At 44.3% G+C, this 118,485-nt stretch overlaps 3 protein-coding genes across 15 annotated transcripts in view; 2 read left to right on the forward strand and 1 right to left on the reverse strand.

Annotated features, from left to right (window-relative positions):
* SON (SON DNA and RNA binding protein) overlaps positions 1 to 12,757 on the reverse strand; it is a 134,083-nt gene extending 121,326 nt beyond the window's left edge. For 11 of the 13 annotated variants that reach the window (XR_016312805.1, XR_016312803.1, XR_016312801.1 and 8 more), the window contains exon 1: positions 1,618 to 2,024. Coding sequence is in view for 5 of the 13 variants with exons in the window: in XM_089677954.1 (XP_089534080.1) it covers positions 1,618 to 1,700 (83 nt within the window). In the remaining 8 variants the exon portion in view is untranslated. Of the gene's footprint in view, positions 1 to 1,617; positions 2,025 to 12,638 lie in introns of those variants that run through there. The other 2 variants (XM_089677951.1, XM_089677950.1) reach the window with 2 other exon arrangements.
* A 15,026-nt stretch (positions 12,758 to 27,783) lies between these two features.
* PATL2 (PAT1 homolog 2) lies at positions 27,784 to 86,430 on the forward strand. Its single transcript, XM_089677982.1, has 19 exons — positions 27,784 to 27,807; positions 30,089 to 30,191; positions 38,086 to 38,384; positions 39,392 to 39,463; positions 40,369 to 40,437; positions 43,941 to 44,108; positions 44,963 to 45,049; positions 47,269 to 47,438; positions 48,211 to 48,282; positions 55,745 to 55,883; positions 62,507 to 62,627; positions 65,421 to 65,518; positions 65,714 to 65,767; positions 67,659 to 67,807; positions 69,943 to 70,102; positions 72,173 to 72,313; positions 74,901 to 74,998; positions 75,621 to 75,770; positions 86,044 to 86,430. Exons 1-19 carry the CDS (start codon positions 27,784 to 27,786, stop codon positions 86,081 to 86,083), a joined length of 2,214 nt encoding a protein of 737 aa, XP_089534108.1. The 3' UTR covers positions 86,084 to 86,430.
* Positions 86,431 to 99,737: 13,307 nt separating this feature from the next.
* ATP5PO (ATP synthase peripheral stalk subunit OSCP) lies at positions 99,738 to 118,140 on the forward strand. Its single transcript, XM_089677957.1, has 7 exons — positions 99,738 to 99,871; positions 104,497 to 104,547; positions 106,328 to 106,438; positions 112,340 to 112,469; positions 115,632 to 115,744; positions 116,654 to 116,740; positions 117,958 to 118,140. Exons 1-7 carry the CDS (start codon positions 99,842 to 99,844, stop codon positions 118,069 to 118,071), a joined length of 636 nt encoding a protein of 211 aa, XP_089534083.1. The 5' UTR covers positions 99,738 to 99,841; the 3' UTR covers positions 118,072 to 118,140.
* The last annotated feature ends 345 nt before the right edge of the window (positions 118,141 to 118,485 follow it).

Below are 118,485 nucleotides of genomic sequence, written 5' to 3' on the forward strand. Positions count from 1 at the left end.
GGGGGGGGGGGGGATATATGCTTGGCTATAAAACTTTAGTTTTTTTTTTTTTTTTAAATCACATAGGGGACAAAAAGTCCCCTGAGATTATTTTTGGTGGTAGACTCTCTTTTTTGAGACATCCAGGGTCTAAAAGACTCTACATGTCTCCCCTGTACTACACCGAATATAATGCAGTGCACATCGCACTGCATTACATTCTTAACCCCGCCTCGATGGTCAGGAATCTGTCAACGGGACCCGGAAGTGACATCATATCCCTTCCAGGTCAGGGCAAGAAAGGGAGGGGAGCGGATATGTTCACTCTCCTCCCTCCTCTATACTGGCATCCCGCCAGCACCCATTGAACCAGGGCCACAGATGGGCAAGAGGAGCCTGGGACATATAGCGGGGGGGGCTGGCACTGTAGGCTGTGTGGAAGCAATCGGGCGGCAACGTTGCCCACCCGAATGCTTCCACCTGACAGGTGAGCAGTGCTAAGGGTGAAAAAAACAGCTTGTCCCGGGCGATATATATTGCACATATATATCTATATCTCCATACACACACACAGGGGTTGGACAAAAAAAATAGGAACACTACATGATCTGCATATGTGAAAGTGAAAACATGTTTTGCGTTGAAAGTGGAAGTGATGTAATGTTCTTTTACTTCCGCTGTGTGATGAGACACCTAGCTAACAGGTGGGAAGCCTCACTTTCGTCATTCACTGCTTGTAATACGGAGTCATTTCACAGCTTACTGAGATTCAAAGAGGGCAAATTGTTGGTGCCGCTTAGCTGGTGCCTCTGTGACTGAAGTTGCCAATTTATTTGTCATGTCACAAGGAACAGAAATGACGGCATATACAATTTCCAGGAAAAACATTGCCTGATAAGCATAAGTAGTCGACATGGTCAACTGACCAAACGAGACAAAAAGACACTGCGCAGGACTGTGACCTGGAATAGAAAACGACTGCAGCAAAAGTGACTGCAGAGCTCAATCTCAGTCGTTACGGGCCTGAGATTGAGAAGAGGATACTGTTTCACACAAACACATGGTACAGCAATCACATCAGGTAAAATTAAATGTTGGGTTTACATATTAGGGAGTAGTAAAACTGTGGCTCATCTGCATGTTTTTACGGTCAGTAAAATGTAAACAAGCCTTCATAATGGGATTCTTCATGCTTAGCACAGTCTTGGTTCGGGAGTCACATGACAAAATGCACAGGTATGATTGGGAGATAAAACTGCAAATAAAACCCTATAAACAAAGTCCTGTGAGTGCCCAGGGAAGGGTGTAAGAACCACAGTAGAGTCTACCAGGCCAGACATAGGACTGGATACATATGATGTGCTGAGGCCATGCTCTGACTGTGTAGCTCCCACATGAACCTGCAGGGAACCTCTCTGTATCATGTTTACACATTTATGACTAGATTTCTGTAAATAAACGAACACTAATCATATGAGGCCAGGAGGAGGCAGGCTGGGGCCTGGTCCGCCCGCCTCCACCGAGGCCTGCCTATCCCCCTGCAGGCCACACAGCTCCCCGATAAGCCCGTGTAGGCCGCAGCCAGGCCACGGTGTAGCGTACCCCCCTCCACCGCCACCACACCGGTCTCCCGCTCACCTGTTGAGCTTCCCCTCCTCCTGGATCTCCTTAAATTTATTCACCACGAAGGAGCGGAAGATCTGCTCTATGTTGGTCGCCATGGCTCCCAAAACCTCCTCCTCTCCAGTCCAAGGGACTCTCCGACACACTGACGCACCGACGTGCGCGGTCACACTGGGCGAAAGCACACTAGGGGCGCGAGCGCGCACGGCCCACTTCGTTATGTTTCCTTCCTGTCTCGCTTTACTCGCCTTTACCGCATTTTAGAACGGTTTCCTCAGCTTCCCTGGGCGGCTAAAACAGTCCGCAGAGGACAGCGGGCGACGATGCCATTGTCACCCCATAGGTGACGGGAATACGTCATCCGCCTGAGAGACCGGGGAGACTGTGGGTGGAGATATCACCACGGGGGGCGTGGTCTGCGCGTCCCCTTACGAGTGATGAGAACGGGGAGACCGTAGGCGGGGAATCTCTGGCAGGGGTGTGGTCTGCTCGCCCCCTTACTAGGGCTGAGAACGGGGAGATCGTGGGCGGGGAATCTCTGGTACGGGGCGTGGTCTGTGCGTCCCCCCACGCCAGTGCAGAGAACGGGGAGGACATGGGCGGGGAAATCACTGAGAGGGCGTGGTCTGCGCGGTCCCCTCGCTGGTCGAGATATCGGGGTCGGGGCCGCGCTCTGAGTGGGCTGTGGGCGCCCGGGTGTTCCTGTCTGTGACAGAAATAGTATAAAGGGAACCTGTAATAAAGTTCAACTTGTGGACATGAGAGAACAAACAAGACACAGGAATCTGCTTATTTACTTTCCCTCCAAAGTGTAGTCAGGAGGTTTGGGCACCTCCACAGCTCATGTAGTGCTTACACCATTAAAGCCTTAGTTCACCTTTACCGTATGAATACCATATGCAGATGAGGTAAAGTCTGTAGATAAAAACAAGCCTTGCAGCTCTGCCCGAAGTTAAATCATGCCCTTGCCATCGGTGTAGGCCATATACACACATCATGAAGCCTGACTGGAATATTATTATTATACAGGATTTATATGGCGCCAACAGTTTGCGCAGCACTTTACAAAGTGAAGGCAGACATTACGGTTACCATACAATTTGGTACAAGAGGAAATGGAGGGCCCTGGTCGTTAGAGCTTACAATCTAAGAGGAAGGGTAGAGTGATACAAACAGTAATAGCTGTGGGGGGATGAGCTGATGGAGAAAGGAAACTGTATTAGCAGCAGGATAGGCTTCTTTAAAGAGAAGGTTTTTCAGGGACCGTTTAAAGGTGGATAGATTAGGAGATAGCCGGACAGAGTGGGGTAGGGAGTTCCATAGGATGGGAGAAGCTAGGGAGAAGTACTGGAGGTGGGCATGGGAGGAGGTGACACGGGAACTAGAGAGCGGAAGGTCTTGGGAGGAACAAAGAGAGCGGTTTGGTTGGTATTTTGAGACCAGGTTGGTGATGTAGCTGGGGGCAGAGTTGTGGATGGCTTTGTAAGTTGTTGTTAGTATTTTGAATTTTATTCGTTGGATGAGTGGAAGCCAGTGGAGGGATTGGCAGAGAGGGGTGGCAGACACTGAAACCAGTGGAGGGATTGGCACAGAGGGGTGGCAGACACTGAAACCAGTGGAGGGATTGGCAGAGAGGGGTGGCAGACACTGAAGCCAGTGGAGAGATTGGCAGAGAGGGGTGGCAGACACTGAAGCCAGTGGAGGGATTGGCAGAGAGGGGTGGCAGACACTGAAACCAGTGGAGGGATTGGCAGAGAGGGGTGAAAGACACTGAAGCCAGCGGAGGGATTGGCAGAGAGGGGTGGCAGACACTGAAGCCAGCGGAGGGATTGGCAGAGAGGGGTGGCAGACACTGAAGCCAGCGGAGGGATTGGCAGAGAGGGGTGGCAGACACTGAAGCCAGCGGAGGGATTGGCAGAGAGGGGTGGCAGACACTGAAGCCAGCGGAGGGATTGGCAGAGAGGGGTGGCAGACACGTAAGGTGGATGAGCCTGGCAGCAGTATTCATGATGGATTGGAGGAGGGGACAGCCTATGTAAAGGTAATCCAAGGAGGAGGGAGTTGCAGTAGTCGAGGTGAGAGATAACCCGGGAGTGAATTAGGAGCTTTGTGGTGTCATTGGTTAAAAAGGGGCGTATTCTGGAGATGTTGCAGAGGTTGAGGTGGCATGATTTGGACAGGGATTGGATGTGGGCCTGAAATGATAGTTTAGAATCCAGGGTTACCCCTGGTGTGCGGGGATGAGTTGATAGTTGTGCTATTGATGCTGTCCGAGAATTCAGGTGAAGGGGCACGTGGGGGAGAAAATATTATGAGCTCAGTTTTGGATAGATTGAGTTTTAGGAAGTGGTGTGACATCCAGTCTAATATGTCTGTTAGTAAATTGGTGATACTTGAGGAAATTGATGGGGTGAGCTGAGGAGTAGAGAGATAGATTTGTGTGTCATCAGCATAGAAATGATATTGGAATCCATGGGAAGCTATCGGCTAACCCAAGGAAGAAGTGTAGATCGAGAATAGGAGAGGTCCAAGGACAGAACCTTGGGAGACCCCAATAATAAAAGAAGTAGGAGAGGAGGAAGTAGAGTTGTAAGTGAAACTGAAGGTGAAGGAATACTCTTAGGATGTTGCTAAGGACGTTGCCAAGAGAGGCCTAGCTATTACTGTTCTCCCCCACCATCACAGAAGCAGGGTCTTTCCCTGAGTCAAACCCCCTCACATGCAGTTTCTCTCCCCTGATGTAGTATCTCTAAACTCAACGTTTGAGAGTTCGCTCCTGTGGTGGAGGAGGTGAGCAGTAATGACTAGGCCTCACTTAGCAATGACCTAGGAGTTTTCTAGTCAGGCTTCATGAAGTACATAAACAGCCTACACCTATAGCAAGGGAATTATTCATCTTCGGTCAGAGCTGCACAGTTTGTTTTTATCTACAGACACCCATTATCTGCATAGGCAGTTTTTTTGTAAAGGTGAAAAGTGAATCTACAGCCAAAAACTAAAATGTAAATTGCAGATTACCAGTGCATGGATGTGGTGGTATCAGTTTTCACATAGGCCCCTTGCGTTCGTCTGCTGGGGGCTGTGTGACATAAAACTTGGGCATACAGTATTTCCTGGCCCAGGAGCCATGGGTGTTATGTACAGCTGCCCATAGAAAGTATTGGCTGTACATGGGTACACGCTAGCACTGAACACGCATATATTTACAACTCGCACAACTCTGGACATGGACCATCTGTATTTAGGGTTGTATGCCTGTAAGCACGCCATGTTTACACACAGTGTATATTATTATACAGGATTTATATAGCGCCAACAGTTTGCACAGCGCTTTACAATGTGAGGGCAAACAGTACAGTTACAATACAATTGAATACAGGAGGAATCAGAGGGCCCTGCTCGTTAGAGCTTACAATCTAAAAGGGGAGGGGCAAGTAATACAAAAGATAATAACTGTGTGGGATGAGCGGATGGAGAAAATACAAGTACAGTTGTTAGGTGGAGGCAGGACAGGCTTCTCTGAAGAGAAAGGTTTTCAGGGATTGCCTAAAAGTGGACAGAGTAGAAGATAGTTGGGCAGATTGGGGTAGGGAATTTCATAGGATAGGAGAGGCTTGGGAAAAGTCCTGGAGGCGAGCATGGAAGTAGGTGTCAAGGGAACTAGAGAGCAGGAGGTCTTGGGATAAACAAAGAGAGCAATTTGGTTGGTATGTTGAAGTCAGGTTAGTGATGTAGCTGGGGGCCGAGTTGTGGATGGCTTTGTAAGTAATTGTAAGTATTTTGAATTTAATTTGTTTGGTGAGTGGCAGCAAATGGAGGGATTGGTAGAGAGGGGTAGCAGACACTGAACATTTGGTAAGGTGGATGAGTCTTGCAGTAGCATTCATGATGGACCAGAGGGGGGATAGCCTATGTAAAGGTAACGCCAATGAGGAAGGAGTTGCAGTAGTCAAAAGATGACCAGGAAGTGAATTAGGAGTATTTTGGCGATGTTGTGGAGGTTGAAACAGCAAGCTTTGGACAGAGATTGGATGTGCGGCCAAAAGGAGAGTTCAGAGTCCAGGATTACACCTTGCACCTTGATATGCAGGGACAGGGTGATGGTTGTGCCATTGATCTTGACAGAGAGATCAGGGGAAGAGGCACTTGGGGGAGGGAATATTATGAGCTCGGTTTTGGATAGAGTTTGAGGAAGTGATGTGACATCCAGGCTGATATTTAGGTCAGTAAGTTAGTGATACATGATACATATATTAGACCTTTGTGATTCGTTTAGTTCCGAATTGAAATTCAGACAACATTTTTGTTATTTGGAAATTCAGATATATCCAAATTCTGAATCACAATGGTAATGAATTTAACCACTTGCCGACCACAGATAGCCAAATGACGGTTCCACTACGGCCAGCCAGTTCTGGGAGGGTGTCATACGGGCATCACCCGGCGATTTCAGTGATCGCTGTGTCCTACGGACACAGCTGATCATGTGATGTAGTAAAAAGTCAATCACAGCTGCCTTTTACCACGTGATCAGCCGTGTCCAATGACACAGCAGATCACAGATAAATGCAGTTGCCGGTTATCGGCTGCATTTCCCTCACACTGTCACAGCGTAAGGAAAGTACTGCTGATAACCGGCAATTGTCAGAGGAGGGATCGGCACCAATCATCAGGGCACTGATGATCAGTTCCAGCAGTGCCACCCAGCAGTGCTGCCCACAAGTGCCCAGCAGTGCGACCCACCTGTGCCCAGCAGTGCCACCCATCAGTGCCTAGCAGTGCCGCCCATCAGTGTTGCCCATCAGTGCCACCAGTCAGTGCCCAGCAGTGCCGCCAGTCAGTGCCGCCTGTCAGTGCTGCCTGTCAGTGCCCATCATTGTTGCATATCTGTGCCAGCTTATCAGTACTGCCTATCAGTGCCCATCACTGCCGCCTATCAGTGCCCATCATTGTTGCATATCAGTGCCGCCTATCATTGCCACCTCATCAGTGCCCATCAGTGCTGCCTATCAGTGCCCATCATTGCTGCCTATCAGTGCAGCCTCATCAATGCACATCAGTGAAGGAGAAAAATTACCTGTTTGCAAAATTTTATAATAGAAACAAAGAAAAAAAATCTTTTTTCAACAATTTTGCTTTTTTTTTGTTTACGGCACAAAAAATAAAACACCCAGCGGCGAGTACACACCACCAAAATAAATCTCTATTTGTGTAAAAAAAGTGATAAAAATTTCATATGAGTACAGTGTTACATGACAGCGCAATTGTCGCTCAAAATGCAACAGCGCTGAAAGCTGAAAATTGGCCTGGGCAGGAAGGGGGTATAAGTGCCTGGTAAGCAAGTGGTAAAACAAATCATCCGATATAACGAAATTCAATTCAAATTTGGAAACGAATATGAAATGTAAACATATTACAATTCTTAGATGTGAAAAATATTCAGCACCTGCCTTCAAACTGAAAAAAATATGTGACATCATTGCAAAATTTCCAAGCCACATTAATTACTTTTAAATAAAAATGTAAAAACTGTTCATTTCAGTTTCATTTTTCGGCCAAGTGCATCCTGAATTTTCGGATTTGGTTTCAACACCAGAATTTTAATTTCAGTGCACCACTATACAGCATGCAGGACTTTTGGTGCTATTTAAAAAAAAAACACCAAAATCCCAGGCTTTTTTTCAGCGGGAACGTGGGGGAACGCAGTTCTGGCAGCTCCAGCACAGAATGTAATGTATGCACTGGCACAGGAGGCTGGGGTGTCTTGATGCTGACGTCTGGGGATCTATTGTAGCTGGGGGTTGCAGTATTTCTGGGGGGACTTTCAATTATTGCTAGAAAGATCTACAATTGCGGGAGATCTGTTGTTGCTGATGGGGGATTTTTAACTCTGGCGTTCCTATGCTGTTGGGGTGGATCCACTGTTGAGGGGAAAGGGTCTATTCATGCTGGCTGCTAGGAGATCTATTGCTGCCAGCAGGGGTCTTTTGCTGCTGGTGGAGGTCTATTGCTGCTGGGGGTGTATTTTGTTCCTAGGGTCTGTTGTTGCTGGGAAGGTTATGTTGTTGCTGGGGGAGTCTATTACACATTACGAAATTCCATACAAATTACTTAACACCACAAAATGATACCTGGCTCAGTAGTCTCTAAAAGGAGCAGTACTAGGAGGTGGATAGGGGACAGAGACAAGAAACAGTGCTCAGAGGTAGGTCAGGGTGGAGAGAGTACCTGCACCTATTCTTTGAGAAAAAAGGCCCTGCCAAAAACACACAATCTAATAGAAGTCTATGGGAAAGCGCAGACAATCCACAAGAAAACCACAGACATACTGCGTTGCACCCATGCTGCTGGGAAACTGCAGAAGGGCAGTGTGAAAGCGTCCTTTACCAAACAAAGCTCTCCAGCCACTATGATGCCATTCCTTCACATGTATATGGGAGTTGCTATCACTGGACGGTGCTCCCTGCAATCACAGCACAGGCAGTGTGCCATGGATGCAAAGGTAAGTGCGCATGCACAAGTGACACCATCGGCCGGAGCTTAGATCTCTATGTACTAAAGGGCATTGCTTTATGGTTTCTGAGGTACCTACAGAGAGGACTTATTATACGCTTACCTGTAGGTTAAAGATAAAAAGTAGAGTTCAATACCAGGCAGTATACAGCTTGCTTCTGCAATGCTTTGCGACTGCGGCAAGAATGAAAGGAATTTGCTTTCCAGGGCAGTACAGCCAAGTGAATGGGGCCATGTGATAACCACATGCAATGCACTCTGTGGTGCAGCATTTACAGGGTTAAAACAGGAGGTGAGGAGGCAACATCTCGCCTCTTCCCCACCTGCAAAGTGCCTCTGAAAAATGATCTAACTGCAAATCCCTTTTCAGAGGCGCTCAACATTCACTCATGTAAACCTTTTCTTACCCTAGGTTCATACTTAAGTGTTTTCTGCAGTGTTTTGCATTTTACAGTCCATTTAACATGATTTCCTATGGGATAGGTTCACATCTCTGCGTTTTCACCCGGTGCGGTTTTTAGAGAGGGTTAAGGAATTTTTTTAAATGCAAAAAGTTGTGTTTTTGGTTCTCTAGACTTTGATGGAAACGCTGCAGAAAAGCACGTATTGCGTTTTTGCCACATTTGTTATGCATTTTGCGTTGTAAATCTACCTAGCAACAAGAAGAAAATGCAAAACACATCACAGATGCGGAAAAAACACAGGTGCAAAAACGCAATGCATAAACAGCTCAAACACGACCTGCATAGGTGTGAACCTAGCCTTAAAGTGTTACTAAACCCAGGACCCTGCGTTCACTATATCTGGTCTCCCACAGTACACAGATGATTTTAGTAAATATAAACTGCTAAATATCTTTTCTCATCAGCAGTTAAAGCAGTCTTTTGGCTTCTATCAGTCTCCAGCAGAGCACTGGTTAAATCCTGTAGGAGGAGTTTTCATTCTCCCTTGATTATCCTATGAGGCTCTCTAGCAATACACACCAAACTGAGAATGTGCAGCTTGCCCCCACGGCTCTGTTCTATCAGTAGACGGATTGGGGACAGTAGAAGAAGGGGAGGATCAGAAAAGACAGGATCAAATGTCTTTTTTTACACAATGCAAAGAATTAACTGCTTAGGTTCCACAGTAAGTATAACAAGCATGCTTTCCTGCATATACAGACTGATTTTACTGCTGTGGGTTTAGTATCACTTTAAGCTTGCCATAGATGGATTGAAATTCAGTCATTTCAGTGGGGACTTACTGCATATCGATCCATCTATGGCCGGTGCCGTTTGAGAGATCTAATGATCAACTTCTCTTGAATGGGACTGTTGGAAAACTTTCATATGGTCAGCAGCTACAGCCAATCAGCTGCAGTGCTGATCACTGTATACTGACAGCTGTCAGAATACAATGTCACAGTCTGGAGGATTCCTCTGTCCACCTCACATGTGTGGATGGAGGAATCTGTTCCTTTTTTTTTTTATCAGCCTGCGGACCAATCAAGAAATTAAAAATGTAAAAGATCCATGAATGATCAGCCTTAGGGAGATTCACCTTCTCTATTTATTATGTTTCCCAGCATCATTGAGAGTAAAAGGTAAAGAAAAATCTGAATTTTGGTTTGTCAGCAGAACAAGAATAGAGGGGACATCTTCCAATGGGGACACTAGTTGTGGTGACAACCAGGCATTCCCTCACTTTGGAGGGATTTTCTCTCACTTCCTGTTTTGGCTGTGGGACAGAAGATAACGTGAATTCTATCCAATGGGACACAGATGGCAAAAAAAACCTGATACTTATTATAACCCTCCCTTATTCTATCCAAAACAAAAAAAGGATTGTTTTTAGTTCTACTTTAGGCACTTTATCCTGCATTTCATCTCAGCATTTCACTGCTGAAAGTTATCTCCGGCTGACAGCTGAATGTGCCTGGCAGGGATTAGTCACTGGCAGGTGCCAGCTCCCTAACAGCCCGGAGCCCTGAGCAGGAAACTCTCACATTTAGTAGTGGTAGTAATGCCGATACTAAATGTTTCACTTTACACTGTCGCTGGAGGTTCACTCGACCAGTTACCCATTCGTTCGACTGTTCACACAGGATTCCCCATAGACTGTACACAGGGCAGAAGTCTCCCTCATATATATTTCCCGATGGTCAAATATTCTTAGCCCATAGGCTATTTTTTTCTGCTAATGAATGCAGTGATGTATTTTGATTTTGTGCTGCCCTAGACAAGACTAAAATCAGAGATTGTGGACAGGATACAGGAGATGGTCAGAGACTACAGACAGGATACAGGAGACGGTCAAAGACTGCGGACATGATACAGGAGTTGGTCAAAGACTGCGGACATGATACAGGAGTTGGTCAGAGATTGCAGCAGTGATACAGGAAATGGTGAAAGACTGCGGTCAGGATACAGGAGTTGGTCAGAGACCGCAGACTTGATACAGGAAATGGTCAGTGTCTGCAGACATAAAATAGAAGTTGGTCAGAGACTGCGGACATGATATAGGAAATGGTCAGAGACTGTGGATAGGATACAGGAGATGGTCAGAGACTGTGGACATGATAGAGGAGTTGGTCAGAGACTGCAGACGGGATACAGGAAGTAATCAGAGACTGCGGATAGGATACAGGAGATGGCCAGAGACTGCAGACAGGATACAAGAGATGGTCAGAGACTGCAGACAGGATACAAGAGATGGTCAGAGACTGCAGACAGGATACAAGAGATGGCCAGAGATTGTGGACAGGATACAGGAGTTGGTCAAAGACTGCGGACCGGATACAGGAGATGGTAAGAGATTGCTGACAGGATACAGGAGATGGTCAGAGACTGTGGATAGGATAAAGGAGATGGTCAGAGACTGCAGACAGGATACAGGAGATGGCCAGAGACTGCGGACAGGATACAATAGATGGTCAAAGAATGCGGACAGGATACAAGAGATGGCCAGAGATTGTGGGCAGGATACAGGAGATGGTCAGAGATTGCTGACAGGATACAGGAGATGGTCAGAGACTGCAGACAAGCTACAGGAGATTGTTAGAGACTGCGGATAGGATACAGGAGATGGTTAGAGACTGCGGATAGGATACAGGAGATGGTTAGAGATTATGGACAGGATACAGGAGATGGCCAGAGATTGTGGACAGAATACAGGAGATGTCCAGAGATTGTGGACAGAATACAGGAGATGGTCAGAGATTGTGGACAGGATGCAAGAGATTGTCAAAGACTACAGACAGGATACAGGAAAGGGGCAGAGATTGCAAGACAATTGCCCCCACTTTGCCCCCCTGTAGCAATGCCACTGGTCCCTTCTGCCTGTGGGCGGCGCTGCCCCCCTGAAAAATTCAGCCAAAGGCAAATGCCTTGTTTTCCTCACGGTAGACATGACCCTAAATTAATGTTTTTTTAACTCTTATGGTTGAGTGTTCCTAAAGTAGAACTTTATGCTTAAAATAAAAAAAGGGTGAACAGGCAGGATTTTTTGTGCAGAAGAGACATGCTTTGTCTCTTCTGTATTAAATTTACTTACCTTCCTGTCCGCTCTTGTACAGTAAGTTGTGCACACACAGCTCACTGCACAAATTTGGCTTTGCCAAATCTGATTGAATTGCAAATAGATACACTCACAAACTATGTGTTAAAAACAGCATCTCAAGCTAGGTATCAATGACATGGTTGCCCTTCACACTCGGCACGCTCCAGACCTTGGGAGAGTGCCACCAGGATCCTAACTGCCTTACAAGTTTTGAGGGCAATGCCCTCTTCCCCAGAGTCAAACCAACAGGAGGAAAAGGGTATTGCCTTCAAAACATGCAATCCGGTTAGGATCCTGGTGGCATTCTCTCAAGGTCTGGAGCAGGGGCGGACTGAAAACTCATGGGGCCCCCGGGCAATAGGGGATCATGGGGCCCCAAACTCAAAAAAGGCTATGAAAAGGTACCAGGGGCATCTCATGGGGCCCCCTACCGATCCCGGGCCCTCGGGCAGTGCCCGAGTTTCCAAATAGTCAGTCCGCCCCTGGTCTGGAGTGTGCAAAGAGTGATGGGCAACTGTGTCAGTGATGCTTAGCTTGAGATGCTGTTCTTAACACATAGTGTGTGTATATCTATTTGCGAAATATCAATAAATGGTGCATGGGATAATGCACTAGGCTGGTGCGCCCTCTTTTGTTTGGTTTTTGACTAATCCCTCCTGGAACCTTGACCCCTTACCAAGTGCCTCAATTGTTCTCTCATTCTTTATAACATGAATAGTTCTGCATGCCCCAGGGAACCCCTCTTCCTTTTTCCCCTCCCTCTTTCTCTTCTGCATCAATTTCTTTTCTTGTATTGCCTCTAAATAAGAATATAAGTATTGTTGAACTTGTTGTGCTTATGCCTCTATGCTCTTATGTACCTTTTTAATGGCAACTATTTGTGTATATTGATGTCACACTTGATTTGTTGCTTTGTGAAAATAAAAACTTACTGAACCAGAAAAAAATTAATTTCATTTTATAATGAAGACAATTGTTCCTACCTTTTTCGAAGTAGACATCAGGACCCTGACAAGAGAAAGGAGTGATCTGCCATCCTTGTGTATAAGTACGCTAGTAGCTGTTTTGTCTGCATCTTACCTTGAGATGTTGCACTCCTTAAGTGTTCTCAGCAACTTCTGTTCATATAATGATTGATATTTGGTTGCTCATGAGGTTATTTTTGTCACTGCTGTAACAGTAACCTTGGACAGCTTAGAAGTTCACAAATGACCTTTGGTTTATCATTTTGATATGTTTAATGGAAGCTTTGCAGTGTATACATCCAGCCTTCTACAGTAAATATTGAATTTTTGCCCCTTTGCGTTTTGCTGTAAGCGCAAACTGATGATGCTCCCACAGGAGGCAGGCCTCTGACAGCCTGGGCTCACAGGAAGTGGGTTCTTTAGCCTGGAAAAGGAACTGTGTTGCATTACAAAGTGGTAGGACTGTGCCAGGAACACAGTGAGTACTGCAACAGGAACTACCTGGTGGGCAATAAATAAGAAATAATAAAGCTAGTGTTTTACTTGAAAAAATTAAGTAACCTTTAAAAGCCAATCAGAAGAGATCAGACCAGCATAAAACAGATTCTGATTGGTTGCTGTAAGGAATGCATTTTGCACTTGTTTCAGGATATGAATAAGCCCAGTATAGTAGGCTTTTCCCAGCCAAGAAGGTTCTTACAAGTAGGGGATAATAATATTTTTTGAGATGAGAACGGACTTTCGATTTCTTGGTTTCAAGTTTCTGATGATGGGTCCTAATGCCAGGAGGCAAAGATTGGCTTCCCAAACAGGTGGTCATTGTGATGGTTGTCACAAAGGTCACATGATCATGAGCTCATGATCATATACAATGACCATGAGTTGGCCGTGACCGCTCAGAATGCTGGTTTCCCACAGATGCATGGGTGTTAAGGCCCACTCATTCTGCCATTACATATGCATGAAAGTACGAGTTGGCTGGGTAGATGGGTGAGACTTCCTCCATATTCCCCTACTTTGGGCGCCAAGTCTGCGTAACATCCGAGGACTACACCCAGGGTGGGTTCTTCTGGGCTACGCTAAGCACCTAGTCTGGAGTCACTCTCCTGCACATGGGGTACCTTTACTTGCCATATCAATCAATGCCCCGGGACAATGTGGAGGCTGCTTTCAAGGAAACCTTAACTTTAAAGCGGACCTCCAGCTTTAGAGATGGTCGTACACCGTGTACACTTGAGCAATAAACTGGACTACAGTAAACTCTCTCTGTCAATGTACACCACTACTGTCATTTGTTGCAATTAGGAGGGACATGTTGAGCATATGCCATTCCACCTGTCCAGAGTATCTCTGCTGTCTCACTCCTAGTGGCAGAATGTGGTCCCGCTGTGCACCTGTCACATACTCCATGCATGCACCCATTTAACTCTTCCTCTTCTGTACCTAGTGTACAGGTTGGGAACCTGTGTACGCTGATCTGTTCACTTTACCGGGGGAGACAGTCCACCAGGGGAGATAATGCTGATGACAACTCCCTTGCTGCAAAAGGATGTCCCACTTATCACAGGCTTATGCTTTTCAACAGGTTGCTTGCATTAGATCCCCGTAACCCCTGGTAACCACTTGTTGTATTCCGCACTACATTAACTCTTGCAGAGTTGTCTTCATACTCCAATGTGCTTTAACTGATCCACGTTTCAGACTATGTGTTGAGTGCCGGTTACTTTCATACACCCCTTGAATAAAATCAGACCACGCATTAAACGTTTCAAAGCTGTACTGAAGAATCTCAGCATAACAGTTCCATAAAGTGCAATAAGTCATTTCCTTAGCTACCATAACTACAGCTGCCTTTGCCCCAGCATACCTACATAGGTGAGAGTCCACAATTGGTAAGTCCATAGTGGCAGTATCCAAGGTGCTGGTGTCCCAATAAGTCGGCGTTTTCAGGCAGCAGTTCTTTGTAATTCAATGGATTGGCAAGGCTAGTCTGAAGCTCTGCAAAAAGCCCGAATTCCCTGATGAGGACCCCTGTCCCTTTGATAATCAGGATTGGATCCAGAAAGCTCGGAAGGACAAACTCAGGAATGGCAGCAAAAGGCTTTAACCCCATCCCTCCCTGCCGGGGCAGCAACTGACTAACTACCAGTAGGAACCTTCCTGCATGTGTATGGATGGCAAGCACAGATTAAGAAGGCTTTAATGTCTTTATATCGATCTGAGTTCTATTGCCAAGTTAATTGTGCTTAAATTACTTGGTCTACGCTCTTTCTGAAACTATTTGAAAGGTTTTTACTCTTTCTGCTAAATTTTTTATTTATTCTTTAGTATACAGAATATAACAAAAACCCAAAATTACCAAATGGACATGAACATGGTGTCATGGGGATCCCACTATTGGACTATCCAAGATATACAGTATAAGCCATGGCTGACTAAATTTGGTTATAGGTGGATAGTTGTTTTGTGTTCAGCCAGAAGGCTGAATTAAAACAAAAAACAGAAGTATCCCATACAATTCCCTATCCCTATCCAAGTTACCCCAAAATAAAAAAACAAAACAAAAAGAAAATTCCACCAGACTGTTCATTCAGTCAGTTGAAGTGACTGTTGCTGTGTGCCTGGCTGCCTCTGCAGTAATCTGGAAAGAACTTTGGGAGCAAATCAACAGACCCTTTAAGAGGTGATTGCTACATAGGCGACCTAAGTTCCATATCACAGCAAGTGGTCAAGAAGATATAACCCTAATCATATAGTTGCTGACATCCCAAAAATTCCAGGGACACCTTTTTTGCTGTGCATCTAGAAAGCCAATGTAGAAAGAATGTACTTTAACTCCTTCACAATGGCCTTACATATACATGCGGCCTCTTGGTGCGTGGGCATTATCGCTGATAGGCCGCATATATGTGTACCAGAATGTAAACAGAACTGTGCCAAGAATGCACACCCTGCGTGCTCCCTAAACAGTTACTGGCTGAATCCCCTGTAGCACCCTCCTAGTTAGCTAGGGGGAGCTAGATAATAATTTTTCCAGCTAGAAGGCTGAGTAGCAGCCTGGGTGATAGTCAGAAGGTCACATTTGGGTCAAGGCTGAGATGTAGATGGGAGTGAGGAGGAACTGGTCTGCACTCTTGAGGCTTGGCATGGGGTCAGGATAGCCCTTAAGAGTGACTGAGTCTGCTCAGCAGCAGGAAAGTTTAGGTGGAAGATGGAGTGAGGAGCCTGGGAGGGGGACCAGGAGAAGGAACTACCTGCAGGCATAAGCTGGAAGGAAGGATTTCTCAGCCTTGAATGTCCCGTAAGAGAGGAGATCCTGGAAAGCAGGGAAGAAGCCAGCCCAGCGTAAGGCCTGAAGGCAGCTAGCAACCAATAAGCTTGCAGGAGAGGACTGAGTGAGTAATCTCACACCTTCTGGGCCAGATAAGGAGAGAGGGCATTCTGGTGGGAAACCTGGCTAGCCCCCATCTGGGACTGCAGATTCTGCGCTCCCTTGACCAGGCATTCCCTCAGGCAGCTGGGTGAAGCAGAGAATTCATCTGGGGTCTGAGGAGGTACACCTGGAGGGCTGGAGAGCTCTTCCAACTAAGAGACTTTGCAGTCTAACGGACTTGTACATAGTTGCTACGGCATTTGTCCTCATGTGTTCACAGTTTCCTTGGGCATCCCATACAACCCTCAACCCTATCCACGTTCAATACCCCTAAATAAAACCCAAAAAACAAGCTCAAGGACTGTTTACTGTCTCCTGTGTGCATGGTCTGCAGAAAATGCATGATGGCTGGCTGTGCAGGACTATAGGAGACCCAAAACTCAGAAACTCCTAAGGGGGTAGTGCTGTTTGCCTTACATTTATCAATGTTATTGTTTGTTTCTTTTCACTATTGTTTGCTCCAATGCTTCTATTTATTTATCATTCTGTCATTCCATTTTATGGGATGGCCCATCAGAATTGAGATGCTATGGCGCAAAAATTGACCAGGGCCACAGAAATAAAGGCTATTTTTAAAGCTTCTCTTCAAAGAATAAAAATCTGAAACTACGAGCAACCATCCTGACTTTCTAACATTCTTTTAGCACTCTCCCATACTTTACTTAGAAGCTTTGCTTTTTTTCAGCGAGAATGCATGGGGAACACAGTTTTGGCACCTCCAGCACTAAATATATATAATGACAAGGGGTACTGGAGGGTCTATTGATGCTGGCTGCTTGGGGGGGGTCTATTGTCGCTGCTAAGGATCTGTTGTTTCAGGGTGCTTTATTGTTTCTGACGGGTCAGTTTTTGATGGGGGAGGGGGTCAAATGCTGCAGGGGAGGTGAGGTTACTTTTGAGTTAGTATTGCAATGGTTGTGTGCAGTAGGCATCCTGTCAGGCCTCAGGCCATTTTTTCATGAACCTAGTGATCTTATCCCCTTCCCTCCACCTGCAAACTATGGAATTCATAGCCTTAACTTTTAGCATGCTTCAAAAGAACCTCACTTTAGGTACTGCAGACACCAGCGTACAGGCCTTGGTCAGAGCTGTAAACAGCTAATTGAGGCCTGGCAGGATGCCTGTTTCTACGGACCATAAAAAACACTACAGATTAACACTTCCCTCTGACCTATCATAAAACAATGACAAACTCTGTCACTTCTGGCGCACATGATGTGTAGGGCAATTAAAGCACTAGGAACACATAGCATGCTATGAAACTTCTATCCAGAAAGCAGCCAGACGTGGGTGACCTCTCTGAGACCTCTGCCCAATTCACAACTTAACAAAATCCATATACAATTCATAAAATCGAAAAGGATCAAGACACATTAATATTAAGTATATATTTGAATGGGGAATATCAAACCGAACAAATCAAGGTCATACATGACTACGCTAGCACATACGAAAGGGGAGATACCAGTCTCCAAAATGTCCGATTTTGCACTTCCTGAAGACTATCGATCTGTGATCAAAACGCGTTGAGGTTTGATGACGCAACTTCCGCCAACGTCACATCCGCCCTGTGGACTGCACGCCACTCAGGGGAGCGATCACTACAGTGGCTTCCATTCTTTTTCATTGCAACAGCAATAAGGCTGAGTACACCAGGTGCCGGGCTTAGGGACTTCTCTTGTGAGTGTATTCTTTTACATATTAACCTTCTCGACCCTTTACAGTCCGGCTTCCGCCCCCTACACTCCACTGAAACTGCCCTACTCAAACTCACCAATGACCTACTAACCGCCAAAACCAATGGCCACTATACAGTACTCCTACTTCTCGACCTCTCTGCGGCTTTTGACACGGTTGACCACCCCCTCCTCCTCAAAAAACTACACTCTCTTGGCCTCAGAAACTCCGCTCTTTCCTGGTTCTCCTCCAATCTATCGCAGTGCTCCTTCAGTGTTACCTATAACGCTGCCACCTTCCCTTCACTTCCTCTCTCTGTTGGGGTCCCTCAAGGTTCTGTCCTTGGACCCCTTCTCTTCTCCATCTACACCTCCTCCCTTGGCCAATTGATAAACTCTCACGGATTCAACTACCATCAGTATGCTGATGACACACAAATCTATCTCTCTACCCCTCACCTCACCCCTTCAATCTCCAATCGTATCACTGGACTACTAAGTGACATATCGGACTGGATGTCACTCCACTTCCTCAAACTCAATCTTTCCAAAACTGAGCTCCTAGTATTCCCCCTGCTCGTGCACCCCCCCCCCCCGACCTCTCCATCAAGATCAACAGCACTATCATCAGTCCCACCCCTCACGCAAGGGTACTAGGTGTAATCCTAGACTCCAATCTGTCCTTTCAGCCCCAGGTCTAATCGCTGACAAACTCGTGTAGACTTCACCTCCACAACATCTCCAAGATATGACCGTTCCTAACCTCGGAAACCACTAAGCAACTCATTCACTCTCTTGTTATATCACGCCTTGACTACTGTAACTCCCTCCTCCTTGGCCTACTTCATCGCAGGCTATCCCCACTTCAGTCCATCATAAATGCTGCTGCCAGACTCATCCACCTTACTAACTGTTCTGTATCTGCCACCCCTCTCTGCCAATCCCTCCACTGGCTCCCAATTGCCCAACGGATAAAATTCAAAACACTAACACTGACGTATAAAGCCGTTCATAACACTGCCCCAAAGTACATCACCGATCTTGTCTCTAAATACCACCCAAACCGTACTCTCCGCTCCTCGCAAGACCTCCTACTCTCTAGCTCCCTTGTCTCCTCCTCCCATGCTCGTCTCCAGGATTTCTCCAGGGCATCTCCCATCCTCTGGAACTCCCTACCCCAATCTATCAGACTATCGCCTACTCTGCTCAGTTTTAGGCGCACTCTGAATACCCATCTCTTCAGGGAAGCCTACCCCACCCCAGAGGATTCCAGCTAATACTGGAATCCTCTGCTCTTCCAACCACTCCATCCCCCACAGTTATTTACTACCTTTTGTACCACTATCCCCTCCCTCCTAGATTGTAAGCTCCAAGGAGCAGGACACTCTAATCCGTCTTGTATTGAACTGTGTTGTTACTGTACTGTCTCCCACCATAATGTAAAGCGCTGAGCAAACTGTCAGCGCTATATAAGTCCTGTATAATAAAAATAATAATATTTCCCCAAAATAAAGGTATTAAGTGGTTTTACACTATGGGATGTCCCCTTTCTGTTTTTTTTGTTATGGTGATTTACTGCATGCCCTGCCTGTGGAGGTGAGGAGACCGTGGGCACTCTAGAATTTATTATCTGGTATGGACCATTCCAAGGATAGGTGGTTACGAGCTGCAACATTTGGTTTACTGGAATAGTCCCGTAAGCGTGAATGACCATTCTAGAGATAGATGGTCATTGGATGATGGTGAGTGTCAGTCTATGTGAGGCACTGTTTTGAGCACAGTGGAGCACTTGTTATGTGTTGGAAAGAGTTACCAATCAAGATATGAAACTAGGAGTTGAACACCAGCACTCTGCACTTAGTTCACTAATTTGGGACTGAGTTATATTTCATTGTATATATGCACATGATATGCGCAGTCTATGTGGTTTTCAAATGTATTTTTAGTGCGTTTAGGTTCACAATATAGGACTACTGCAGTTGTAATTGGAATTTGTGATATATCTATAAGCGCAACAGCCCTAGTGATAATCGCTCTCAGACTGTGGCACCTAGATTGTGATCCCGCGAGCTGGAAAATCTTTGTGTAGGGTGCAGCTGAGCGTGGTGTTTTTATGAAAGTGACAGCATGGTGTGAGATTGGACAGTCCTTTGTCACGAGTTAGTGAGAAGGGCAGGGGTTGGGCACCGCGTTTTTCACGGGAGGGGTCTATTGTTGCTGACTGCTGGAGGGTCTAGTAATGCTGGCTTCTGGGAAAACTATTGTTGCTGGCAGGAGTCTATTGTTGCTGGAGGGGTATTTTGTTGCAGGGGGTCACGTGTTAATGATCTATTGTTGTGTGGGATCTCTTGTTTGCTGGGGGATCTATTGTTGCTGGGCAGAGCTATTGTTGCTGGCTGAAGTGGATCTATTTTACTCCTTTTCTTGTTATCAATAACAACACCTACACAAATTACTTAGCACCACAAAATGATACTTGGTTTTGTATTCTCTAAAAAGGGCAGCACTAGGACCTGGGTAGGGGGTGGAACCAAGGGACACTGCTTGGAGGTGGGTAGGATGCAGAGACAAGAGGTGCCTCAGAAAGGGGCAGTACCTGCACCTACTGTTTGAGAAAAGACCCCTGCTTAGAAGAGTAACGTTATCAATTTAATTACATGACACATACTGGTTACATTTGTATGTTATTGATAGACATAGGAAATGTTGAAGCTTCTGCTAATAGGGATAGAGGATTGTTTGGATGATGTACATTTGCCAAAATTCCCGATTGTTCATTGCCTTACAGTTGTTAAAATAAAAAAATAATTTGAGCCATTTACTTAGTATATTGAGATATGGCTATGGTATGGAGATAAGGAATTCTGATTTCACTTGCTGCATGCTCCTTCCAAGTCAGTGATTCGGAAATGACTGAAGCCTACGACAGCCAGGCATTGAACATTCTCAAAAGAAATAGCAATAGCAGCTCTCCATGTTTAAGGTTTCCTTGTTTCGGTGGACTGCAGTCTATATTTAGAGATGACAATACCTCTGTTTTCCTTTTAACTAGATTCCCTGAGAATTTCTATAATAGAGCTTACATTTTTCTTCTGGAAACTTAAAAAAATTTAAAAAAATGTCCTAAAACAGTTATACACATACTTCAATATTCTAAAAACAGTGACAAATAATTCTCCAAGTGTACCAATCAACAGTGTGATGCTTCAAAATGCCTAACATGCAAGTGGTCTATTCTAATGAGGTCTTTATCCCTTGCTAATAAAACCTCTCATTATGTTGTTTACTTCGATTGAAATGGAAAGGTGTAAAAAAATCAGCAGCTGCTACAGTTCGATAATAATTATTGATACAGTTTATTATAATCTCCCTACTATGCTGTCCCTTTAAATGCATTTAATAAATGACCAGAAATTGAAGAGGCACAGGTGATACCTTTTAAGTGCAATATTTACAGAGCTGGTTTAACAGAGGGTGGTTGAATGTCTGGTTTGTTTGGGACTGGTAGGTTCAATGGTGTATAAAACAATATATATTAAGTATCTACTGCTGAGAAGGGGCCAGATCAATATATATAGCTATATATATATATATATATATATATATATACACACACATACATAATTTTTATGAATCCCTTCCTCTTTTCTAAATGTATTTTTCAAATTGAATGAAAGTTTTCTTATGAAAGTAACATATGATTAATTTCTTTTTTAGATTCATTTTTTTCATTTTGTTAATTTTATAAATAATGTTTTTTTAGGGTTAGTTCCATTCCATATTGGGAAACTAGCCTTTGTTTAATAAGATAAAGTGTAAAGTGCTGCCACCACTAGTAACTGGAAGCACCTTTAATAAGTTAATGTCTACACCCAAGAAAAGAAAATTTAATTTAACCTAGTAATCTTGCCATTAAAGTGGAACTAAAGTTCCATTGTAACAAGCTGAGCGCAGACGGGCTTTTTCTTTTTTTTATTGGCTTTGTGTAAGTTATGGATTTCCCAGTACAAAAATTGATAGCATGGCATGCTTTTATTGCAGAAGAGAAATACAATGTCTCTTCTGTAATAAAATGCCCCTGCCTGCTTGCTGCCTTCTCCACAGCTCGACTTTTAGTGCCAGGCTGCTGCGCATGCACAGGAAGGATTCATCCTGTGCTGGCCAATGAAGAGGCCTAGAGACTGGCACTCAGAATATACTGTGTGTGTGTATATTTTTTTTTTTTTTTTGTTCTTGTTAGACTTTCATACAATTTAATTTAAATCTGAATTTGTTGGTTTGGGGAAACCGTTCCAGTTTCCACAAATTAAACTTTTAGGAGAGCATATTTAAAAAAAAAATAATAATAACAGAGGCACATTTGTAGCAACATCATGTATAGACAGGTCATACCCATTCTAGGCCAATGACTCTGGAGTGAAGCCATGGGATAAGTATGTCAGGTAGGTAACTACTATATCTGGAGAAACAGCAGCCAATGGCAAAATACCTATTTCTCTGAAAACAAAGTTCTTGGTTATTATGGGGTTAAGCAGAGTGGGTCAGGTGTCTGGCTATAACACCTGTATCAGAGGTAGCAATTGGTATTCACAGAATCTATAAGTTTTGTCCAGAGCTTAATTTAGAGTTAACACCCAGAAGGTAAACACACACAATTGTTTTATATGTAGTTGCATGATGGGATGTTTATTTTATGAAGTGGGTTGTACATTTTTCCTATAGTTTGGAATTTGATATGTTTATTATGCTGGTAAATATAGAGTTGTGTGTATGGGTTTGTTTTTTTTCATTTAAAACTGCTGTGAATGGTGCTCTGATGCTACTCATCCAGCAAGAACCACATGCCAGTTCTTTAGGTAGACATACTGAGTAATATGGTTGACCTTACTTCCTTGGTGCTTAGTATGTTTGGGAATTCTGTCACAGCCTACTCCATATAGCTGTTTTAGTTTATTCCATGTCTTTCTATGATGTGTGCTGTTTGTGGTTGATTAGCAGAACTCAGCAGATGGTATTTTGTGATATGCAGTAAATTATGGCAAGCAACTCGATATCTTGAAGCAGACTTGAGTATAATTGATTGTAATGGTGTTTTTATATTTTTGATAAAGTAAAATACACATGCAGCCAATGTATATATACATTTAGGTTGGCGTAATACCAGTCTGGTAGAAGCACCATTGCCAAGACAGTAAGCAAGAACCATTCAGTGGGACAGACAGTAACTTTTTTTTTTTTTTTTTTGTAGAACTATGGGTAATTTTTTTCACTTTGGATAGAGTAAGGAAGGGTTATAATACCTTTTCAGATTTTTATTTTTTTTTCTTCAACCATCTGTGTTTTCTTGCAGAGATTTCTGTTCACTTCCTGTCCTCTAGCTGGACGGTAAGGGAGAGGAAATCATTAAGGGGATTCCTTGGGACCCCCAGGTCACCAGAACGACTGTCCCCTTTGAAAGATTTCCCCTCTAGTACTCTTCTGAAGAAATTTGTGATTTTTCTTTTACTTTCGATGATAATGGTAAACATGACGAACAGAGAGGGCAAATCTCCTTAAGGGCTCGTTCACACTTGACTGTTTTACCACCGCTTGCCAAACGCCCCTATAGCGTTTGGCAAGCGTTGGTCTGGCGTTTGCGGAGCGGTTTTTAGCGCTCGGCAAACGCCGCATGTGCGGTTCAGTGGCGGTTGCTAGGCGTTTATGGAGCGTTAAAAACGCTCCGCAAACGCCTATAATGAAGTTTAAATGGTGTTACCGCTCCGCAAATTCCCCGAAACCGCGTCGCAAATGCCGGCCGGGCGTTTGCAAAGCGGCACCATAGACTAGAATAGGAGGCTTCAACGCCTCCTGACTCAACCAGAAGCGTCCGTTTTGACGCAACGCTAACACTCCCGTTAGAACAGCACCATGTGCTGCAATGTGCAGAATTGTCAGAGGCGTTTGGGAAGCGGTAAAAACACTTCCCAAATGCCTCTCTGCCGCCTACACACAACGCTAGTGTGAATGTAGCCTAACGGGCACAGATAGCAGTAAAAATGGATAGGTGTTCTAATCCCTCTCCTGGATCCAAAACGGGAAAAAAGTTTTGCCTTTAGTTATACTTGGAGTGATGACATTTTTTTTTCCCTGTTTTCTACTGGAGCGATCTCCCTCCTTCCTGGCTGGCCTCCAGGGCAAGAAGTGAGCTGATCTTTCCTTCACAAGCGATAAAAATCTTCCAAAGCCACTGTAACAAAAAAAAACATTTTGGGCTGAAGTTGGGTTTTAAAGACCAATAAGCACTAAGGGCTGATTGACTCCAGTTCATTGTTGTGGTTTCATTTATTCTGAACGTATCTTCCCAGTGCGCCTGTGATGCAGTATACTGCGATGAGCCACTATGCACTACTGTGCTATTTTCATCTCTCTGCTAGTGAGATTTGCCTGCTAGTATTTTGTATTGCTGTCTTCAGCTTTCTCACTTTTGTCAGTTACACAACAGTAGGTGAATGGATGTGTCACCAAAGAGCTCTGGACAATAAAAACCATCATCCTAACCAGACATTTTTGCTATTCTGCACTGCACTATTTCAACTGGTAAATGCGCGGTCAGGCAATGCTGTACCCAAATGAAATTTCTGTCTTTTTTTTTTCTTTTCACACAAAGCTTTGTTTTTGTGGTATTTGATCACCTCCGGGCTTTATTTTTTATTTTTTGTAATGTAAATGGGAAAAAAGACTGAAAGTTTTGAAGAAAAACCATTTCTACTTTCTATATCCTTAAATACTCAACATGTCCCTGTTTTATTACGGTTTTCGTGTTGTATTCGATATGTGCAAAGAGACCACACAAATACTTATTTACGTACAAGTATAACATTTATTACACGTAATGATAGATAACGAGAATAAAGAAAATATAACAAGAATGCTTAACTAAAGAAACAGTTGCCCCCATGGATTCCTCCATTATATGGCATGGCTGACGATCAGAACAGATGCTTGTTTAACCCCGTCACGCCGGAGGCACAAAAATGTACAGCCTCCCGGCATCTGGGCCTAGACGCCGAGAGGCCGCACATTTGCGTTCAGGTAAGAAAAAACATATGTGCTGAGAGTGTGCGCCCTGCGTGCTCCCAGCACACATGTCCGCTACTCACGGAAAGGTCCCGGTCTGCTCTTTCGATCGGTCACATGATCCCAAAACCCAACCCGCCTCGCCCGCTCCACCTCCCGGCTTCTGAAACTCTTTAAGGGCCAGAAGGCGCCGACGGGAAGGGGTTAAAGTGATTCTAAAAGGCTTAATTTTTCTAAAAAAAAAATAGGTCTATACTTACCTGCTGTGTGCAGTGATTTGCACAGAGCAGCCTGGATTTCCCTTCTCAGGTCCCCGCTGGTGCACCTGGCACCTCCCTCTTGTCGGGTGCCCCCACAGCAAGCAGCTTGCTATGGGGGTACCCGCAGCTCCATGTCAATTCACGCATGGAGCCGCAGCTCGGCCCCGCCCCCTCTCTTCTCACTGGCTGGTATTGACATCAGTGGGAGCCAATGGCTTACGATTTTGTCTTAACCAATGAGGAGAGGGAGTCCCAAGCTAGCCAAGACTCCAGTTCACATCACTGGATCGAGAGGGGGCTTAGATGTATATTAGGGGGGGCATACAGACTGCTTGAAGGTAAAAAACCTTGAGCTTTTACAACCACTTTTAATGCAAGCTCTGGGTTGAAACTAAATATTTCCAGGCTCGCTGTGTGTTATATACTGCACTTGTATGTAGGGAATGTCCAGCCCCCCAGCGCAAACAACTTGACCAAAGGAAAATGGCACATTCCTGAAAAGAAAGTGGGCTGGCTTGTCCATATAGTCACATTCCTTTGTTATTTAAGGTAATCAGACTTTCTCCTCATATAGCCCTTTAACTAAGGCTTGGAGGCATTCTTAAACATTTGTGAGGCCCACATTAATAAGGAAATATGTAATTTTCAATTTCCCAATTAGCCCCTAAGCAAATACCTTGGAGTGTGTACTTTCCAAAAAGGGGTAATTTTGGTGGGTGGGGAGCACTTCTACTATCCTGGCATTTCAGGGCCAATGTAAGAAGCTTATGCCAAACATCACCCACTCTTTGAGAGTACCTCTGTCCAGTGAGCCTATGCCTAGCATAGTCACTAGTAATGCACTTTGGGCTTGATTTACTAAAGACAGGCTGTTCACTTTGTAAAGTGAAGTTGCAATTTGCAAGGAAATTCTAATTGGGAGATTAGTGAATGTGGTGAAGGTTCAATTTGCAATGAATACCAAGACATGTGCAAGTTTAAACACACTTTTGCATTCACACGATTGTATGATGGAAGCCAACAGATAGGTTGGCAAATTCCCTTGCAAAGTACAACTTCCCTTGCAAAGTAAGCTGCATGTTTGCTTTTGGTAAATTAACCCCTGTATGTTGAGTTGCACTACTAACATTGCTAATCTCTTTTCATGCTTTTTTATCATGAACAATCCTCTTGTGTGTCAATAGATTGAAACTTGCCTTTACTAGTTTGATTAGTGTCTGTTTCCTAGCATAGCATCATTATTGTGTGTTTTGTTTTGCTTTCAGTGATTTGTGACATTGCAAGCAGTTTTCACTTAAAGTGGTTGTAAAGGCTTAAGGTTTACCTTCATGCATTCTAATACTCGCCTAAGCCCCATCTCGATCCAGTGCTGCGCAGTGGAGTCTAGGCTATCCCGGGACTCAATCTCCTCATTGGCTGAGAATGTCAGCCAGTGATCCAATGAGAAGAGAGGGGGTGGGGCCGAGCCACAGCCCAGTGAATGGACACAAGGAGTAGCGGCTGGGGAGTGGGCATGCTTGGGTACCCCCATAGAAAGCTGCTTGCATTGGGGGCACCGGACAGGGAGAGGCCAGGAGCGCTGGCGGGGGACCAGAGAAGAGGAGGATCTGGGCTGCTCTCTGCAAAACCACTGTACACAGCAGGTAAGTATAGACATGTTTGTTGTTTTTTTTTTTTTTTAAAGTTTTAAGCCTTTAGAATCACTTTAACCTACTGTGTCAAAGGGGCTGAAACCATTCAGGAGGTCGAGGCAATAAATAGAGAACCCATCCAATCCAACAGTTCCTGCAGGGGTAGCACTAAAATTCTTTGGGACCGCAAATTTTGAATGTCATCAATTTACAGTGAACCCATGATATTGGCAAATGTGAACCTAGTGCCTAAAACTAGAATGGGTCTGCGTCATGAATTGCCTTATATGTATGGAATTAATAGGGCCAAATAATGGGGCAGCACAGCGGCTAAGTAGTTAGCACTTCTGCCTGGCATCACTAGGATTGTTGGTTCAAATAACAACCATTGCGCCATTTGCCTGGAGTTTGCATGTTCTCCCTGTGCCTGTGTGGGTTTCCTCCGGATACTCCAGTTTCCTCCAAAGACATGCTGGTAGGTTAATTAGTTCCTGTCTAAAATTGGCCCTAGTATGTGTATGAATGTAAATGGAGGAGCTTAGATTGTACACTCTTGGAGGGTTAGGGAGTGATGTGAATGTACAATATATGTATATAAAGAGCTGCGTAAATTGACTGTTATAATAAGTACCTGTAATAAATGGAAGTTCTTTCTTAGTCGGCCCCCTCTGAACTAACTGGAAGGCCTTTTAGAGATTCTGAATATTTTTATGGGTTTCTTCAGGATTGAAGTACCCAGGCTTGGTTATTAATTTTTTTTTTTTTTGATTGTGGATTCTGTGATAAAGATTTAGCGTAATGTATGATATTCATCTAAATCCAGATATTTTTTTTTTTTTTAAAAGCTAAAGAAAAAAAAATGTAATCTCTAAAAATCCTGCCCTTTTAATCGACCATTGTATCCTGGAAAACAAGCATGCTTTGTATAATTGTCATGGTTTTACAATGGGTACAACACTGTATAAGATTCTCAGACTTCATATAATATGCATGTAGGTATCACTGGGTAACAATTTATTTCTCTCTTTTCTGTTCTAGAATAAAATTTATTTAATGTTCTCAATCCACAGACCAGCTCGGGTATTTCAACTTGGTAAAATCTAAACAATGAGTCTCAACTCTGAACAGATAGTAAGTACGTAAGTTTTCAAGGAAAGCTGGGCTGGATAAGCACTTTTTTTTTTGGCAAATTTACTAGAAATCTTGGCTGCAAGCAGCAAAATGCGCCTATTTGGCAAAACAGGATGAACTGCAATGCTATGTCAAGTGCAGTAGGCCATAGCATATATTCACCAATCAAGCGGTGTATCTAATGAGCTTTGTTTTTAGAAAAATCTACTTTTGTGATGGAGTTACTTGATTATTAAAAAAACAAAGATTTGGTTACATTAATCTGTTAAACTTTCACATGTACAAAATATTCTTTAACACTATAGTTCCATTTAAAAGATTGGTGTATGCTATAGATTAGGTGAGGAAATATTTGGGGTAATTACTGAAGTGTTTACCCTAAATTGTGTTTTGTTTTTTGTTTTTTTGTTTTTTGTTTGTCACATTTTGAAATGGATTACTAGAGGGTGTTCTGTATTTCAGTTCAGTTAATCAGCCTCCCTGCTTAAAGAATATCTTGCTCATTCAGGGTATAGCGACAGTCTTTGTGTAATGTACAGCCCCTGTGTAGTGTAGTTTTTCATAGTTCTTAATTTACAAGAAACTTGCTAATAGTTGAATGTTCTCAATTCTATTTGTTTATAAGTAATTTATTGTGTGTATGTATTTATATGAAATGTTTAATGTATACTGAGGCAAAGGGTCTCATTATTTGGGAAGTTGGAAACCTCTGATCTTTCTATTATATGGTGTGACTCAAACTAGTTTGTATGTATGTACTCTGAAAGTGAAAGACCAAGAGCTATTTAGGTTAGATTCAGAAGAAATATAGATCAAGGACTATCGTCTCCAGGAACTTCCAATGAAGAAGTTGAGGAACTCCCCCTGGATTGAATATAACGTATTTATCAATTTTATTTTATTTTTTTATCACCTGTAATACCTATTTAAACCAAGCTAAGTAAATTACTTTTATTATACACTCAAGTTGACTGAAATGATTGTACCATATCAGCATATCTGAAAGGTTAAACGTAGGAACTTTTAAGTAAGAAGGCTAACCCTTTATTACATCCTGACCTTCTTAAACTGTCCACCCCGCTGATCCTTCATTGCCCGCCACTGGGTATGGTGCTTATGGGTATTGGGGAGTATGTGACTACTTCTCATGATGCAGTTTTTCAGTATAAATATTGTATTATGGAGGGAGTGACATTTTAACTCCGAACCTGGAAATTATGATTCCAGGTGCAACAGAGGAAGGAGCAGTGGGAAAGCAATGGAGAGGTAAGTGTATAGTACCTGGAGCATGGGCTTTACACAGTCACTTTTGCCTGGAAACTCTGCCATAAGATTTGAAGCAAAAACAAAAAAAAAAAAAAAACCCAAAGCCTGCAATAACCTCAGGCAAGTGGTGAATCCCAATCTTCAATCTAGTGAAGATGTACGGATGCCTAAGAATCCATTGCATCATACTCACTGATAATAGCTGATGCCTGGTCCTCCACTCTACACTGTGTGTAGCTCCACCTGCCAGCTTCTACATTACTGGAGGACCCAAGTGATGTGGGGGCCAGTGAATGGAGCCATAGCATGCAATGAGGGGACTGGGTATCTGACACTCCAGGTATTTATAGGATGCAGTGGATTATTGGGAAATTCTCCACCAACTTATAAAAAAATTAAGATGTTTTATTGAAGAATTTTTTTGTTTGTTTTTATGGGGACAGAGTTGCTTTACAAGCTGCTAAGATGCAACCATCCATGCAGAAAGTACATTTGTCTTCAGTGATAAGGAACAATAAACCAAAACTGCTGTAGTTGTACTGCAGAGCCTGTTTCCGAATTGGCAATATAGGACCTCATTAACTGTTTTGTCCTAATTACACCTTAGCTATTCAACTCTATAAGGAAGGGGCAAAACTGTAAATATATATTGATTTTTGCAGTTTCTTACATAATTGTTGTTGCAATGTCTATATTAGCATTTTCCTCCCTTGACCATAGATTTGCTAGGCTATGTATTTGGTTTGAATATTCAGAAAGTGCCAACTTGGCATGCAGCGCTGCTGAGCGTAGGTGAAACAATCTACATATTGAGTTAGAAGAGCTGTGATCCAATCCTTGTGGTGACCTGTATGCACACACTCTCTACAGACAAATCCATACGAAGCCAAGTGGCCTACTTGTGTTTTAGATTAAGGGGAACGTTTTATATGCAATGACAAAACTATAATAATGCAGAATAGGCCCTACTTTTAGTATCTAGTATCTTCATTTTTTTTGTTGTATATCTTCATAGCTGCCAGAGGACTTTTATCTGGCAGAAGAAAGCTCCTTGCTGGAAGAAATGGCAGAAGAAGATGAAGAAATTGATCTATATAATGAAGTTACATTTGGATTAGGTAAGATTTGCCATCTAAATCATGTTGGTGGAAAATGGAGAGTACCAATAATTCTACCTTTTTATTACCCAAGAGGTACAGTGGGGCAAAAAAGTATTTAGTCAGCCACCAATTGTGTAAGTTCTCCCACTTGAAAAGATGAGAGAGGCCTGTAATTGGCATCATAGGTAGACCTCAACTATGACAGACAAAATGAGAAAACAAATCCAGACAATCACATTGGCTGATTTGGAAAGAATGTATTTGCAAATTATGGTGGAAAATAAGTATTTGGTCAATATGAAAAGTTCATCTCAATACTTTGTTATATATCCTTTGGCAATGACAGAGGTCAAATGTTTCCTGTAAGTCTTCACAAGGTTGGCACACACTGTTGCTGGTATGTTGGCCCATTCCTCCATGCAGATCTCCTCTAGAGCAGTGATATTTGGGGCTGTCGCTGGGCAGCACAGACTTTCAACTCCCTCCAAAGGTTTCTATGGGGTTGAGATCTGGAGACTGGCTAGGCCACTCCAGGACCTTGAAATGCTTCTTACGAAGCCACTCCTTCGTTGCTCGGGTGGTATGTTTGGGATCATTGTCATGTTGGAAGACCCAGCCACATTTCATCTTCAATGCCCTTGCTGATGGAAGGTTTGCACTCAAAATCTCACGATACATGGCCCCATTCTTTCTGTCCTGTACATGGATCAGTCGTCCTGGTCCCTTTGCGGAGAAACCGCTCCAAAGCATAATGTTGCCACCCCCATGCTTCACAGTAGGTATGGTGTTCTTTGGATGCAACTCAACATTCTCTCTCCTCCAAACACGACGAGTTGTGTTTCTACCAAATGGTTCTATTTTGGTTTCATCTGACCATATGACATTCTCCCAATCCTCTTCTGGATCATCCAAATGCTCTCTAGCAAACTTCAGACGGGCCCGTACATGTACTGGCTTAAGCAGGGGGACACGTCTGGCACTGCAGGATCTGAGTCCCTGGCGGCGTAGTGTGTTACTGATGGTAGCCTTTGTTACGTTGGTCCCAGCTCTCTGCAGGTCATTCACAGGTCCCCCCGTGTGGTCCTGGGATTTTTGCTCACCGTTCTTGTGATCATTTTGACCCCACGGGGTGAGATCTTGCATGGAGCTCCAGATCGAGGGAGATTATCAATGGTCTTGTATGTCTTCCATTTTCTAATTATTGCTTACACAGTTGATTTGTTCACACCAAGCTGCTTGCCTATTGCAGATTCAGTCTTCCCAGCCTGGTGCAGGTCTACAATTTTTGTTTCTGGTGTCCTTCGACAGCTCTTTGGTCTTCACCATAGTGGAGTTTGGAGTGTGACTGTTTGAGGTTGTGGACAGGTGTCTTTTATACTGATAACAAGTTCAAACAGGTGCCATTATTACAGGTAATGAGTGCAGGACAGAGGAGCCTCTTAAAGAAGAAGGTACAGGTCTGTGAGAGACAGAAATGTTGCTTGTTTGTAGGTGACCAAATACTTATTTTCCACCATAATTTGCAAATAAATTCTTTCCAAATCAGTCAATGTGATTGTCTAGTTTTTTCCCCTACCGTCTTTCAGGCCAGCACTCTGAGAGACCTCGGCTCCTCCCCCTCTGAGGAAACACCTCCACCTACAATAAAAAAGCTCCACTCCCCTCTGACCTCAGTTCAGCTGTTTTCTCCGGTGGGGAGACACGAGGAGGCGCAGGAAGACGATAGGGGAGCCGAGGGCCGGATAGCCGGCTGTGAGGCCCAACGCAGCTGGGAGTGAAGGCCGGAGTGTCCGGCTGCATATCCTCCCAGGGCAGGCTGCGAGCAGTGAGAGTGCATCCCGGGGGACGGGACAAGGCACTTACCTGCTCTTCGCCCCCCGACCCTCTCCGGCGAGGGGGGGCATCTGGGTGGACGTGGTGAGATCTGGGGAGGATCGGGGGGGAGTTCCGCTCCTTCCCATGCTGGTGGTCTGAGGGCTTTGCCGGGCCGGACGTCAGGAGACGACGGTTTCCGGTGGAAGGGGCGGGGCTTCGCCCAGGACCGCGACTTCCGCTTCCGGTCGCGGCCTTCACACCACGGCGGCGCGAAATTTAAAAATGGCGGTGCGGTGCACAGCGGTCTGGGGGACAGACTAGCGCCAGGCGACCACCCTCCGGTACGGGATGTCGGAGGCACCGGGACCAGGAGATGCCAGCACCAGCCAGTCACAGGTAAGGTGCCTCAGTGGAGGTCTCCCCTACCTGTGGGCCCCTAGCAGTGGGAAGGTGGGGCAAGGGGTCTGTGGTGTTTCAGGCCCTTTTTGCTCTGCCAGGAAGGAGCAGGGGGGGGGGGTGTTTAGTGTTGGACTGATTGGGCTTCCCTCCTCCCCCCTTTCTTTTGTGTCTTTCAGGGCAAGGCCCGAGCTAAACTTGGGCACCAGGAGCCCAAGCGGAGATGCCCTTCCTGTAAGGAGGTTTTGAAGGAATCTTGGCGAAAGGTTCTTTGTGGCCCATGTATACAGGGGTTGGTGAGGGAGGAGAAGCCGGAACAGGGGGACCTAGCCAGGTCAGTGAAGGAGTTGGTTACCACCTTCGACTCCTTCAAGTCCCTCATGGAGAGGTTTGCCCTCCCATTACCTACACTCCCCCCCCCCCCCAGGTGGCTTCAGTGAGTCGTCGGGAACCCCTTATGACCGGGGAGGAATCAGCGGGGGGAGGGTCCCTCGGAGGAAGGGAGGGGCCCCTCCCGGTACAAGTTGACCCTAGAGGAGGTTGATGAGCTCCTGGGGGCTATATACGAAACCCCGGACATTAAGGAGGAGGTTAAGGCCTTATTTCTCCACGACCAAATGTATCAGGGGTTGGAGGAGCACCAGCACAGAATATTTCCTGTGCATGACATTTTGGTGGACACGATTAAGAAGGAGTGGCAGGACCCGGAAAGGAAGCCGTTCTTCTCAAAAGCGTTGAGAAGGAGGTTTCCATTTTCGGAAGACCCGGAGGCGGTCTGGAACAAGAGCCCTAGGCTTGACGCGGCCTTTTACCAAACGACCAGGAGAACTGACCTAGCGTTTGAGGACATGGGGGTCTTACCAGACTTATTGGACAGAAGGGCGGAGTCTCTCCTTAGGAAGGCCTGGGACTCGACCCTGTACAACCTGAAGCCAGCCATGGCTACGACAGTGGTAGCCAGAAACTTAGAGTATTGGCTTACGCAATTACGGGCCCATATTGTGGCAGACTCTCCCAAGGAAAAAATCTTGTCCTCTTTTGAGACCCTTTTGCAAGGAGTGGGGTATATTGCGGACGCTTCCGCAGAGTCGGTGAGATTGGGGGTCAGGTCTGCTGCCCTGACCAATTCAGCCAGAAGGGCGCTGTGGCTAAAAACATGGCAGGGGGACATCACTTCAAAAATTAGGTTATGCGGCATCCCCCTCACAGGAGACTGTCTGTTCGGCCCGGGGTTGGAGGAATTATTGGACCGGACAGCTGATAGGAAGAAGTCCTTCCCCCTCAAGAGGAAAATGCAGGAGGGGGAGACACGGAAGGCCCGCCCGGCAAAGAGGCTGAGCCTGCGACCGCCTGGTCAGGGTAGGTCGGCTGGACAGAGAGGTAAGGGAAGAGGGGGAGCGATTTTTCGCCCTCCTGAGCAGCCCCAAAAGCCAAGGTGACTTGGTTCCTCCTGTGGGGGGGAGATTGGCGGCGTTCCTCCCACAGTGGGAAGCCGTGGTCACCAGCCCCTTCATTTTGGATGTCATCCGAAGGGGTTACTGGTTACAGTTTCTAAGGCCGCCACCCGAGATTTTTCTGGTGACGACCCGTCCAAGGGATCCGACAAAGGACGCAGCTCTGGTGGGCGCTTTAGAGATTCTAGAGTCCCAGGGGGTCATCTCCAGGGTTCCAGTAGCGGAGCGAGGGAAGGGAGTTTATTCCCATGTGTTTGTGGTTCAAAAGCCGTCTGGGGCGTTCAGACTGATTTTGAACCTGAAACCCTTGAACAAGTTAGTGCGTTACCGGAGGTTCCGTATTTTTACAATCGGGTCCCTAATCCCACCAGGTGCATTCATGGCATCCATAGACTTGAAGGACGCCTACCTACACGTACCCGTGGCGGAAGCCTCTCAGAGGTTCCTCAGGTTGGCAGTGGGGGGGGGGGGGGGGGAGGAAGGAATTCGACACTGGCAGTTCAGGGCTCTTCCATTCGGCCTTTCCTCCTCGCCAAGAGTATTCACCAAGGTTCTGTTGGAGGCACTGATTTCTACTCGCTTAAGGGGGATTTCAGTGGTGGCCTATCTGGACGATTTGCTGCTCTTCGCGGATTCAGAGGCTCACTTACGGCAAGACCTGGTTATAGTGAGGGGCCATCTAGAAAGCTTGGGGTGGATTTTGAATCTAGAGAAGTCCTGCCTGGTGCCTTCTCAGAAGGTGGTTTACTTGGGCTACACTCTAGACTCGGTAGACCAAAAGACCAGCCTGACTTTGGAAAAAGTCACCAAGTTGGAAGCCGGGGTCAGATTACTGCAGGGGAGCAGGTCGATATCCATAAGACAGGCTATGTCGGTACTGGGATTACTGACAGCGTCCATTCCGGCAGTTCAGTGGGCAGGTCTGCATGTGCGTCCCCTCCAGTTGTGGATCCTGAGGGTTTGGGACAGGAGGAGTCACTCCCTAGAATGCAGGGTCCTGGTTCCCCCCAGTGTGAAAAGGTCTCTATGGTGGTGGAGGAGATCGTCCAGCATAACTCAGGGGCTGTTGTGGTGCTTTCCGATATCCACGGAGGTCACTACGGATGCCAGCGCCAGGGGCTGGGGAGCCCACCTGGGAAATTTGGTGACTCAGGGGGAATGGTCCTTAGGGCAGAAGGGCAAATCCTCGAATTGGAAGGAATTGAGGGCAGTGTGGGAGGCTCTGCACTCCTTCCAGGCGTGGGTCAGGGGCCAGCACGTGCGTGTCCTAACGGACAATGCCACGGCAGTGGCTTATGTAAACAGGCAGGGAGGGACAAGGAGCAAGGGCCTCGGAGCCTTAGCGGCGACACTGTTGTCCTGGGCAGAGGTGAACTTGGCGTCCCTGTCTGCGATACACTTAAAAGGGGAGCTGAACCAGAAGGCAGACTTCCTGAGCAGGACTCGGCTCAGGGAGTCGGAATGGGCCTTGAACCCCGATGTCTTTCAGGAGATTGTGCGGAAGTGGGGATCCCCGGATGTGGACCTTTTTGCCTCCGGAAGGAACAACAAGGTCCCAAATTTCTTCTCTTTATCCCGCTGGGACGGGTCCAGAGCGGTGGACGCATTAGGTCAGAGGTGGGACTACCGGCTTTGTTACGCCTCCCCCCCCCCCCCCCCCCCGGTTCCTTTGCTCCCCCTGGTCCTGAGGAAATTCAGGACAGAGGGGACCTCGTTAATCCTGATAGCTCCCTTCTGGCCACGGCGGGCGTGGTTTGCGACCCTAAAAAGTTTGGCCTCTCGTCCACCCTGGGAGCTGCCACCAAGAGAGGATTTGTTAACACAGGGGCCGGTTCTTTGCCCCAGCGTGGGAAGATTGCGGTTAACGGCCTGGTTTCTGAGCAGCAGCTCCTCTTAGAGAAGGGGTTCTCGCCTAAGGTAGTGGCGACATTACTGGCCAGTAGGAAGGAGGAGACCCAGACCATTTATGGTAGGGTCTGGGTTTGCTTTACAGCCTGGTGTGACCGGACAGCAGTGGCAACCCATAGTTTGGTTTCCGTGTTGGAATTCCTGCAGACGGGAGCGGACAAAGGATTGTCTGTCAGCACGCTCAAGGGCCAGGTCTCGGCCCTCAGTGTGTTCCTAGAGACGCCCCTGGCCAGGGAGGCGTTGGTGAGTAGGTTTTTCAAAGCTCTGGTAAGGCAGAGGCCTCCGAGGTCCAGACCGTTTCCGGTGTGGGATTTGGCCAAGGTGCTCGGGGGGATGACTAGGGCTCCGTTCGAGCCCCTGGAGTCCTGCCCGATAAGTGAGCTCACCATTAAAACGGCTTTTCTGGTGGCGATTACCACGGCGAGGAGGGTGTGTGAGATGGAGGCCCTCTCGATCAGAACACCTTATCTCCGTATTTTTTCGGACAGAATCGTTTTCAGACCGGACCCGTCCTTCATTCCAAAGGTAGCTCGGAGTTTCCAGAGGGAACAGGACATTGTCCTTCCCTCGTTTTTTCCTGACCCAGTGGGGGTAGATCAGGAGAAGTATCATTGTTTGGATGTAAGAAGGTGCGTTCTCCAGTATCTAGAGAAATCTAGGGAGTTCAGAAGCACCGAATCCCTTTTTGGTTTTTTTAAGGGGGCTAGAAGAGGCAAGAAGGCGTCTAGAAGGACGCTGGCCAGCTGGCTGCGGCTGGCGATTGCAGGAGCGTATCAGGCAGAAGGCCTGGAGGTCCCGAAGGGTATCAAGGCACATTCCACCCGAGCAGTGGCGGCTACCCAGGCAGAGTTAGCAGGGGTTTCCCCAGGGCAGATTTGCAGAGCGGCAACATGGTCCAACTATGACACATTTGCCAAGCATTACAGACTGGACCTGGTCTCGGTGCAGGAGCAGGACTTTGGTCGTAAGGTCTTGCAAGCAGTTAGCCCGCCCGAAGGGTGAGTACTCGCTTATCCTCTCAGAGTGCTGGCCTGAAAGACGGTAGGGGAAAAACCAAGTTACACTTACGGTAACGTCTTTTCCAGGAGTCTTTCAGGCCAGCACCGGTTTCCCACCCACTGTTGATATTGGTTATGTGAAGATGGCTTATTGTGATTATGTTGTCTCGCATTGTGTCTCCCCAGGTGACCGGAGGATGCTTGGAGAACTGGGGTCAGAGGGGAGTGGAGCTTTTTTATTGTAGGTGGAGGTGTTTCCTCAGAGGGGGAGGAGCCGAGGTCTCTGAGTGCTGGCCTGAAAGACTCCTGGAAAAGACGTTGCCGTAAGTGTAACTTGGTTTTTTTTTTTTTCCTCATTTTGTCTCTCATAGTTGAGGTCTACCTATGATGCCAATTACAGGCCTCTCTCATCTTTTTAAGTGGGAGAACTTGCACAATTGGTGGCTGACTAAATACTTTTTTGCCCCCCTGTAAGCTTTGGTGCTCTCAGGAGGACCAGTGATAGTCACCTATCCAGAGAGGCTACCTAGCAAGATCAATAACGTTTACCAACTTGTCTTCAGTTATGTGACATTGCATCTCCATTAGCCAAGGATCCAACATCTCATCTCCCCCTTTATTTAGAAAAAAAAAAAAAAAAAAGAATTCAGTGAGGCCCAAACCCTTCAACGCTCTATCAGAACAAAAATAGCTGTATCTGGGTTATAACGCAGATGAGAAAAATGTGAGTGGATCAGGTTACTTCCACACATTGCACACTGGCGTTCTATTTATATACAATTTGCTGGACAAATGCATGCATTCACTCAGCCCTAATACATTTTCTCTATATGCTGTCTAATAGGGTTTTTCCATTGATCAATCACTCCATCTATTGGCCATTTAACTGTGTTTTCCCAAAATACTTTGATCGGGAAAGCATTTTGGCCACTAAGTGGAGCTGATGATCAAGAGAAATCAACTATTAGCCAAAACACAGGGAAAGTTTGTTGCACATTGGGGAATGCTTGTGACATTTTTGTATTTTCAGTCAGGGAAAAATATTCAAGAAATATACAGTAGTCTTGCTTGTTGTCTTTTATGTAGGACTGACCCCAAAGCATAAGTCCCCAAAACAACCTTCTGAACTGGGAAACTATCTGCTATAAATCCTACTTTTGGAATCTTTCTAGTTTAGGGTTATAAGACCACTTCATAGCTTCTTTATTACCTTCCTTTTGGACTAATCTTGTCCAGCAGCCTCCTTTCTTGAACCCTTTAAGCAGTAGTGCAGGAGCCAATGTCCCATCAAACGGCTTTATCAATGGCTTTTATAGAACTAACTAGATAAACTTGTTTAAGATCATGAAGATTCTGAAGATGAAGGCACTAAAGTGGAGAACCAAAGCAAAAAGACGGATCAAAAACCCGAGCTGCTTTGTGAAGATGAAGACAAAGAGCCGTCAGGAAAACAGCCAGAGCTGGTAGAAGAATTCGAAGAGGAGACCTCAGATCATGAGGTGGAAATTGTCACCGAATCCCTGAAAGAAGCTGATCTTTCTGTAGAAATTGAGATGCACCCAGAAAGTACAAGAATAGACGATTCTGACTTGGGAGATCCAGCAGTGATGAAGGCCTTTCATGGCCAGCCAGCCTTAGAGGTAATATGTGCATATTCCAGCATTTATTATTGTTCTTTCATACATACATTCATATACATATCATATTTTATATATATATAATGCTGCAGTAATATATTTCTTTGTATTTGTGAGGTTGCCACAAATTGGCTTGATCACAGGCTCCTCTTAGCTGCTATTCAATGTTACATCCTAAATAAATAGTATGGTCATCTTAAAAGTTAAAATCAGTGGGAAAAAAAATGTAATGTAGTGGTTTTTCATATATCTTCAAAGGGGAAAAAGTACTAGTACGTATAAAAAAAAAAATTGCTTGGTATTTTTGCATTTCCAATTTGAGCCACTAGTAGATGGGAGTTCTAGACCCCTCTACCATGTTTGACTAGTCTTAGAGAAACTTCAGTGATAGATACAACAACCTATAAATGTCTATAGTTAATTGCAGGCTTGTTGTTCTTTACATATCTTATTTTTCTTTTACTCCCCTTTTAGTGGCCATTTTTACGAAGGGTGGATAAATCTCTTTATTCTTATAGAAAACCCATAATGCTCTATCTTGGGATGTCAAATATCCGTTTATCAAATTTTAAGTTTTATTTTTTTTATGCTGGATATTGTGATGTATTAAACCTTAGAGGATTAGACCTTTTGTAAATATTAATGGCACTTTACTTAGACTTAAGACCAAATGAACCCTCTATTACTACAGTCGGGAGGTTGCCAATGCAGTATTTTTGCTTTGTGTGTTTTTTTGTTTTTTTTTTTTTCTTTTGCTTTTCTTGATATTTACTCTTCTGCATCGTGTGTGAGTAAAGTCTGACTCTCCTTGTGCTGGCAGCACATTGGAATTTGACTCTGGCTGCAGCGCATGGCAATGAAGGAAAACCACAAAAAAGCAGTTTTACTATATGTGCAGCCTACCAATGTTACAGTAATCCAATACAGAGGTTTCAGTTGGCGTTTAAATCGCCTTTGGTCATTAGACCCCCCCCCAAGGAATACCCCCATTTCCTCTGTTTTTTTTTTAGATTGTGGACAGTGCTGTTGTGGATAGTGGAATTGGCTCTACCTGGACAGAGTTTGACACAGACTATGATTTGGTAAGCTTATGACGTGTGTATATTTACTTTTTTGTTTAAACCTTCTTTTTTTTTTTTTTTTTTCTTTAAACTTGCTTTGTTTCTGGCCTAGACCAAAATGTTGTACATCCCAGGAGTTTTCATGGGTATTTTTTTCTTTTATCAGGAGGGGCTCCTCCTTTCTCAGCTAAGCCCATCGTCCTGCCCAGGGGCGTATTTACCACAAGGCAAACAAGGTATTTGCCTAGGGCGGCATTTTTTAGGGGGCAGCACTGCCCCCTAGAAGGGACATATGCGGTATGGGGACCAGGTGGGATCCGAGAGAGACTGCTTGATGGTGTATGCAGAGCCCAACTGTCGATCTCGAAAATGTCCAGAGCTGTGAAGGTGAGTTTTTCTTTCTGTCGCCATGAAAGGGGGGGTGGATGTTAGTGGCAGGCTCTCTCGGGTGGGAGGGAATGGGGCAGGGGTGTTGTTGGTCAGGATCTCTCCCCGGGGGGGGTCTGGTGTTGGTTGGTGTCGGGCTCTCTGCCGGGTAGGGGGCGTCCGATTTTTGTGTTGCCTAGGGCAACACAAAACCTAAATACACCACTGCTCCTGCCTGCATGTCTAAGCTAAGGGAGGATGGATTCCAGGAAGTAAATGCTACTTAAATCTGCACTCATGATTGCCATACGGGTGGGGGGGTGCAAGGTGATTTATTTCCAAACAAAATAAAGCATGCTGAAGACATGGATGGATGAGTTTGCTTCGTATGCTAAAAATTAATTGAATAGCATTTTCAGTTTGTAGTCCTCAGATAGTTTAGTTCTGCTTTAACTTACAATTTTGAATAACTGGCTCCACTGATAGTACTATACAGTTTTAATTGTCTCGGTATGCAACAGATATGCATAAACAAAAGAGTAATTGTAATTTTCTTTCAGACAATGGATTCGAGTACTTGGATAGGCTCCCCAAAAGTAACAGTGACACCTGCTGGACAAATACTGGAGGTATACCTTACACCGAAATCCTAGCTTTTGACATGCCAGATTTTTTATTTGTTTATTTTTCTATTAATGGAGAACTATAAATTGGACCAAAAACAGGGACAACTTTGTAGTAAAGAGGGATAAAGGGATTTAGTTCTAAGAGGGACAATCCAAGGGGCACTTGCGAGATTGCGAGATATGATTGTAGAGAGAGTCACAGGTTGTAGCTATAGAATGGCCTATTTTTTATTTATTTTTTTTTTTGTTTTGTTTTTTTTTTGTTTTTTGTTTATCAGACTATATTTGCGCAAAATGGACTCTGTACAAAAAACAAAACCAGGCGAAAATTAAAAGTATGGCCCTACTTCTGCTATGGATCACAGAACTGCACTTCATTCTGCACTCCTGTGATCATTTTCAGCTGAATGTGGGCTAAAGTCTGTCATTTGGTTGGTCCAGGCTCTGGAAAAATCCTGACTTTAAAGTCAGGATCCACCCAGATGCCTGGACCAGCAGCTAGCTCGGCCTCTCGGTGAGCTGCTGAGAGCCTTGGGCAGCTGCCGCCTCCTGACAGCCTGGTGCTCCAATGAGCCCTGGAGAGACAGAGCATAGATCTAGTGGCCCAGTGACAGTGTCTCTGAAGGCTGAGAACTGAGCAATCAGCAGTCTTTGATCCCTCAGCTCTTTGTCTTAGAGGCAATGGGGACAGCTGTGGCTGGGGTCAGTGCTGCAGCTGTGTATGTGGTGGTTTTGTTTGTATTTTTTTTTTTTTTTTTTTTTTTAATTTCCTTCTATTTTTTTTTTAATTACACTGTATTTAAAAATTGTTATGCTGATTCTCTGCTCCAAAACCGAAATTAACTTATTTCCTCTGAAGAAAGCTACCAATGTTTAAACTCTGGTACATTTCCTAATAAAACAAATATGCAGCGCTTATCATAAAAATTCTATAAAAAGGTATAACCTATAAGCATTAAACTTGCATAAAAATGATGGTGCATAAAACGATAGTGACAAATATAATGGTGAATGGATGAAGATATCTAAAAAGAACATTTATGATTAACTCATAATCTAAATATAACCAAAATAAAAGTATATGCAGAAACACTAATAAATGTAAGTCTGGTGAAATTTTGAATGGATGAAATCCATAAAATATTGAATTAAGAATTCCGATATTCAGTGAAGACAGGATACAGTGCAGGTGACTTCTTGTGGAATATGAATGAAGTGTGCTTGCACTTACCAGAAGCGCAAAACAAATGCACTTATAGTCATCAAGGATCTGATCATAGGAAGGGGTAAGGGGGGCTACAATGACACACACACATCGGACAGCAATCCAGACCACGCAGCAGACCAATCCCACACACAGGTAACTGTAAAGGTGATTCCTTAGGCGATTTCAGCTACTTTATGTAGATTTGCACCAGAAGTACCACTCCAACCTTAAAATGGCTCAAAAAATGAAGCCACCAAAACAAAGGTGTAATAATAGTGTAGTATGTTTATTAATGATAAGCCAAACAATTCATAAAATCCACAGAAGAAATCTCATTTGAATCTCAGTGAGATGAACTGTCTCAGCAATAGTGATAATTCAGTGTAATGCTGATAAATAGTGTCAACAACAGTACATAATGCAAAAATATCCACAATACAAAAGATATTTTAAAAAAAGCCACTGGGCCCCCATGTAGCCTTGGTGGGAGAACGTCAGTGTGACAGGGCTAATCCCTTAGTACAGTAGGTGCTGAGAATAGTGCAGGTTTCCATTAAAACATGTGGCAGCTACTGTTTCTATAAAAGGATAACTTGAGTTAATCTATTTCTGTGACAATTACTCATTTTGCTGCCATTTAGGTTGATGCCCCATGCCCTGAAAAATCTCTGTGCAGGGTGAGGCTGAGAGTGCTGTCTGTTCTATATAGCAGTCCACCAATGCATGCTCTGGAGAAGTACAAATTGCCCCAGAGACTACCATTGAATTCTGTACACTAGGGTGAATATTGCAGCTTTAAGGCCCCACATGGGACCTATTGTTACTACATGATATTTTTCACCTAAAATAGTGTCGAGCCTTTCCAGATGAGCTGATAGCAGGGGCGGACTGATCATTTGGAAACTCTGGCAATGCCCGGGGTCAGTAGGGGGCCCCATGAGATGCCCCTGGTACCTTTTTCATAGGCTTTTTTGAGTTTGGGCAAGGACACGGGCCCCATGATCCCCTATTGCCCGGGGGCCCCATGAGTTGTCAGTCCACCCCTGGCTGATAGAGTTTTTCTGAAGCATGTTAGTGGGGAATATTCAAACATTCCTCCAAGGGGGACCTATTTGTATGGCAGGCCTTCTGTGTTTTATTCTTTGTTCTGTCTTCACTACATGCTTCCCTGTGTGTAGCTAGACATGCAGCTAAACCCTCCTGTTCTGCAAAAAGCTAGACTATGTGTAATCTTAAAACTTTAACAACAAAACAGGAGTGAAAATATTAGGAAAAAACAGATTAGAAATATATACAATCAATGTAAGAACCTACAGAAAACACAAATAGCTAGGCAATAGTTGGCGATTATTTATTATTATTATACAGTATTTATAAAGCGCCAATAGTTCGCTCAGCGCTGTACCTTACAAAGGGGGACAGAACATGTGACAGAACAATACCAATACAATGCAAAACATGAGGGGATCGAGGGCCCTGCCCTTTCGAGCTTACAATCTAGGAGATAGGCGATAAAGTGATTCTCGCCTGCGATGCTCCCATTAGGAGATGCAAGAGGATGCGGATTCCAGTTCTACACGTGCTCTGATGGTTAGATCCTTTTCTCCCAGTCTCTAGGATGGAGTCTGAATTCTCTTCCCTTTCTCTCAGAAATGGGTATTTTTATTAACTTTTAACCTTATCTAAACAGTCTCTAGTTTCCGTAAATGTATTACTGGCTTTATCTAGTGACCTACTTTCATATTGTAGACTGAATTTTTCCTGCTGGAGGCAAAATGTTCCTGATCATGATACATGCAATCTTTAACCATATATAGGTGCTCCTTTATGAAGGTATTCACACAAGATTTATGCAGCATTCACCCACCTTGCTAATTGATTTTAATTTTGGAATCGTGTGAATTCTTGGTGAAAGTTGTATACATCTTGTGAAAAATAAATAAAAAAGACCCTATAATTGTTTTTTGAGAAGTGCTCTCTCTCTCTCCTCCCCCTCCCCCTCCCCCTGATCAAAATACAGGAGCTGCTATTGCAGACCTTTCTGAAAATGCCAGCTGCCTGGCTATTATGCAGGTTCATTGTCCTCGGTACTAAAACTATGCAAATAAAGACTGGAGTTTTAATTATCTGCGTACTTGTTCTTGGCTGGTGGCTCAAAGTATTGCTGTAAGAGAGTTTGCATGACAGCCAGGCACCAAGCATTTTAAGGAGAATGCTCAGAACTGACTGCTTTTTTGTTTCTCTTCTCTCAGGCTGCTGTAATCTGTATAACAAGTTGTTTTTGTGCTGCATAATATAGGATAAGGCAATCTTGAGAGTGATGGACAAGGCACCATATTTACCACCAGCCAACCTGGAGTTCCTGGGCTCCCCCATGCATCGTGGGTACCTCTGTGCACAGAGGCTGAAGGGTCTAGAGATGGGTAGACTGTCCCCCAAGCCATTTCGACAGCGTTTTCATAGGCAGGTAAAAAGATTGTCTAGTCTCTTACTGCACTCTACCATGAACTCCACTCTTTTTAAGGTCTGATTGCACTTGAAATTGCTTATGCTGTCTACACATCTGTGTACTCCTACTCAATACATCTGTGCAGTTTCGGTATGCTGTGGGTGCTGTGCACTTTAGGTACATTTTACAAGCATTAACATTGGACACTATATCATTTCCTTGAATCTTATCAAAGAAGCGGCAAGCTGGGCTTTTTCAAACACTGCACCAGATATCAACAGGGCCAACTTTTTGGGACATGTCTATACAGAATGTACTTTGTGGTTAAGTAAATTGTTTTTTCATTATTTAGATCTTTGTGGTCCATGTAACTGGGGCTCTGGCATGTACTCCATGCTATAAGGTGTCCTTCACTATTTTGTTGGGAAGCATGGATGTAGCCATCTAGTTGCAATTAAGCCAATGGTTTAAATATTCCCTTCTATCCCAAATCTGTTGTGGCACTTAAAGCTAAAAGTGTTTATCCATATAGCAAGGAGGTTGAGCAGTTATCACTAGTGTCTTGCAGTGCTGGACTCCTGGAATTCAACACCAGGAGGAAGACTGCACATGTAGCTAGTTGCAGAGGAATGTGCAATAATTTAGAAGTTTATTGAACCTTTTTAAAATAACAGGAGAAACATTTTTTACTAAATTTGACTGTATTCATGAACATATACCCTTTGCCTATGTTCCCCTTTCTGCTTTTATTTTTTTTCTAAACGGAAAAACCCTAAAGCACATAACTTTCTATAGCTGATGTTTGTGTAATATGATTGTTGGTTTAGCAATCTTATTTTGTGAAAAAACTTACTAGCTTAAGTTGGTTCCAGCAGTCCCCACTGGTGCCCCGCAGCATGCGCCCACCTTTTCCATTCACACCTCCCAGAAGAGCGGCTCCACCCTTCACCCCCAATCAGGTAGGTTATGTGGCGTATACATTTGCTGCTCTGCTTGATAATGTGTTAACTGCTGTATGTTCATTGATATCCTGGGTCAGGTTGATTTTGTACAATGTTGGGTACACTGAACAGACATGGCATTTACATTCAACTTTTCTCTAGAGCAGTGGCCTCCGAGCTGCATGCTGAATCTGTCCCCTTGCTTCCCTTTATCTGGCCCTTGGGGGACCATTTCTCTCACCTATACTATTATTATTATTTTTATTTATTATTATTATTATTATACAGTATTTATAAAGCGCCAATAGTTCGCTCAGTGCTGTACATTACAACACGGACTATTCCTCGCTCCAACACAAATTATGGGGTATAATTCCTCCCATTAATACAGTATTTCACAGAAGTGCGTACACCCCTCACATTTTTGTAAATATTTTTATATCTTTTCATGTGACAACACTGAATAAATGACACTTTGCTACAATGTGACGTAGTGAGTGTACAGCTTGTATAACATGTAAATTTGCTGTCCCCTCAAAATAACTCAACACACAGCCATTAATGTGCCATTAATGTCTGAACCGCTGGCAACAAAAGTGAGTACCAATGAAGGGATTTTTCCTACGAACAATAACTGAGCGAGGCTAACTTGCTCACAACAATGGGGAGCTATTCCTTGTAAAGACACAATTGATGCGCTATTCCTCTTCCTACTGCCTGTAGGCATTATGTAACATTTTTTTTTTTTTTTCCCCCCATTGACCACAGTCTGAGAAATTGTATACTTCTCCCACTAGCCACAGACCCCCCTAAAGTCTGAAGGACTGTAAACTGGCCCTTTTGCTTGGAAAGTTTGGAGATCCCTGCTCTATAGTATAGAAAAGGGATCTGTGAGGGCAGATTCCTTGCTTTGCACATAGGAAGAGACCCAAAAACCAGACCAGAAGGCATGTTCTCAAGTTTACCCCCCAAAAAAGTCATACGATTGCTTGCGATGTGGGATGTGAAGGTGATCAACTGGAGACCTTTATTTAATGGATGCCTGTCCTTTATGTTGGTGGCAATTGCTTAGCGCCAAGACTGGGCAAAATAAAAAATGATTCAGCCTGTCGGGAATATTAACACAGCAATGTTTGTTCTGATTTTTTTTTTTTGTTTTTCCCTCCACCAGACCCTCCTTCCCCATAATATTTTATTCTTGTTTATACTGATCTTGCCAGTAGATCCATTGATTCTATGCAATCTGTAACAGGCCAAACTGTACAACAAAAGGGGCAGTTATAGGTTGAAAAAAAGTATATTACATTTGGAGCAGTGCTTATAATGGTCAGCTTTTACTATGTGGTTTAAAAAAAAAAAAAAAAAAGTTTCTATAACTGTGGTTGGAATTAATTTAATTTTGTTAGCCTGTTGCTTAAATCAAGCCTAAGGTTCCACTGCCACAAAGTGGAAGCAGATGGGCTTTTTAATAAATAAATCTACATGCCTGCTCGCAGTGTTCTCAAAGTAAACTGAGCTGTACATGTACAGCTCATCTTGCATCTCTGGCACAGTGCCTGTGTGCTGGGGTTACTGACTTCTGCACAGTAGTGATGTCGTGCACTGGCCAATGAGGACTGCCTAAGTCTGGCATCCAGGAGACTCATACAGAGAGACTCAAGAAAACAAGAAACTGATGTGCTCTTGCCCCAACTTCCTTTAGAAAAAAAGGCTTCAATCCTTTTTAATTCACTGTCGCAGGAACAAATATGCACATAAAGTTCTGATGTCACTTGCTGCATGCCAATTCTTAATCAATGACTCAACGTAATGTAGAAAGCCAGTATATTTGTACATTCTGAATAGCAGGTATCCTTTTCAAGCTCTTCTCGAGCAGATGGGTAACATGATATGGTGACTTCGTAGGAGGAGCAGGGGTGGATTGACCATTTTAGCACTCAGGCACTACCCGGGGTCAGTAGGGGGCCCCAAGAAATGCCCCTGGTACACTTTTTTTTTTTTTTGTAGGCTTTTTGGGGTGTGCTTTAAGCGTCGGCAAGGACACAGGGGCCCCATGATCCCCTATTGCCAGGGGGCCCCATGAGTGTCAGTCCGCCCCTGAGGAGGGACTTCACACGGTGAGGAAGAGAGGTCTTGCACTAGGATAACAATGCTTCTGCAGTGATTGTGTATGATGGCAGATGTAACGGAACAATTTTTTCTTTTACTTTTTTTTTTTTTTTTCTTTCCCTTTTTAGTCTCCAGGTTTTATGTCCCAGACTCCCTTCAGGCCAATGTCTCCTAACATTAGCACCCCTGTGAGGCCAATGACCCCAAAGATGGTCAGGATGCAGTTTGGTCCAATGTCTCCCAGTCCTAGCATGTCTCCGTTCTTTAGCCCCCTAGGCAACACACTCCAGAGGTTCAAGTAAGTTTTCAATCTTTTTAACGATCCAAACCATAACATGTATTCAGAAATGTTATAGATTCAGATATAATTTTGTGAAATTTTAGTAGAGTGACAATGTCAAAGCAGTGAGGGTGTTTCCAGTTGTAGCGGGGCCATCATTTCACTGTGTGCTTCAATGCAGGTGAATCGTTATGGCTGGTGCAGCAGTTTGTCAATTGGGGATCTCAACTCTCGTGTTGTAAATAAAAGGACTACATGTCTCTCAGCTCAAATCCCTTTATGAATGCGTATTATACAGTTGACATGATTTTTGAGACCAGCCAAACCAGTACCACACTATCTGGGCAGCAGGTGAAATCATGTTTTTTTTTTTTTGTTTTTTTTTTTGTGTAACAGCTTTGTGGCCCCCTGTGCCACTTCCCTACTTGTATGCTCATTGGACTATAAGCATTGGGACATTGGCAAAGCTTTTTTATTTTTTGCCTCATCATGCAATCCTGTCCATTAACCACATGTATGGCTAAAATTTCTGACTAATGGTCCCTGACTGTTTTTTACATAGTGACTTCCTAAAGCTTCTGACAGTGTTGGTCCCCCCATATTCAGGTATTTCTGGAAAACCAGGAAAATCTAGATCAAATTTGTTTGTTTTTTGTATGTGTATGTATGTTTTTTTTTTTTGTTTTTTTTGTTTAAATCTAAAATTGTAAATTGTTGGAGCTGGGTTCCTTCTGTCAGAATGTATCCTTTTTTACATGAAGTACTTTTTAATTGTCATTATACCTTTTAGGGTTCCTGGACATGTAACACAGCTGCATCCCCAACATCGCAGAATCCTTAGTCAACGACAACGCACTCAAAGGTAAGACTTGTATTAGGTCTAATACAGTGTAACGGGGTTGCTTTGTAAAGTCGGGTTCTAATGCTAAAATAAGAACAGAAATCTGGAAGCTGTGCCAAAAAAGGCAGGCAATGGACATTGATCCATTATTGCCCAAGCTTTCCTAATGGATTTATCATGCCTTGTTCTCTGCTTTTTCTATGAGGCCGCTATCTTAGGAGAGGCAGGCCTTTGCTTCCTCATGTTTGTCTCCAACATGAAAAATGGTGAGCTGCACAGTAGTGTGCTATAGAGAGAATGTAGCAAATCTTTTTACTTTTGAACTCCGTTCCACTTTTAATTTGCATGTTCTATTGGTAAATTGTGAAAAGCAGAGGTTTGCAATATACAGTACTTATTTTTAATAGCCTTCAGCAAAAAACATGCATGTGTAACACTACCCCCTTAGGAGCCACTGAAGTTTTGGGTCCCCCTATAGTTTTGCATAGCCAGGCAACACACATTTCCACAATAACTTACATCCAGGAGACAGTAACCAGTCCATGAGCTTTCTTTTGAAGTTCTATTGGGAGATGTGAACTTGGATAGGGTTATGGGTGTACAGGATGTGAGACCGAGGATAATCCTCCCTCTGGATAATGGTGGTGCCTCAGAAGCTCCTAGGTGGTAAAGGATCCAGTCAGCCAGAGGTCGGGTGGGTGTAGAAGCCTATGAGACAGGAACTCCCTCCTCTGGATAAGTCCATAAGCAAGATGGTCGCCGGACCTTCTCGTGGCTCTGGCGGCGTGACATCACGGCGTATTGGCTCCTCCGTTTCGTGCGCACGCATGTCTTCAGAGGGGATGCCAATCTAAAGACGTGCGTGCGCACAAAACGCGTAAGTAGCCAATACGCCATGACGTCACGCCGCCAGAGCCACAAGAAGGTCTGGCGGCCATCTTGCTTATGTACGTATCCAGAGGAGGGAGTTTCTGTCGCACAGGCTTCTACACCCACACATCCCTTAAAGGGAACCTCTGGCTGACTGGATCCTTTACCACCTGGGAGCTTCTGAGGCACCACCATTATCCAGAGGGAGGATTATCCTTGGCCTGGCTCATACCCGATTCCTAAAGGGGACCTCCCAGTGATTTGAGTTAATGCGTATTCACATTACGCATCTGGTGAGTGCGTATTCTTACCCCACTACTCTGGAGCACCAGCACTGAAGTTTTGCTGCTATTTCACCTAATACTTGCACAGATTGTCACTTATGGACGTATACCGTTTTTTAGTTAACATTTAATTTTTTTTTAAGTGGACCATTTCATACATTACTTTTAGCGCTGCACTTTATTTGAATTACTACTGAGGGTGTTTTATTGGTTACCTTTAGTGCTACAGCTGCTGCCTAGAGAGCGCTCACTTTTCTTTTTCTTAGGATGTGAGACCTAGAGAGCGCTCCCTTTTCTTTTTCTTAGGATGTGAGACCAAGGACACCTTCCTGGAACTATATAAAAGTGTTTCTACAGCAAAATCCTTTTCTTGTAAAGCTAGCCAGCGTCTCCACTTGTACCACCCTATATTCTCCTAATCCAGCCGATCTGGGTGAATCCCTGAGCAGGGGATCCAGTGCCTGTCACTTTAAAGTAAGAAAGTCCCTGGTAGACGCTGATCTGATTTCCCACCAGAGTGCTCCTTCCTCTATTTGGCCTAGGGGGTGCAGGTTTATTCACTTAGTCCTTCTCTTGTATTGCTGGTGGGTCGGTGACTGCTACCAGGCCTTCGAGCTGGGCCACTCCTTCCCTACCACACAGGTGGTCCTCTCTCAGGGCGCCTATGAAGTCCCAAGCTTTCCTTCCAAGCTTCCTGCCTGGCGGTGAGCCCCTCTATATGGGCCCCTTCCCAGGCTCCAGCTCTCCAGCTTCACTCCTGATCTTCCACCTTAATTCTCCAACTCTCCTGCTGTTGAGCAGGCTGTTACTATTAAAGGCTGTCCTGGCTCCTTGCCAAGCCTCATATTTGGGATTGGCCAGGATCCTCTAAGAGTACATACCAGCCACTCCCTTACCTCCACCCACTGCTTCTAAAACTTTCTCCAAAGTTCTAGAGCAGGGGAAAATCCCAGAGAGCTGGTCTGCAGAGCCTCTCAGCTCTGACCTAAATTTGACCCACCTGGCTATTACACCCAGGCTGCTACTCGGCCTCTATCTAACAAGTGAACTAGAGCTCCCCCTAGATGACTAGGAGGGTGCTACAGATGCTATCAGTATTGTGCGTTTTTATGGCCATTGGATATTGGTATTTTAAAATTATTTACCACTGAGTGTTACTTCATCCCAGTGAGCTGCACATTAAAGTTGTTGTAAACCTCAGACATGAAATCTGAACAAAGCACATATTTCTATAGTGTTTACTTGCCTCTCTCCAAAACACCAAGTGTCTTTTCTCTTTGCTGTCTTGTTCCTCTGTTATAAGCACGAGTCTCTTCTGAAAAGTTTTCCTGACATAAAGAGCTAAATGACGTGACTGGAGGGATCTCCAATGCGCAGCCTGTGATTGACAGACTCAGCTCTGTTTCTGTGTGAAGGGGAGTGGGTCCTTTCCCTCCAATCGGCTCTTGGAGCTCTTGTATAGTATGTAACTGCAGCCCCCCCATCCTTTTGTGAGTCTGAAAAATCATTATCTTGCGTTTTTACGAGGATGTACAGGACAAATTGTTGCAAATAGCTATAACGTATGTAGATGGATTTTGTTTAATCTTTGTGTATCACCTGAGGCCAGTCACTTTCACTTAACTGGGTGTAGATAAGTGTTTATAATCACTTTAAATACCCAGCTTCTATTCAAGGTGGTGTGTTTTTTTGTTTTTTTTTTAATCTTTTGGATTCCAAAAACCTTTGCTTTTGTTACTGTGATCTCATAGGCATTTTCAACATGTCGTCATTTTTTCAAAGGCTTTTCTACAAGATGGAGCATCCTCTATTGACGTCCATGTTTTGGGTCATCATTGTCATAGCCCCGTTTCAGGTTTTGACGTGACGTTGCTGTAGTTTCCTGCAACAAATGCAAAAATGCATTTGTTAATCCTTTTTAGGGCACATTGGCACCTTTTCATAAGTGTTAACATGCGTGTTAAAGTTCAGAACAAAACGTATAGCGCACATTCTTTTTCACTGGCGCCACAAAGTGCATACATCACAAACAAATGTGCCTGCCTCATAAATGAGTTAGTTTTTTTTTTTTTGCCTTATGGTGCACTTAGAAAAACAAATTAGGCCAGGAATCCAGTAAGTGTGCCAATCTGTGAAGGGCCTTGATGACTAAGCTGTTCAGAACTAAAAAATGGCAAAGCAGCCCTGTAGAATTGTATTACATAAATTGCCTTGTGGTTTGGTTAAGATTTTTGTGGTGGTCTTCAGTGTTTTGACTACTTCCAAAAGAATGTCACACTGCTCAGAGTATAGCATCCAATCAATTAAACTCCTGGGATATTGATCTGGTCAGTTAAGGCGCAGAGGGGGTTGGTAATCGGTTTCGGCTGCTTTTGGTGTTAATAAAATTAACAGGTGCACTAGATGGTCAACAATGAGACTACCACAAAAACCGGAATGGTTTTACAGGTTGAAGCCACTGACTTTTTTCCCTACTCATCTTTTCTGTTCTTCACTAGTTTTGCATTTGGCTAGGGTCAGTGTCACCTGGACCTGCAGAGGTTGCACAGGCAGTCCAACTCCTCCAGGATGGTGCATAAATATATGCCATTGCCAGAAGGTTTGCTGTGTCTCCAGCACAGTCTCAAAAGCATGGAGGAGATTCCAGGAGATGGGCATTTACTCTAGGAGAGTTGGACAGGGCCATAGTAGGTCCTTAACCAATCAGCAAGACCGGTATCTGCTCCTTTGTGCAAGGAGGCGTAAGATGAGCACTGCCAGAGCCCTACAAAATGACCTCCAGCAGGCCACTGGTGTGAATATCTGACCAAACTATCGGAAACAGGCTTCATTAGGGTGGCCTGAGGGCCCCAACATCCTCTAGTGGGCCCTGTGCTCGCTCGCCTGGCACGATAGAGCTCGATTGGCATTTGCCATTGAACACCAGAATTGGCAGGTCTGCCAGTGGTGCCCTGTGCTTCTCACAGATGAGAGCAGTTTCACACTGAGCACGTGACCGATGTGAAAGGGTCTGGAGAAGCCGCGAAGAACGTTATGTTGCCTGTAACATCGGTCAGCATGACCGTTTTGGTGGTGGGTCAGTGATGTTCTTTGGAGGCATATCCATGGAGGGATGCACAGAACTCTACAAGCTAGACCCTGACACTCTGACTGCCATTAGGTATCGGGATTAAATCCTTGGACCATTGTCAGATCCTATGCTGGTGCAGTGGGTCCAGGGTTTCTCCTGGTGCATGACAATGCCCGACCTTCTGTGGTGAGAGAATGCAGGCAGTTCCTAGAGGATGAAGGAATTGATACCACTGAATGGCCCTCATGCTTGCCTGACCTAATGCCAATAGCACACCTTTGGGTTATCATGTTTTGGTCCATCGAACGCCGCCAGGTTGCACCTCAGACTGTCCAGGAGCTCAGTGATGGCCTGCTCCAGATCTGGGAGGGAATACCCTAGGACACCATCCATCATCTCATAAAGAGCATGCTCTGACATTGTCAGGTATGCATACAAGCACGTGGGGGGCCATACAAACTGAGTTGCTGCAATGAAACTTCAACTTTGAGGAAATTAAAATAATCAACCTACAGAGGACTGAATTCAAAGACACCCGAAAATCAAACTATGGGGCTTCCTTGTGTTCCTAACACATTACCCAGTCCATATCGGTATAGATTTCCAGCATGATATTTTTCCCCATTGAGATCTAATGTGTTTTTCAAAGTGTTCCTTTAATTTTTTTGAGCAGTGTATGTTTTTATTTCATTTCATCTGTCATCCAACCCCAAAACCTCCTTCAGCAGTACTCTGGAAGAGCCAGGAAGGTCTTTTAGTAACCTGCTATGGACACCATCCCTGTTCAAGGTTTATCCAATGGTAAACTCCTGAAAATAGATTTATCAGGTGACTGATATAAACCTGCAGATGCCTAGTTTTGAAAGGTGGTTATTGACCTGCTTGAGGACTGAATAGTGTCCCTTTCACCAAATCTATATAACCTTAATGGCCCTCAGGGGCAGCAGGATAAGGTAGAGTGCCAACATGTAGCCTCCAAATAAAATGTGATAACCTCATCTTATTTTGTGGCTTGTAGCCACTGCTTGAAATTTGTGACAAAGTCTTACTATTTAATAACCATGAAACACTCTCTCCTTTTTACTTGGTGGTATCCGTTTAGGATTAGTTGTGAATAAAAAGCAGACCACATGTTAACTGCAATGGTGAATTCTAGTTTATTTTACTAAAATCATGACCTAATGCTTGAAAGTAGGTCTTAAGTTGTTACTAGGGCAGCATTTTGATGTGAAGGTGTTGGCCAAATGATAAGGCAAAGGGTATTGTGCAGCTTTTGTAAATTAATGCAAGATCATTTGACAATGCCAGTATGGAGAAGGGAGTAACATCTCTCACATGGAGACTGGCTGTAGCTGCTTTCCCAGGTGGTTGACCACTGGGATCTCCATACAGGTTCCAGAGAGGGGGTGGAAGGAGTCTCTGGTTTGAATGTCTAGGTAGCTGCAGGAGTCCCAGGGATGTGTGCCCTGACTACTGATAACGCAGAATGTTACCAGCCACTGTTTATCCCATCATACACTCTTACAGCACCTGAGAGCAGCAGATAATGGAGTTCCTATGCAGGAGTCCTGGAGATTGTGGGGTCTACACCCACTGCTGAACAAGGTAGGCAAAGAGGGACTTCACTAGAGCATGATGTGTGAATATACACCTGCCAATCACTGTTTTTCTTAGGATACCATTACTAGGAAGAGTATTTCAGGTACTTGTATAGCGTCATCAATTTACGCAGCACTTTACATATATATTGTACATTCACATCAGTCCCTAACCCTCAAGGTGTACAATCTAAGGTCCCTAACTTACAATCATACATACACCTATTAGGGCCAATTTAGACAGGATCCAATTAACCTACCAGCATGTCTTTGGAGTGTGGGAGGAAACCAGAGGAAACCCATGCAGGCACAGGGAGAACATGCAAACTCCAGGCAGGTGGTGCAGTGGCTGGGATTCAAACCAACGACCCTAGTACTGCCAGGCAGAAGTGCTAACCATTTAGCCACTGTGCTGCCCCTGCTGAACGTACTGTCCAAAAATATTTTGAAATTAAGTGGTTGTGTGGGTTTTTTTCTTTTTTTTTTACCCCAACCAACCTAACCCCCCCCCCCCCAGTCTGGCATTGAAGGTTTCACCAGGCTACCATTTGACCATTGTTGCTGGACTTTTTGGCTGAGCTTTAACTCCTTAATTCTGAAGACATCGGTAATGTTCTGGACATGAATACTGAAATTTTGTAGATGGGCAACTATCCTGGTTTTGATAAGTGGCTCCAAATTAACTACTGCAGTAGGGAACAGACACAAAGATATTCAGCATCTTTCCAAATAACTGTTCTGCCTCTTTGGCACATTTGAAGGTCTTTTTATACACATGCTTACGTATCACAGTAATATTATAATCTTACTTTTATGGTAACGAGGCATTACATTGGCAAGCTAATTTCTAATCAGGACTTGAAGAAATGCAAACGTAATCAAAACCTTATTAGTTCCGTGTACAATACATAGGCAAGGATACAAAATAGAATACAATTTTATACATAATTTAAAAATTTCTTTTATAGTAACTTCATTCCGGGCTGTCTGAGACCATGTGCCCGAACTTAGACACTCATGCTACTCTTGATTGCAACAGAACCAACTATATGACCATGAATCAATCAAGGTTGGGGACCCCAAAACACCACATGGTGGTTAACCAGTGTGCTAGAACCTGATTAATTAAGTTACAACCCTTCCACAATGTTCATCTCCACTCTTCATTTCGAGCAGGATCTCCTTTCGAGAGCTTAACTTCCCCAAAAAAATGTCCAGACTGGAGGATACTTGCTTAAATTTTTATTTCTTCATTCCTCCTAACACACATGTAGGTTATCAACATTCAATGCTGTTGCTTCACAGGCAAATAATCTTGGTAACTACTCCAAGGGATAAAACTCAAGGCCCACTGCTATTCTTCTCCCCTTGTGGAGTGGAAATTTAGAACAGTAAATGCTTAGTTATTGAAGTATAAGTCCCTCACTACCCTAAAGGGGAAGTGCCTCTTCACAGATGTGTGTCCCTCAAATCTACTTCCCAATACCATCTCCACCTTTCACTATTAACTCTGCCTTGAGACTGACTGGGACATTGCTCAGCACCCTGAGGATATGACCCAAGTTAAAAGGGGCCTACAGTCAGTACTATAGCCCATGCAAACATGATCTGCTCTGTTAAGTCTCTAGCTGTAAAATCTGTTTATTTTTCTCTTTTTCAAGCTCCAGCCGTAAGCAGTGGGATAGTAGATCTGATCCTTATGCGAGTTTGATGTCTCAGAAGGAGAAGGAATGGGTGATCAAACTGCAAATGATCCAGTTACAAAGTGAAAATCCCCATCTAGATGACTACTACTACCAGGTACAGTTGAGGTGAAGGTTAAAAGCCACTTCAACCAGAATTTCCATTTGAATGAGTGGCCAGCAGGGAGTTGTCCTTTGCCAACATCTTGTGTCACACAAGGGCTCAGAATTCTAGATTTGCCCATCTGCTACAGTCCACTACAAATATCATATGGTTATAGTTTAGTAGATTGTGCTGGTTTTTGTAAAATTAAAAATGTTAATTGGTGAGGACTGGCCAAACAATATCGTTTTAACATTGTAAATCTTCTGCAGTACTGAAATTAGTAACCACCTGCGCCTGTATAAAACAATACTGCTAGTGCTGACATTTGTGCTCCTACAAGCAACAGTTATTCCTTGGTTTACACGCCACTAAAAACAATATTGTTAAACTGGCTGGGATTCTGAGTGTGCTGCTTCCTCAGGTTGGGTACAATACATCTAGCCCCATCCACACACATGATACTGAGCCTCCATGATCTACAGGTGCGTTCTTTACTCCTGACTTATACAGGAGCGGAGTCACATTTTTGACCCCAGAGATTTTCACAGTAGTACATGAAAAATCTGTTTGTGTGGCGTTCAGTGCTGTTATTGGAGTCTATGGAATCAAAATGTGCAATTCTGCCCCAAAGAAGCTTGTGCTCCCTTTTTTTTTTTTTTCCCCCCTTTGCACAAGTGGTGCAATGCTCAGGTGTGAACAAACCCATTGAGAGTGAGGAATCTTCATCTTGAGCATTGTTGCGTCTGAGTTGCACAACAAAATACTCAGGTATTGACAGGGCTTAAAAGAGAAGTACAGCCAAAGCTCATTGGAAGGGGCGACTGTAGTATGGTTGTCACTGACTCCCTAGCCCCCCATCATGCCCAAGGGGGCCAGGAAGCCTCAGGGTACAGGACCGGTGAACCGAAGCTCCCTAGTCCTGGACTTGCTCTCCCCGGGCGGCAGGATCTGAAGCACAGGAAGGCCTCAACGTGGCGCCCGGACCGCATGGGTCTGCAGAGGTGGCGCGGGCAGGAGAGCGCCTGGACAGGTCCCTACCCCTCATTTCGGGTGAGTGTCCCAGGGAGCTAATGCCCACATCCGTGGACCTCCTCCAGGATGACCTGTCTTCCTGACCAGAGGACGGGATGTCCCCTTGGCTGAGTGCCTTGGGCCTCCTGGCCGGCCTAGCTGATCCAGTGGCAGTCTTATCTGGCTACCCTGGCTACTAAGGACATTCAGATGCTTACCTTAATTTTGCAGCAGGCTTTTAAGGAGGAATTTTGGGAGGTTAAAGATACTCTGATTAGTAGCAAGGCAATCAAACTGTACAGTGAGTTCAAGCAGCTGTGGAGATGAGGGTCTCGGCCCTGGAGACCACCATGTCACAGTATCGGGACTATTTGTATTCCCTGAGCCAGCATCAGGATGATCTTGAGAATAGGAGTAGGAGAAATAACCTTAAGCTGCAGGGTATTCCAGAAGCTACACCCTCTATTGATCTCAGAACCATGGTTACAGCCATCTTGAATGCACTTTTGGTTAGAGCCAATACAAAAGGGATAACGGGCGCATGGTTTGGCAGCCCATGTATGTTTGAGTTCCAAATGGGCAGGGGTGAAGGTAGTCCAGTAAGCACTAAAAGCAAGCTGCTTAGGAGCGAAGCATAACTCTGCAGAAGGGAAAACAAAGAAACACCGCGCCTCTAAGTATGTACTGTGAAGGTATTTAATAAAAAGAGTAGTAGTAACTCACATCTTAGAATTTAAAAATGGGCTCATGGGTAAGAGGGTGAGACGTCTGTAGCCAGATGATATTGTGTGTCTGATCCAAAGAGGAGATCGATTGAGTCCATCAGCAGGTGGTGCTATGCATGTGCAACATGGATGGTAAGCCTGGTGGAATCTCCAAGGTGTCTGCCAGCAGATGGTGGCGCTTGTGTATATGCAGCAAAGATATCCGGGATCAGCACGTGGCTTCTGACGTCCTCAAAATGCAGCATTTTGATGACTTCAGACGCCACATGTGCTGGCTTACCATCCATGTTGCACATGCACAGCACCACCTGCTGATGGACTCAATCGATCTCCTCCCTGGATCAGACACACAACATCATCTGGCTACAGACGTCTCACCCTCTTACCCATGAACCTGTTTTTAAATTCTAAGATGTGAGTTACTAATCTTTTTATTCAATACCTTCACAGTACACACTTAGAGGCGCTGTGTTTCTTTGTTTTCACTTTTGGATAGAGCACCTACTGAGGCCCTGGAGCTAGGGTCAATAGCATCCAGGGTCCTGCTCTCTTGGATGCTGGGTGCCCCCCTGATACTTTTGTGTAGGGTGCATTTTTACAACATAGATGAGATCCTGAGAAGAGCCTGGCGCAGGGGTCCAGTGGACTTTGATGGGGCATCCATTCAAATTCTGCCTGATCTTTCTTGTCGCACCCTACAGTTGAGACATATTCTCAAGCCTCTGTTGGATAAGATTCATGAAGCTACTTATCGTTTGGGGTTTCTCCTTCTTTTTTTTTTTTTTTTTTTTTTTTCCCCTCTCTCCATGCGGAAAGGTGAACGTTCTATGACGGTTCGTACTCCTGCTCAGTTGCTCTGCTGGGGATCTCTCCTATCTCTGGTCCGGATTGGACAGCCCTGGATCTGCTTGTGCAGCCTACCCCAATCAAATGCCGTAGCAGCCTCGTGCTTCCTCTGTCAGAAGGAACAGACCCAGACCTGACCGGTCAGATCCGGGAGGGAGGGAAGTATGAAACTACCAGCTGGTGGCTGTCTCTGAGACTCTTCACCAGTAATGGCTAAAGTTTTCTGCTCTTTCTATTTGAAGCTTTATAATTTGCATACTCCGCTGTCATCCGAACAACTCGAAACCCACTGTGGGCAGATTGGTGAGTATTTAACGGCCTCTGGTCTTCCTACGATTTCTGCGGAAGCGATGGAATGTCTGGATGCTTCAATTTCTCCTGATGAGTTCTTTGGTGCTGTTAAGTCACTTAAACCTCAGCATCGGTTCCCAATGGTTTCACGGGGGGAGTATTCTAAAGCATTTGCTTCTATTTTGGTGCCTAGATTTGTGGCGGCCTTTAATTCTCGAGGGCAACTCCTTGCCCTTGGACTCGTTGAGGGCGCATATCATGATCATTCTGAAGGAGGGGGAAGGATCCCTCTGTGTCAGAATTGTAGGCCCATTTCCCTTTTTGAACGTGGACCTAAAGATATTTACCAAGACTCTTTACATTCAATTGTTGCCTTTCCTCCAGGAGCTAGTCCATCCTGATCAAGTGGGCTTTATACCATGCAAAGAAGCCAAAGACAATACTACTAGGGTCTTGAATGTTATTCACTGGGCCCATTCTCGCAAGCTTCCCCTGTGCCGGCTTTCTGCGGATGCTGAGAAGGCCTTTGACAGGGTAGATTGGCTGTTCTTGAAGGAGACGCTCCGATACATAGGTGTGTGTCCGGGATTCCTGGCTTGGATTAAAGCCATCTATTCCTACCCTTTAGCGGCTGTCAGTACCAATGAGGCCACCTCTGCGTATTTCTCCCTGTCCAATGAGACTTGCCAGGGTTGTTTTTTTGTTTTTCGCCAATGATCTTTATTTTGACTTTGGAGCCCCTTTTGTGTCATGTGCGTTTTTTGAATCACAATGTTCAGGGGGTTCTCATGGGCAAGACGGAGCATAGGGTGGTGGCATTTGCTGACTACCTTTTGTTCTTCATGGGGGCCCCCCAAGGTTACATTGCCCAATCTCTTAGAGCTATCTCGCTATGTGGCTCTTTCAAATTTCAAAATTAATAGCAACAAGTCAGTTTTTGAATGTTACTATGCCCGATGGTAGGTTTCGGGCAGTTTGTGCCTCCTTTCAGTTGGCCACCTCATCGTCCTACCTGTGGGGCTAAAATTACCCATACTATGGATCAGTTGTTCCAAGCCAATTACCTTCTTGCTCTGGCTGCTGTCACGGCGGATTTGCACAAATGGAATGATCTTGCCCACTCTTGGATGGGGAGGAATGCCATACTTAAGATGAATGTTATGCCCCGCCTTCTATCTCTCTTCAAGATGCTCCCAATTGCAGTCCCTTTTGGCGTTTTTAAAGAAGGTGAGGGGTGTGTTTCTGCATTTCATATGGGCAAAGTCTCCACCGCAACTTTCTCATTCCTATTTGCCATTGTCTAAGAGCCATGGAGGGATGGCTTTCCCAGACCCTGTTAGGTACTATCAAGCTATTCATTTTGGCTAGAATTCTATCCTGGTGTAGAGAGAGGGGTCTTCGGCAATGGGTTGAGATGGAACCATGTGCAGTTGATGCTCCTCTTCAGTGTCTTCCATGGTTGGATTCCAACAAATTCCCGGCCATTAGGTCCCATCCTTTGTTGAGCACCTCCTTGGGAGTTGCACGAGGTTGTGTGGAAGGCCGACTTGTCTCCCGTTTTGTATCCCGTTTTGGGTAACCCTTGCTTTTCGCTGGAGATTTTGGTCTCTATTGGTGGGTTGCTCTTTCAGTCTTCGAAATTTTATGTCTGGGCCCCGGCTGAAGTCTCCAATGGAAATAGGGCAGTTGTTTGCTCCTCCCTTGGTTAGTTGGAGGTTACAACAACTTGTTAATTTCTTGTCTTCCTTGATTCATAAGGGAGTAGACCTGGGTCCTAGTACTCCTTTTGAGGATCTTTGCGTTACTCCTGAGCCCACCTCACATGCCATCTCATCGGCTTACAAGTTGCTTAGCCATCCAGATGACCCATTTGTGCCCCCGTTCCTTCTCAAATAGGATGATATTTTCGTCTGATCAGAGAGACCACATCTTGTATGTTGCCCATTGTTCCTCTGTCTCCAGTAAACATCAGGAATTTGGGTATAAACTGCTTACACGGTGGTATAGGGTTCTGTTACTCCTGCATAAGATCTTCCCTGAGGCCCTGAAGGTTTGTTGGCACTGTAAGGAGGAGGATGGCTTGCTCTTGCTTATCTTTTGACCTTGTAGGAAACAGACTGCTTTTTGGGCACAGGTGAGGGACCTGATTAAACTCCTGACTGGGTTTGACCTGGAGGATGACTCTGCTGCTGCACTCTGATCTCTCTAGGAAACGTTTCTATTTGCTCAATTCTGCTCGGGCCTGTATACCTGCTCTCTGGAAGCAGGAGGCTCCCCCCTCTGTTTCTATGTGGTTATTCAGGGTAGAGGACATTCACACAATAGAAAGTATCATGGCAGCAGTTTGGGGTCAGGAAGCTTGAAATCCCTTCATCCTCATTTTGCACCTTTTCTTCTCACATTTTCTCTGACAATAGCCTGGTCTGTTTGTACGGACGTTCGGCCCAGTGTGCAATACTTTGCTGTTTTTGGAACTGTCAACTTGAATCTCTCTGTATTTGGACTGCACCTGGTTCGTTGTCTTATTTCCTGGCATCTACTCTTTCGCCTTATTTTTGTTTGTTTTTAATATGAAAAAGCTGTTTAAAAAAAGAATGTTAAAAAAAAAAAAAAAATCGTTGGCTGCAGTGTCTGAATTCTCAGTTCTCAGCCTTGGAGCCAGTGGGGGGGCAGATGTAGCATCCACCTAGGTAAGTATGATTTAAAAAATAACCCCATGCTTCTTTCTTAAAGAACTGAAATCCGTTGAAAGGGGTGCGGGCCATGGATAGAAGGACTTGATGATGCTGAACATTCCTCAGCCAGGAAATAAGGTGGTCTCTATCAGACTGGCTGCATGTTTTTAATGCAGTCTGTGAAGCTTTTGGTGTTCAGTGAAATCAGAGTATGCAATTTCAGGACAGGAGATGTGCCTGTACAACTGGTAAAAGCTTTACCAGTTTTTTTTTTTTTTGTTTTTTTTTTTTTATATTTTATTTTCGGGCCAAGTACCTTTTTCTCAAAGTATAGAAAACTAACTGGTGACCTTGCTATAGAAAACCAGTATCTTAGTAAAATCCTGTGCACTGAACAGATATTTCAGAATTCGGAGATATGTAATGAAGTGGGGGGGGGGTGTTCTGTAGCCCAACTTGGGAGTGCAGCTGATACACCATAGAGAACAATGCAGTGAATAAGCATAGTCACAGTAGGACAGGAAGTGACAATGGATCTTCAGGTGAATATCCAGCAAAAAATTAATGAATGCAGCCACTACATCCAAGGACAAATGAGCACCAATGTATAGCTTTTTTTGGTTTAGATAGAACTATATATTTAATAAAGATTTTTTTTGTTGTGGACTTTGGCTAACTAGAAGACATGATTGGGCAGCACAGTGGCTCAATGGTTAGCACTTTCTGGCAGCACTGGGCTTGTCGGTTCGAATCCCAACCACAGCATCACCTGCCTGGAGTGTGCATGTTCCCCCTGTGCCTGCATGGGGTTCCTCCAGGTACCATGGTTTCCTCCCATGCTCCAAAGACATGCTGGTAGGTTAATTGGATTCTGTCTAAATTGACCCTAGTATGTGTATCTGTGAATGACCTTGGATTGTATGTTCCTTGAGGGATAGGGACTGATGTGAATGTACAATACATATGTAAAGCACTGCGTAACTTGATCGTGCTATACAAGTACCTATAATAAATTAAAGGTATGATTCAATTTCTTTTTGTTTGTGGGGTGTTTTTTTTTTGTTTTTTTTTTTGTTTTTTTATGCAGACCTACTATGAGAGACTGGAGCGGCGGTTAGCGGAGGAAGAATTTTTGGGTGAGCGCAAAAAGAAGGAACCTCCTAAACTTGTCACTCCCTATATCCAGAAAGCGGAGACCTATGAATCGGGTATGATGTTTAAAATATCATATAAAATCTCATAAGCTTAACGTAATGTCAATAGTCATTAACATTTTGAAGTCTACAGTTTTCATTAAAACGCCTGGTGATCGTGCTACGAAGGTCTCTGTTCAGGCACCTCTGGAAGTGCCTGATAAATTGTATCTAATTGTGCTGCTGCACTCACATGAAATCAATCAGCTTCCAGGTTTTTTTTTTTGTCAAAGCTTAAAGCAGAACAGTACTCTTCTCTGTTCTAGTGATGCGGCATCTTCGAGTTCAGTGCCCGGCTGCGGTCACTGGCGAGTTGAGGATGATTTCACTCCTGCACATACGTAGGAGTTACTCAGATTCGGCATTGCCAAATTTGTACAGAGAGCTGTGCGTGCATGGCTCACTGTACAACGGCGGACAGGCAGGTAAGTAGTTTTAATGCAGGAGAGACCAAGCATGTCTCTTCTGCATGAAAAATCGTGCCTGTTTGCGAATTTTAGTTGCTTGGCCTAAAGTTCCACTTTAACTGAAAAAGCTGAAGTTGGAAGCTGAATGGCTACCATGCACAGCTGCACCAGACTTTGCACCCTCCAGTTTTAGTAAATTAACACCATTGTGTGGTGAAAAACTTTGGTCTGCTGTTGTCACCGTAGGAAACTTAGTCCAAAGAAATGCCATACAGCCATTGCTGGAAAATGTTAACTGGAAGAGGCTGCAGTAATTTCCCAGCCCCACTGCTCAGATGACATGGGCACTTTTAAATGCCCTTCAGTTGGGGTGTACCACCTTGACTATCTAAACTGAAGAATAAAATTTTGTTCTACTCAAGTCTACCAGATCTTAGACTGATGACTGCATTAGGTGTGGGGTTTTTTTTGTTTGTTTTTTTTTGGGGGGGGGGGGGGTTTCAGGCTAAGAACATTTTCTGTATGTAGGCACGCTCCTATTGACCCTGCCAGATATCCAGTGTTCTTGTAATATACAGGGATTGGACAAAATTATGGAAACCCTACATGATTTGCAGGTGTGAAAGTGACAACATATTTCATGTTGAAAGTGGAAATGGTGTAACACTGTTGAGACACCTAGCTAACGGGTGGGAAGCCTCACTTTCATCATTCACTGAGTGTGCTGTTAGTAATATGGAGTCATGTCAGAGGTTACGGAGCTTCAAACTGGTGCCTCTGTGACTAAAGTTGCTAATTTATTTGCCTTGTCATGAGGTACAGTATCAAATGTTATGATGGCATATACAGTTTCCAGGAAAATGTTATCCGAGCATAAGCACTGTCAACTGAACGAAAGAGACTAAAGGACATTTTGTGCAGGATTGTGACCCGGAATCAGAAAGCTGCTGCAAAAGTGACTGCAGAGCTCAATCTCGGTCTTCCAAAGCACGTGTCCACAAAAACTGTGTGGAGGGAACATTCATGGGTGAGCTGCAATTGCCAAACCACTAGTGACCGATTATTACTGCTCAGAAAAGAGATTGGTGCAATACCCATAAATGTGGGCTATTGATTAATGGAAGATTGCAGTATGGTCTGATGAGTTGAGCTTCACACTGTTCCCAACCACCGGACGTGTTTACGGTGTTAAACAGTCTCAAGCTTACATCCTGTGACATCGGTAAAGCGTGGTGGTGCAATCATGGCTTGGGCAGCAATACCTTGGTATTCTGCAGGACTCCTCACCTTGAAAAGTAGAGTCCCTGAGAACTACTATGTACAAATTTTGGCCGACCATGTGCACCCCATGATACAGACATTGTTTCCTGGAGACAGCGCCATTTATTAAAATAATGCTCCGATTCACACAGCTGGTGTTGTCAAATTGTGGTTTGTCATGCATACAGATGGAAGTCTTGCACCTTCCACGAGTGCCGCAGTATCATAGAGCCGCTATAGTCAATTGGGAGGACAAGGTTCAAGCTAGTTTTCCACCTCCTGGCATTTCTGTGGGAACTGGAATGTTTTTTGCATGAAGAGTGGTATCAGATTCCATTATCCACCATCCAAGACGTATAGTTCTTAATTCCCAGGAGACTTCAGGCCATCTTGGATGCCAAAGGTGGTCCAACACCATATTGGATAATTTTTTGTTTTTACCTGGTGTTCCATACTTTTTTTTTTTTTTTTTTTTTGTCCAACACCTGTATGTGTACTGAACTAAAATCTCAAGGTTTTCTTCTTTTCAAGCTACCCACTTTCCATGTAATGAAGATAAAAGGAGAGGGAAGTGTTTGTAGTTCAAATCAGAAGAGTAGTCTAGGGTGACAACACTGCTCCTCCATAGGTACAGTACGTCAATAAGCATTGTTGCCCTAGGATAAAAAGTTACTAGCAGGCATGTTGTGAAAAAGAGAAAAGGTGAGGAGAACATGAAAAGAGGAGTAATGCAGCCACCACATCTAATGACTGGTTAAAGCATTACTTTTATTTCAGCCAGCGGAAAAAGAGATTTATTACACCACACAAACTAGGCGGACGGTGGAACCCCCAAGCAGACACCTCGCCGCTAATCGGCAACTGCAGCTTATTGGCAGCAGCCACTGTTCAAGGAAAGTTTGTCCCGTCAGAAGTCGATCAAATTACTTCTGTCAAGCGGAGACAGCCACAAGCAAACAAGATTCAGCTGCTGAAATGGTCAAATTTAAATCCAAATATATCATTTGTCTTTTTAGTTTAGAAGAGCTTTAAAGTCTTGGCTGACTTGACCCAAAAAAGACAGTTAAGTTTTGAATGTACATTTGAAAGTTTATCCATGGCTTTTAAATTTTTTTTTTTTTTCCTATTTTTTTTTTTTTAGTGGTTCACATTGAAGGTTCTCTTGGACAGGTGGCAGTTTCAACCTGTTACAGCCCCAGGAGAGCTATAGATGCCATTTCCTATGTAATGCCAGATGAGGCAAGTATTAGGTTTGTTTGACATGTTTCTACTGATGTTGTAAAAGTAAACAAAAATGAGCTGTAATCAGGTATTTCAAAAGTACCAAATTAACGTGAAGCATGGCAAACCGATCTCATGCATCTGAGTACTTGTGTACACTAGCACTTGGCTTTGTGCTAGAAGTATTTAATCTTTTGGTGTTTTTCTTTTTAGGATATTAAAGCTCTTGGTTACCAGAGGCTGAGGGTGCTCAAACACATTGAAAAGGCTAGTCAACTTTGTGTTTTCTATTTAAAATGCTGACTAGACAGTTTTTAGTCTGTGTGAATTTGTTCTGTACAATATAATTTAAGGTAAACTAACATTTTTTTATTATTTTTTGTGAGATGCAGTTTTAGATGTCCATCTTCAGCATATTTTTCAATCTTAAAAGCCTGGTTTTTGGGCTCATTATATGCAAAGAAAATGCTAGCTGCTTAAAAACAATACAATCCTCTTTGGCTGGATCTAATCGCTAAGCACAAAAGTTTTTATGGCTGGTTCACACTATTGAAACAGTCCAGATGTGTTCCGGATGCGTTTTTTGCATGCACGTTTTTGATGCATTCCAGTTAATTCTCTCTCTCTTCTTTTCTCTCTCTTCTTTTCTCTCCTTTTCTCTCTCCTTTTCTCTCTCTCCTTTTCTCTCTCTCCTTTTCTCTCCCTTCTTTTCTCTCCCTTCTTTTCTCTCCCTTCTTTTCTCTCCCTTCTTTTCTCTCCCTTCTTTTCTCTCCCTTCTTTTCTCTCCCTTCTTTTCTCTCCCTTCTTTTCTCTCCCTTCTTTTCTCTCCCTTCTTTTCTCTCCCTTCTTTTCTCTCCCTTCTTTTCTCTCCCTTCTTTTCTCTCCCTTCTTTTCTCTCCCTTCTTTTCTCTCCCTTCTTTTCTCTCCCTTCTTTTCTCTCCCTTCGTATTTTTCAAACAAAACCAAATAAAAAAATTAATGGTGAATAAGAGAAAAATGGCTAAGGGGAGAAAGGAGCTAATTAGGGCTGACTAAGGTTAAACCGGCAGTAAAGTTAGGAATTAAAGAAAAATTTAAAAAAAAAGCGTGCATAGGGTTTTTATAACAAGAGACTCTGGTGGTCTCTTCTGTTTATAAATGTCCCTCCTGCCTGTCAGTGATCTGAACCATGCATGCACAGCTCAGGCCACATTTACCGCACACTGTGTGCCGCGGTGATTCCCATGCACATGTGCGAGTGAGATGTCACCTTTTGGCCTCCCCGGCAGATGGGCTTCCCCTTCTCCCAGGACACGGAATGTGACTCGTAGCCTCAGCTTTGTATGTGTTTCAATGAGCCAATGTGGACAGGATGGTGGCCTTCCTCCACTCAGCTCTGATTACAGGGAGCTCTGTGCTCTAGCTCTGCAGTGTGTGTGGTGTCAGATCCCCGTCCCCTGCTTTCGGCTGTTCTAAAAAACGCACAGATCAAAGGATTTTTCTGAAGGCTCTACAGGTGAAATGGCTGCAGATAAACATGTAAGATCTGCTTAATCTGTGTATCACTTGAGGCTAGTCACTTCACTGGATTTAAATCGCATGTCTGGCTTTTGATCTCCTTGACTCAATACTTTGGATCACTGACATGCATATTTGGAGTGGTGACTTGCTGCAGGACCGTCTGTGTCGTGACTTTGTATGTGAACTAATCGGCATAAAGAGTAGCAAGAGTAGTCGATGCTTGGAACAGACTTCCAGCTGAGGTAGTCTGAATATACTTACTATTGACTAACATCCTTGGAACAAACCTAGATCTATACTTAAGACAAAAAAATTCATCTATTTGAAGAAAAATATGGTAGACTTGATGGACCATGTGTTGTTGTTTTTTTTTTTTTTTTTTTTTCCTGCCATCCGTTTTTTCTATGTTTCTAAGCTTCTCCAATGTTAGCTTTGGTGTGTGTGTGTGTGTGTGTGTGTGTGTGTGTGTGTGTGTGTGTGTGTGTGTGTTTCTCCCCCATATGGGTTTCTTCATTGGCTTCAGTTTCAGATAGTTCAGTGTAATGAGATTTGACATGGCCATTCAGTAAGCTCCTATGCTACCCAGAAAGTGTATTGTGTTTGCACTGTTGGGGGACTGCATATACGTTTGATGAAAGGGACTTTGTCTGGGTTTCAGCTCTTCATAAAGTTGCTGGAGGTGGAAGAGACTGAGAGGAAAATACCTCACATGCCTGAAGACCAGCATATCCGCTACCAACAAAAACAAAGCTACAAAGTTCAAAGCATCTATGAAGCGCTGAAGATTGGAGTGTGCAGCTGTGATGAGTAAGTGGGATTCCCCAACTGTCAAAGTGCAATATTGTATTACTGCGTTTTTGTATAGTTATTTTACAAGGTGTAATAGCAGAAATTGTTTGGACACCGGGCCAGATTTAGTCTGTCTGATCTGGGGTGCAGTAAAAAATGTCAGGGGGGCAGAGAATGTGAGGTCAGCAGGGCAGTGTACGGTGGTTTATCAGGGCAGCGGATCGGGTCAGTAGTTTTTAGGGAAGAGGCAATTAGTTTGTAGAGCAGTGTACAGTGGGTTACCAAAAGGCGGAGGACAGGGTCACTGCCTGCAAGGCACTCGTGTTCTCCTCTTCCCCATACAGATCATAGCTGAGATTGGTATCCCTTTTACATTATTTAACTGGCTCCTTTAGCTGCCAATCCCATCAAGGACTTTCACAGGTCAGAACTGCAACATGGCAACCAGCTACACATTGTGCAGATCAAGTCTGTAAGAGAATCAGATGTCAGCTGTTGTGTTATTTGAGGAAGATGAAATCTGTTGAGTTCCTTGTGTGTAGAGTGGGCAGTGCCAGAAAGGTCATCTAGCACCCAAGGTGAAGATGACAAGCTGCGCCACCCCTCCCAATGTGTACGCATCATGTCTCAGAAGAAATCCCCCCCCCCTTAAAAAAAAAAAAATGCACCAATCAATACTCACCCCTAAGCATAAACTCCTTATGCAAGCCAGAATACTTTCCAAACAAAAATTTCCCCATCCTCCGTCCAAATTCCCCCTCCCAGCATATATCTTTGTCCCTAATCTCACCTTCTAGCTCAAATCCCACTCTTAGCACAGATCCTCCCCTTCAAAATCCTCCCTTCTAGCATAAATTCTTCCCACAAATCCCCCATAACACAAATCCTCTCCTCTAAATCCCTCCCCCCCAGCACAAATCCTCCTCCCAAATCCCCACTCCTAGCTTGAATTTTCCCCACCTCAATTCACTCATAGCATAAATTCTTCCACTAAAATCCCCCCCCCAGTACAAATCCTCTTTCCTCTTAAAACTTCCCCTTCCAAATTACCTTTTCCAGCACAAATTTCCCCTTCCTAGTACACATCTTCCCCATTCCTCCTAGTACAGATCAGATTGTATGGTAAATGGCTTGATTACCCACCCCCTATCTCCTCCAAGGACTGCTCATCTCCCAGAAATGTGGGTAGTAGCGGGTAAGCAAGCTGTGTACCATCCAATCTAAGAGCGATCCTGTGTAATCTGCCATATGGGGGACTGCTGTTATGACAGGAGGGGGGAGACCAGTGGTGTATTTAGGTTTTGTGCTGCCCTAGGCAACACACAAAAATCTGACACCCCCCCCCCCCCCCCCTTCCCCCGGCCCACTCCCCCACCTGTGAGTTCTGAGCTCACCACCGTCCTGAGAGAGAAGAGAGACAGTCACCATCACAGCTTTCCGGAATCCCAGCTCCCTTACCGTAGTCTCACGGCTGCTCCCCGGCTCCATTTCACTCTGCTATTCCTCCGGCACTTGTCGCCCAGCCTCGGGGCCTCCTTGGTGCAACGCAGGACAACCAGTGTTCCTTCTTCCAGGAGGCGCCACCGCCCCTCCTAAAAATTGTCGCCCAAGGCAGACGCCTTGTTTGCCTTGTGGCAAATACGCCCCTGGGAGAGAGCTCAGAGAGTCCACACCTCCTCCTGGCTCTCCGTCTGTCCGGACCTCACTCCACCATTTAATGACTGATCTGGAAGATCAGTGCCAACCTGAGTCTACTGCCTAATGTCCTCGATCTAGTAAAAATAAGAGCACTGGGAAAATGGTGTCTGGGAACTAGAAGTGCAAACCTTTCCTATTTTCTTTCCCACTGTGCAGTTGTTGCATCACAGCAATGTACAAGTAAGCTGCTATGAGACTATGCCCTTGATAGTAACCCCCCAAATTTAAAGTAGTAGAAAATTACATTGTGAGTGAAAATCGCCTGTAAATACTTTTAGAGATATTGGCAGCTAAAGTAGTGCATTAGTTATAGTTCCCATCTGGAGAAGTGTTATAATGTTGACTTGGGGGTCCTAAAAATTTTATTTCAGGAATTTTTGCTGAGTGTAGTATAGGTAAGCATCTATGCTTAGCTTACATTTATCACACAATATAATCAGCATCACTTTCTTTAGTGAATCAGAAAATGAGTTTCTGCAAATTCTGCAAGTTGGGAAGGGGAAGAAGCTGGTTGCTCGGCTCCTCCGGTTCCTCCACAGTGAACAGGCGGTGGAAATCCTTTTGACTGTTGTCCAGCATTTGTCCTACCTCATAAAGAATGACACCAATGAAAAGGTAAAAATGTTTTTGGTAGCTTGTGGTCTTAAGGGGCTAATATAACATTAATACTGTGATACGGTCTACACAAGTACGAAGATTATGGAAAAAGAACACGCTTTCTTCAGTAGAAGCCATGTGATGGCTTCTCTGTTTGCAGTGGGAAAGGGTTAGAGTCTTGGTCATGTTTTATGGTCTGTGTCCTCATTATCCACTTTGTGAACTGATGGTAAGGGCAATTCTCTCCAACAGGGACTTGACTGGCTCTTCTGTTTTCAAAGCTTCAATTTAAAGGTTCCATGTAGTCCAGAGTTAGTAAATTGAACAAGCTAGGGTTGATTTAATAAAATTGAAGAGAACAAAATCTGGTGCAGCTCTACATTGAAACTAATCGGCTTCCAGGTTTTTTGTCAAAACTTAACTGCACAAACTGAAGGTAAAGTTAATTGGCTACCATGCACAGCTGCACCAGATTTTGTACTCTACACTTTTAGTAAATCAACCCGAATGCCCATAAATATGAGGTGTATCTAGAAAGTAATGAGACTGTTAAGTTTATTGAACAATTTTACAATTGAACATGGTCTCCTTCAAAGTATGCACCTTGTGAGTGTACACAACGCTCCCAGTGACTTTTCCATTCTTCATAGCATCCCTGGAAGTCTTCAAGTGGGATAGCGTTCAGAGCCTGCGTAGTGGCTCTTTGGATGTTATCCACAATACCAAAATGGTGTCTTTCCAGTCCTTCATCTTTGGGAATATGAAAATCGCTAGGAGCCAAGTCAGGGCTGTAGGGTAGACTGGGAAGCACCGTGATGCGTTTTTCAGCCAAAGCATTGTCATGATAAAGGATCCAAGTTGAGCTGATCTCAGGATGCACACAAAAAGCTCTCAGGCGATCAAGAACTTCCAGGTAAAATCTTTGATTCACAGCTTGACCACTAGGTACAAATTCCTTTTTATGGACAATTTCACGTGAATCAAAAAATCCAATGACCATTGATTTTCAATTTTTGGTTTGCTCATTCGAGCTTTCCTGGAGCGAGGTGACCTGGGTGTTTCTTCATCTCAGGATCGTACTCAAAGTTCAGAATGGCAAATGCCCAGGATTCCTCTCCCATGTTCACATGATGCAAAAAATCAGGCTCTCTTTTTAAACGAGCCAACAGATCATGGCAAAAGTTGACTGTGGTCCTTCTGATTAGCTGACAAGGTCTTTGGAACAAGTTTTGTGCACACTTTTCTCATGTTCAAATCCTGAGTCACAGCTTCATGAACAATTGACTTGGTAATTCCCATTTCCTCTGCAATCATTCTGATAGTGAGCTGTAAGTCATGGTTGAGAACAGACCTCACTTCAACCACATTCTGTTCTGTTTGATGAAGATGAACCAACGATCAGGACGCCCCTCTTTAACATCACCTCAACCTTCCTTGAAGGCCTTGTACCATCGATAGTGCAGCTTCTCTATAAGCTTTCCTCAGCATTTCCAAAGTTGCAATTTTTATCCAATTTCACACAAAATGTTATTGCGTATCACTGTTCCAAACTTTTTTTCTTAATACAAGGCTCTGCAATAGGGTGTCACAAAAAATGTCTCAACTCTGTCAGGGCTGGAATGCAACTGATCAGTGTTCTAACGTATACCTGGCACCCCCACCCCAAGTGACCTTAGCCAGCTTCTCTCTTCACAGAGCACTTCTTGAGTGTAAGAACTTCATTTTCATTTTTTAGAAACCCCTCTTATGCTGATTGAACTGAAATTATTTTGTGCACAATCCTGTACTTAAAGGTTTTTTGTCTTCCCTGCTTGTAAAGCGTGTCCTTGATTTTATACACCTGTGGCAATGAGGGTCATTGGAACACCTGAATCCAATGATTTGGAGGGGTGTGCCAGTACTTTTGGCAATATTGTGTGTGTGTGTGTATAATAAAAAAAATATATATAATCTCCATCCACTATATGAAAAGGGACTGTCATGACCATTCCACCTTTTTAAGGTTTTACAACTCTTAAAGGTAAATTCTCTACTTTTCAAGCATCTATTGTTGGAATGGTTATGTGAATGAATTTCTGTTTTTTGTAGTCTCTTCCAGTACTCTATGGACCTCTAACGTCTATAATTAATGAACTGCCATTTACTGAGCTAATCCGAGTAATTCAAGAACTTACCAGGCCTTTGCCAGAGAGCCCAGATTTGCCGCTTACATTGGCGTTCCAGAACCAGGTATTTAAGTATTTCTCTGGCACTCAGGTACTGCACACCCTATACTTACAGTAACACCTCATATACTCTATAGCTCATACAGTCATGGCGTATGTGAAAATGTGACACCATTTTACTCAGCTAGTCTTTTGGACTGTGTACTCAGGGATCAGGAGAGAAGTGTTCTAACTCCATGTTTTCTTTGTGGTCTGTCCCTGCTGGAGATTCCCTTTTTTTTTTTTTTTTTTTTTTTTTTTTTTTTTTTTCTTCCTAGTGACTTTCTGGTAAAAAAAAAAATGTAAGGGGGGGGGGTGTAGAGGGGCAGAGAGGGAATTTTGTAATTTGGACAGTTGTCACTAGAACATATGTTCCCGTTGCTAATTTGTCGACCATAAAATGTAGTATATCCCTTCAAAACAAATAGTGGTGCATCTGTCCAGTAGGAACATGGATGGAGCTGGCTAATTGTAAAAAATAAATGAAGAGGTCTCTTTTTTTACTATTTTTATATCTTAATATGGGGTGACGCCAACACAAATGTCTATAAGGCACCATCCCTCTAATACAGTGGTTCTCAACCTGTGGGTTGCGACCCCTTTGGGGGTCGAACAACCTTTTCACAGGGGTCGCCTAAGACCATCAGGACACACATTTCTGATGGTCTTAGGAACCGAGACAGAGCTCCTCTATCCATCTCCAGGCAGGTCTGCCCACATGTAGACTCTATGATGTAGTGGTGAGGGCGGCCGGAGGGGCTCGGCAGGGTGTCCCGCACTCCCGGCTTGCTGCGAGCCTCTCACGCAGAACTAACGCCAGCACACTGACTGGCCCGCTCACTGTGCGTTATGAGCGTCTGGCCAGGCTGGAGGCTCCTCCCCTGCAAGGGGTGGGTCGGAGGTGCCCCGCTGCCACCCATTGGCTGCCCTTGCACCTGATGCATGTTTCCCTGGGTGGACAGCTGCTCACAACAGCTGGATATGTGAGCCGGGCCCCCCTTTGCCTCCGGGGAGGGGGGATCTGGTTACCCGCAGAGCGTGTGCCCTACAGCCGCTCACCTCCCACGGAGGCTTCTCCTCACAGCACTTGTACGAGGGCTGGCAACGGGGCACATGGCCCGCTAGAGGGAAGTACACAGCGACCAGCAATCCCAAACTTTCCAGGGTCATAGAAGGAGCCTCAGCACAGACGACTTGGTGTGGGAGAGGGCTGATATCCCTGAGGGGAAGGGAGGGAATACTGGCCATACACACTTCAATTTTACTATCAGATCCAAATGGCAATCTGATTAACTTCTGTTTCCATCAAATTCCTTCAGTCGATTGACCAGGGTGCAAAATGAAAACTCTTTCTGATAATCTGATCATTAGTACTCCTCTGTCAAGGGCTGGTCATGTCAGTTCATGCGAAAATATCCAAAGGGACAGGCACAAAAATGTTCTCGTACAATCACAGAAGGAACTATTGAAAATACATCCTGCATATCAGATATTTACATTACGATTCATAATAGTAGCAAAATTACAGTTCTGAAGCAGCAACGAAAATCATTTCCTGGTTGGGGGTCACCACAACATGAGGAACTGTATTAAAGGGTCGCGGCATTAGGAAGGTTGAGAACCACTGCTCTAATACATAATGCACAACTGTCTGTTCCTGTGGCATGGATGTGCGAGAGACTTGTGAAAAAGTAGTTTTCAATGTGCCTTACAGGGAAAACCATAGTGCCACAAACTAAAAGCAATGAATTTTATTACAAATTTAAAAACATAATAAATGACCATTTTCCACCACAGTAATGACACATATATCGCTTGAAGGTGTAAGATCACAAATGAATGTCCTAGGTCCAAGCCACATAGTCCTAAATGGGTGTTCTGGATAATAGCATTTTGTCACAGAATCCAATTAAAAAATTATGAAACTGTAAATGAGCAAAACACTAGTAGTCTTGGCACAGAACTTAGTCGAGATTCTCGGCAGACCATGTGGTCGCCAGCAACCATGTAAAGTGCATCACTCATTCATCAAACTTTCAATGTGCAGCAATAGTGAGGTGAATTTGACTCCTTTCAAAAGTAAAGAGCCAGTAAACTCTGCAATGTCCAAAAGTCCTGCCATCACCACTGGCTGTATTCTATAATGTGTGTCAACAAATTTAAAAATCGCATATTGCCATGTTAGTACAGCAATCTGTCTGCTGTGCTATTGTGTTCTGATAGGGGGACTGCCCCTCCACCTTCCCGCCAGAACACACTGGTCATTACTCGCAGCCATTGAAGAGTGCTGATCTGGTGCTAATCAGCTGCTGGCTTTCTAGGATGCTTGTTCGACAGAAGCCAGTCGTGAGATCAGTTTGTCGGATAAGGACCTGTACACACTGGCCGAATGTCTGCCAGTTTCTACTGTTTTCAGCCTATATTTAGCCCATGTGTACGGGGCTTAAGCCTTTCTCATTTTGTTACAAAATGAAAAGAATTGATACAGAAAACCGTGATCGCCTAAAATTTATGTAAGGCAAGACTTCAGTTAACTTAGACTGAATCATCCTTAATTTATAGATTATCAATGTAAAATTCTTTGGCATCTCTGAAAATGTTTTTGTCTCTAGTTTGGAATCTCCCTGTTGTATGCATTACTGAGCCATGGAGAGAGCCTATTGTCTTCTGATACACCAATGGAGCCATGCATTGGGGACTTTGAAAAATGGTAATGAGTATGGAGTCTGTGTGTCCCTGTGTAACCCTGTTTGGCAGTACTTGTGCTGTGTGTTTGCATATTCTCAAAGTAGTAGTCTAGCCTATAGTCATAACTTTAGATATGGACAGGTACTGGTGAGTGGCATGACTTTGCTGTCTTTTTGTATCTCCTGGTGAAAAAATGTATGGCTTAAGATGGTGGAAGTTGCAAACCTCCAGCATCTATCCAAGAACAACCTAAATTATTGTTGAACCAATGCTTTCAAGTTTTTTTTTTTTTTTTTTTTTTTTTTTGTGCACCTAAACATTCATTCTACACTTGTAGTAATGCCAGGAGTCCTTGAAGCTTCACCTATAGTATGTAAATCACTATGGCACACTAAACTATTCAGGGCCACCGAGAACCAGTTCAAAACCTATGCTTGCTGAGTTTTGTGACCATGTGTGTTGTGTTTTTTTTTTTCTTTATCTTTTTCTTTTTTTCAATTCTTGGAATTTGGGAAATGATCAAACTCTGTATATGTAGACTTTCCTCTTGCTGTCCTTGTGTAATGGTTGTTTAGAGCAAAAGATTTGTATTTTGTTTTTTTCATGGCATGTAAAAGCCTCCATTTGTCTCAATTCCTCCCTAGGACTGATACAGTTTTCCTTGTAGCAAAGGAGCTCTCTCATGTTTCCAAATCCTCCATGGTGGAGCCACTCTTCCTGCCAAGCAATTTGCTTTCCTTATTTTGCCGTTACCTTGACAAGCAGACTATTCATAAACTAGAGGACAAAATGGAGTAAGTTGCCTTCTATTTCCAACCTATGGTGAAAATTTGGACTCCCAAAGGAGGAGAGACTATGCTTTAGGTTTACAAAAATGGATGGGGTTGATATTATTTTGTTTGCCTAAGTTTTTGTACACAGACATCGAGTACACATTCGTGTGTTTTGGAAAAAGCTTATACTCTTTCATGCAGGTTTCATGTCTTCGTAACAAACTGTGCTACATAATAATTGCCAGGGAAAAAATTACTTTAAAGCATACAAAATGTCATTGCAAATACGTTGATTCTTAAATGCATTTTTTTTTTACATGCAAGCAGTACCTTTTTAATGTGACTTTGTATCAGATTCTTGCAATCTCTCTCCAGCACAGCTCAGGTGGGGAGATGAAGAAGCAGCACAAGGAGCCAATCAGTTTTGCTGCAGTGCTGACAAGGGGCATGCAGATGGGAGAGAACAGTAGCAGTCCATAGCTCTGTTGATGCATCCTACAACATGCATTTTCCTCTCTTGCATCCACAGTTGGTAAACAATCCATGAGCTTGGTTTTTGTTTTATTGGGGGATAACTTTTGATAGGGTCTTCAGGTATATGGGATGCCCAGTGGAACTGAAACAACTTTGGAGGACAACTTGTGTACAAAAAAACAAGACATTTGGCAAATGGCACAAAAATAGATCCTGGACTTTCTACTTGTTCTGGAGCAACTCTTGTCTTTTGAAGAAATCAACACTAGGAGCACTTGATCCCCTAAACTAACTTCTTCAGACCCCAGATGAAAATCTCCTCCTCATCCACCTGACTGTCATGAGAATATCCCAGGGCAAGGTATTCCAAGATGTGCATGGGATTGATGTCCCAGAGAGAACTAGGTTGGTATTACACCTGACTGCCCTCTCCGTTGTAGGCCCAGGGAGTGTACGGGTACTCGCTGTCCTGTTCATATAGTTATAAAAGTCAAGCTGCTTTCAGGCCTTGCGCTGGGCTGGCTTCTTCCCCTGCTGACAGGCTGTCCTTCCTTGTAGACTGTTGGACAGTGGAGATCCCTCTTTCCAGCTCCACACCAGCAGCACTTCCCCACTCCATCTTCCACCTGACTCCCCTGCTGACTAGGGTCTTGTCATAGTTGAGGGCTGACCTAGCCATCATGAGAGGCCTCCAGCATAGGGATTGGCCGGATTCCCCAAAGAATGCAGATCAGGCGCTCCTCACCCACGCCTACTGGCTTCTAGAAACTTCTCCAAGTCTCTAGAGCAGGCGGGGAATATCGGAGAATTGACCTGTAGAGCCCTCCAGCATTAACCTGAAGTAAACTTGCTGACTCCTACTCAGACTTCTAGCAAGCCTCTAACTGTACAAAAAAAAAAAGATTTACACTTGAGGGTGTTACACCTATATTTTAGCTACAATAGAAGTGGGTATCTACTTATACTGTAGCTCAAGATTGTAATTGGGTATCGAGAACAGGGGTTTGAATGATCTAAATATAACGCTAGCAACAGATGTAGTTATAGTTATGCTTCAACTCCTGGGCTAAGTGTGGAATTGGGACACTGCAACGCATAATACTGGATGATGCTTGAGTTCAGTGTGCTTAAGACCTACTTCCTACAGTTGACACACAGTCCAGACACCACTTCCCACCCACACTGTTAGTATCTGACCTAATCGAAAGCATCTGGATTAATGAAAAGCTAGATAAAACGCTCCAGATTTATTGGGGTGATTTCACTAGCCGTTGGGTTTTTTTTTTTTTTTTTTTGTACATAATTTCGCTGATGCATTATTATTATTATTATACAGTATTTATAAAGCGCCAATAGTTCGCTCAGCGCTGTACATTACAAAGGGGACAGAACATGTGACAGAACAATACCAATACAATGCAAAACATGAGGGGATCGAGGGCCCTGCTCTTTCAAGCTTACAATCTAGGAGGGAGGGGATGGTGGCACAGGAGGAGATAGCTGTGGGGGATGGAGTGGTAGGAAGAGTGGAGGAGGTCGGCAAGTTAGCAGGGGGCGGGGTAGGCTTCCCTGAAGAGATGGGTTTTCAGGGTGCGCCTAAAGGAGAGGAGAGTAGGTGATAATCTGATGGGTTGGGGCAGGGAGTTCCAGAGGATGGGTGACACCCTGGAGAAGTCCTGGAGGCGGGCATGGGAGGAGGAGACCAGGGAACTAGAGAGAAGGAGGTCTTGTGAGGAGCGGAGTGTGCGTGCTGGGCGGTACTTGGATATTAGGTCAGTGATGTAGTTTGGGGCAGTATGGTGGACAGCTTTGTATGTCAGCGTTAGGATTTTGAATTTGATCCGTTGCGCAATCGGAAGCCAGTGGAGGGATTGGCAGAGGGGGGTTGCGGAAACGGAGCGGTTGGAAAGGTGAATGAGTCTGGCAGCCGTATTCAGGATGGACTGAAGCGGGGATAGCCAGCGGCGAGGCAGGCCAGTGAGGAGGGAGTTGCAGTAGTCGAGTCGCGATATGATGAGGGAGTGGATGAGCTGTTTAGTGGTTTCTGGAGTTAGGAACGTGCGGATTTTGGCGATGTTGCGGAGGTGGAGTCTGCACGAGTTTGTTAAAGAGTGGACTTGGGGCTGGAAGGATAGGTTGGAGTCCAAAATAACACCAAGTACTCTGGCCTGCGGGGCGGGTTTGATGGTGGCGTTGTTGGACATGATGGAGAAGTCAATGGGGGGTGGTGTCCGGGCTGGAGGGAAGACAAGAAACTCGGTTTTGGAGAGGTTCAGTTTAAGGAAGTGGAGCGACATCCAGTCTGATATGTCGCTCAACAGGTGTGTGATTCGGGCGGAGACCGAGGGGGTGAGGTGGGGGTTGAGAGATAGATTTGTGTGTCGTCGGCATAGAGGTGGTAGTTGAAGCCGTGAGAGTGTATGAGTCGGCCAAGGGAGGAGGTGTAGATGGAGAAGAGAAGGGGCCCGAGGACAGAGCCTTGAGGGACCCCAACAGAGAGGGGGAGTGAGAGGGAGGTGGTGGCATTATAGGTAACGCTGAAAGAGCGTTGTGACAGGTAGGATGAGAGCCAGGAGAGAGCAGAATCTCTGAGGCCGAGGGAGTGTAGTTTTTTGAGGAGGAGGGGGTGGTCGACTGTGTCAAAGGCTGCAGAGAGGTCAAGGAGTAGGAGCACTGAATAGTGGCCATTAGCTTTGGCGGTTAGCAGGTCGTTGGAGAGTTTGAGTAAGGAAGTTTCGGTGGAGTGTAGGGGACGGAAGCCGGACTGTAGGGGATCGAGGAGGTTGTTGTCGTTGAGGTGAGAGCATAGGCGGGCGTAGACTAGGCGCTCAAGGAGTTTAGATGTAAATGGGAGCAGGGAGATGGGTCTGAGGTTGTTCGGGTCATTGGGGTCCAGGGAGGGCTTTTTAAGTATGGGGGTGATGTGTGCATGTTTCAGAGGGGAAGGGAAAGTGCCGGAGGAGAGGGAGAGATTGAAGATGTGGGTGAGGGAGCGTAGGATGGAGGGGGAGGGAGGTCGTAGGAGTTGTGTGGGGATAGGGTCAAGGGGGCAGGTGGTGAGGTGGGCATCAGAGAGGATCCTGGAGACTTCTTCGATGGTAATAAGGTCAAAGGTGCGGAGTGTTGGGGGAGCTTCAGTATGAGGAATGTAGGGTGGGGTGGGAGAGGAGGTTAGAGCAGTGGTGGGGCCGTGGGAGAGGGGTGTAGAGGGGGTAGCTGAGTGAGGGGGAAGGGGGTTGGAGGGAGTTTGAGCAGCGACGAAGTCCCTGTGGGTTATGTCGAGGGGGAGGGGGGATGAGGGGGTAGCTGTGTGAGAGGGGACGGGTTGAGACGGCGTGTGAGTTGCGGCAATGTCCTTGCGAATTTTGTCAATCTTGTTTTTGAAGTGATTGGCAATCTCAAGGGCAGTGAGTGAGGTGCTGGGTGGAGGTGGGGGTGGCGAGAGTAGAGAGTTGAAGGCGGAGAAGAGTCGGCGAGGATTGGAGGAGAGGGCCTTGATGAGGGTCAGGAAGTAGGCTTGTTTGGCAGTATGGAGGGAGGAGGTGTAGGTGTGGAAGGCAGATTTGTATCGGGTGAAGGCTTGTTGGGATTTGGTTTTGCGCCATAGTCGCTCCAGGGCACGACTGTGTCGTTTGAGGGTTTTGGTGTGATCAGTCTGCCAGGGCTGGAGCGGTCGGGGTCTGATGTTGCGTGTGGTTAAAGGCGCTAGTGAGTCAAGGGCTGTTGACAGCGCATTGTTGTAGGCGGTCATAGCCAAGTCGGGGCAGGACAGGGGGAGGATGCGGTCATGGAGTTGATCAACTGCGGATTGGAGGGAGGCAGGGTTAAGGTTGCGGAGGTTACGGCTGGTAGTAGTGTGACATTTGGAAGGGTAGGCATTGGAGGATGAGGAGATAGAGAAAGTAATCAGGTTGTGGTCAGAGAGAGGGAAGGGGGTGTTAGTGAGGTTGTGGGGAGCGCAGCGGTTGGAGAAGACAAGATCAAGGATATTACCGTCGGAGTGGGTGGTGGATTGTATGCACTGTGCAAGTGCAAAGGAGTAGGTTAAGTGGAGGAGACGGGCTGTGTCCGGGTTGTCGAGGTTGACAGGGATGTTGAAATCCCCAAGGATGATAGTGGGTAGCTCAGAGGAGAGGAAGAAGGGTAGCCAGGAGGAGAAGTCTTCCAGGAAGCGGGGTATGGATCCAGGAGGCCGGTATATCACAGCAATCTTCAGGGGGGTTGGGGAGAATAGTCGGACACAGTGGGCCTCGAAGGAGGAGAAGGATAGGGAGGGGGGGTTTGGGAGGACTCGGAAGGTGCTCAGCGGTGACAGGAGCAGGCCAACCCCACCACCTTTACGACCGTTGGGCCTGGGTGAGTGGGTCCAGGTGAGACCGCCGTAGGAGACTGCAGCAGGGGAGGTAGAGTCAGTGGGCTGGATCCAGGTTTCCGTAATCGCCAGGAGGTTGAGGGAGCGGGAAACAAAGAGGTCGTGGATGGCGGTAAGCTTGTTGCACACCGATCGGGCGTTCAGGAGTGCACATGAAAACGGGGGGGAGATTTTAGGGAGCAGGGGGACAGATACTAAGTTGCGGGGGTTGCGGCAGGACGTGGAGGCGGGAGGGTTTTGTGCGGGAGGTGGTGGAGGGCCAGGATTCGGGGAGATGTCCCCCGCGGTTATGAGGAGAAGGGTGAGAAAGGTGGCATGGGAGTGGGATGTGCAGGAGCGTGAGAAACTACTAGTGGAGGTGTTGGGGTCAGTGGGAGAGCGGAGTAATAGGAGGAGGTGGTGGGTGCCATAGAGGGGTGAGGGAAGCAGTGAGGGCACAATATACAAATGTTTGGGAGGAGCAGAGGGATATAGTGAATGGATTTTGGGAACAGAGGAGAGGAAAATGAGAAGGAGGAGTGGAAGAGGCATTTTGGGGAGGTGATGAAAGCAATAGTAGGGAGATGATAGCAATGAGGGGGAGATGTACAAGTTTTGGGGTGGAGCAGAGGGGTAAAGAAATGAGATTTGTGAAGAGGATAGTAAAATGAAGAGCAGAAGAGGGGTGTATTATATAAAAAGGTACACGGAGTGGGACTCAGGTATGCAAGAGATGTTTCCCAGGGTGTTTCCTTGCAGTCTGTCCAGCATGCAGTAGAGTTTCTTGCTGTTGTTGTGTTCCTGCTGCTTAAGTTCTCCTGCTTAAGTTCAACTGCTGTGTTTAACTGCTCTGCACTCATTCAAAGCCGCACTCCATCATAAGCAGCACCCCCATCAGAGACTGTGCCCCCCATCAGAGATCTCCCCCATGAGCTGAACTAAATTTATAGGGAGATGCTCAAATGAGCATTCAACTCCGCCCCAATTAGAAGCTGATAAGGCTCACATGAATAGGGGGGGATGATTCTTAGGAACCAGGCCACAGTCATAAACCTGAGTGCACCTAGAGGTGAGGACAAGTCAACAGATACACAGATATAATTACAACATTTGGTGAGAATTTAACAGGAGTCAATGCGTTTGTCTGGTTAAGAGTGGAGGTAGCAGATAAATGCAGTTACCCAGAGAAGAACAGCAGGAGTCAATGCGTTTGTCTGGTTAAGAGTGGAGGTAGCAGATAAATGCAGTTACCTGTGGAAGCATACCACATAACTTTTGAGATAAAATACTGCATGTGTTATTTTAATTCAAAGTAGTCAGTTCACCAAAAATGCATTATTTAAGGGGTGGACTGACCATTTGGAAACTCAAGCACTGCCCGAGGGCCCGGGGTCAGTAGGGGGCCCCATGAGATGCCCCTGGTACCTTTTTTCATAGGCTTTTTTGAGTTTGGGCAAGGACACAGGGGCCCCATGAGTTGTCAGTCCACCCCTGTTTAACAATTGCATTAAATATTAGTGTTTGTGATACTTGGCACTTAAATTTGGTGTCATTTTTTACAGTTTGGTGGTTGTTGGGGGGGGTTTTTTTTTTTTTTGTTTTTTTTTAACTTTACATGCTAGCACAGCACCAGGGGAAAAGATATTTTTTTTTTTTTTTTCCTTTTTAAAGCCCGATTCACACTAGTGCGAGTTGAGTTGCACAGAATTGCATGATAAGGGAAATCATTGTTTTCAGTGGTGTCTGTTCACATCAATGTAACTCGGCATGGAGTGATCTTGGACAAGGTTTCTGTACTACTTTTGTACAATTCCAGTATGGGTTTTGACCCCACAGAAAATACAGTACAAGCCTCATCAGTGTTGCATCCTAGTAGCTCTACATAATCGCACTGAAAATCGGATTAAAAATCTTATTGCAGCAGTGTGAACCTCGCCAAATGAATGCACACTGAAAACACAAGAATTTCACAATATTTCTTTCTCAGAACAATTTCCCTCTGGTGAAATGCAATAAATTTTCATTCCTAAGCGCAGGGTAGTAGAACATTTTCCTCACTGATGCATTGCATACTTTTAACTTGCTGGTCAGTGCAGAGCTCCCCTCATTGATATTTTGTGTAGTACTAAAATCCTGACTGCCTACACCAGGAGATAAATAACGAATGTGTGTCGTGTTTTTGTTTGTTTTTTTGTTTATGAATTGATTTTAATGATTTATCTTTTTGTATATATCTCACATTTGTAACAAATGTGCAGGACTTGCCTCACATTCGATATTTTACTTTGATGGATTGACCTTTTTTTTTTTTTTTCATGCGACATGTCTGAAAAACAAGTTACATGGCCTTTATAGTGCATGTGGAATCCTTTACTGAATTGACCCTGTAATCCCTAAGCTGCTAGCTTTCCTTCAAAAGTGTCAGGGAGATGTACCTGCCTTGAAAGAGGAAGACTAGTGGAGATCATACATGAAGATATTGCAAATATTCTCCCAGAGACAGGTTCATACAGGGGCATATTTACCGCAAGATAAACAAGGCATTTGCCTAGGGTGGCATTTTTTTCTGCCCCCTGGCAGAAGTAATACACTTGGCAGCTGCTGGTGACTGAGGATGGAGAGGAGGCACAGCAGTGCGGGTTGCTTGAGGGTGTCCAACTCTCGTTCCCAGATCAGAAGGAAGACGTGGGGCTTTCCTGATCATGGCTCATGGGGTGGCCGGTGGGTGTTATTCCAAAAGTGAGTGCTGGAAAAATCTGTCTCTCTCTTCTCCTCTCATGGGGGGGAGGGCGGTTTTACTCTTGCCTAGGGCAGCACCCAAGCAAAATACACCACTGATTTTACACTGTACAGTTGTGTGCAATAGATTTAATGTCAAGCTGGCCCAAACAAATTTCGTAAGAAATGCAGTCAGCGCAGTGTAAACTGCATGTAGGTTCCACTACTTACAGTATACAGCTCTGTGTTCTGTCAGCAATGCAGGGATTTCCCATCAGCTGCTGAAACAAAATGGAGTTGGGCCAAGCGCTGCTCAGCCATTCACAGGAAGCCTCATATTTTTATCATTGAATACAAGGCTTCCTCTGGCTGATGTGGAGAGGCAGGTCGACCTCCGCCAATCAGAGGAAGCCTTGTATCCATTCTCAAAATAGAAGGCTGGGCCCACCCTTTTTATTTATTTTAGTTTTTTTTGTATGTTTTTTGTTTGTTACGGCAGCAGATATGTGCTGCATCGCTGACAGCACACAGCGTTGTTTACTGTATGGAGCCGATACTACAAAGAGTTGATATTTCTGACAGCAGCTGCATTTCTTAGGAAAGGAAATAATTTGTTAGAGCTAGTGTGGCCCAAACTATTTAACTTTAAAACCTGGAGTAAGGTTTTAAGTCCTTGTGTCAAGCCTCTTATTCTTAACAAAACAGTTATTTATCCATCTGTTGGAGCAACCTGTTGTACCACAGTGGTTTCCTTCTCTTGTGGTATTTTCCTGTCCACCACTCCAGACTTTTTGGGGGGAGATGGTAGATACCATAAGCACAGCTGGAGGATTCATGTTTAGAGACTATATCCTTAAGCTTCTGGGACTTCCAAATAGTTTTAGGTGGTGACCCTCCTCAATATTCATCCTTTATACCAAGCATCACTAAATGGCAGATCACAGTCTGGACCTAGGCCGAATGACAGTCCTTTCCGGACAGCCATGGCCAAGCCATTTAACTGTATGTACGCTCTGCACAACCAGGAAACTCGCATTTTTTCACACTTTGCTCACTGGAGTCAAAGCACAGTTCTTGAGCTTGGTTTTATATTTTTAGTAAGGGGTTTAAACTTGGATGGGTCTAGGGGTATATGGGATGCCTGAGGGAACTGCAGAGGACAAACTCCTTAGCAACTATGTACAAAAATGTGGATAGCAGTGTCTCTCTTTAAGGGGTGATAAAGCTCCTTTGGTGTACCTCCTCTGATCCTGGATTATTCCTCCTCTTCACCCAGCTGCCTTGAGGGCATCCCTGAGCAAGGGGGCCCAGAAGCTGTATTTTTAGAACAGTCACAAGTGAAGACTATTTGGATATTTCATCTGACCGCCCTCTCCCCTGATCTGGCTCAGGGGGTGTAGGAGTACTCTTACTGTCTTTCCCAATTTGCTTGGTGGGTTGGTGGCTGCCTGCAGGCCTTATGCTGGGCTGGCTGCTTCCTTGCTGCACAGACCATCTTCCTAAGGAGACTATGGGACAGAGGAGGTCCTCCCTTCTAAAATCCTGTCTGCAGGTGGGCTCCCTTCACTGGGGCTCCTTCCCAGGCTCCTCACTTCAATCTTCCTCAATCCATCTTCCACCCAAAACTGCACATCTTCCCCCAGGCTCTGCCACATTTGAGGGTTGCCCTGGACACCATGCCCAGTTTCCTGCCAGGGGATTGGCTAGGGTCCCTCAAACATGCAGATCTGAGCCGCCTCTCCTCCAACCCTCTTCCGGAAAGTTTTCTGGAAGGGTGAGAGGGCTTCAGAAACCCTGACCTGTTAGAGCTTCCCAGCCTGTCCTGGGGTGAACTCCTGCCTCACTGACAGGCAGAGTAGCAGCCTGGGAAGAGTCAGCCTTTGACTAAAAAAAGAAAAAAAAAAAACCGCTATCTAGCTAACCTGGAGGGCATTAAATCTGCAATGTAAATGGGGGGGGGGGGGGACTGCAGTGTACAAGGGGGCCTGCCAAGTATAGATGGGGAGGATGATGCAAAGGAGGAGGCTGTGATGCAACGGTGAACTGAGTAATAGCACAAATATGAGATTCTGACCCCCTACTGGAAGAAATATTTACTGACTGGACCTACTATGAATTTTAATTCAATACTCCTGCTCTATACAGTCTTCCAAGCTAGATTAAAAATCTTGCTAAAATGGGGACTTTCTACCCCACCTATGGGTGCACACAAATGGAAGGTTGTGACTTATAGGCTCTACCCTTTACAGACTTGCTTTAGCCAAAACTGCCTTCCAAAATTCAGCAATGTATGGACACACTAGATTGATTCCCAGGGGCTATTTAAACCTATGCATTGTACTAATCTCCTGTACAGGTCGCTTCAAAATCCATGTTAGGGATAGGTTTACAGTCTGGGCAGCCACTCTGGTATGAACTTACTCCCCAGTTTTTTATGTGATTATGATGCTCTGCCCACCCCTTTTTTTTTTTTTTTTTTTTTTTTTTTTTTTTTAAATCGGTCACACATGGGGCCAAGAATATATTTATGCAACATATATCTACACTGTATCTGTTCCAACACTTGTAATTACTTGCATAATTGCTCTTTGCACTAAAATGTGCTGATTTCTATACTCTTTTGTACTTGGTATAAGATGAAAAAACCTTCAATAAATTAGATTCTAATTTACATCTGGTTTGATCAATACAAAAGCTGAAGTTTTCCAACTTAACAATGGTTTAACCTTAAATTTCCTGTTTTCCCTCTAGATGTCCTACAGCACCCCCCTACGCTGTTGTGCCGTCATGAAGGCTGAATCAAAAATGAAGAGATCAGCCTTTGCTTCGCTCACCACAAGCTGGTGGATGGAGCTTCCGTTTTTGGAAATTTAAATATTTAATCCTGTTTTAAAGGAAGTTTTTTTTCTTTGTTTCGTCAAACTTTTGATGTGAATTTCCAGCTTTAAGGAACATGAGCAGGAGGGCCTGAGAGGCTGTGCCCTGTTCCCTTTTTGTTTGGAATAATTGCAAGAAAACTAATGTAAAAATATGGGGGGTGTAAATGATGAATGTAATTTATATTTTTGTTTGTGAATTTTGCACAGCATTCACTCATGCCATGTACAGCACTTGCAAAATAAACGAAAAGGAAGTGTCGCTTGTTTATGGTCTAAATTTCCTTTTAAATATTCAGTGTCTGAGCCTAAAAGCCCCCACCCAATCACTTCAATGTGTAAAATTGGACTTCCACTTTTTTTATCCATTTCAGAGCGCTCAGTAGTGCGTTACCATGCACTACAACATAGGCACATTGGCTTGGTGTGTGGGGTGCTGTTTTTAATTTACTGTCGCTGGAACACACCATGATGTATGTATGTATTTATTATTATTATTATTATACAGGATTTATATAGCACCAACAGTTTGCTCAGCGCTTTACAATATAACAGGAGACAATACAGTTCAATACAAGAGGTATCTGAGGGCCCTGCTCTTTGGAGCTTACAATCTAGGATGTATTATGTTCATGTGTGTTAAAAGTATGTGTAGGTGTACAGCCGGCTTTAATATAGTTTTAGATGTAGTTAGTGGAAGTACCTGATTTTGCCTTTCAGCAGCTTACAATCCCCATCACAGCAGAGCTCAAACTGGGAAAGGGAGAAGCCACACAAAGACAGCAAATTGTGCTGGAAATGCTCATATATAAGGAACATGCTACGCTTCTATTTGAAGACATTGTACTGACCACACCCTCTTTAATTGGGCAAGGAAAGGTTTGGGTTAAGCCAGCCATACATGGGTCAAATTCTGAAAATTTTCTTTAGAAAATCTTTTCTAAGAATTTTCGTTCGAATTTTACACCATTAGTGGGTCACAGAAACTGCCGATTTTCATGTGATCATCGAAGTTTGAGTGATCGGGCATGTTGGAAAATTTTTTGAAACTCTAATTTCCAATCAATGATGGGAGAAATGTGCAAGAAATTAATAAACTGTGACCTGGAAAGAGAAGAAAATTCTTGGCAACAAATTCTTTACTGTAGCAATATGAGGAGAAATTGAAGGCTTGGTTGTAATCCGATGGTGCCAACATTGATTACGAAATTCAAAGTACGAAATTCCCAATTTTCTAAAGAAAATTCGTTCAGAATTCAACCCCATGTATGGCCTGCAATAGTAGTAGTGCACAGTGTCAAATTGTGCTGACATTGGGAGGGGCCAGGTTAAATTTATTTATTACAGGTACTTACTTAGCACCATCAATTTACACAGCGCTTTATGTATATTGCACATTCACATCAGTCCCTAACCCTCAAATAAAACCTGAGCCTACTTTTTGCTCTGCCAAGAGTGCATAGTGCTTTACTTTTTGACCTCTACGCTGTTATGCCTGACCTTGCAGAGTGCCTTCCAAGCAAATCTTTCCCTCTCCTCCCAGTACAACTCTCTCCCGCCACAGTCTAATGGTGAAAAACTCCTCAATCATACCCATTAGACCTTGCCATTGTGTTGCATCTGCTGGTGATTTCCTCTTCCTCAGGTCCCAACACCACAATATCCCACTTGTATATTTGTTTGTTCTTTTTTCATACATCACTTATGATAGTTGTTTGAATACACTGACAACAAATGGGTATTTGTGACAATATGTGGGCAAAAAACAGTCATACAGGGAACATTGGGGGTTGTGATAGGCTGGTCAGGTATGAGCGGGCTTTCCATGAAGGGGTTAGTACAGGGGCAGACTGACAACTCATGGGGCCCCCGGGCAATAGGGGATCATGGGGCCCCTGTGTCCTTGCCCAAACTCAAAAAAGCCTATGAAAAGGGTACCAGGGCATCTCATGGGGCCCCCTACTGACCCCGGGGCCTCAGGCAGTGCCCGAATTTCCAAATGGTCAGTCCGCCCCTGTGTTAGTATGTGTTGCAGGGTTCAGAGCTCAGTAGGAGTAGTGCATGATGCAGGGGTCAGTAGCAACAGAGCTCAAAGGTCCGTAGTAAAGCCATGTAGGCAGTGTTCAGTGTAATGCAGAGTACAGTAGTAATTCTACTTCCTCCTCTGTTTTTATCCCACCTATGCTTAAACCTGGACCTGCATACACACTGCAATGTGTGATCTCCTTGGTCAGCCTCCAACTCAGACAGTCCCTGGTGGATCTGGGCACAGCTCTTGGTCCATCCTGCCCCCATTCATTCCATCTATACTTACCTGCAAACATATTCACAAGGGCCACCTAGCATCTCCTAGTCACTACATTGTGTAATGCCTGCAGACCAGTAGAAGTAGGCGCTCACAACATGAAAGGTAATGCACTATCCCTCCTCTCCCTCCTCCTATTCCTGCTGTTGGCAAATGAAACACAAGTTTCCATGCAGGTTTTCACTAAATGTCCCTTGACAGAGTATGCCATGTGTGTAATGAGGACTAGATGCCTAAAGTGAGTACCAAAACTGGGACACTTGGTAAGCAAGGACAACCTCCTACAGTCAGACTGTGCTGTTTAACAGAGCTGTGCAAGTCTCAGAACTGAATGGACAGAGGGAAAAAAGCTCCTACTTGTATTTGCTTGAAGATCGAGGATTTTTTGTTATTTTTTTTGCTTTTTGATAAAGGGGAGGCTTTATACGCTCTGCTGTTGCTGTATTCATTAGGGATGTTTTGCTTTTGTGTGGCCCCTCTTTTTTTTTTTTTTTTGGCAGTAAGTGAGCAAACCCTCTCCTTTTACATATATTTTACATGGTAAAGTGAGAACTTCAGTAGATGTTTTGACAGGCTGTCCTTGTATTACCCCGTGTCTCTCTTGTGATCACCAGTACAAGAAGTGAAATCTCGCCACAAGAACAGCTTGCAATAAATAAAAAAAAAAAAAAACTATCAGAGGATATAACCCCTTCCCCACTTTAGCCAAAAACAAACTATTTTCGGATGGTGTTGGGATATTAAAATGCCAAAATATTAAAGATTTTTATCAAAAACCTTTATTGGGCAAGGACTTTTCCAGTACTATGGATTTAACAAATGACAATGTAGCGCTACCCCCTTGAGGGCCACTGGTTTTGGATCCACCTTATTTCCTGCACAGCCAGGCAACATGCATTTTCTGGACACAAACAGTCCATGGGCTTGGTTTTTAGGATTTATTAGAGAATTCAACTTGGCTAGGGTAAAGGGGTTATGCGATGCCCAATTTGATTGAAAAATAACTAAATGAGGATCGTTTCCTTCCTTAGCACACCGCAAAATGACATATTTGACGGTGTTCCAGCCAGAACCAAAAAAGTCTTTAGGAAAGTAATTTCCTCTAGAAAGTCAATGTCCCCTGAGTGGATTTTCATCAAAGTGACAACTTGTAGGAGCTCTTGGTCTCAGTAAGCAAAATACCAGCCTACCTGGCTGCAGTATCTGATTCCAGGAAAAGGGATTGGGTAAGCATTAGATCTCACAGCTTTTTCCAAGTATGATGCCATGGCACCCCTCAGGACCAACCTACAACCTGTAGGCAGAACCCCCCCTTCTCTGGGGCCCCCTCCCAGGGCACACAGCAGCACTTCAATCCTTCATCTTCCACCCGACTCTCCCCTTGCTGCCTATATTTAGGCCTCCTGGCTGGGATTGGTCCGACTCCCATGGATATACAGATCTCCATCTCTACCTCCTGACTTCTAGAAGCTTCTTCAAGATTCTAGAGCAGGAGGAGGTATCAGAGGACTGACCTGTAGAGCCCTCCAACCTGGTCTGAAGTAACCGTTTGACTCACATCCAGGCTTCTAGCAAGCCTCTAGCTTAACTATTTACACTAGAGGGGTGCTACAATACAAAAGCGGCTTGTTTGGGAATTCTTGAACACAGGGGCAAGTCACTTTTGACACATTTACTTCAGTGATTGAGTCTGAGCCACCTATTTTAGTGTCTGAAAGACAACATTCTTTCATTAAAAATGATAGGTAGTGGTCTCACTACCTTAACATTAAAAATGTTAAGGTAGTGGTCTCCAAACTGCAGCCCTTTGCATGACTTTATCCGGCCCTCGGGGCTTTTTTCTTCCAACTGACATTAATAGTGGGGCATAATTCCTGCCACTGATACCAACAGTGGTGCACTATTCATTCCCTGGACACCAATGATTTAGGATTATTCCTCCGACTGATATCTGTGATGGGGCACTGTTCCTTCGACTGTCCCCAGCACTGGGGCATTATTTCTCCCACTGACACTAATGATGGAGCACTATTCCTCCCACTGACCCCAACAATGGGGCATTATTCCTCCCACTGACACCAATAATGGAGCATTATCATCGACGCTAGGACATTTTCTACTCCCATGGGCTGTTGACTTCATTTTATTCTATTACGGAGTTAGAAACTTTTCATAGTAATCGGGGCACAGCAGCCTTTCCATGGCCAAGGGAACCCAAGCCTTCCCTGGGCCACCTTGGCTGCCCAATCCTGCACTGGCTAGAGGTTTCACTTTCTTCAGTTTTAGTTTTCTGAATGATAGTGTGTTCTGCCTTTCCAGATCAATACCTTGGATGCAGGGACCACTAGTTCCAGGTCATACTCAGACCTCCAATGAGGATGTGAACTAGCACTCAAAAGCTGTCTACAAGATACTTGGACAGGCTAGAAGTCAACCTAACAAATGCCATTCCCACACCTCCCAGGAGGCATGCTACCATAATATAACCAGCCGAACATTTGGCTCTCCGCTTCTTCCTCAATAAGGAAGAGTCACACTTGGCTGCGTTTAGAAGCAAAAACTTTACTGGTAACATTTTCAACCGGGATGTACTGCCTTCGTCAAACTATGTACTGTTCTTTCACATAACAATGCTAGTGCCCTATGTTCTACCGCTTTGCACCATACTTTGGAGGAATACAACTAAACCCCTTACTCTGAATCTCTGTGGGCAGTTCCACTTTCTCCAAAGACAGGGCTTAAGTACAAATGAATTGCTTTGTTCTCAATCTCTTTCTTGAAGAGTTCCACCTTGCTCTTCTCTCTCTTTTGTGCAGCGCTAACCCACGAAGTGGCTGATGGAAGTAAACTGGGTTTCCCTTACCTGTTCAGGGGCTGCCTGTCCTGTTGACAGTCCCAGAAGCACACCAACAAATTCAGGCTCTGTATAGGGGTCTTTTATTATCTGTTGCAGAACCTAAAATGCAGGGAGGAGGGTGCAGGATACTATAGCCACATAAATCTTAGAGGACAACTTCCTGGAAAATTTAGTTCCCTGTAGTATTAGGTTCTATATTAGCAGCCTCAAAAATAATGCTGATAGAAGGGGGAGCAGCTAGTAAATCTGAGACCCTATTAGAGAAGTTAGTCTTTAACCACTTCAATAACAGACACTTTCATTTCACCCCCCTTCCTGCCCAGGCCAATTTTGCGCAATTTGACAATTGTGCGGTTATGCAACACTGTACTCATTAAATTTTTAGAAATAGAGCTTTCTTTTGGTGGTATTTAGTCACCACTGGGTTTTGTATTTTTTGCTAAATAAACTAAAAAAACTGAAAATTTTGAAGAAAGCTTTGTCTCTGTTGTAAATATTTGCAAATAATCTTCATAAATTTAGGCCAATATGTACTCTACATTTCTTTTGGTGAAAATATCCCTAATAAGTGTATATTAAGTCTGTAGGAGTCAACAAACTATGCTATATATCTTAAAAAGTGATCAATTCTGATCTACGGATGGCCTATCTAGTTTCTTGAGGCTCAGACATGTCAGGACAGTGTAAATACTCCCCAAATGACCCCTTTTTGGAACGTAGACAGTCCAAGGTATTTAGCAGGAAGCATGGTGAGTTTTGTGAAGTTGTAATTTTGTTATTTTTTGGAAAATGAAGAAAAGAAAACATTTATTTTTACATCATGTCAGGAGTGCAGTACAGCATCATCATATAATTGGTGTAATCAGGGACACTCACCGGTGATAGTATGTACAAAAAAAAAAAAAAAAACCCTCAGGAGTTGCTGAAGTTTTGGATCTCCCATAGTTCTGCACAGCCAGGCAAAACGCATTTTCACATAGACTTGCATCCTGGAGTCAGTATCCAGTCCTTGAGCTTTGTTTTGGGGATTTTATTAGGGGATTGTAACTTGGATAGGGTTAGGGGTGTATGGGATGCCCAATGAAATTGTAACTGAGGACATTCTTCCTTAACTATGTAAAAGTCTTTACACAAAAATCCTCTTCTTGGAGAGCTAGCCAGCATCTCCTAATGCAGGGTTTCTTAAACACCGCACTGCAGGTGACTTCATTGCCTTTGTGATTTGCATGTAGGTGCCAATGCATTGTTAACGACATCCCAAATACAGTGTGTTTGAAGGCACCAGATTGCATGGTACCGTAGTACCATGTGGTTTGGTGCCGAGTGTTTTTTAAAAGTAGTACATGCACTGCTTTTTCTACACTCCAGTGTGATTTGCAGCCCATTCGAATGAATGGCCTGTAAAATCACACTGCACGTTCCCCTCTCTGCAAACCTTTGCACACCAATCCCACTCTGCCCACCTTTGGACCCCAATTGTCTTGCTAATCTCTTTACCCCAGAACCCTTCTGCTCACCTCTGCACTGCAATCCCCCCTCTTCTCACCCTGTACCCCAAACCCCCCTCTCTGCTCACCTCCATATCCCAAATCCCCATGTCTGCTCACCTCCATACCCTAACCCCCCCCGTTCACCTCCACACCCTCCTCTCTGCTCACCTCTGTACTTCAATTCCCCCCCTTGCTCGCCTCCACACCCCAAACCTTCTCTTTGCTTAGCTCCACACCCCCCTCTCTGCTCCCCTCCACCCCTCAAACTCCTCTCAGCTCCCCTCCACACCCCACTCTCTGCTCCCCTCCACCCCTCAAACTCCTCTCTGCTCCCCTCCACCCCCCCTTCTCTACTCCCCTCCACCCCCCAAACCCCTCTCTGCTCACCTCTACGCCCCTCTCTCTACTCCCCTCCACCCCTCAAACCCCTCTCTGCTCCCCTCCACACCCCCCTCTCTGCTCAGTATACATTCTAGCATGGTGCCTGCGTGCCGGGATGACTGAAATTCTGCACATGTTCGGGAACTACATCATCCCATGCTGGCCAATCAAGATGGCTGATAACTGGCACCTGGAAGAGGAGGTGCGTTTGCCAGCAAGAGGACTCATGGGTGTCAGATCTTGAAGCTAAGGTAAGTATTATGGACTTTAGTTTTGAAAATGAAAGCTAGAAAATGATAGGTTGTTGTGCACAGCTGCTCCAGATTCTGTCTTCTCCAGTCTTAGTAAATCCCCCTGTGTTGAGATACACTGAACCTAAAAGAGGGACAACAGAGGGGAATGGAGGGAGCTGGTTTCAAAATGGGACATTTGAGATCTGTGCTTACTATTGAGTGTTCCTCTTCAGAAATGGGAACCTGTGTTTCATATATGTACCTTTAGGACTTGTTCCCATGAGCGTACTACAGTGTACACTGATGTGATGGACATGTTTATCTGCATGGGGATGCACAGTTGTCTCATGCATCTCTGTGCAAGGCCGTCCCATTCATGTCAATTGGGAAGCAGGAGCTGCATGGACACAGAGGCTGTTCCTAATTTGGCATGTGGGTGCACGGCCCCGAACACATACTGTCCAACTGGAATGATTAGCACTGCCTGCATAAAACACCTGTGCATCCTTGTGTGGGGGAACAGCCCTCACACAGACATACGTTCTAGTATGACCGTAAGGAGAAGGCCTAATAATAATAATGCATACACAATGCATTATCATCCAGCTAACATGTACATCCACTTCAGCTCCAGCGATGTACTCATGCGCAGGGGCGGACTGACAACTCATGGGGCCCCCGGGCAATAGGGGATCATGGGGCCCCTGTGTCCTTGCCCAAACTCAAAAAAGCCTATGAAAAAGGTACCAGGGGCATCTCATGGGGCCCCCTACTGACCCCGGGCCCACGGACACTGCCTGAGTTTCCAAATGGTCAGTCCGCCCCTGCTCATACGTCGCTGGAGTTTGAGCCATTATACCGGGATCATCCCGTTACTGCTTTTTAGAGCTGACGGTTGGCTCTCTTGTAATAGCAATCTAAGCAGCTAACTTGTTGCTTGATTGCTATTACAAGCAGTGGGAGGGGACATCACTATACACTATATTGCCAAAGGTATTGGGATGCCCGTCTTTACACGCACATGAACTTTAATGGCATCCCAGTCTTAGTCCATAGGTTCAATATTGAGTTGGCCCACCCTTTGCAGCTAGAACAACTTTAACTCTTAGGTGAAGGCTGTCCACAAGGTTTAGGAGTGTGTCTGTGGCTGGGGTAGGCAACCTGTGGCTCTCTAGCTGTTGTGGAACTACATTTTCCATGAGGCATTGCAACATTACAAAACTGATAGTTACAGCTATGACTTGCAGAAGGATGATGGAACTTGTAGTCCTGCAACAGCTGGAGAGCCGCAGGTTGCTTACCCCTGATCTATGGGAATGTTTGACTATTCTTCCAGAAGTGCATTTGTGAGGCCAGGCACTGATGTCGAATGAGAAGGCCTGGCTCACAGTCTCTGCTCAAATTCATCCCAAAGGTGTTCTATTAGGTTGAGGTCAGAACTCTCCACTCCAAACTCACTTATCCATGTCTTTATGTACCTTGCTTTGTGCACTGGTGCGCAGTCATGTTGGAACAGGAAGGGGCCATCCCCAAACTGTTCCCACAAAGTTGGGAGCATGAAATTGTCCAAAATGTCTTGGTATGCTGACACTTTAAGAGTTTCCTTCACTGGCCCAACCCCTGAAAAACAACCCCACACCATAATCCCCCTCCACCAAACTTTACATTTGGCACAATGCAGTCAGGCAAGTACTGTTCTCCTGGCAACCGCCAAACTCAGGCATGTCCATCGGATTGCCATACCGAGAAGCATAATTGGTCAATCCAGAGAACACGTCTCCGCTGCTCTAGAGTCCAGTGGTGGCATGCTTTACACCGCTGTATCCGACGCTTTGCATTGCACTTAGTGATGTAAGGCTTGGATACAGATGCTCGGCTATGGAAACCATACCTCCCAACTTTCTGAGATAGGAAACAGGGACCTATTAGCAAAAGTATGTAGGCATAGTACACACCCTCTATCCTGCCCCCTTAAAGAAGAATTATACCAAAAAATTATTAGTTAAACCAACAAGTGCTTTTTTGTACCACTACTATTCCTTTATACTGGCTTTTGAAATTTACAGATGCAGCAATTTAGAATTTGGATGAAATGTGAAACACTTTTTGAAATATAAATAGTGCATTTATTGTACAACTATATAGATCAGACCAAGATAGATATACAAAGGTCAAAATGAGGGACAAATGAGGGGGAAAGAGGGACTTTGTTCCAAATTATGGACAATTGGGAGCTATGCAGAAACCCTTTCCATGAAGCTCTCTATGCACTGTTGTTGTGCTAAACTGAAGGACACACAAAGTTTGGAGGTCTTTAGCTATTTGCTCTGCAGAGAGTTGGTGACTTCTGCACACTGTGTTCTTCAGCATGCGCTGACCCCGCTCTGTCATTTTACATGGCCTACCAATTTGTGGCTGAGTTGCTGTTCCCAGCTGCTTCCACTTTGTTATAATACCAGTAACAGTTGACCGTGGAATATTTAGTAGCAAGGAAATTTCACGGATGGACTTATTGCACAGGTGGCTAAGCAAACCTACTACAACACTTTCATCAAGACCCTCTCATCCAATCCTCATCAACTCTTTTCTACCCTTAATTCCTTACTCCACCCCCCACTGCCTCCACCCACCAACTTACTGCACAGCAGATTGCCAGTCATTTCAAGAAGAGGATCGACACAATTCATGATGAGATCTCCAGTGTCAAGCTTCCTCCTCTAACCAACATACCAGGCTCAACACTTTCCTTCGACCCTGTTACCACTGAGGAAGTTACCGAACTCCTTTCCAAGGCTCACTTCACCACCTGTCCCCTGGATTCTGTCCCCTCACGACTGTTGCAGCCTCCTTCCTGCTCTATTCTAAACTCTCTAACCCACATCTTCAACGTCTCACGCTCCATGGGCACCTTTCCTTCCCCGCTCAAACATGCACTGGTTACCCCCATTCTCAAAAAACCTTTGCTGGACCCCACCTGTTTGAATAACTTAAGACCCATCTCCCTGCTTCCATTTGCCTCCTCGAGCGCCTTGTTCACAACCGTATAAACTGCTACCTCACTGACAACAACCTTCTTGATCCCCGACAGTCTGGCTTCCACCAACATTCCACAGAAACTTCCCTACTAAAACTCACTAACACCCTACTAACTGCTAAAACCAATGGCCATTACTCCATACTCATACTCATTGACCTTTCTGCTGCCTTTGACACAGTCGACCACCCGCTCCTCCTCAGTAAACTCCACTCCATCGGCCTCCATGACTCTGCTCTCTCCTGGTTCACCTCTTACCTTTCTCAGCGCACTTTCAGTGTCACATACAACTCCTCTTCCTCTTTCAGTTGGGGTACCCCAAGGATCTGTCCTTCGGCCTCTCCTTTTCTCTCTCTACACCTCCTCCCTGGGCCAACTGATAGCCTCCCGTGGCTTTCAATACCACCTCTATGCTGATGACACCCAGATCTATCTCTCCACTCCCCAGCTCACCCCCTCAATCTCCTCACGTATCACAAATCTACTAAGCAACATATCAGCATGGATGTCACACCACTCCCTTAAACTCAATCTTTCCAAAACCGAGCTTGTAACAGCACAACCATTGGTCCTTCCCCTCATGCCAAGGTGCTAGGCGTAGTCCTAGACTCTGACTTCTCCTTTGGGTCCCACATCCAATCACTGGCTAAATCCTGCTGCCTCAACCTCCGGAACATTTCCAAAATCCGCCCCTTTCTGACCAATGACACCACAAAACAACTTATCCATGCCTTGGTTATATCCCGCCTTGACTACTGCAACTCCCTCCTCACTGGTCTAACGTTACAGAGGCTATCCTCTCTTCAGTCTATTATGAATGCTGCTGCTAGACTCATACACCTTACCAACCGATCAGCGACTGCTGCCCCTCTCTGCCAATCCCTTCACTGGCTTCCACTAACCCAGTGTTTCTCAACTCCAGTCCTCATGGACCCCCAACAGGTCATGTTTTCAGGATTTCCCTCAGATGAAACAGCTGTGGTAATTACTAAGGCAGTGAAACTGATCAAATCACCTGTGCAAAATAATGGAAATCCTGAAAACATGACCTGTTGGGGGTCCATGAGGACTGGAATTGAGAAACACTGCACTAACCCAACGTATAAAATTCTAAATACTAACCACAGCTTACAAAGCCATCCACAACACTGCCCCTAGCTACATCACCAACCTCATCCGCAGATATCGCCCATTCCGCTCCTCCCAAGATATCTTCCTCTTTAGCTCCCTCATCACCTCCTCCCACACTCGCCTCCAGGACTTCTCCAGAGCCTCTCCCAACCTCTGGAACTTCCTACCACAGCATGTTCGGTCAGCCCCCACCCTGTCTGCCTTTAGGCAATCTTTGAAAACTCACTTATTCAGGGAAGCCTACCCCACCTCCACCTAAGAACTGTACATGAATCACCTCCACCAGATCATCGCCCCGCATCTATCACCTTTTGTATCATCTCCCCCTTCCTTTAGATTGTAAGCTCCACGAGCCAGACCCTCCTATTCCTTCTGTACTGAAATGTATTGTAATTGTCTCCCTTATATTGTAAAGCGCTGCGCAAATTGATGGCGCTAATAATAATAATCACGGTACCACGCTTGAATTCACTGACCTCCTGAGAGCGACCCATTCTTCCAGAAATGTTTATAGAAGCAGTCTGCATGCCTAGGTGATGATTGTATACACCTGTGGCCATGGAGGGGATTGAAACACCTGAATCCAATGATTTGGAGGGCTGGCCCAATACTTTTGGCAATATAATGCAGGCCATAGATGGGTCGAAAATCGGCTGATTTTTCGGCCGAAAATAAAATTGATTTTCGGATCGTTAGTGGGCTAAATGTTCGGCCGTTTTTCTGTATTTTGGTAGATTTTTTTTATTGGTAAAGTTGGAAAAAATCGTCCGATCTTTTACCGATAAAAAAATCGACCTGCAAGACGAAGACAAAAAGAAGAAAAAATAAGAAGAGGATGAAGAAGAAGAAGAAGTGGATGAAGAAGAGGATGAAGAAGGAGAAGGGGAAGAGAAGAAGCAGAGGATGGAGAAGAAGAGGATGAAGAAGAGGAAGAAGAAGAAGAGGATGAAGAAGAAGAGGAAGAAGAGGATGATGATGAAGAAGAAGAGGATGAAGAAGAAGAGGAAGATGAAGAAGAGGATGAAGAAGCTGAAGAAGAGGATGAAGAAGAAGAGGAAGAAGAGGAAGAAGAAGAAGAGGATGCAGAAGAGGATGAAGAGGAAGAAGAAGAAGAAGAGGATGAAGAAGAAGAGGATGAAGACGAAGAAGAAGAAGAGGAGGATGATGAAGAAGAGGATGAAGAAGAAGAGGAAGATGAAGAAGAGGATGAAGAAGAAGAAGAGGATGAAGAAGAAGAGGAAGATGAAGAAGATGAAGAAGAGGATGAAGAAGAAGAGGAAGAAGAAGAGGATGAAGAGGAAGAAGAAGAAGAGGATGAAAAAGAAGAAGAAGAAGAGGATGAAAAAGAAGAAGAAGAAGAGGATGAAGAAGAAGAGGATGAAGATGAAGAAGAGGATGAAGAAGAAGAAGAGGATGAAGAAGAAGAAGAGGATGAGGATGAAGAAGAAGATGAAGATGAAGAAGAGGAAGATGAAGAAGAGGATGAAGAAGGTGAAGAAGAGGATGAAGAAGAAGAAGAGGAAGAAGATGAAGAAGAAGAGGATGAAGAAGAAGAGGAATTCCAGTCCGGCAAAAAGTGTCCCTGCAGAGAGCTCCGCTATTTCTTTGACAGTTCCTTGACAGTTATAGCGGTTGCAACAATGTATCTATTTGTATCCATTTAGGATACAGATGTTTTTATTCGGAAACAAATAGATACATTGTTGCAACCGCTATAACTGTCAAGGAACTGTCAAAGAAATAGCTAATCTCTCTGCAGGGACACTTTTTGCTGGCTGTAGACGGGATGAAAATCGGCTAATTTTTTTTACCGTTGCTGGTAATGTCGGCCTCTTGAACGACCGATTTTTAAAGAAAAATCGGCCGATTTTCGACCCGTCTATGGCCTGCATAAGTGTATAATGTTTGGGGGTTCTAAGAAATTTTCCAGCAAAAAATGCTGATTGTTAAACCTGCTGGGAAAGGCCTGGGCTGGAAGTTCATATGTGGGGAAGTGTCATTGGAATGTATTTCCTGTCACTGTTACACTTTCAATGCCTGCTTACATTATCATATTGCACTTCCTCATCTGCCTACAGAGGGCGCACATGCGCAGCGATGAGCTCAACTCTCAGCACTACATTACCCGGCAGGCATAGCGTCTCGGAGCACGTCTTGCGTTCTTTTTACACTGACGGACGTACGACGTGACCTGAGCGGTAGGAGGCGCCGGTGTGACCTAGAGCAGCGGCCGGAGGAGAAGATGGCAGCGGCTGGCAGGATCTCCTTGGGGGTAAAGCGGGAGGAGGAAGCCGGGGCGGGAGGTTGGAGGGTGTCAGAGTGATCTGTGCGTTCCCTGCCCGGGCTGTGACCTGGATGGCGGAGACCTCTCTGTATGGACTGACAGAGAATGAAGAGCACAGAGGTCAGGGACATCATACCCTCTGATTATCACATCCGGGGAAAAATGACAGCACGTGGCTCTGTTACCAATAGCAACCAGTCTTTTTTATTGGGTTGCTACTGGCAACATCTCCATGTTTGCTTTCCCTTCCCACCAGCATGGTGGCCGCCATGGCTGACCTCCCCTCCTCATCACACCGGCTGCCTGGCTTCCAGACTGTGTTACTGGCCTGCAGCTTAATTTGGACTTTGCTTGCTGCAGGTCAGTGACCCTGGACCCAGAGGGCATTATCCCCAGAAGGAGCCGGCCTATTCTGATACTGATACTGATTTTTACATCTTAAAAAGAAAAAAAAAAGTTGTTTTGCTACAAAATTACGTAGAACCCCTGAACATTATACATTTTTTTTTTTTTTTAATCTGAGGCCCTAGAGAGTAAAATGGTGGTTGCTACAGTTTTTTTATGTCACACTGTACTTGCACAGCGGTTTTTCTAATTATTTCAGGTACTTATATAGCGCCGTCAATTTACACAGCACTTTACATATATATTGTACATTACATCAGTCCCTAACCCTCAAGGGGTGTACAATCTAAGGTCCCTAACTCACATTCATACATACACATACTAGGGACAAGTTAGACAGGATCCGATTAACCTACCAGCATGTCTTTGGAGTGTGGGAGGAAACCGGAGTACCGGAGGAAACCCACGCAGACACAGGGAGAACATGCAAACTCCAGGCAGGTAGTGCCGTGGTTGGGATTCAAACCAATGATCCTAGTACTGCCAGGCGGAAGTGCTAACCATTTAGCCACTGTGCTACAATTTAAAAACAAAAAACCACTACATAAAACTTTTTTTTTTTTAAATTTGAAAGGTGATGTTATGTCAAGTAAATAGATACTTAACATGTCACTTTTTAAAATTGCTCATGCTCGTGGAATGGCGCCAAAGTACGTTACTTGAAAATCTCCATAGGCAACACTTTAAAATGTTTACAGGTTACAAGTTTAACCACTTGCCCTCCAGAGGGTTTACGGCGCTGCGTTACTTTATCTGACAATTCCGCGGTCATGCAACGCTGTACATGAATAAAATATATGTCCTTATCTTTCCTACAGATTGAGCTTTCTTTCGGTGGCATTCGATCACCTCTGCGTTTATTTTTTGCACTATAACCAAAAAAAGCGGACAATTTTGAAAAAAAAACAATATTTTTGACTTTTTGCTATAAAACGTCCAGTAAAAAATGTATTCTGCGACATCTTTGCTAAAAAAAATCCCAATACGTGTAAATTAATTAGTTTACGTGAAAGTTATAGCCTTTACAAATGGCGGTCATATGCTGGAATTTTTTTTTTATACTAGTAATGGCGGCGATCAGCAACTTATAGCGGGACTGCGGCGGGCATTCTGACACTGGGGGGGACTGTCACTGACATCCCCAGTGACACCAATACAGTAATAAAAAGCACTGACACTGTACTAATGGCACTGGGCAGGAAGGGGTTAATATCTGGGGCGATCAAAGGGTTAACTGTTTGCTGTGTGTTTTATACTATGGAGACATGCTGTGCACATAAATACAAAGCAGCATGTCCTTGCAGGCAGGATAGAGACCTGTGTTGTTTACACACAGGTCTCTCCCCTGTCCGCTTTGCCCCACGATTGCCAGGTGTCAGTTGGGAATGTCCAGCCCAGACCCGTTGATTGACATCCTTAGCCGCCAATGGCAGTACAGGTAGGGGGGCGCTCGTGCATGCTCCCTACCTTGCAATGCAAATCACGTATATATACACGAGATTTTACGTAGCCATTCCATCCTGTAGCAATACTCCTACTATAGGGCGACGGGCAAGTGGTTAAAGTTACAGAGGAGGGCTGGTGCTAGCAGTATTGCTTTCACTATAACGTTCAGGGCAATAGCTCACATGTGGGGTGTGAACATTGGTTACATTGTGGGTGTGACCTGTGTGTGTGCTCACCACTGTGTGCAAGCATGGGGGAGCTTTCGAAAAAAAAAATATTTTTACACTTTCTCTTAATTTTTTTTTAATCACTTTTATTGTTATCACAAGAAATGTAAAAATCATGTTACATAGTTAGTCTGGCTGAAAAAAGACAAAAGCCCATCCAGTTCAACCAAAAAAAAAAGTTATAATCCTATACCCACAGTTGATCCAGAGGAAGGCAGAAAAAAACCCAGCAAAGCATGATCCAATTTGCTTCTGTAGGGGAAAAAATCCTTCCTGATCCCCCGAGAGGCAATCGGACATTCCCTGGATCAACTTTACCTATAAATGTTAGTATCCAGTTATATTCTGTGTATCTAGGAAACAATCCAGGCCTTTTTTTGAAGCAATCCACTGAGCTGGCCAGAACCAACTCTTGAGGGAGTCTATTCCACATTTTCACAGCTCTTACTGTGAAGAAACCTTTCCGTGTTTGGAGATTACATTTCTTGTCCTCCAGACATAAAGCGTGCCCCCTTGTCCTCTGTGATGACCTCAAGGTGAATAATAGTCATTTGTGAAAGCAATAAAGCATGACAGGTCCTTTTTTATGGAGAAATTTGGAGTCTATTAGACCCCAGATCTCTCCTCTACAATGGAAATCATCAGATCCAATAAAAATTGATCTAATGCTTTCCCCCAAAAAATCGCGTTTACATCAGCTGTGCACCAGAAGTGACGTCATGACGTCACGGCCTTCTAGGTCATAGAGATGAACAGAGGCCATCTTTCCTTTGTTTCTCTCCATGGTCAGCTGCTGCAACCGCCGGATCGGTTCCTAGACTTCAAAATGAGCCAGGTAAGCCCGACAACCACTGGAAAGCGGGTTGGGGGGGATTAGATGACGCTTTAAAAGCCTTTACAGGTTACCACTTTAGATTTACTTAGGAAGTCTGGTGCTAAAATTACTGTCCATGATCTGTCGTTCTCAGCGATACTTCATATGTGTGCGATGTGTAAGACCGACGTTTACGTTCACCTTTGCACGCAAGCTCCGAGGGGCTGAGGGCACTTAATTTTTATTTATTTATTTTTTTATATTTTCTATGCTGGCACTTTATTTTTTTTCTTTTAATCACTTATATTGCTGTCCAAGGAATGTAGACATCCCTTGTGACAGCAATAGGCCTGTGACGGGTAATCTTTATGGAGGGATCTGGGGATCAATAAGACCTCAAATCCCTCCTCTGCACTTAGACATGTAACCTCCCTGGAGGTATTCCTGAGTGTAGCTCGGGGTAAAGTTTCAGCACCACAAGCGGTAACCCCGAGCTACACTTGAGCTTACCATGCGGCGCTGCATAGGGATCTGTTCTTCTCTTACCTTGTCCTGCGCTCCCACGATGTTCCTCCTGCAGTGTCCCCTGTAATGTCCTCCGGCCGATGCCGGCATCTGTCTTCTTGGTTCCGTCCCCTGCGACGTCGTGACGTACGGAGACAGAGCGGCGGGAAATTTGAAAGTGACATTCACTAAAATCACATAGTAAAACATTCCTGTATCAAACCATTTCACATACATTTTGTCCCGAGTGCTTTGTCCTGCGCCCTGCCTGCATTTTTACTGTTCTTTCTGCCTGGAAACTGAGAAACGTCCATGGCGTCCAAAAAGCGTCCCTTTAGGTCCAAAGCGGTTTTAGACCAGCTAGAGAACAGCGATAGTAAATCAGAACCACTTGCAGAATTGAGTGATAATGATTTGTGGGGGAAATTCGTCATCAGACACTGAAAACGATTTTGCGACTTTGCTCAGTGATGTGCGAACTTGGCGCTCTATTTCACATTTCAGTGTTTTGGGTTTGATTATATTATTGAATTACATTTATAATTATATTATTTTTTATGATTATTAAATTATAATTTATGATTTCGTGTTTCAAATATTATCCTACCCGGGATGTTTAATAGACTCTTGTTCGGACAGATTTCAGTGAGTTATTCCTAAAAATTACAGCCTACAATAAAAAAACTACATATTTCCATGCAAAAAAATGTACCGCTTTGAGCACAGAAAAATGGACATAATCAGACCGCTAGGGAGGTTATTCACATTAAGATCTGTGTGATTGAATTCCTTTGTTTTTGTTTTTTAAATGGCGCCATTTTGTTCCTAATAAACCGTAATTGATATCGGGTCATCGCTTCTGGTTTACTATATTGCAGAGCCAAACAAAGCTAATCCGGTCTTTGTCAGGCTCAGTGACCAGCCAGTATCTGCTCTGGCTGGTCGAATGGGACTCCCAGTGGGATGGGGGCTCCTGGTAAAGTTGCGGGAGGAGGGGGATGTTCCCTCCAGCTACTTGTAATAGCAATCAAGCTGCTAGTTAGCCGCTCCGATTGCTATTACAAGAGAGCTGACTGGCAGCTCTAAACAACAGTACCGGGATGATGATGCCTGCAGCTGCAGGCACCACCCCTGTATGACGTACGGATACATTGCTGGAGATGAAGTAGTTAATCTTTCTGTAGATTTTTTTTTCAGTTGTATTATTTATTTTCTAGGTGCGCTCCTTCAGCACTAGTGTGACCAGACCAGTCTCCAAGCTGGTTAGGGTAAGTTTAACTTAATATGTGCTTTTTTGTTTTACATGAAATCATAATCTCTTTTCACCAGACTTCTGTCTTCAACACATTTATTGTATATTTAGTACATTTTATGGCTGTTATTTACCTGTGTAGCCAACTAATTAAAGCCAATCTTGGATGTGATGTCAACAGCCCCAGCAGACCCACAGCTGTCACTCAAGTATTCTCCTTCACTTCTCCCCTAGCAGCTAAATAAAAGGTTTTGCAGAGAGGGGAAGGGCGGAGGAGCTGGGCCAGCACAGACAGTAGTTGGACAATAGCAGCAGAGGAAAAGCCTGTGACATGCAGAAGGGAGAGTGGGGTTATGCTAGGATATTTGAGATTACATTTGAGATTTACATTGGAAGGTTCTGTTTGGTTACCTTTTTTGGTGTTTCAGCGGCTATTTTTCTTTTGGATAGCGCTCGCATATTCACTCTTTATATGCTAGGATATTGACTCTTCCAGGAGTAGTCTAATCCTCTAGCACAGGGCTTATCCAAACTATGGCCCTGCAGGTGTCGAGGAACTCCAAGTCCTATGAGGCCTTCCAAGACTCGTGACAGCCACAGGCAAGACTTCCAGAGGCATGATGGGACCTGTAGTACTTCAACAGCTGGAGGGCCATAGTTTGGAGACCCCTCCTCTATCATATGGAAAGGGAGAACCCTGCGGGACATAAAATGGGGAGTGTTCCCATCTGGATGGGATGACACAGCAATAAAATAGTCCTCACTGGGGAGAGATCCCATCACTTGCTGTCCTGAGAGGAAGAAAGAGAAATGCTCATTAGTGGGGATACAGATTACAGCTCCACACTAAAAAAAAAACGCTGGCCATAGCGTTTTTTTTTTTTTTTTTTTTCTATGTAGCGTTTTATTAGCCTTTTTACAGTGCTTGTAGGGGAAAAAAAAGCTGTTAGCATTTAGGAGCGCTCAGTGGTTTTTATTTTTTTTTTTCTGCTGCAAAAATGTTCCCTAAAACTCCAAACCAAAAAAAAAACAAAAAAAACAATTCTGCTCCTAAATGCTGAAGCTTGAAAAACACTACTAGGCTAAAATAGTGTGCATAGAGCCTTAAGGTCCATTCACAGCGTCTTTAAAGTCACGTGATTACCAGTGCGACTTTGATTCGACCTTACATCCACTGGACCAAAGTAGTGCAGAAACTACTTTCAAGTTGCACAGATTTGAGTGGTACACTTTGGGAATCTTGGGGTGCGACTTGTCATGCGACTTTGGACCCCAAAGACGCATGACAAGTCGCACAAGTGTGAATGGGTTCTTAAAATGTCCTTTTTTTTTTTTTTTTTTTTTTTTATTCACAATTATATACACAGAGTAGAACATTCAAAATCAGCAGAGGAAAAGTTGAACGAGTCATAACCGCAGCAACAAGATTTCTATTCCTCATTCTGTCCTAAAGTTAAAAGTTACCCTTTTGGTTGGAGTCAGGCTCTGATAGAAGCTTCACCCCTCCAGTAGCTCAGATCAGTGTAGATTTGTACTTTTCCTATGAAATCAGGCTGTGAAAAAGCAATTTCTATTTGTAATTATGGTGATCTCAGGAAAGAATCTATGTGGAATGTTGATGAAATGCCAATTGCCTGGCTGCAATGTTTACAGTCTGAGTTCAGTAGTTGGAGTCTCAGATCTGCAGTTCAGATTTCTGTTTTCTTGCGCTTCTTTCAGCTCAGTGGATGAGAAATTACAGAATGCAGACAGAACATGAAAAAATGATTCAGCTGACTTATGTTTTTATTTTTTAGCCCCCAATCCAGGTTTATGGCCTGGAAGGTCGCTATGCCAACGCTCTCTACTCTGCTGCTTCCAAGGAGAAGAAACTGGATCAGGTGGAAAAGGAACTGAACAGAATGTCGGTAAGCGGACGGAGTTTACAGTCATTGATCATTGCTCATGTATGCTTCTTGAAGTCATAAACCTCTCAATCATGTCGGTCTTAGCTGGCTAATGTGGTTTACCCTTCATGAATACCAGGGCAACGTTCACATTGTGACCATCTGACCACTTGTATGTTCTTTTCAAGTCTACCTGATAATAAATGTCACACCTATTCATACTGACACAATAAAGCAAGTATATATTTTTTCACAGGAAATGTCTTTAAGGTGGTAGAGCGGGAGCTAGATACAGAGATGGGTTTTTACAAAAGCTGTCTACCCTGTGAGCTTTTTTGAGATCACATGACTACACTGATGCCTGCAGGCCATGCTTGTAGGACCACAACTGTCTAATGGCATCATATTCACAGGCCTCAGCTAAAATTCCAGTAACCCTTCTAGAGACAGAAAACGAGGGCAAGTTTCCCCAGTGGGGACATATATAAACTTAATCTTTCCCCACTCTGAAAGTTTTTTTATTGTTGTTCCTTTTGGAAAGGTTATCTCTCGCTTTGTCCTGGTGACATGATGTCGGAACTATTCTGTGCTCACAGAAATAAACTGGAAAGCTTGAACTTATCCTCTCTACATAATGTAACATGGGCACACTGGAAGCCATTTTGTTCTTTATATTCTATGTTCATGGTTTCTAAGCAAAGACTTTAATATCGGACATTCTCCATTTCTTACAGCATATATGGGGGATACAGGGATATGGCTGTACCAGACAGCCACAAGATAAGGACTGACCATGGTACCAAGTTGCAAAATTAAGTGAGGGGTCCATGTCTCAATTGAACATAGGACAAAGAACTGTTCACAATGATTTTTTTTGTTTTGAAAATTTTAAAAAGAGTTCATTTTAAAATTTACATTGTATATGGTGGTGGTATTATTTGGCAGGATTATTTTAATCAATAATGTCAATATTATTGCATTAAGTGAATACTTCCCTAATTAAGTAATTTGGGATATATATATATATATTTATCTCTATCGGTTTTAGCAATTAATACATATTGGTATATAAAGTACTCAGCATAAGCGAGTAAACCTCTTTTTGAAAACTAAGATTTTAATCAAAATCTCAATGAATACAAGAACAATCCAAAAAAAATCCAACATTTTGACAAAACTGAGTTTTATTGAACATTTGTTTAGCTCATTACATGAAAGTAAGGTAAATAATATAACTTAATTACAAAATCTTCAGTTTTACTCAAATTAGTTGATGCAAAAATGAATACACCTCACAACAAAAACTACTCCATCTAGTATTTTGTATGACCTCCATGATTTGTAAGGACAGCACCAAGTCTTCTAGGCATGGAATGAACAAGTTGGTAACAGATTACAACATCAATCTTTTTCCATTCTTCAAGAACGACCTCTTTTAGAGCCTGGATGCTGGATGGAGAGTGATGCTCAACTTTTTTCTTCAGATTTCCCCATAGGTGTTCTATTGGGTCCAGATCAGGAGACATTCTTGGCCACTGAATCACTTTCACCCTGTTCTTCTACAGAAATACAGCAGTGGCCTTTTATATGTGTGTTTTGGATCATTGTCCTGTTGGAAAAGTACACGACGACCAAGGGCCCAGAGTGATGGTAGCATCTTCTCTTTCAATTCAGAGCAGTAGCAGTACATCTGTGAATTCATGATACCATAAGTGAAATGCAGCTGCCCGACACCAGCAGCACTCATGCAGCCCCCAGAAAGACACTGCCACCACCATGTTTCACTGTAGGCACCATGCATTTTCTTTTGTACTCGCCTTTGCAACGCCATACAGTTTTGAAGCCATCGGTTCCAAAAAAACATTTATCTTGGTCTTGCCACTCCAGGGTACAGAGTCCCGTAGTAGTCTTCTTCAGCATGGGCCCTGGCAAATTCTAGGTGGGCTGTTTTGTGCATGGGCTTTAGGAGAGGCTTCCTTTGTGGTTGACACCCATGCATGCCATTCTACTGCAGTGTACACCACATTGTGTCACTGGAAGAAATCACCCCAGTTTGGCTTTCTACTTCTACACTTCTCATCAGAAGACTCTCCTGTTGAGGTGTTAACTCCCGTGGATGGCCTGGACATCTCTGTGAGATGGTTGCAGTTCCATCTTTGTTACATTTTGTATTACTTTTGCTTCAGTATTCTGACTGATTAGTGATCTTTGCTGATCTTCTTGTAGCCTTCACCTTTCTTGTGTAAAGAAATTATTTTCTTTCTCAGGCTATGTGACATTTCTCTTCCATGTGGTTCCATTGCTGACAGCATGAAATGGGGAAGGGGTTTTCTTTAAGGAATGCCCTTTTCTAATAAATTGTCTGCTGGACACCTGTTTAATGAATAATTAGACTCACCTGTAGTTGAATTCTTTTTAACCTCCCTAGAGGTATTCCCGAGTGTAGCTCGGGGTAAAGTTTCATCACCACAAGCGGTAATCCCGGCTACACTCGGAAATACCATGCAGCGCTGCTCCGGGATCTCTTCTCCACTTAACTTTTTGTCCTGCGCTCCCGCGATGTCCCCCCTGCAGTGTCCCTGGCAATGTCCTCCGGCCGATGCTGGCATCCGTCTTCTGGGTTCCGTTCCCTGCGACGTCAGGACTTACGGGGACGTAACGGCAGGAAATTTAAAAATGTGAAAAAGTGACATTCACTAAATACACTAAAATCACATAGTATAACATTCCTGTATCAAACCATTTCACATACATTTTGTCCCGAGTGCTTTGTCCGGCGCCCTGTCTGCATTTTTACTGTTCTTTCTGCCTGGAAACTGAGAAACGTCCATGGCGTCCAAAAAGCGTCCCTTTAGGTCAAAAGCGGTTTTAGACCAACTAGAGAACATCGATAGTAAATCAGAACCACTTGCAGAATTGAGTGATACTAATTTGTGGGGAAATTTGTCATCAGACACTGAAAACGATTTTGCGACTTTGCTCAGTAATGTGCAAACTTTTTATATTTAAAATTTCATTGTTTTTGGTTTTATTCTATTATTGAATTAAATTTATTATATTATTTTTTAGGATTATTTATTAAATTATTTATGATTTCGTGTTTCAAATTTTAACATACACGGGATGTTTACTAGACTCTTCGGACAGATTTCAGTGAGTTATTCCTAAAAATGACAGGCCTACAATAAAAAATACATATTTCCATGCAAAAAAAGTACCGCTTTGAGCACAGAAATACTGACATAATCAGACCACTAGGGAGGTTAATTAGTATTTTATTGACTAATATTTAGCTTAGCTCCTAAGGCCCCATGTACACGGGATGTTTCTGAACAATAGAAACTGACTGCTAGAAAAGTAGGTTAGAAAACGTCTGCTTAGCCGCGTTTTACATAACGAGTTTATTTACGCGTTTCGTGTTTAGAAGCGGTTTTTAAAGATAAGCACAGGAGAATCTCCCAAATGCACTGAAAAGTGGTAAATTATTAACTATTTCAGACTGTCAGAGAAATACATACAGTAGAAGCAGAGACCGCAGTATGTGTTGAGATAATTAGGTGTGAGTTGCTCATTAACATTTTTGTTTCCAAGGGTGGGAAAGGTGTCTGGTGGAGTGAGTCATTAAGGCCACCTGGCAGGGGGTCTTCATGAGGAATTTGAGGTTTGAATGTGCATTAATATATCTTTTGTTTCCAAGGTTGGGAGAGGTCTGAGGTGTGAATTGGTCATTACAATGTGTGACAAGCTTAGTAGGAACATCCTGTGTTCAGTGTTTTCTCCATTTGAGTACCTTGATAACTCTTTGCATGCATTTTTCATGATGAAAAAAGGCTCTGGACAGTATTGGGAACTGGAAGAGTTAAAAAAAAAATTTCAACCGCTTATAAATGCATTTAGCCGTGTTTACAAGCATTTTGCGTTTGAAACGCTGACAAAATTGAAAAAAAATGTTCTCCTTGATCTCAGATACTAAGCTTATTGGATTGTCCTGTGTATGGTATTCTAAATCCGTTTATGCCAATGTAAGCTTTGAGCTTTGAATAATTGGTTGTGGAGAGATCACATGGTCAATTTGCATATCCTTTGTCATATTCTGCTGAGCTATTGATGGTTTCCTACGATGCATTTCTAGACATAATACACTATCTTGCCAAAATTATTGGGCCATCCCTCCAAATCATTGGATTCTGGTGTTCCACTCCCCTCCATGGTCACAGGTGTATACAATCAAGCCCCTAGGCATGCAGACTGCTTCTACAAACATTTGTGAAAGAATGGGTCGCTCTCAGGAGCTCAGTGAATTCAAGCGTGGTACCGTGATAGGTTGTCACCTGTGCAATAAGTCCATCCGTGACATTTCCTGGCTACTAAATATTCCACGGTCAACTGTTAGTGGTATTATAACAAAGTGGAAGCAACTGGGAACAACAGCAACTCAGCCATGAAGTGGTAGGAAATGTAAAATGACAGAGCGGGGTCAGCACATGCTGAAGCGTACAGAAGTCGCCAACTGTCTGCAGAGTAAATTGATAAAGACCTCCAAACTTCATGTGATCTTCAGATGAGCACAACAGTGTGTAGAGATCTTCATGGAATGGGTTTCCATGGCTGAGCAGCTGCATCCAAGCCTTACATCACCAAATGCAATGAAAAGCGTCGGATACAGTGGTGTAAAGCACGCCGCCACTGGACTCTAGAGCAGTGGAGACGTGTTCTCTGCGGTGACGAATCACCCTTCCCCGTCTGGCAATCCGACGGATGTGTCTGGGTTTGACAGTTGCCAGGAGAACGGTACTTGCCTGACTGCATTGTGCAAAGTTTGGTGGAGGGGGGATTATGGTGTGGGGTTGTTTTTCAGGGGTTGGGCTTGGCCCCTTAGTTCCAGTGAAGGGAACTCTTAAGGTGTCAGCATACCAAGACATTTTGGACAATTTCATGCTCCCAACTTTGGGGATGGCCCCTTCGTGTTCCAACATGACTGCGCACCAGTGCACAAAGCAAGGTCCATAAAGACATGAATGAGCGAGTTTTGGGTGGAGGAACTTGACTGGCCTGCACAGAGTCCTGACCTGAACCCGATTGAACACCTTTGGGATGAATTAGAACGGTGACTGCGAGCCAGGCCTTCTCGTCCGACATCAGTGCCTGACCTCACAAATGCTCTTCTGGAAGAATGGTCAAACATTCCCATAGACACTCCTAAACCTTGTGGACGGCCTTCCCAGAAGAGTTGAAGCTGTTATAGCTGCAAAGGGCGGGGCCAACTGAATATTGAACCCTACGGACTAAGACTGGGATGTCATTAAAGTTCATGTGCGTGTAAAGGCAGGCCGACCAATACTTTTGGCAATATAGTGTATTTGCTGGTTTGAATTTGTAATTATTATTCTTGATTAGATAATTGCTATTTTGATTTAATAATTATCATCACCAATTATATTTTACTTACCATTTTACACTAATTTTCATTAATAAATATATATATTTTTGCACTTTATTGGTTTTTGTTTTGTCTTCAAATTAGTGCAAATAAAGAATTCAGGTTATCAGTTGATTTATGAAAATTAGTAGAGAATCTCCTTAATTCCAGATCCCCCACCAAAAAATGATATTCTGATTATTTTCTCAGAGCTAAAGTTCTGACAGTGACAGCAAGTGAAGAGAAATCACCAGTAAAAAAAAAAAACAACCCATGTAGTTTCTTCTACTCCAGCCTTGCTGTGCTCTGTGCTGTCATGGGAATTTCAGTATTGGGACATGGTTGGGGGGGTGTGAGCCATTCTGCTACACGTGCTAATGCATAGTACACTGTTGGATCAAATGCTTGGTCAAAGGGTTTACTTGTCATGGTGTGCTGAAATATTTAAGTTACAATTTGTCTCTCAGCGCAGTAATTTACATACAATGTATTTCATCTTGCAGGTACTTTTTAAAGAACCCAAATTATCTGTCATCATTACTAACCCCCATGTGAAGCGCTCCCTGAAACAGAAGACTATTACTGATCTCGTAACAAAGGAGAAGTTTTCCCCTATCATGGCCAACTTTGCCAGTAAGTGTTGATGTTCAGCTCCTGCCACCGGGTGCAGGCTGGGCCCTGCGTTCTTCTTTGCTCTCATTTGTCTTTGTGAATCTGTGTCACACGAGCTTTGCCTTTGTGACTGAGATTCCATAGGAAGTGATGTAGCAAAGGAGAAGATGGTGCTTGGTGGTCATGATGATGTGTAATCTTTCTGCACTGCGGTCTCTGAGTTCTGATCTTAAACTTTATACACAAAGAATAAATAAGAATGAGTGTCCTCCCAGCATATGCATTGGGTTTTTCTGTTCGTCCCTGCACTTTAATACATAGTTATATAGTTAGTCTGGCTGAAAAAAGACAAAAGTCCATGCAGTTCAACCATAAAGAAAAAAAAAAAGTTATAATCCTACACCCACAGTTGATCCAGAGGAAGTCAAAAACACAGCAAAGAATAATTTGCTCCTGCAGGGGAACAAAAATTCATTCCTGATCCCTCGAGAGGCAATCAGATATTCCCTGGATCAACTTTACCTATAAATGTTAGTATCCAGTTATATTCTGTGTATCTAGGAAAGAATCCAGGACTTTTTTTAAAGCAATCCACTGAGCTGGCCAGAACCAACTCTTGAGGGAGTCTATTCCACATTTTCACAGCTCTCACTGTGAAGAAACCTTTCTGTGTTTGGAGATTACATTTCTTTTCCTCCAGATGTAAATAGTGCCCCCTTGTCCTCTGTGATGACCTCAGGGTGAATAGCTCTACACCGAGTGCACTATATGAACCACTGATGTATTTATACATGGAGATCATATCCCCCCTTATGTATTTATACATGGAGATCATATCCCCCCTTATGTATTATACATGGAGATCATATCCCCCCTTATGTATTATACATGGAGATCATATCCCCCCTTATGTATTATACATGGAGATCATATCCCCCCTTATGTATTTATACATGGAGATCATATCCCCCTTATGTATTATACATGGAGATCATATCCCCTCTTATGTATTATACATGGAGATCATACCCCCCCTTATGTATTATACATGGAGATCATATCCCCCCTTATGTATTTATACATGGAGATCATATCCCCCTTATGTATTATACATGGAGATCATATCCCCTCTTATGTATTATACATGGAGATCATATCCCCCCTTATGTATTATACATGGAGATCATATCCCCCCTTATGTATTATACATGGAGATCATATCCCCCCTTATGTATTATACATGGAGATCATATCCCCCCCTTATGTATTATACATGGAGATCATATCCCCCCTTATGTATTATACATGGTGATCATATCCCCCTTAATCTCCTCTTCTCAAGAGAGAATAAATTCAGTTCCTCTAATCTTTCCTCATAGCTGAGCTCCTCCATGCCTCTTATCAGTTTGGTTGCCCTTCTCTGTACTTTCTCCAGTTCCCCAATGTTCTTTTTGAGAATTGGTGCCCAAAACTGAACTGCATATTCCAGATGAGGTATTACTAATGCTTTGAGAGAATCCTTCTTTTCCAGTGTTAACACAAAGGCAGGAGTACAGTGCTATAGTGCTAAAATTCTTGAATCCATTTAATAGAAATGCAGTAAATAAAAAAAAAATTGTGTTTACAAAGAAGGCTAAAAGCAGAGACTATATGGATGACAAAACTCCTTTTTTCTTTGGCTCATGGGCTGCCTACTGCTCTATTCTGCTCTATTGAAATTCCTTTATAGTGGTAGCATTTTAGAAGTAGGTGGAAGTAGATTTTAAGTAGTGAGCCAGCCTTTGTTTTTGCATTTTAATCCATTATTCCTTGGGCTACGTTCGCATACATGTGGTTGTGAGAGTGTTTGCAAATTGCACGTATTCCCGCAGCCTCACACAAAATGCAGTGCTACACAGAAAATGCACGGGGGTGCCATTAAATCTTATGACCACAGTGCGGTTTTCTGCACAAAAATTACATGGTGCAAAAGCTGCATGCGATTTCCAAGTGGTCACGTTAAAAAAAAAAAAAAAATATGCAGAAAACGCAGGCACAGTAGCTTATTCAAATGAATGGGCTGCCATGCCCACACACTTGCGGTGTGCAGAGCCGCCTACATGTGATCCGGGGATTAAGGGCTGATGCAACTTAAATATTTTTGTTGTACTCAGGTGTGGTGGATTTAGTCACCACATTGGAACCTACCTCATCTCTTCAGGGAAGCCTATCCCACCTCTATCAATCAATGGAATTTAAGTTTCTTGACTGTCTCCTCCCCACAAAGCTACTACATTTTGTATTGCTTACCCCAGGGCTCGACAAATCCCGGGTGCCAGGTCACCATGGCGTCTAGAAAATGCGGCCTCTCGCCCAGGCTGTTGTTAGCCCCAGTTGTGTGGCAAGGGGAGCGCAGCCAGGCGCAACATTGCTGGGCAGCCTGCAGGTGTCACTGCCACAGAGGAGAGCGGCGGGAATGTGAAGGGCGGGTTAGGGGAGATGCAGGGCTGTAGAGTACTAGGAGGGGCAGGTTAGAGGAGGAGTGGAGCTGGCAGGTAGTGTCCCCTGTGGAGCGCTCAGGGACACCTGCCGCTACAAGGAGACTTTCCTCGGAGCAGAAACCGGTGGCTCTGATCGAGCTGAGCAATGGCTCCGAGCTGGACACCCCCTCGCAGGGGATGCCCCAGATGCTCAGGTTCCCACCCTGGACAAACTCAGACTGCAGCTCAGAGTTGGGTGTGGGCAGCCCAGGAGCCTGTTAAGCCTCGTGACAGCCAGTGTGGCCACCTATCAGTGTCCACAGCAGTGCCGCCCCATAGGTGCAGCCTCATCACCTCACATCCGTGAAGAAAAATTATTTATTTAAAGAAAGGGTTCTTTTTTTTTTTTTTTTTTTTTCTTTTCCTCGCGTATTTAGTAATAAAAACCCAAGTGGTGATTAAATACAACTAAAAGCTCTATCTGTCTAAAAAAAGTTTAATTTGGGTACAATGTTGCATGACCGCGCAATTGTCCTTTAAAGTGTGCCAGCGCTGAAAGTTAGAAATTGGCCTGGGCAGGAAGGGGGGCGAAAGTAACCAGTAGGCAAGTGGTTAAAAAAAATAAAAACTGGCTCCAAACTTTTTTTTTTTCTTTTTGGTGGCTCCCAGATTCAAAGCAAATATATCTATATATTTATCTTTTATTTTTTGTCTGCTATTTTAGATTTGCTGGCTGAGAACGGTCGTCTTAATAACGCTTCTGATGTGATTAACGCCTTCAACAAGATCATGAGCGCACATCGAGGAGAGGTGCTGTGCTCTGTCACTACATCTTCAGTAAGTCACACGGCCTGCATTGTTCTTCCATCTGTTACTATGTAAAAGTAAGAACATTTTTGCATTAAAGGCAGAAAGTTATGCTGGAAGTTGTAGTTCCACGTCTCCGGGAGCACTGTATAAATAATATATTTGAGCCAGTGCTAAATTTAATCCTAACCCCAGAAACCACTAAACAGCTCATCCACTCCCTCATCATATCACGACTCGACTACTGCAACTCCCTCCTCACTGGCCTGCCTCGCCGCTGGCTATCCCCGCTTCAGTCCATCCTGAATACGGCTGCCAGACTCATTCACCTTTCCAACCGCTCCGTTTCCGCCACCCCCCTCTGCCAATCCCTCCACTGGCTTCCGATTGCGCAACGGATCAAATTCAAAATCCTAACACTGACGTACAAAGCTGTCCACCATACTGCCCCGAACTACATCACTGACCTAATATCCAAGTACCACCCAACACGCACACTCCGCTCCTCACAAGACCTCCTTCTCTCTAGTTCCCTGGTCTCCTCCTCCCATGCCCGTCTCCAGGACTTCTCCAGGGTGTCACCCATCCTCTGGAACTCCCTGCCCCAACCCATCAGATTATCACCTACTCTCCTCTCCTTTAGGCGCACCCTGAAAACCCATCTCTTCAGGGAAGCCTACCCCACCCCCTGCTAACTTGCCGACCTCCTCTACTCCTCCTACCACTCCATCCCCCACAGCTATCTCCTCCTGTGCCACCATCCCCTCCCTCCTAGATTGTAAGCTCGAAAGAGCAGGGCCCTCAATCCCCTCATGTTTTGCATTGTATTGGTATTGTTCTGTCACATGTTCTGTCCCCCTTTGTAATGTACAGCGCTGAGCGAACTATTGGCGCTTTATAAATACTGTATAATAATAATAATAGTATTTTTTCTTTTAGCCTCTGGATGAAGCAGGTTTGACAGAATTGAAGTCTGCCCTGAATCTCTTCCTTGCCAAAGGAGAATCTTTGAAATTGGAGACCAAGGTAGGAATCTGTATGGGTGATATCGCATGATCATTACATGGGTGTGGTATGTGCTACATGTTAGGAAATTTTAACTATTACATATCATTGAGCATTTCACTCTATCTAACAATTTTGATCTAAGCAAAAGCTTTTCAACACAAAATTTTAAGTCTCCATTATATTGACTGCTGGTGACATATATTGAAAGCCTACAGAATTGGTGGTGATTGAATCAGAAGAATCCATGATTTACATGTTAGTTTTCCTGAATATTTGCACATAGATTAGCTATTAATTATGTAAGCCAGGGCTCAAGGTGGGGGAGGGAGGGTGAGGGGGGAGGAGGGAAGATATCACATGGATGGTTCCCGCCTCACTTGCTCAGTCAGTAGCATTACAGGGCTGCCAGCTGCTCTGTGTACAATTTCTCACGGACTCATCCTCTTCTGAGAAGCTGCATGGACTTGATTGTGGGCTAGCACAGGGTGAGGCAGAGAAGATCCATCCTCTCTCCTCTCCTTATTGGTGCAGAGGATGGAGGGAGGGGCTGGGCACAGAGCACACGGCGGGGGGACACGGCAAAGAAAGAGAAATAGTCGGGGATGAGCAGTGGGGGCAGTTACAAGCACCAATTTCCCTGTATGGCTTTCAATAAAGCAGTAGTTGGAAGCCGCTTCTCCTCCTCTCCTTCATGCAGCTTTCAGCTGCTTCATTGAAAGCCATACAGGGCAATCGGTGCTTGTAGCTGCCCCACCCACCCCTAGTTGTGGCCCTGCTCGCCCCCACGTTATTTCCACTCGCTAAATACGAGCAGGCGAGTGGACATTGTGAGGGCTAATTTAAGCTAATTGTGATTTCATGAATTCTCTGCAGATTGGCTGCATACACATGTTCAGGTGAATGAAAATCTTATTTTTCTTATTGATGCTTATCACAACCCCAAGTCGTGTTGTCTTTTCCTTCTGTGGTAAAGATCATTGGGAGCCATGCTGTACCTTCTCCCGACCCACAATTATTTTCGTGACTGATCTAAAACAAAAGTATTCATTGGTTGTGCACACTAGATGAAGACTTTGTCCTAATGGAATGCTTAAAAACCCAGTTGTTTGAATGTGTAGGCGAACATGTTTATCAAGCCATATAAATGAATGTGGTCAATAATAGCTTTCAGAACCATAGAAGCTGCATTGAACAGGTTGATGTGGAGTGTTCTAACATGTCTCCTTTTTCTGCAGACGGACTCCACTATCTTGGGAGGAATGCTTGTCAGCATTGGTGACAAATACATCGACATGTCTACCAGAACCAAGATCCAGAAACTGAGCAAGATCATGAGAGATACTGTCTGAGCAATCCGCTTCTCTGAATATATTATATTGATTGCCAGTAGTTGAATAAATCCTTTTACTCTGTGCTAAGTGCTGTGTACACATGCCTCCTTTACATGGTCTTTACTTGCTGGTGTCAGTGTTGTCCTCTACTGGGAATACTTGCTGGTGTCAGTGTTGTCCTCTACTGGGAATACTTGCTGGTGTCAGTGTTGTCCTCTACTGGGAATACTTGCTGGTGTCAGTGTTGTCCTCTACTGGGAATACTTGCTGGTGTCAGTGTTGTCCTCTATGGGAATACTTGCTGGTGTCAGTGTTGTCCTCTACTGGGAATACTTGCTGGTGTCAGTGTTGTCCTCTACTGGGAATACTTGCTGGTGTCAGTGTTGTCCTCTACTGGGAATACTTGCTGGTGTCAGTGTTGTCCTCTACTGG

The sequence above is a fragment of the Staurois parvus genome, unplaced genomic scaffold (assembly GCF_062004578.1).
Source record: "Staurois parvus isolate SC_StPar_1 unplaced genomic scaffold, SC_StPar_1.0 ptg000195l, whole genome shotgun sequence".
NCBI classification, from domain to species: Eukaryota; Metazoa; Chordata; class Amphibia; order Anura; family Ranidae; genus Staurois; species Staurois parvus.

Excerpts from the sequence above, each read along its gene's own strand:
- PATL2 (XM_089677982.1), top strand. The coding sequence starts at position 27,784 with ATGAGTCTCAACTCTGAACAGATA. Across the intron at positions 30,192-38,085 it reads TGAAGTTACATTTGGATTAG|ATCATGAAGATTCTGAAGAT; the intron begins GTAAGATTTGCC and ends AACTTGTTTAAG. Across the intron at positions 55,884-62,506 it reads TAGATGACTACTACTACCAG|ACCTACTATGAGAGACTGGA; the intron begins GTACAGTTGAGG and ends TTTTTTATGCAG.
- ATP5PO (XM_089677957.1), top strand. The coding sequence starts at position 99,842 with ATGGCAGCGGCTGGCAGGATCTCCTTGGGG. Across the intron at positions 99,872-104,496 it reads CTGGCAGGATCTCCTTGGGG|GTGCGCTCCTTCAGCACTAG; the intron begins GTAAAGCGGGAG and ends TTTATTTTCTAG. Across the intron at positions 115,745-116,653 it reads GCTCTGTCACTACATCTTCA|CCTCTGGATGAAGCAGGTTT; the intron begins GTAAGTCACACG and ends TTTTTCTTTTAG.